Below are 144,179 nucleotides of genomic sequence, written 5' to 3' on the forward strand. Positions count from 1 at the left end.
TGGGGTTGCAGTTTATCGCCATGGGATTATGGGTTGCATATTGTAGGGGCAGCAGTCAATTATGGGGGAGAGGTAATGCCTCTGGTTATAATGTCCTCACTTGTGGCTTTGACAATCTTTTGTCCCACTTCCCCAAAAGTCCATGAGCCATGTTAGGTGGGTTTTAAGTCTACTTCATTAGGCACTTAAAAGCTTCTGGATCTGTGCTTTGTTAGGTGTTAAGTGTCCTCAGTGTCTGTCTCCTTCACTCTTTTACTGATTATCCAGTTCACCTAGAAACAGCACTCTTTCTCATCTGCCCACCTCCTCTGTGGTTTCAGCTGTGTTCAGGCTGAAGTGCTATAGGTGGTTATCTACTGAGGTCCCACTCTCATCAGAAAAAGAGAAGCAGATTACCCAACAGAGAGTGAAGTCAGCACAGTTTAAGTGGGATAAGCATTATTAATTTAGAATTTAATGGGTGTAGTCTCTCTTTTAGCTCAAGATAAGTGGGAACTTGATATTTTATAGCAATTTCATTGTCTGAATATGATTCTTACTTATTTCCCCATTCTAGATATGGGTTCCTCTCCACTGAGCAGATCTCTTAGTCAATCAAAATGCAGTTGGTAACCCACCATGGCTTTGTGCCACTAATTCACTTGTTTGAGCATCATGCCTGGTTGTTTGCTTCTGAAGGTTAGGCCCTGGGTTTCTTGGACAGATTTTGACCACTTTCCTCCTGGAGCTCATGCAGTGCCTTCTAGCACTAGACAAGTTAGCTGTCGGGCGTCTGGCTATCTTCTTGGTTCCAGTCATGTCTCTCCAAGTTTCTTGCTGACAACCTATGCTGCCTATATAGGGTCTTACCATTAATCTCAGGTGGGTAATCAGGTGCTTTCTTAAAAACCATTCTCTTTTTATTTCAGTGCATTTTTGTTCATTGTTATTTATTTATTTGAGAGTGACAAAAAGAGACAGTGAGACACACACACACACACACACACACACACACACACACACAGAGAGAGAGAGAGAGAGAGAGAGAGAGAGAGAGAGAGAGAGAGAGAGAGGGAGAGAGGGAGAGAGGCAGATAGAGTGAGAGAATGGTTTCACCAGGGATTCCAGCCACTGCGAAGGAACTCCAGACGCATGCACCCCCTTGTGCATCTGGCTAAAGTGGGTCCCGGAAACTGAGCCTGGAACCATGGTCCTTAGGCTTCACAGGCATGCACTTAACCGCTAAGTCATCTCTCTAGCCATAATCACGTGCTTTGAGAGAAGTATGTCTTTTTGTAGGGCTTTCTGATCAACAGCTTATTATGGGTGCTAACTGCATTCTCGTACTGGAAGTTACTGGTGAGAGCTAATTTTATTTTTCAAAAAAAAAAAGGCTGTATTATTAAATATCAAGTCACTATAAATAAGCTAATGTTATGTAATGATCATATCCAGACCTCAGTTTTGAGGCTTTCTTAGGTTCAAAGATATTAATCAAAATTTTCATTTGTATAGAACTATTTTGGTACATCCAGGAAAATAGACTTTTGTTCTAATTTCTTTCTATTTCTTATCTTATTTTTTTAAGTCTATTGAAGAACAATCCAAGATTAAATATTACACATTAAAAGTTATTGTTCTTGACATATATGTTTGCTTATGTAAGCCATTTACTTAATATCAGTACTGGTACCTTTGTCAAACTCCTAAAAGATTACAGAATACTCATTAAATTTTCTTCATACAAACAAAAGTAAATAAAAGCTTATTGGTTCACACATGTGTGTGTAATATGTGTGGTATGTGTATACATAACCTGTGCACATGTGTGGAGGGCAAAGGCAGATGCTGGGTATACTTCCTCCTATTTCTTCTCAGTGAGGCTCAGTAGTAGAATTCTTTATTCTCTACAACTCTTTTGCCTTATTTCCTTGGTGTAATATCGTTCACTGACCTTGGAGCTTGTGCTGTTTCTTGGTCAGATTACCTGACTAGTTTTCTGCAATAGTCTTCCCGTGTCTACTGCTTTAGCACTAGCTTTACAAGTATTATATGGTCATCCAGGATTTTATGCGGTTGCTCAGTAAATTCTAGAAAGTAGAACATTCTAAAATAGTCCAACTATTGATTTGTCATGGTTCAGAAGAATGGAATAAGTTCTTTGTACGAATAAGAATTCAATGGGATTATCCACGGGTACATACACTGGATAAATCAGATTCCACTGAATAATAATTTTACTTTCACAATCTCAATTTGAGTATAATATGTAAAATAACTTTCCCACAGTAATTAGCATTTTCTCAAAGTCATTTTGTTTCCAGTAAGTTGCCTATTAGAAGAGAGATGTTAGAATTCCAAACTCTCATATTTTTCTGGTAGTAATGTTCTGGGAAAGTGCTGATATTAAACAGGGCAACATAAAAGCCTAGTTTATACTTCATGCTCTACCTGGCTGGAGCTGCTTCTTTACTTTTTATCACTAGTTAATAACCATAATATTTTTTACATTTTTTTGTGTATATTTTCACTTATTTATTTGAGAGTGACAGTCAGAGAATGAGGCAGAGAGAGAGAGAGAGAATGGGCACGCCAGGGCCTCCAGCCGCTGCAAACGAACTCCACACACTTGCGCCTCCTTGTGCATCTGGCTAACGTGGGTCCGGGGAATCAAGCCTCGAACCGGGTTTCTTAGGTTTAGTAGGCAAGCGCTTAACTGCTAAGCCATCTCTCCAGCCCAATAACCATAATATTTTTTAAGTGAAAGAATCTTAATTTTTCTGTTGTTGTTGTTGTTTGGTTCATTTTTATTTTCATTATTTATTGAGAATGACAGAGAGAGAGAGAGAAAGCAGATAGAGAGACAGAGAGAGAATGGGCATGCCAGGGCTTCCAGCCACTGCAAACGAAATCCAGACGCATGCACCACGATGTGCATCTGGCTAACGTGGGTCCTGTAGAATCAAGCCGTAAACCGTAAATCAAACCGTAAAACTTCAAAGCATACTATTTATTAGTGATTATTATCATATAACCTAGATTTTTATCAAGAAAGTCCTATTTTTCTTAAATATTCTATCGTGTTTTATTTAATTATTTTTTTCATTTTGAGAATAGGGCCACATTTCAAGTGTTAAAAAATGGTCAATGCCATCTTCCATAGGTATTTATGTTCTTCCTGGTGGTTTCTTCTCAGTAGCAAAGAAGCTAACAATCTATGAGTTATTAGATTATATTACATTTTTATCTAACAATGTGGACACACTGGATTGTTTGTATGTTGATTAAAATAAATGTTTATTTCTTGCAAATCTATGCAAGTGCTTGTATTGGTTTTGTGGCCTCCAGTGGCTCATGTAATTGAGTACTTGGTTCCTAGCCGGTGGTGTTGTTTAGGAAGTTTCAGGAGCATGTAGGAGCTAAAGGCTGCTTGGAGAAGTTGGTCACTGAGATGGGGTCTGAAGGTTTTACAACCCAGCCAAGCTTCTTGTCCACTGTGCTTCCTGATTGCTAAAGCAATGTTATCAGCTTTCTAATCCTTCTGCTATCTTACATTCCTGACCATATGGTCTGTGACACTTCTTAAACTATCAGCCAGAAAAACCCTTCCTCCTAGTGAACACTTTCCTCCAACTAGATCTCAACACCTGAACATTTCTCAAAGTAACACCAGAACCAAATATTCAATGTATAAGCCTATGAAGGCATTTCATATTGAAAATATATTAAGTATTTAGTATATGCTAGAAGAACAAGTATCTTAAAGTAATCCAATTATTGGTATTTTATAGATCAGAGGAAAGATATTACCTCATTAGTATAAGGAAATTCAACGTAACAGTTATTTAAATGTAAATTTGATAGATCTCATTCTATGGGTGAAATTTAGGTTGCTTCTTATAAGGTATTCAGTTGCACCAATGAGAAGTAACTAACATAACTAGATAAATAAGAACAATCATGATTCCCTACATTACAGGACTTGCTATCTCACTAAGAAATATTTGAAAAGATACATACTTATTCGACTTGCAAAAATTAAGTACTAGTGACTGTTATTGATATTTACAATTAGAATACTTTTAAGGAAAGATAATTAATTTCTGGGCAAAATGAAGTATAATAGATGGTAGATGAATGTGGTTTTGTAAGATTTATGGAATTTACTATCTATGGAGAGTGAAAAATCATGAGTTATTAGAGAAAAATCTATAGCTGCCACTGGGCGCCAATAGATTCCTGTATATGGAACTTATACTGCTCCACACACTCGCCCAATTACTGCTCTGACCACCTCGCATTTAGCAAATCCTGGCAATAACAGGGAATCCCTGATTCTCTCAGGAGCAGGTAGCCCACCCCTTCCCATATCCACAGCACAGTTACGTGCAGATTGATCCCTGTGCGTGGAAGTTTAGACTGCTCTGTCCACTCGCTCATTATGCTCCTGACGCTGCGCATTCAGCGAGTCTGGTCCCACAGCAACTGCCAAGCAAACTCACACTGTGTCGCTCGCTTGTGCCAGTTAAGGTGCCATCCCCTACTTGTCGGCTCTGCTGGCCATCAACAATTGTCCTGTGGCAGGAGTGCACAAACTGCTTCCAGGTCCCAGTGTTCCCAGTCATTTTGGTCTGCTTCAGGGCTTGGCACCTCAGTGTCCCTCCTAGTTCAAATGCACACAGCCTTGGTGCATTAGCACTTGAGAATTCAGGCAAATTTGGAGCCCCTGCTAGGCAGTAGATAGGCAGCTTTGGCAAGTGAGAGCCAAAGCCCACGCTGCTTGTCAACTGCCCCAGGCTGCCTCAGATTCCCATTGCTCTGGAGCCCAGGCTGATCCACCCACGTACATGCCGATACACTGTCATGGGCAGACCACAGAGCAAAAGAAATAACATGAAAAATCAAATGCATGAAAATCCAGTTAGATCACCCAGTCCTACAATGAATATATCTAACCAAATTATAGAAGAGTCATTTGAAGCTAGGAGCAATGCAAACCTGCCAAGCCTGCTGGTAGAACTTGCCAGAAAGCAACAAAGGACTGACAATCTTATGCATGCTGCCATCACTAAACTAGAACTAATAGATAAGAAGTTGGAAGTAGTTGAAAGAGAGTTAAGAGTTTTAAGGGAGCGTGGGAAAAAAAAAGAAGACCTTAAAAATCAGCTGACCATGATAAACGAAGAAATGAAGAAATGCAAGGATGAATTCCAAGAATCATCAAGAAAAATCAGAAAATGATGTGAAACAGAAGCTTGACAGAAGGATGGAGACTATACATAGAAAAGTAGTAGAAAATGCAAACTTAATTGAAAAAGTCCAAAACTCTCTAGAAACTTTCAAGAATGGAGTCAGCCATGTGGGGGATAGAAACTCTGATCTGGAAGACAAGATGGAAGAGACAGTTCAAAATTTCAAAAATTTCAGTAAGTTCAAAAGTTCCTGTGAACAGAACATGAGGGAATTGTGGGATACACCTATACGTCCTAATATCAGAATCATTGGAATACCAGAAGGTGAAGAAATTCAGACCAACAGCATGGAGAACTTATTTAACAAAATAATTGAAGAACACTTCCCCATTCTCTTAAAAGAATGGCCCATCAAAATACATGAAGCCAACAGAACTCCAAACAGAGTTGACCAAAGGAGAAACTCTCCAAGACATATTGTCATTAAGAGTCTAAACATTAACACCAAGGACAAAATCCTAAAAGCAGCTAGGGAAAAACAGCACACCACTTTCAAAGGTAACCCCATCAGAATTACTTTAGACTTCTCAATGGAAACTCTGAAAGCTAGAAGGGCCTGGAATGAAACACTGAAACGTCTAAGAAAATATGATTTCCAACCCAAACGTTATAGTAACATTTTAACTGTGATTAAGTATAAAATAGTTAATTGCCCATTAATTATTTTGCTTCCCATTTTATAACCTAGCAGCCAAGGCCTCTTGTACAATGAAAGTTAACCCTATTTCCTTCATTTACAGAAGCAGCATATTAATACCTGACTGGAATGTTTCTCTAGAGGTTATTGAGCTTACTTTACATAAACCTATATATGCAGTATTTATTATTTGTCAGAATCCAGTCAAAACAGTCATGCCCCTGGAAATGAAAGATATTTTATCATACATTGTATTCATTTTCAAGACTCCTAGAAATGTTTAAAGAGAATTGTCTAGAATATGATTTTAGACTCCTCAAACAGAAAATCTGCATCATATCCTGGGCAAGTAGGTTTTGAAACTGAAACAAATCTGTTGGTCTTAATAAGAATGTTTGTTAAAGAATAGCAATAAAACACCATATGCTTTAGATGATCCTTTGGTGCAATAGGAATATTCCTGTGCATGTGTCATAAACTTAGCTGGAGTGTGATGTCCCAGTAGGCAGAGACCTGACAGTGAGAGTGAGAAAGAGTATGCAAGTGGATTAGCTCTCTATCAATACTACATTCACTACAACTATATAAAGATGAGACCATAGTGTGAATCACATATTGATTACAAGATTATGAGCCCCTTTACAGTTACTCAGCTGAGGCATGCCCCAAATGCTGATCTATTCTATTGAAATGCTGAGTAGCTCATGCATGCATAAATGTTTAAACTTGATAAATTTGTGATCTTTTTTTTCTGCAAAATGATCTCTGATCTTCATGAATCCTTTGACCCTCCATAAGACTGACAGCTGAGGTACCCAGGCTCATGTACTGAATAGTTAGTTACTGTGTTCTCAGGGCTTGCAAACTTAAAACAGTTATTGTTGGAGTACCCTGGCAATATCCTATAAGCTAATCTAACAAGCTACCTTTTATAATATACATTCATTTTATCTCTACAAAACCCTGGCTAGTATGGATTGTGTTACCAGGATGGTTCAAGAGAAAGAGAGTAAAAGGATTTTTTTGAGTGGATTTGATGTCATCTGGACCTAGCACTACTGAAGACTCTCCTGGTAGTAAGGAGAACACTGATAATACATGCTATGACCCCTTTATACAACCATTACAGATCATCATGGCACTATATTGAAACTGAGAGGGAACCCAGTTTCCTCCTGCATATTTCCCATAGCACTATAAAATGCTTTGTGACCTTCTGGAAGATAACACCTTGAATAAGCAAGGATCCTGCCAACTTTGAAAATAACCATCCAAGACGGCTTATACCTGTGTGATAGTGGCACACAGCTTATGTGGATCATTTTTTCTTGGATTGCATATGAGGCTCATTCAGTGGGAGATAACTCGTTCCTGGTACTTAGAAGAAGTCATAATATAGCGGGTATGAAACAAACAGACTCCAGAAATAGTCTCCTAGTACTTTTTGACATATGAAAAACCCACTCAGAAACCTATTATTCTAAACTTTAATTAAAGATGCTCTCACTTTTTGCTATAGATTCTAGTATTTTAAAGATGGAAGAGAATACTGTGAAGATTCAGTATTGTCAATATGAAAAACAACGTTAGCCAACCACCTATCATGAGATATGTCAACTTTAATTCATCTGCTGGGGCCCAGGACACATTGCAGAAGAAGCGGTATTGCTCACACTGCTAGCCTGACAGCCAGCTCCAAGGCAATGGTTATGGAAATGGTGGACCCAAAATTGCTACAAGGAAGAGGAGGCCAGGTCCAGTTGATGAACAACTTTCCTAAACCATGAATTTTAATTTTTTTCAATAAAATCACTTTTTGAAAGAGGGGAGAGAGAGAGAAAGAGAGGGGGTAATGTTGATGCTCTGGCCTCTTTGAACTCCAGATGCACATGCCTCTTTGTGTATCTGACTTTATGTTTGTTCTAGGTAATTCATCCCAGGCTGGTAGGCTTTCCAAGCAAGTACCTTTGACCACTAATCTATCTTGCAAGCCCCGAATTCTGATAAGTTTTAGTATTAATTTTTCTTCCAGCCTTCCAGAAAAGAGCCTGTGGCCTGCTACTATATTAACTGTATATTGAATAAAATGAAATAATCAGGTCTTCCACATAACTAGACATTGGCTCTAAATGGACAATGTTGCTAAGAGACTCCAAAAAACAATATGTCCCTCCAGTTCAAGGAGAGTTTATGGAGGTCAGGTGAACAGTGTAGTTTTAGGCAAAGTCTGGTTTGGTAGGGCCAGTGGATCTCCAAACTCATCCCATCATGAAGTTGTTTTCCCTGACCTAGAATGCACAATTAGGATAGATATATTTGGAAGCTGGCAGAATAGCCTCTTTAGCTCCTTGTAGACAGAGGGCTAATATGGTTGAAAGGCTAAGTGGAAGTCATTAGAGCTGAATCTATTACGGAAAACAGTAATCTGAAAACAATGTCACATCCCTGGGAGGAGAGATTACTGTTTCTTTTAAGACTGTGTCTCCTTTTAACTCTTCTTTCTGTTGAGTTCAGATGACAGATAGATCATGGGGAATGACAGTTAATCATTGGAAATGTAACCAATTAGTAACTCCAGTTGATGCTGTGGCAGAGGTAGTTTCTTTTCTTGAGACTAACACATCTCCTGGTACCGGGCACCATACCTGTCTATAAGGAACACTGGAAGCAACTTGCATTTAGGCAGGAAACCAGCAATACACCTTTACTATTATATAAACTTTCTATTCATGTGTCATAATTTCATTCACAAGGATCTTAATCACTGTCATTTCCATAGGACATTATATCGGTCCATCATAATAACATGATATTATGATCACATAATATGATATTATTCTTTCTCGGCTCACACAACATTGTTTCTGACCAAGGAACTCACTTCAAAACCTACATGATATGAGTATGGAACCCTGCTCAAAGAATTCACTGGTCTTACGATGTTCTGTGTTCTCCTACTGTCTTGAAGAAGCTGGCTTGATAGGAATGTGTACTGGTCTTTTTTCATTTTATTTTATGGATGGTGTGTGTGTGTGTGTGTGTGTGTGTGTGTGTGTGTGTGTGTGTTAGGTATGCACCCATACATTTATGTGTATGACTGCTGGCATGCATGGTTCAGTGGGTGTGTAAGACAAAATTTCTTTGTGTATTTTCTTTTGTGGACTAATCCTGAGCTCATGGAGAATTTTATTACCTCTGCTTCTCATTGCACAGTCACCATCAGTATCCTGGGTTTGCAGAAGAGACTGAAGGCTTCAAGATTTTTCTGTGGGTTGTTTCTGGGAATTGAGCTTGGGCACTCCATTTTGAATGGCATCCACTTGAGACTCTGAGCATCCTTCCCAGACCCTGCGTTTTGAAAGACACAGTTAAAGCGCTAACAAGGTGGCAATAGGCTGGAGGGCTGGGGAAAGGTTTCTTGAAAGGCTGTATATGGTCTGTATCAACATCTAACATATGGCACAGTTATTCCTATAGCCAGAATTCACAGGTCCAGGAATCAAAGGTGGAAATGGGATTGGTGTTAGTTACCATTACCCCAAATTATCAACGAGCTGCAATTTTCTCCTCCTTTTACTACAACCTCATGTTCTGCTCACCCAGAGGTCTTCGTTGCAGGGGAATTGGTGCTTCTTCCAAGATGGACGGATATCACTCAGGTGTGCTAGAACACAAGGATTCCATGGGCAACGTTTTGTTCCTGATTCCTCTAAGTCAATAATAGGCCCAGAAAGGAGTCACAGTGCTGTCTGGGGTGACTGAGTCATGTTATTGGCTGTGGCTCTTCATAGGAGGTTAAAGAACATGTCTTGGGTATGGAAGATCTTTTGAGATGCCTCCTGGTGATACCCTGCGCTGTGACCAAGGTCAATGGTAACTCAACCAACCATTGAAGGCAAGATGTTGAATGTCTCAGGCCCCTCAAGGTGGAGTTTTTGGTCTCCATTCCAGTTTAAGTACAAGACCTGCTGAGGCACTTGAAGAGGGTGGGAATAGGAAAATTGGGAATAGGAAGTAGCAAAAGGTAGTTATAACACTAGGTAAGACCACAAGACCAATTACAGAAACGAGGATTAAATTGTTCTGTCAGTCAAAGTTGGACAGAAACTTTCATAAAAATTGTAATAACAAACTTAATTGTCACCTTCATTTTTAGATATAATTCATATATATTTAGATGTATACATTAAGATGCTGCTTGACTTTTTTCCTGACTTTTCTTAATAATATATTTACTTAAATATAATATAATATAATATATTATAATATAATATAATATAATATAATATAATATAATATACATTATATATATTATAATATATAAAATATATAATATATATGTAATATATATAATATAATATATAATATATGAAAATAATATAAATACATAATATATATAACATATATATTATAATATTATAATATGATATTATATTATATATATAATATATAATATATTATGTAATATATTATATTATATATTATATTATATATTATATTACATAAAATATTGATTTAAATATTAATATATTGATAAAAATATTTAAATATTAATATTTAGTACATTGTTATTAAATCTATATTATCATATTTAAGGTATGGAATACTACTGACTAATCATTCCTCATTGACTTTGCTGTGCATTTATGGATATGAATAATGAGTTTCTTGTTGTACATGGGGTCATTTTATCACATTAGGCAGAATTATGTGCTTATTGTCTTCATGTTAGGGTCAAGAAAGCTTTACCCTAAATCCATGAGATGTTGCTGGTAAATCTCAGTACTAGAGATGAGCCACCTCAACAGTGAGCTCTTGTTACAGGAAGCACATGAGGCGCCTAAAACAATGCAGGTAATTGTCAAACATTGGTTACCCACCAGAGCAAAATGACAAGACCCTATTGTTGATGACAGTACAGGCTGTGGTCATAGGACAATGAGAAATTCAAGAGGAAATTAGATGTAAGCCATCTCCCTGGCATCTAACTTCCATAGTGTGGGAAAGTGCTATGAGAACTGCTGGGGATTGAAGTCATCTACACTGAACAAGCAGTGGATTCTTCAAGCTGAAAAACCCACTATCTAAGTAAGGTGTTTTCATGATTACAATAGTAGCACATTTGTTTTGGAATAATCAACTGCTATTTTATTTGATATGAGGCCTGCCTCAACAAGAAGGTATTTATACCTGGTAACTGAGTCAAAAGCCTAAAGTTTGTAACGTCATAGACAGCTGAGGGTAGCTTCTACTGTTCTTAGGCTAAGCCAAGACATTATACTCATCAAGAGCCGTGTAAATAGATAGATGTATGCTGTTTGATAAATATTGATCTCTTGGTTATTCAACCTTCTTTTGACCAATGGTAGCAAACACCAGGGAGACCCAAGACTCACCAAAATGACAAGAAAATGAGGAATACAGCTGTTCAACCCTGGAAGAGTCAGCTCTACCATACCTGCCAGGGCTCTGGGGCATTACAGAGGACATGCAATACTGAATGCTAGTGCTGTTCTCACATCTTGCCACACACACATACACACACACACACACACACACACACACACACACACACACACAGTAAGAGGCTGCTAAGAGTCCAACACCAAAGGAGTTTTCTATCACACCCACCAATGTACAGGGAATACTGAGAAAATAGGGATGGAAAAAATGTAGTAGCCACAGGGCGTATGGGTATACTCTGGGGTGCAGTACTCCACACATTTCCTAACTGGTACAGGTCTGATTACAGAGGGTTTTTTTTTGTGAATAATTTTATATATTTGAGGAGGGGCATGGGGGTATGCCCAGTTCTCCTGCCACAGTGAATGAACCCTGATGCATGGACTACTTTGTGCATCTGGCTTTACACGAGTAATAGGCAATTGAACCTAGATTTTGAAGCTTTACAAGCAAGTAGGTTTAACTACTGAGCCACCTCTCAGCTCTCACAGTAGTTATTAATTCTTCATAATACCAACACAGATCTGAGCCTATAAACATTTTGATATAGTAGACTGAGGAGGACAAAAAGAATGACACAATAAAATAAAGGAAAGACTTCCTTGAAAGAGGAGGGTAGTCAGGGGAGGAGGGTGGAGAGGAGACAAAGGACAGTAATGGGATAGGAGCCCAAACAAATTGCTCTATGTTTATATATTTAATTACAAAAATAATAAAGAAAGTGAAACTTTGATGCTAAAGTTTATTTTAAATGAATAAGCTTGACCACAACTTGGGGATATGTTTGTTTTTGTTACCTACATAAGAAAGACTCTCATCAAAGAATTTGCTAAATGTACTGAAGCCACTCTCTGACTGTCTCGGGTTAGTGCAGGGACCTACAGATGCCATGAGGGGAGCTTGTTTTTTACTATTAATAGATCTGTACCAAATGTCATAATAAAGAATGTGCTTTGTTCCACAAACAAATGAAAATGTCATAAGGAGATGTGGTTTGGTGTTAAGTTGACAAGAGTTAGGTTTGTGATAAATTCTATTGTCAGTTTGATCAAATTAGCAAAGAAGTAAGATTTATACAAATTCATGGCATTTTACTTTCAGAATATCTTAGTCTTTCATTAATTTTTTAGTATGTGTATGTATACTTGCTTCTATGTGTAAGTGTGGGTACGGTCACACCACAGTGTGTGTATGAGGAGGTCAGAGGACAACCTTCGGTGTTTACCTTCCTCTTCCCTTTTGTTGAAGGCAGGTTTTCTCATCATTCAATGCTATGTTTCCAGGATATCTGGCCTGTAAGCTTCCAAGGGACACTCCAGTCTCTGCTTCCTATCTCACCACAGGTGTACTGAGACTACAGGCACTGTGCTGTTGTTGTATGTTGATTCTGATGATCTGAACTCAGGTCCTCATGCTGGTGTGGCAAGTGCATTATCCACTGAGCCCACTCTGGAGGCCCAGTCTTCATTGTTTTTTTAAAAAGACATTGCATGTATAGATTCAACTGACAACCAGCCAGGCACGGTTGGCATATGCCTTTAATGTCAGCACTCGGGAGGCAGAGGTAGGAGGATTATGATGAGTTCAAGGCCAGCCTGAGACTACATAGTAAATTGCAGGTCGGTCTGGGCTATACTGAGACCCTACCTAGAAACCCCCCACCCCACCCGCAAATAACATCTTATGCTCTCTCACATAACATATGTAGAGACACGTGTACTCTAAACTCCATGAGGTCAAGAATACCATTTAATTTGTGTCTTTCACTTTAACCTAGTGCTATGACTTGTCAGGAAATGTGTTCAGAATATATTTACTGATTTAACTTCCAGGTAATAAATACATTCTGTACATGTAAATTCTTATTTATTTTTGTAAGATCACTACACCTTATTCAGGTTTTTCCAAACCTATGCTTCAAGTAACACATCCCCAGCAGTTTCCCCACACAACGTACATTGAGGCTATTATAATATCTCAAGCAATGAAAAGCCTAAAGGGTCACTTAGAAAATATTAACCTGATTGTTAGAAAATCCAAAGTAATACATTTCACTTTCCAGTTATTCAGTGATAAAAATATTGAAAACTTAAGTTCATAAAGTATTCAGATTTATTTAAATTTTAAAAATAATATTACTTCTAAACAGTGGAAAAATCATGCGCATATGCGCTACTATTAATGGTGAAGGAACCATACTGGTTAGACTATGAAAATTAAGTCAATAGCTTGAGTTGCAAACTTTTATCCCTTGCTCAAGTAGTTATCTTTTAGGTCATGTTTTGAATTATTTAATTAACTTTTAATGGTCAAAGTTGGTCACTAAAACAATTTTAATTCAAACTTTATAATGTAAATTTACTGCTGTGTGTGTTACAGCTGCAAATATTTCCTGAAGTATCCTCTGCTGAGAAGTTGTTTGGTTTTTTGTCTGTAGGAACAAGCCCATAATAATGTGAGTATTTAATAATAATTATATGTGACACTTAAAGAATCTACACACACTTCTCAATTTTATGTACACTGGAAATCTCACAGGACCATGCAGCGAAATAACAAACAGAACACCCTATGAAAGGATCCTGAAAATTAGCATTTGAGAAAATAAATCATTCTCAAACCAGTAGGTTAATAGCTACATGAGCAGTTAATATTTCATATAGCTACACAGCATGATTTTCACATTCTATGAAAAAATAGTACAGGCTGAATTTTGTTATCTGTCAATCAAAACACAAGAAAACATTCAATTCTTATAAGTAGAAGAAAGTCCATATGTTACTAAGGAGTTCGGAGAAATGAAACTAGTACCTGCTTATTCTCGGTTTCCTGGTCTGTCTTCATTTGCGCAACCGCCATCACATGCTGGCACCACTGTGAGCTCTGCTATATCTTCGTTGTCTTGACAAACCAAAACCTTCTGTAACTGTGCGGCAAAATTAAACATTTCCCTCCATAAGTTGTTTCAGCCAGGTATCTTGCGTGCAGCGACACTTTTAAGGACAGATTGGATAGTTAGTAGCTTGCATTTGGAATTTGAAAATTAAGTGTTTTGAAATAAGACAAAGTAGAAATATTTTTCCATGTCTGTGTGTGTTTGATTTTGTTTGTCGAGGCCATAAATTGATGTTGAGTGTGTTCCTTGCTCAATCTTTACTTTACTTACTGAGACAGTGTTTCTCATTTGTACCTAGAGTTTACCAGTTCAGCTAATCTAGCCAGGAAGCTCGTCCCAGGTATTCTCTGCCCCTACCTTCCTAGTACTGGGATTATAAGCAGGCTAGCATTCCATTACCATCCACTGATGTGGGTGCTGGAGATCTGAACTGCATTCCTCATACTTACGATGGTGCCTATCATAGCACTTGACTGACTGAGCCATTGCTCAAGACCTCAAATAAAAATTCTAATAAAATGGTTTTTATATTTACAGGCCACTGTAAAACTAATAAGGGCTGTTAAACTTGGAAATACTTCTTGTGTGTATTCGCATTTTTGGAGAAAAGTTTTCATGTAGCCCAGGCTGACTTTAAACTAATTGAATACTCTATCTCTACGTCACGAGTGCTGAGATTTACAGGCCTGGGCTATAATAACCACCTTTGAAGGTATTTGAAGGCTTGCTGAAAAGGCAAACATTTCCAAACTGCACTACACTCAACCACAACTTTTCAAGATGCCCATCATTCAGTTGTCATTATTATGATCATTAGCACATGTAATAGTTCTAGTAAATCTACTTTTGGGTTCAATTTTGTCTAAAGGAGATTACTGGGAAAATGTCAGAATCAGAATATTAAGAGGCACTTATAAAAGTGTTGCATAAAAACACAAAGTATCATCTGAGATATCAGAACCATCTATTTTGTCACTTCAGCTATAATACTATCTGTTGAGGGCTGTGGTCCTATGAAGTGGTTGCTGACAGCCTCTCCCACAATGCAGGTTAATTCAAAAGAGAAATCACTGGAGCACTGAGCAAGAAAAGAAGGAAATAATGCAGCTGAAAATTACTTGTTACCGTCTTTTAAATATTTTGTTATTATTTTTTAAAATTAATTAATTTATTTATTTGAGAGTGACAGACACAAAGAGAAAGAAAGATTGAGGGAGAGAGAAAATGGGCACGCCAGGGCTTCCAGCCTCTGCAAACGAACTCCAGACGCGTGCACCCCCTTGTGCATCTGGCTAACGTGGGACCTGGGGAACTGAGCCTCGAACCGGGGACCTTAGGCTTCACAGGCAAGCGCTTAACTGCTAAGCCATCTCGCCAGCCCTAGTTACAGTCTTTTAAATGACTATGACTTTACCATCACAGAAGGCTATTTTTCCTCTTTTACCACAGTGATAACAGTGGTAAAAACCACAAGCCTTCTTGTTACAGGCCACAATTCACTAAGTCCTGTGGGTGGACCTGGGAATTGTCTCAGACACAGGTTCAGGTAACACCGTCCTGAGATCCCTTCTGTGATACAGGAAGCCATTCTTGGACAGACTACTATCATTTTACACAGGAGGTTAATCTCCTGTCAGAAAAACAAAGTTTATTGCTGTAGTGGCCTTACTCATAGCATTTTTGACCCAGTTTTAGAGCTTAGTGTGTTATTTTATACAGTCATCCTGATAAGTATTCTTTAATTTGCTTGGCTTGGGTATTTTACTGGCACCTAATAATTTCCCATATCTAACTTTATCACCCCTTTAGAGAAGCACGATTGCATTTCGATTAGATTTGTTTAAAATGTTGAATCACAAATTACTTTCAAATAGAAAGAAGTGATCTATCATATTAGTTCCACACACTCAGACAATTTGATTCTTTTGACTTCATATACACACAAAACAAATTGGTCTAGTAAATTTGCATATAAAATAGCGCCAGTCCTTAAAGACTCTAATGTAGACAATTAATTTTGTGTTTTTATCTCCCAGAAACACTTGTTTCCTATGTAACAAAAGAACACCATTGTAATGTTTATATTTTGTCATTATGGAAGGAAGAAAAACATGCATTATACAAATAGTCCTCCCGTTCTGCTGTGCTATACAATAATGAACAGTCCTAAAACCAGTTAAAATCATTCCAAAAAATACGTGTTTGCATTCAATAATGTAAGGGACATAATGAAAAGATGTACTAATTCTGACTTTAACTCATTATTCAATCTGAGCAAAATATCTATGAGAAACACTTCAATCTTAGAAAGATGTGCTTATCTTAATGTAGGTTTGCACAAGCTTAACTTAAAAATCATGTAGACCATATACTCCTTATTGAAACAAATATTATGATTTACTGTTGAAGAGCCTAGGAAGTCATAAATTAAGAATAGGGCGTGAAAGATGGCTTAGCGGATATGCACTTGCCTGTGAAGCCTAAGGACCCTGGTTCAAGGTTTGACTCCCCAGGACCCATGTTAGCCAGATGCACAGGGGGGCGCACGCATTTGGAGTTCATTTGCAGTGGCTGGAGGCCCTGGCTCACCCATTCTCTCTCTCTCTCTTTCTATCTGCCTCTTTCTCTCTCTGTCTGTCCCTCCCAAATAAATTAAAAGTAAATGACAAAAAAATAAAGAATAATAATATAATACCTTTTTTTCCTTAAAATGTGGTCAAAATGCCTGAGTCATTAAGCAGAGGGTGTCACATCAATTCTTCATGTGCACAAATGACCCCACAACCTCAGGGTTGTTTCTCACAACTACAGTTGAATTTGGTGCTATTCACCTGGATTTGTGTTGTAGTCAGCTCCATGTTGCTGGGATGAGGAGGCAAATCAGGCCCAGTTCAGGGGAGGATATGATTTATTTCAAGCTTACTGATCCAGGTGGAAGTTCCGTCAGTGACCGAAGAAGGTGCTTCCTTCCATACATCCAAGCAGAGGGAAAATCAGCAGCAAGCAAAACACCAGCACCAGCACACACACCAAAACACAGCAAGCAGCAGGGCTCCATGCAGAGCTCAGACTGCTCTGTATACCTTTGGGATGGAAATCAGATCAAACCCAAACACACTTTAGGGCTAGACCCCAGCATCCCACCCCAGTGACATCTTCTCCACTTAGATGGCCAGAGGCCTAAGTTTAAGCTTTATATATAAAAAAAGAAAGAAAGAAAGAAAGAAAGAAAGAAAGAAAGAAAGAAAGAAAGAAAGAAAGAAAGAAAGAAAGAAAGAAAGAAAGAAAATCACCTAACTCTATGAGGGAACATACGTTCAAATTACAATATTGTGTGGTATACCTTCTGCTATGGTGTATGTTTTATTTTTGGCCATTGTTTAACTATGGTCAGTGTTGACAAGAGTTAGAAATTAATGCCTTTATAACACTGGTCATTTCCATCTAGAGTTCATAGTTTCTCCGCAAATCTTAGCTCAGAAGTGCTCCTAGTTGATAGCAATGAATACGTACTGTGTATTTATAGAAATCCAGTTAACATTTGTATAATATTAACAGGTATGAAAGGGAGCAGCAACAATGAACATGAATAAAGTGACTTAGTTTGGGTTGCTTGAGAAATTGCAATATCAGCAGTGACTATATTGAGCTCTGAGGGAGAGAGAAGAATTGTAGAGTTTAAAAAAATTTTGCGGAAGAGGGGGCGGAAAGAAATTCAGAGTCACATGTTGGGTCATGATTTGCAGAGACATTTAGCATACCAATAACTGGGGACTAACTCCACAATGCACGACCCATTTACATCAACGTGGAGGGTCTAATGGGAGGGGGTAGATCACAGATGAGCCTAAACAATGGTACCAAACTGCCTGTATTTGATGAAAAGAAAACTAATAAATCAAATAAAAAAAAATCTCTATAATAGGCAGTCAAATAAAAAAAAAAAAAGACAGAAATCTGCTGAAGGATTGGTGGGGGCACGTGGTGCATGAGTGCCAGAAGTCTGCTGTGGTTGTAGGACAGTGAGAGGGAGGAGCCTTAAGGTGACTGGTTTTCTGGGTTCTGCTCCACAATGACAAGTGTATTTCCATTGAGGCCATGAATGAGCAGGTCTCCTTTCCTGATTTCGACTCCATTTGGGAATGCTGAACAAAAATGAAGTCATGTTCCGGTAAAATATGTGAGGGGTCGGGATGTTCTTACATTTTGTATTGAGAATTTTAACACATAAACCTTCTGTAATTTGATCATAATGCCCTTTTATTACCTTCATTAGTGCCCCTCTTGTGCCCCACCCCCAGTGAACTCCTTTCCATGTGATCCCTCTTCTACTTAGATATCATTCTTTTTTTCCTCCTCCTCGATTATCTCTGTCGAAATGTTGATGGGCTCAATACTGTGCAGATATTATGGTGTTAGTTACTAAGTACCTTCACTACAAGGTTATAAATGCACCAGTCCCTTCATGTCCAGGGGAGAGTGTCCCATATTCTAGACATCAGTTATAGTTGCGCAGGAAACCTTAACTAGAACTTGCTGGTGCACTTCAAGATGCTTTAATAAAAATATACATGGGGGGTTGTAGAGATGGGTTAACAGTTAAGGTGCTTGCCTGCAAAGCCTAAGGACCCATGTTTAAATCTCCAGGTCCCACGAAAATCAGATCATGCATTCAAGGTCACACGTGTGCACAAGGGGGTGCAATTGTCTGCAGTTCTATTGCAGTGGCTGGAGGTCCTGGTGTGCCAAATATCTCTCCTAATTTCACTAATCTCTCTCTCTCACACTCTTTTTCTCTCATAATAGTGGTCAGTCTGTTTGACTTACCTCATAAAAAGAAAGTATACATGAAATACTCCCCTCGTATGTGTACATGTGGAGGTGCCTCTATATGCATTTATGTAGGATGGAGAAAGAATGTAAAATAAATAGAAATGTTTATCATACCTATAGGATGATATCTATTTCTATTGTGCAGTAAACATTATAGTAGTGACTGCCATAATACTTTATTATCTTTGGACATGAATATAATCTCTAAGTAATTCCAACAGATCTTATACATATTGCCCAGCAATAATATTTATGTTTTAAATATATAAATTATTACTTTTATAAAAAGATAAAGTTCAAGTGAATGTGTTGTCCATGATTCTTATTTGTAAAATATTTATCAAATAACCTGCATTGGTATGATGTCACTTTAGAATATGTAATATTTAATTAGATTATTTTGGAGATTCAAGAAATTTCTGAGATTTTCAGGCTGGCTTTGAACTTACAGCTATTCTTCTACCTCTGCCACTGATAGATTTAATATTGGGCACTCTCACACCTGTAAGTACCCTAATTTTTTTCAGAGGGGGGTTTCTAGGTAGGGTATTCCTCTAGCACAGACTGAACTGTAATTCACTCTGTAGCCTCATGGTGGCCTTGAAATCGCAGGGATTCTCCTATTTCGGCTCCCAAATGCTCGAATTAAAGGCATGTGATACCACACCCTGCTAAGAACCCTAGTCTTTTAGGAGGATTATCTGATCCTTGTACCTATTTTAAATAGATATAAATAGATATATATTTAAAAAAAATATATATATACATATATATATATGTATATATATATATATACATATATATATATATATATATACATATATACACACACACATATACATACATACATATATGATGGATTTCAAGAGGGAAATAGTTTGCTGTGCCCACAACAACACTAGGACCCAGATTTTTGGGAGGTCTGACCTTTGGGATCTATCCAGGAAAGGACAGTGTTTGGTAGATGAGAAAAGGAACATCCTTATAGGAAGAAGAAGGCAATAACACCATAACTCAATCTGATTTATCCTGCAGATCTTTTAGGTTACCCCCATATGGGAATCTAGCAGACTATCAGGCCCAAAAGGCAACTCTATTTGGGCTCAACTTATGTCTTATGGGAATACAGACATTCAAGAGACTTCTTCCCTTAGATTAACAAAAGACTCACCCCACAGGGTTAAAATTATGGAGGCACAATGGCCCATGGCCCTATTTGAGCTAGCAGATGAAAAAAGAAATCTTAAAAGAGACAAATGGAACACTTCAAAAGTACACAAAATCATCAACAACGGACAAGATGACCAGTCATTTGACACCTATGACCAATTTTGTCAAGGGTTTTCTGTCACTTGTCTTGCATGTACCCATCATACATGACCTTGCCAGTGTTGGATTGAGCACTTCTCTCAAGCACTTTTATTTTGATGCTGGTAACGGTCTTAGAAGTTTTCAGGTGCAATTCCAAATGCTGAGGATACAAAGAGAACACACACCACACCTAAACGTAATGGTTGACCACTGAGCCCATCTAACTTAACAGGAACTGTTTTACTATAGGCTCCTCTGGAGGAACTTGTTTTCTGTGGCTCAGCATCACACGCTATCAGCAGGAAGCACTAAGAGTGGTCACCTACTGAATTCCCTAACAACAGTTAGGGTGACTTCTTGAGAGAGAGAAGTGAAAGACTGTAGGAATTGGGAAGCTTTCTCTGCTAAGAATAGACAGGGAAGTGTTACCTTTAGGTAAATAGCCACTTTATTTTACTGGAGGGAACAATGATAGCAGAGAGGGCAGCTTATTTCTTAGTTCCTCGTGGGAGTGAATTCTCTGCACCCCATGCTCTTGTTGGTGGGCTTTCTGAGATATGCACACTTGAACATGCCCCCTGAACCGGTAAGAACCTTTGTCTTTGTTTAAGCTGGTAAACCCTAAGATGCCTGGGCCCTACATAATAAAACTCTTGCCCTCCATTGCTACTTCATCTTAACATACCGCTCTCTCCTCAGTCTTTAGCCACAGTGAGCTTTTAGTTACTTCATTGTGCCTTATACATTCATGAACATGGATATGTTCTTTCCTTCCTCCACATTAACTAACCAAATTTTGAGTGTCTGAATATGTGGTGAGGATGACCAGAATTTATTAAGCAAATTAAATTGGGTAATTACAAGATGTACTATATACTTGACATGCTGGGTAAGGAACTTAGGCCATTCATTCATAAAAATTGATTTGAGTAAACACCATAGAAAGAGGAGCATCATCATGCAAGCAGCTAAAGTTAATGATAAATTAACCAACCTGTCATCAGAGAGGCTGTCGAGGGCTTCAGTCCTGTGAAAAGCTCCCTTGTCTTGTCTCATGGTTCATGTTTTCAAAGTATTCTGCTGCTAACCCTCATCTTTCTGGAAATTCATAGTACCGTGCGAAAGATATAGGCAGGGATGCACACAGTGGGAGGGGTGGTGGAAATTTCACCTCGTGTCCTCAGATGCTCTCAGAATGTCCATGTCCCCGTGGGACATAAAGGCCTGCAGAGCAATGTTGTCTACAGAGATGGGAAATGGAGCCAGGGTGCATGGCTGTAATTGCACTGCTTAAAAGAAAGTACTGAAACAGGAAAAAAGATCACCAGGAATGTTTAAAGTTGGCTAGGTTTGGGGAAATGATGACACAGACATGAAATGCACAGCACACTAGCGCTGTGTAGTACTTAGCATACTGTACTTCCTCTCTTCAGAGCCGAGGCCCTCTGTTCTGACTGACCAGAACTCATCCTATCTCACATGCATTGTCCACAGGTATTCCACAGGAAAGAGAAGTCACATTCCAGCTCTTTGCAGACTATATATTTACATAACTTAATTTCTTCATTTTGTATAATTGTTTGTGTGTTTAGGGGTGTCTACATGCCAGACTGACGTCCTCAAGGTGTCTATGCTCCAACTTCTTTGAGACAAGCTGTTGCTAAAACAACCATAAGCTCTGAATTTTCCTGTCTCTACCTCCTATTATTGAATAAATGTTGGAGGTACAAATGTATCAGTCACTTTGCCTCCAACTTTTCATGGGTTGTTGAGAATTCAACCAAGGTCCATACGTTTGGCAAGCAAGCATTTTAACCCCTTAACAATCTGCCAAAGCTCTGTATTCTGTATTTGAAAACAGCTCCAAGTTTTATTAAAAATGTGGAGGGCTAGTTAGCTAGAAAGGCTATATGAGAGGAAAGAAATGGGGGTGGGGGTCTTAAGGGGATGGTATTGTATACATATAACTAAAAGAGCAATTAAAGGTGGTACAAAGGTTTAAGTGAGTTCAGGAGAAAAGAACTGAGTATAGAAAAGGTGGGGGAGGGCTAATCAGAACCTAAGAGGCTATGAGAAAATCATATGGATATCTGCTTCTTTGGACAATGGTGCACCCAAAAGTCATAGAATATTACTAGAAAAAATTCAGAGCCAGTGATGGCATACTTTTCAGTGAGTTTTTGGGCAGGAAAGACCCTGATGCTCCCAGAACATTATAGGCCATATGTGAGGATCTTGGTTTCCCATCAGAAATAGATGGTAAGACCCTAATCTTGAAGACTCCACTTCCTTGGGATGCATGGTCACCAAGAAATCTTGCAGGAGCTGAGATTAAATACTGTCCCCTTGTAGAAAAGCTGACAGAAATCTAGGAGAAATGTCTGTATACAGCTCCATGGGAGAGAGAGAAGTCACCAGTGAACAACAGTAGACTTTGCCAGCCTTAAGTATGGCCAGGCAGGCCAAATGAGAAAATAGGTGCAAGAGTGTCATGTCTGTTAGAAGGGAAACCAACTGGTCTCCAATTGCACTGCAGGTTTGCTTCATGGGAGGGAATGCATGCCTGATACTGAAAACCTGTGACAGGGAACGTCATGAGCCCTAGGCGTGTAATGTCTGCTGTTGTCTCGCTATATGTATATATCATGGTCATCAAACTACTCAGTAAATACTTCTATTACTATTCATACCCCTATACTTATGCTATTCCCAATTTGGTGATAGAAACTTCTCCTTTCACATGGCAATGGCCTCTGAGATGACTCAAAAATCTCCACAGTGTTGAGAACAATTGTCGGAGAAGTGCTCAGGACCTAATCATCTCAATTATAACTTCCAAGGCCCAGGGTCCATTGCAGAATTGGTGACAGGAAGAATGTGTGAGCCAATGGAAAGACACAGCTCCTTACAATGCAGTCTTCCAGACTCGAAGTGGCTTGGATATCCATGACTTCACAGTCCCTGGCATTACCTACACAAGACTAATATAATAGAAGGAGAACAAAATGACATCAAAATAAAAGAGGGACTGCTGGAGGGGTTAAGGATAGCATGGAGTGTGGAGTTGTGCAAGGGACTTGGAGCAGGGAATTAAAAAGGTTTATTATCTATAATTACTGAAGTTGACAATAGAAAATAAATTAGAGGCTGGAGAGATGGCTTAGCGGTTAAGCGCTTGCCTGTGAAGCCTAAGGACCCCAGTCGAGGCTCGGTTCCCCAGGTCCCACGTTAGCCAGATGCACAAGGTGGCGCATGCGTCTGGAGTTCGTTTGCAGAGGCTGGAAGCCCTGGCGCGCCCATTCTCTCTCTCTCCCTCTATCTGTCTTTCTCTCTGTGTCTGTCGCTCTCAAGTAAAATAAATAAAAAAAAATTTTTAAAAACAGAAAATAAATTAGGGGGCTAGAGAGATGGCTTTACAGGTAAGCACTTGCCTGTCAAGTCCAACGGGTGCAGATCAAGACTCCATTCCCCAGGATCCACCTAAGTCAGATGCACAAAGTGGCTCTTGCATCTGGAGTTCATTTGCCATGGCTGGGGGAGGCTCTGGTGTGCCCATTCTCTCTCTCATTGTCTTTCTGACTGTCCTTTTCAAAAAATATATATATAAATAAACAAAAATTATTGAAAAAGCAAAAAAAATTAAAAAATTAAGAAATTGCTATGCATTGTAGCACAGGCCATAGTCCCAACACTAGGAGAGCAGAGGTAGGAGGATCATCATGAGTTCAAGGCCACCCTGAGAGTACATAGTGATTTCCGTGTCTGTGTGGGCTAGAGCAAAACTGTACCTAAAGAAGAAAGAAGGAAAAGAAGGAAGGAAGGAAAGGAGAAAGGAAGGAAAGAACAAAGCAAGAACATAAACGTGATTTTTAAATACCACTTGGCCTTTTTATCTTTTATTTTCAAATTACAAATTGTTAATATTTATTGCACACAATTATGAATTCAAAATAGGGCTGCATAAATGGCTTAGATGTGACGTTGCTTGCCTATGAAGCCTATGAATGTATGTTTGAGTCTCCAAGTGGCAAGTAGCCAAATATGACGTGACCCAAGCTTGCAGTCACACACAAGGGGTGGGGGGATGTGTCCACAGTTCATTCACAGTGGCAGAAATTCCCTGGTGGAACCATTCTCTCTCTGCCTCTTTCTCTCTCTGTGTCTGTCAGGAATAAAATAAAGAGTTCAAAGTATCTTTATGGAACTGTATTAGACTCATTGTTGACTGTGACTTTAGTGACTAGAGTTATTATCATTATTATTATTATTATTATTATTACTATTACTATTATTATTAATATTATTATTGTTTACTTTTTCGCTGGCGTGTGCGAGTGTTTGTGTTTGTTAACACTCGTGCATGTATCAAGTGTTTAGCGGTAAAAGCACGTTCCCTAAAGTTGGTCCTCATCTTACACTTTGTTTGAGGCTGGGTTCCTTTGTTGCGCCCCTCTGCACACATTGTGAACTTTGAGGATTCCTCTGTCGGACTCATGCCTTGTCAGTGTAGGAGCAGTGCGGGAACTTACCCACTATTGAGCTGGCTTTTATGTACAGTGGTAGATATAAACACAGGTCCTCAGACTCCTGAGCCCTGTTTGGGGATTTTATTTTTGCTTTCATTTTGTAAAAGAAATTCCATCTAAGGATAAAAATTGTCTTAAAGCTGCTTAAGGGCAAATGTGAAGTCGGACTTTGTCATTATTTTATACTGTACATAATTCCTGTAGCCATGAGAGTTCACTTCCAGAGTTCACACCCTGGACATAACCCAAAATTTCAAGGTAATATGTGCAGATCTGGGACTTGAAATCAAAGGGAAGAGATTGGAGGCAGTAGGACGCAGAGCCTTGGAATTTGTTCCAAGAGTTGAACAACTAAACCTTGAAGTGTGGGTATATTTAGTTGGTGGTAGAACCTTTGGAATTTGGTGTAAGGCTCAAAGTCCTAGGACACAGCATTGTGTTCTAGGCTGTTTGTAGTTGTGCTGGATGTCATAGGGCTGGCAATGCCTTTGCTCTGGGATCATCTACATGGTCTACATGACAATCTTGTGAGACTTAAAGCTGCTGCTGCCATCCATGTAAGAACTGCCACTGAGACCCCACCCAGAGGAATGTCAATCAAGAGGGCCCCAGGTGTTCAGTCTCCTGTGCCTTCTGAGAAGGGCGTGTTTCCTTGGGGAGGCTTGGCACTGAGGAAATGGTTGTATAGTCTCCCTTTCTCCCTGTAACAAAGCATAATGAAAACAAGAAGGTGGTGTGGAACTGATAGACATAAGGACAACATACATGCCAAACCCGCATGCTCACACACACACAGCACATACATACATACCACAAACAGACACAGACACACACACACAAATGTACACACTGGGCACCTAGACACAAAGAACCCAAACATACACACCACATACATACACCCAAAAACACGTACACAGCATGTACACATGTACGTATAAACATGCACACACACACACTTCACAGACGCACAGACATGCTACACACACACGACACATATATGCATGTACATATGTATATATACATGTACATAAACTCACACCAGCAGATCAATGCTTTGGACTTTGCTGTGGGATACCAAGACAAATTATATGAACATTAAACCAAATATTGCTTTTAAATAATGAAAATCCTGAATGTCCAGCAGTTAATTTTTATTTAGTTGTTTATGTGTGTGTGTGTGTGTGTGTGTGTGTGTGTGTGAGAGAGAGAGAGAGAGAGAGAGAGAGAAGGAGAGACGAGAGATTGAGAGGAGTTCTGAAGCCACATGGATCTCTGGGAGTTTCTTATGGTTGTTCTGAAAACGGGAAGTGCATTTTTACTGTGAGGACACTTAAAAGGAAACACTCAAGGGATTGAGTTTTGTTTTTGAAGTTGGAATGTCTTCATTTTAAGGTTCAGCTGAAGACTAAACAGGGAGATGCTCTGTCTTTAATAACTGGTTAACTTTGAGCTAATTATTCTGAGGTGGAGCTTGAACATTTTCTGCTTTCTCTTTATTCTCTTCTTTTGATTTCTTTCTCCTTCTCCAAAGCCAAATTAATAAACAGCATAACAAAATCCAAAGTGGAATCAATAAAAGTAGTAGGAGCCAACTCCATCTTTTCCTTCGAACTAATTTTCTTGGAGGAGCTGGGCCACTGTCAACACTTCCTCCATCACCAGTTGTCAGGCAGTTTGGTGGGTTCCATCCTACATCACAATGGCAGTGATCTTTATTGTTGCAGACTCCTCTCCTATGGCAGGTTATAGAATTGCAATCTCGTTGCAAAGCTTTCACAGGAATACACTTCCTGCGAAAACACATTTTTTTCACACCACAGGCATTGCCATCTTCCACTTCACCAACATCAGGTGTTTTCAGACCCCAGTGGTAGTCAATACCCCAGCAAGTGATGCTATTGACTTCACGCATATGCACAGTGGTATGACCTTTCATATCGGGAATCTCAGTTACATTCTCACACTGAATTCGGCCACAAAGGACATGTGGGGGATGACATCTTAAGTAATTGCGAGCTGTCATACCACAGTTGCCAAAACGGTCACCTCGGAGGTTCACATTGTAGCAGCTCTTTTCTGCACTTCTGGATTGGTTGCCAAAAATTTGGTGACACTGTTCCTCACGATTATGACACTTCTTTTCATAGCAGTAGTTATTGTCCTTGCAAGGGCTTCCTCTCTGCATATACACATCATGAGGACATTCCTGGGAAGTTCCATTGCACCACTCAGGAAGATCACACTCATTTGCCACGTCTCTACACAGTGTGCCTGATGGCATGAAGCGGCAGTCTTTGCAACAACCCCCCACAGCACAATCAGAACCATTTTTTAGAGTACAATCTGCCGAGCAACAGGGATCTTTCATACAAGATTCCTTGGATCCACAGTCACATAGTTCTCCATCTTCAACCACACCATTCCCACAGACCTCATGTTTCTTGGTGATAGCTTTCATTGGTCTTGGAATATTGCGTATACAGGCACGTACCATAAAAGTGTTATATGCCTCACTATAACTACAGTTGCTCCAAACTCTGGTATTACTTATTACTTCATGCATGATACAGCGCCTATAGCCACATTCACATGTCTCGTTATCATGATACATACCCAAATTATGACCCAACTCATGTGCCACAATGTGTGCAAGAACGGGTAATTTCACAATTTCATAGGCATTTATTCCACAATTAAATTTGTTACCACATATTGTTTTCACAAATCCTAAACCCACAAGATTTCCATAGTTCCCTCTTAAAACAAATTGCATACTATCATGAGGCATGCGTTGAGCAATATTTGCCTTCCAAGCGCAAAACATGTTCATGACATCATTCATAATTCCCTTTGTATGAATTGGATTTCTTTCAGTCCATATCTCAAGACCACATATAAACACATCTGTTTCCATAGCCATATAAAATTCATTTATCATAACTAACATCAAAAGTACTTCTTCCCTAACTGCCGTGGCATTACGTTTTCGATGTACAAAGTGATTATTATCAACAACAAATCCAACTTCAACGATATGTTCATGCATCCACCAGCCCTGATAGCTACTTTGCATCAGTATAGTGTTGTCACTGTCTTGAAACTTCATTTGTCGCACTATTTCTTCTTCTGTTAGTCCACATCTCATGTGGGACTGCTGGGTGTCATTGCTGTCCAAGTTATAAATCAGATGTTCAAATGTGGAAGAAAGGTTCTTGGGCTTGATTTCATAACTGGTGTTATTTATCTGTATTGTTCCTTGAATGCCCCCCAGGCAGGTGCTGATAGCAACCATGGACTCTGGGTCCCCTTCCACATACCCATAGTAGTAGCAGTCCTTTGGGATGAAAGGCTGGTCTTCTTGAAGGGCACCCTGCTTAGTGTAGGTAAACACAGAAAAATGACTGGATACCAGCACCCGCTTGGCCTTCAGGTGGACAATGTGTCTCTGGCCCCCAAATCTCATACTATAGGACAACCAGGTTGGAGACCTTATGTCCCCACTAGTGCCAGACACCCTCAATGGTATCACCACTTCTGGATGTGTATGGGGCTGAGCATGCCCACTCAGGGTATATGCAGAAAGGGCGAGGCAAACCCCCAGCCATAGCTGCACCCTTGAAATTCTCACATGCAGCAGGGCCTTATCCACACAGACCATGTCCTGCAGAGTAAGCCAAAGAAAGGCAGGCATCCTTGATGCCTGTGTCTTCCCTCTGGCCTGGTAGCACGCAGCGCTGACACTCAGTGATCTGTCTTCTGGCTGATTCCATCCATCAGAGCAGCAGGACTGAAGAAATAGGAAAAACAGTACTGGTCACACAGGTATGGGCATTGCATGATCAGTTAAGGGTAACATAGTAAAAGCCATGTGGTGGCTTGTTTCTGGTGTCCCCATAAACTTAGGGGTTCTGGATGCAAGGTGCCACCGCCGATGGAAATTGGGAATCGAAGCCTCCTGGAGGCGGTGCTCTGTTGGGAGCAGGCTTAATGGTGTTATACCCAGTTTCCCCATGCTACTGTTTGGTGCACTCTCGTGCTGCTATCATTCACTTTATGTTGTCCAGGCATGATTTCCACCTTCTAATCATGCCAGCATTATCCCTGCCATCAGGGAAAACTATTTGAGCCAGTCAGCCAAAATATATGTCCTTTTTCCCAGAAGGTGCTCTGGGTTGGGCCATTTCTACCAGCAATGACAACTTAACTGCAACAGTAAAGAGGTACTGAGAGTGTGGTTGCTGCTAGACACCTGACTGTGTGGCTTTGGACCTTTGGAGCTGATTTTCAAGAGGCGTGTGGAAGGATTTGAAACCTTGGCCCAAGATGCCTCACAGTACTGCAAGTCGCAGCTTGATTAAGTGTTCTGGTCAGAGTTGAGAGACCTGAATGCAAAAAGTACTATGGATGGAGAGGCTTGGCTTATGAGCCCGAGAAAGCTTGTTTTGTACTGGGCTAGCAGTTTGTGTGAGAAGCGGGCTACTATACTCATGACCTGGAACGTTTGGCAGGGTTCCTTTTCTTAGACCTGTACTGTTGTATCCAGAGGATATAGACAAGGAGAAAAAACCAAACTCTTTGGATGATCTGCTGCCCATTCAGCTGCAACTGAGAGATTAAAACCTTAGAAACTAGGACAGTTGACCTGCACTGGTGCAACAGGAAGACTGTAGACTCTTTTAAAGGTGCCTGGGTCCTCAAGGAGTGTCCTGTTCTTCAAAGCCTGCTCTATTGCCCCCTGGGTTGACATATTGGCACCCTACCTGGTGATGTGGAGTATAAGAAGTGCAGGGAACAGAGGGTCATTGAGTTTTCAACAAGGTGCTGTGTTTTGGAAATGGCTATGGGTATGGGCAGTGTAAAGCAGGTTTGCTGGATGCCTGCATGGAGACCCCAGCGGGCAATGAAAATGAAAAATGTGTTGGAGGAGAGACCCTGTGGAGATGCCAGGACCAAATTATGGCTGCCAAGCAGAGCTGCTGAGCCTGGATGAAATTTTCCACGACTTTGAGTAGCCTAGGTGCATTGGCAGAATTGGAACTCTAGACACTTGTTGCTGGTTAGAATCATCACACTTGAGATTTGTCCCTGTCTAAAATTATTGGACATGATGCAGCAGAGATTGATGTTTGGCCTGATTATTTTTAATTTTGTATTGGCTGAATATTGCTTTGCTATTCCCAGTGCCATCTTTTGCAGTGTGAATGTTTATTCTGTGCCACTAAGCTTTTTTTCGGGGGGGGGTGGGAATTAGTATTCTGGCTCTCTTAAATGAATTGGATTATACAGATATTTGAATATCATTGGGATTGACAAAAACTATGGGTAGTTTTAAAGTTGGATGAATGCCTTGCATTGTACATTACGTATGGTTATCAGTTTATTGGGACCAGGGGCAGAATGGGGTGTCTTGATTCAGTTCGGCCCCATAAATTAAGGTGTTCTGGATGCTAGGTTTCCCAGCTGATGTCAAGTGGAAATGGAAGCCTCCTAGAGGTGGTGTATTGTTGCGGGCGGGCTTATGGGTATTATAGCCAGTTTCCCCATGTCAGCCTTTGTCACACTGTCCTGTTGAGAATGTCCATCTCATGTTGGTCAGGTGGGGCATGTCCACCCTCTGCTCATGCTGTCATTTTCCCTTCCATCATGGAGCTTCCTACTCGAGCCTGCCAGCCAAAATAAACCTTGATTTTTCACTCAAGCTGCTCTGAGTTGGGTGATTTTTACCAGCATTGTGAGCCTGAGTAAACAAGTCAGTAGTAGGTTTGAATTGATTAGCATTGTGTCTTGTACCTGATTCAACATGGTGCAATGGATTTCTTCTATAATCATGTACCACATGTTTGGAGCCTATGTACTTGGACCTGGGGAGGTCCCACTGTGTTTGGGCTCTGTGTGCCCAGGATCACAGAGTTGCATGTGTGTTAGGTGCCTGTGTACTCAGACCAGGTGTTTGGGGCCTGTGTGCTGAGGCAGGTGAAGGCCCTGTGGTGGGATGCGCTCCAGGGTAGGACAGGAGTTCTTAGGGCCTGTACACCCTGAAAGGGTGGGGCTCTAGTTTGCTTGTTGCCTGTGTGCACAGGGTGTGTGAGGTGCAGGCATGTTGGTTTTTATTTGTTGCCTTGCATGGCATCAATTAGGAAGTGTTGATTACAGACGTGTTTAGGACCCACTCACAGGAGGTTAAAACAACTTTTCAAGCTTGGAGACCTCACATAAGGCTGCAGCATTCAAACCACCAAGCTGGTGGCTGCAGCCCTAGGGCCCACATACTCTTGGACCTGTTTGTACGTGTCACTCCACAATTTGTGCATCTGTCTACAAAAAACCATTCTACTTCAAATCAGTTCATACACAAAACAAAACACTCAGTGAAAAGTCTGAAAGGGAAAATTCTTGCTTCTTACTTAATACAACCAGACTTTTACCTAGAGATGGGGACACCCTAACTCAATCACATATACACACACACAAACACACCAAACAACAGCAGTAACAACAACAACAACAGAGATATCCACCAAGATTGCCTACTTCCTCAGGAGTAGTTTCCAATAAAATCTCTGAGACAAGCCAGTAGTTCAAGTAATTACAGCTACTAGACCTTTGACAAAGGACCCAACAACATACCTGGAGAACAGACAGTATCTTCTACAAATGGTGCTGACAAATTGAACAACCACATGTAGACAAAGGAAACTAAAACCACTCCTCTCAGCATGCATAAAAATTAACTACAAACGGGTTAAAGGCCTCAATATATAACCTAACACTCTTATTTTCTTGTAATAAAAGTAGGGGGAACTCTTCATGACATTTGAGTGGGGAAATGTTCCTGAACAATAGTTCAGAAGCCAAGGAAGTTAAATAACCAACAAGTGGGATCTCACGAGGCTAAACAACTTTTGTACATATAAATGTACAATAAAAAAAACAATACATTGCACACCCATGGGAAAATTTTTGCCAACTATACTACTGACAGAGGCCTCGTATCTGGTATTGACAAAGAACTCAAAATCTAAACAGTAAAATTACAAAAAAAAAAAAAAAAGGACACAATACACTGAAGAAATGAGGCAGAGAACTGAATAGGGAGAATCCTTAGAGAAATAAAAATGGCTAAAACTCACCTAAGAAAATTTTCACCCTTAACCAACAAGGATATGCAAACTAAACCAACTATGAGATTCCACTTTACTTGAGAAAGGATAATAATCATTAAAATATCACCTGAAAGTAAATGTTGGCAAGGATCTGGGGAAAGAGGAATCCTCATTCATTGGTCATGTGAGTGCAAGCTTGTACATCCACTATGGAAACTAATATGAAGTCTCCTTAAAAGATGAAAATAGAGCTTCCAACTGACCCAACTTTTCCTATACTGAACATATAAACCGAAATCTCTCCTCTTTATTGCAGAGATATTTCCTCAACTAGGTTTATTCACAGTATCTACGAACTAGAATCCACTCAGATGCCTTTCAGTTGGTTTTTGGAAAATGTATCTGTGGTTCATTGACACAATGGGATTATCCTCAGCAGTAAGGTAAAATAATAGAGTGAAAATTGTAGGGAAATGGTCAGACTTGTAACAGATCATACTAAGTGAACTTGCACAAACACAGAAAGTCAAACACTGCATATTCTCCCTCATCTGGTGTTCCTTAACTGAAGCAGGAGTTGCAGGCATAACAGATAGGCAACTCGAGGATCAGATAATATGGATGGAAAGGTTTGAGGGGAAGGTGATAGGAGGATTAGGTAGATACACACAAAACTAAATACAAAGTGAAGTGGTAGCATAGCAATCTTATTCCTGGACATTTGAGGAAAAGTGATATCCCTTAGTAGGATTATAGGGGATCTGCTGGTAAGAAGGGTCTTGGAGAAGGTGGGATTAATCCAAACTCTAAAACGTTTGGCTCTATTTGTAATTCCCCTTACCAAAAGTTGATTAAGAAACACACTGAGTAGCCTGGTAGGGTCGCACACGCCTTTAATCCCAGCACTCGGGTGGCAGAGGTAGGAGGATCACTATGAGTTCGAGGCCACCCTGAGACTCCATAGTGATGTCCAGGTCAGCCTGGACTAGAGTGAGACCCTACCTTGAAAAACAAAAACAAACAAAAAAAATCAAAACAAACAAACAATAAAACACTGAGATGTTGATTGGAGAGACATATCAGGTCCCTAAAACAAGACAGGCTTCTGTGAAAGAAGTTGATTACCTGTCTGAGGTAAAAGGTAAGACTTCTCAGTGAAGCCACCACATGCTGTTGACCCAGAGCATTGAGAGATTTGGCTAGCATCTTGAAGAAAGCCAGTTCCCAGATATTTAACCACTCTCCCACAGGAAAGTGCTGCATGAGATGATGGGAGAAGATGTCCAAGCAGGTGCACAACTTGATGAAAGCAACCAGATAGACAAGATATACCCTGTACAATAGTGGCACCCAACCTGGATGGGAAACTGATGGCTCTCTTATGGGCTAACAGATTCACTCAGTGGAAAGGAATCCATAGCTGGAACCAAGTAAGAATCCTTTGGTAACCAAGAATATGGACACCAAAGAGAAACTCCCCATTATCTTTTGCTAAAAGAGTGGCTAGGCCCATAAAATCTCTCTGCATTTACAATGCCTGTTAACAAGGCCTATTCCCTTTAACATATGGAGATCTCACTCTCCATTGGAGTATCTGTTTTTCTTTTTTAGAAGGCAGAAAGAAACAAGGATCATACATGTCTATCAACAAGATAGGGAAAGACAGTTGGTTCCCTGACAGGAGATGAATCAACTCTTGCACATAAGGCAGGGCCCAAGTTAAACTATGGAGGAAATAGTGAAATGAGAAAGAGTGCTGCTTCCATTGGCAAGACTGAAGGCCTGAAGAAGGGTGATTGAGAGTAAAACTGAAAATATACAAGATGCATCGAAGTAGGAATCAAGAAGCTGCTGAGAGCCCAAAATTAAAGTAGACTTAAAGCACACCCACAATGGCTCAGTGAATTTTGCAGAAGAGACAGAAGAAACATAGCAAGGGCCTCAGGGTGGGAGGGAATATCTGGAGGCATCATATCTCCAGAGTTTGACTTCTGCTTTCACAACTCAAAGCCCCATGGAATACCAGCAATCCCACTGAGGAAGGCCCTCAGTGTATTGGTACAGTGGGTAGGGAAATGATTGTACCAACACATGATATGCCCGCCCAAATTTTACACTTAATATAAACAAACTATTCAGTAGAACAGTCTGATGGTGAGTTGAAATGAAAGTTCTTTGCCACAGTTAACAGTTTATGAACCTAGGTCAATGGACCACAGCTTCATCCTATTCTTCTTTAAATACATAAAGATTGGTGAACATTTCCTTAGCAGTGTAAACCAAAGTATCTTTAATGGGATACCTTGACAGAATAGACCTTTATAAACATCGATACATAATCAATAGTTCTTCCATTCCATTTCAAGCAATAATTTATTAAGCATTTTCTGAACTATGAAAACATGTAAAGAAGTGAAAATCAGCATGACTGAGAAGCTATTAGCTGGAAATGAAAATCCTAAAGTGACTCTAGTAATGAATAAGAAGTCACTAACCCTGTGCTCCTCTGTCTCATAGAGGACTCCCTCAACCATAACTCTCTTTTCATTGATTTCCCGGTTTTCAAGCCTGTAGTGTTACTGTCATCATTATCTCAAAGCTCTACATGCCATCATTTTAACCACAGCTGACGATCCTGCTCAACCCAGCCAAGATGAATAATCTGCCAGTGTTTGCCACTCAGCAGGCACACTGTCAGTGCTTCTGGGGAAGGAACTCCAAGTCTACTAAGAGGACCAAGGTCCCAAAATGAGGACCAGCTTCCACGATGCGCTCAGCAGACGAGAATTCCTGACATCCCAAATGGACCCTCCTTTGAGCAGTTCACCAATTTTAGTCATTTGCCTGTCGCTTTGCACATTGTTTTTAACTTTCTAACTTTCCCCTTATAATTCACCATGCACAAATCCTTCAGAAAATTGACAGCTACTTTCCAATTATCTTAAATTGAGTTATTTATCTATTAATTCATTTTTTTTGGGGGGGGGAGAGAGAGATTGGAAATGGGCACACCAGAATCTCCAGCTGTTACAACAGAACTCTAGATGCATGTGCCACCTTGTTCATCTGGATTTTGTGGGTCTTAGAACTTGAACCTCGGTTCTTTGGCTTTGCAAGAAAGCAACTTATCTGGAAAGTCATCTTTCCAGACCAATTTTTAAAAATATATTTTAAATGTTCTTTATTTCTTGAGATAAAGAGGCAGAAAGAAACAGAATGACTTTTTATTAGAAGTTGTTATTAGCATTACACTTTGTCCACAGTAATTCATGGTGAAAAACCACTGATATTATTTGATTTAATGCTTATATAATACAGGGTTAAATACTCTTTCATGTCTTTGTTTCACCATTTGTCATAGGTGCCAGGCTACTATTTCATGGTGAGCACTATCCTTAAATTTCATGTGAATGTGTCAGGAGAATTTGACATATTGGAAAAGTAGCTAAGTAAGCAAAGACAAGTAGTACCCAACACATGCAAAACCATCATATGAAAAGATTCAGTAAAAGAAATATCTGTGGACTATACTTTGAAGTTGTCATTTATATTCTGACATATTCATTCACTGTCTATAGCTACTTTGACATAGTTTTGACAATTATTATAGAGTGTGGATTTTTGTAGTGAATGGAAATAATTATTTTCTCCTGAGAAGTGAGGTTGAGAGTGTAATCCCATGAGTGTGTTAGAATTTCTTCCCAAGACTTCATTGTAAGTAGGTAATAGAGAAAAAAAGTTGGGAGAACAATGGAGCTATGCTGTCTTTGCACTTCACATACCTCTAGACACTGTTTCCAAGGCTGGCAACTACCAAGAAATGATAACGTTTTCATTCAGAAGGCCAGGCTGGCCTGTAAGGATACAGGGAACTACAGGGTATCTGTTGTTTCCTTTCAACTTTTCCCCTATGTGAGCTCAGCTTCAGCAAAGTTGTAAGTTGCTGCCTCAGAAGCCCTAGCCTCACTCATATCTGGAGTATGTTCCAACTATAAAGAAAAAGAAAATAATTTTATAAATGCTTTAGATCATAGAACCACGTAGAAAACAGTAAGTCATCAAGGGCATTGCCAGCTCTGGACTCTGAACTATTGGCAAAGATTATAGGATGTGTTTTTGAATGTTTGGCTTTTTAGAACTAAAGTCTTGATGACTTACCTTCAGATGAAGTGAAGCCCCTCATTTTTTCTAGTTCTGGTCTATTCCTGCTAGCTCTGTCACACTCAGCTCATGAGTAAAGCTTTTCATCTGAGGCCTCACACGACAAGGAGAACTTAACTACATTCCATTATTTGTCACGATTGACATCAGTTCTGGACTTCTGGTGCCTAGCAACAGGAGCCTTCAGTCTACAGATCCTGCAGATGGCTGAGCTTCCTCTACTTTGTCCCAGAGCATAGGACACATGTATTTTACTTGATCCTCAATGTGAGTCAGTCTCAATTCCTGCCCTTCATTAGTTCTGCTCCAGGAACTCCAGTACGAAAAAATCTTATTTGTTTCCTTCCATTCCATAAGTTCTTTACACACAGTTTACTGGTTCTAACCTCTGTAGTTGTGTTCACATTGGGAGCTTTTGCCATTGTGGTTCCTTCAAGTTGAGCCATATCATGTAACATGCAAATATCTTGACTCATAAAGTCATTCTACACTTTAACAGAAAACTGTATGTAAACCTGAGTCACATAGTCACTTTTATCCTTGTAAGGCAGGGCTATCGCAGATATTGCATAATTGCACCTGGGGGTTCTTTGTCAATTTCAAAGCACCATTATCAATATGAAAAGACAAAAATAATTCAGCAGATGAGCTATTACTAGCATAACATCTTGTAGATAAATTTCATTGATATTGAACAAAATGGTACTTCAAATGATGACAGTATGAGAATAGTGTCCTTTTCATGTTGGCTTGCATAAACTATTGAAACATAGCCAGTATCATGGTGTCCTCATGTCCATATTTATTGAAATTTTGTTAAAACAGATTACGTTCAGGAATGTCAACTTCTGCATGTTTTTGTATTGCACAATCAAAATATTTGGAGGGTGGCTTCATTGGAGTTGGGTCTCACTCTAGGCTAGGATTACCTGGAACTCATTTTGTAGTATAGGCTGGCTTTGAACTCATGGAGATCCTCCTGCCTCACCCCAGCCTCCAGAATGCTCTGATTAAAGGCATGTATCCCAAACCTAGGCAGCAGCATAATTTCGCATTTAAATTTTACTGTGTACAAGCACAACTACTTATATAATGCAATATAGATGTTAAGTCAAAAGCTATTATTTGTCAAAGTTGTATACTACAAGAGTTCATTCACTAAAAGTACATAAAAGAATCATCCATATATGTCAGCTGTGCCCCATAGTACACACAGAGATATTCAGTACAAATATTGGAAGATACTAGAGGAGAAATACTAATTTAATCATCAATATTGAGGTATTTTATTTACCCAGTTCAGTAATAATTTAAACATTCTGATAGTGAGTAAGTAAATAACACTATAAATATGAACAACATCCTAGAACAAGTTCACAAGGAGTTTCATAGAAACTTCAGTACAATCATGCAAGAGGGTGTCGTCAAGATATGGTAAAGGTAGAGGAGAGGGGACAGAAAAAATAAAGGGTGAGAACCCAATTAAATTGTTGAATGTTCATACATTAAAGGATACCATAAAAATTAAATAAGGGCTTCTGAAATGTTTCCCATGCAAACATGATGATAAATGATATAGAGAGATTGGAATGCCAATTGGCATTACTTGATCCTTAGATATTGTAAGCTGATGTATAAATTCATCATACTGTACCACAAAGGAATGCACAATCACCTGTCAAAAATGTTTTAACAGCCACTTGAATAAGAAATTTATTTGATTTCTAAAGTGATAGAAAACAATCCTGAAATTTGAATTGGATAAAATATCTTGTTAACTATATATCAGTCTGCTAATAAAATAAGAGTGAATATGTTTTTATATTACCATTATTGTTATGTATATTTACTTGTACATTAATATATTTGTACATATTTATGTTGTTATTTTATTTTGAAGGTGCAGTAATCATTCCATTTCTGGTATATATAGTATGCGTTGTGTGTGTGTGTGTGTGTGTGTGTGTGTGTGTGTGTGCGTGTGTGTGTGTATGTGTGTATGTTGTGTGTGTGCGTTTGTGTGTGTATGTGCGCATGTGGAATGTGTTACTTGCACATAGGGGACAGGTACACATGTTCATTGAGCATGCTTGTAGATTCTAAAGGAAGACATGAGCAATCTTGGAATTTCTGGCCTTCTGAGAACTGTGTCTCAGGCTTGTAAATCCATGTGTAACTTTTTACCTGGGTGATGGGGATTGAAATCAGTTCTTCATGCATAAGCAGCAAACTCTCTAACTCACTGAACCACCTCCGCAGCCCCTCTAGAATCATTCCAAAATTAAGATTTTATGCTGGCATGGAATATAGTAGGTTCAATTATGGTATCTCCAATATATATTTCTCATTGTGCTTTGATGTTATTCATTTCTCTCTCCAAATTTCCTCCTCTAATTAATGCACATTTATACAAATGTACAAATGCATATATATGTAGAAATACATATACATACATATATATATGTGCATATATATATATATGTATATACACACACACACACACATATATTTATATTTATGCATCCATCAGTATCACAAGTTTTACAGATCCATCTTTGCCAGTGGTAAATTTTGTCAGAGGATTAGTGTAACATTTTAACTGTGATTAAGTATAACATAGTTAATTCCCATTAATTAAATTGCTTCCTATTTTATACTCTAGTAACTAAGGCCTCTTGTACAATTATAGTTAACCTTACTAACCTTCATATACAGATGTAGCATATTAAAGCATGACTGGAATATTTTACTAGATGTTATTGAGTTTACTTTACATAAATTTATATGTGCAGTATTTATTATTTGTCAGATTCTTGTCAAAGCAGTCATGCCCCTAGAAATGAAAGAAATTTTATGGTTGGATATATTAATTTTCACTACTCATAGAAATGTTTAAAGATAATTTTCTATAATATGATTTTAGACTCCTCAAACAGAATATCTGCATCATATCTTCGGGAAGTAGGTTTTAAAACTGAAACAAATCTATTGGTCTTAATAAGAAAGTTGATTAAAGGGCTGGAGAGATGGCTTAGCGGTTAAACGCTTGCCTGTGAAGCCTAAGGACCCCAGTTCGAGGCTCGGTTCCCCAGGTCCCACGTTAGCCAGATGCACAAGGGGGCGCACGCGTCTGGAGTTCGCTTGCAGAGGCTGGAAGCCCTGGCGCGCCCATAGTCTCTCTCTCTCCCTCTATCTGTCCTACTCTCTGTGTCTGTCACTCTCAAATAAATAAATAAATAAATAATAAAACTAAAAAAAAAAAAGAAAGTTGGTTAAAGAAGAGCAATAATACACCATATTCTTTAGAGAATCCTTCCATCTGTCATTACGTAGAATGATTATATTATATAGTCATTCATGACAAAGGAAAAAAATGTAACAGAGATGGAGTATGCTTGTTTAGAAATAAGTCTTCACGACACACCATTCTTGTGTGTTTTCTTTTTGTTTTTGTTTCCTACTTTTAAGTTTACAAAGTGCTGTTTGACCCTGTCTTCATGTGGCCTTGGTCAACCACGTGGAGGGATTTGTCCATGCAGAGTGTGTGTGTGACATTTGCTTCATAGAGCTTGCTGGGCCACCTTTCTTCCTTGATGGTGTTATTTCCGGTCCTCAATTGTTGCTAAGGCAGGCCTTCATCAGTTGCACTGCTCCTATATGTTGCCCCCGACCATTTCTCTCCTCCTAGAAGCTTTTGTTTGTTTGGCAAAAGTCAGAGGCTGCCTCCAGGGATGTAGGGCGTCATTCTGAACCAGCTTCTGTGTTGGGCCTTTCTTTAGATTAGCAGGAACTCCCATGCACAGTGGCTCTGGCTCTCTTTGTTAACGTCTAAACTTTTCACCCAGCACGTGGTACTGTTAAGTGCTTGTGTGAGTCAAACCTTCATCTTTGGCCCCATGCATGGTGAGAATGGCAGTGCATCCATCTTAAATGTCAGCTTCCAGTTCATTGTGCACATTCAGCTACAGAGTTTTTATGTGATCTTCAGTTATTAAGCCACTGTAAATTTGAAAATACGAAACTCTTGAATATGGCAAGATAAAGGCATGAAGGGAAAATAATCTAAAAACACATTATCTTAAGAATCGCTAGAGGGCAAAACATTTTTTCAAAGGATCCTACCATGAATACTGCAAGCTAAGGGAAGAATGATGTGTGACATAAAACAACACTAATAGGGCAGAGAAGACCGGAGAGGACATTTACACGTGGGAGTATCTGACGAGGCTGACCAGGAAACTATGGCACTCCGCATGCCAAGCCTTTCCAACACAGTGGTGGGCACCTAACACTGAGACCACCTTATGTTTTTGAAAACAGTTTTTAGGCCGTAAAATGATTTGTCCACTACAAGACTGAATTTTGTCACAGAACAGCTTATACTTAGGGTGAGATGTGAATACTTGATAATTAATCAACATTGCAGCTTTGGTCACTGGAGTCATGACATTTTAGTTGAGAATTTCTATCTTGTGATTCTTTCTGCTTCTCATATGTATAAGGTTTGAAATAGGTAGAAACAGGCTTGGTTTGATTAAAGCATGAAGGCCATGTTTGATCTACACACATCTCACCAGCCCAGAATAATATTGACTCCGGTCAGTGTCCTGTCCTCACACTTAGAGGGTGAGCTCTCAGACCGCAGTTGAGATACCATCGTCCTCCTCTGTCCTTCCTCCGACATTGTTTTCCTGTGACGTATGGTAACTATGAAGAAAACTGTGAAAGGAAAACGTAGTCATCAGTCCCCAGCTTAGGTATCTTCATACAACTCAGGTAAGGTGGAAATGACAGAGCACAGAAACCTGTTTAATTCAAAATACTCTCACTTTTGGCTATAGATTATTTTATTTTAAATATGGCAGAGAATACTGTGAAGATTCAGGAATTATCAATATGAAAAGAAAAGTTAGCCATCCACCTATCATGAGATATGTCATCTTTACTTCATCTGCTGGGGCTCAGGTGACATTGCAAAGGAAACGTTATTGCTCATATTGCTAGTGTGACAACCAGCTCTAAGGAAATGGTTATGGACATTATGGACCCAGAATGGCTAGAAGAAAGAGGAAGCCAGGTCCAGTTGATGAATAACCTCCCAAAAAGCCTGAATTTTCTACATGTTTTTATAAAATCACCTTTTGGAGTAGGATAGAAAAAGAGACAGATGGGGGGACATGTATGTACTCTGGCCTCTTTGAACTCCACATGCACGTGCCTCTCTTTCCATCTGACTTTATGCTTGTTCTAGGTAATTGATCCCATGCTGGTTGGCTTTTCATCAAGTACCTTTAACCACTAATTCATCTTCCAAGTCCACAATGCTGATACGTTTTAGTACTAATTTTTCTTTCAGCCTTCCAGAAAACACCCTGTGGCCTGCTATTAGGGTAACTGTATATTGAATAAAAATGAAATAACCAGGTATTCCACATATTAGTAGACATTGGCTTTAAATGGATACTGATTCTAACAGACTCCACACAACAACATGGCCCTCCAGTTCAAGGAGAGTTTATGGAGGTCAGGTGAACAGTGTAGTTTTAGACAAAGTCTGGTTTGGTAGGACCAGTGGATCTCCAAAATCTTCCCATCATTAAGTTGTTTTCCTTGTCCTAGAATGCATAATTAGGATAGATGTATTTAGAAGCTGGCCGAATAGCCTCTTTGGCTCCTTGAAAAGTGAGGGCTAATATGGTTGAAAAGGCTAAGTGGAAGTCATTAGTGCTGAATCTATTATGGAAAACAGTGATCTGAAAACAATGACATATCCCTGCGAGGAGGAGAGATTACTGTACTTTTAAGACTGTATCACCATTTAACTCTTCTTTCTGGTGAGTTCAGATGACAGATAGATCAGGGGAATGACAGTTAATCATTGGGAATGTAACCAATTAGTAACTCCATTTGATGCTGTGGCAGATGTAGTTTCCTTCCTTGAGACTAACACATCTCCTGGTACCTGGCACCATACCTGTCTATAAGGATCACTGGAAGCAACTTGGCTTTAGATAAAAAGTGTTTGCATAGAAAAACATACTATTAGTAGAGCCTATAGATTACCCGCTGAGTAGGAGAAAAACTTTGCCCACTTTAACACTGACATATATATAATATCTGGAATCTACAAAGTACTCAAAAACCTAAATATAAAAAAAAAAAAATCACACAGTCAACTCCAAAAGTGTGTCAGAGAACTAAGTAGGAAGTTCTCAGAGGAAGAATTACAAATGGCTAACACACTTATGGAAATGTTTAACATCCTTAACTACTTGTGAAATGCAAATTTACACAACTATGAGATTCCACTTTAGCCCAGTTAGGATAGCAAACATTAACAAATCAATTGAAAAGAAATTTTGGTAAGGCTGTGGGGAAATAGGAACACTCATTTAGTGTTGGTGGGAATATAAGCTGTGACAACCACTGTGGAGATCCATTTGGAGACTCCTGAAAAGGATGAATGTAGCGTTACAGTAGTCCTTGTTATTGCCTTATTGGGCATTTTCCCTAAGAGCTCCGCAGCTCAGATCAGAAATATTTGCTCAACCATTTTTATACCTGCTCAATTCATAATTCCTCTAAACTGGAATCAATGGAGGTACCCGTCATTGGATGAATTTATAATGAATATGTGGTATGTCTACAGGTTGAAATTCTACTCAGCATTAAGAAAAACAAATGACACATTGAAATTTTTAGAAAAATGGTCAAACTTGGAGCAGATCATTTGAAGTGAACTCACACAATCACAGAAAGACAACCCTCGCATGATCTCACTCTTCTGCAGTCCTAACCTGGATCAGCCCAAGTTGCTGACATAACTGAATAGCATCTTGAGGCTTGGGCAATAGGGAGGGAAAGTGTTGGTGCATCAGAAGGGGGGGGCACAAAAGTGAACCCCAATTGAACAGGTACCCTAGAATCCTATATCCTGGAAGTCAGACTAAAAGGTGGACCACTCAAGAGGACCTGAGAGGGTGCACCTAAATCAAAGGGACCTGGAGAGAGTGGGATGAAACCTAACCTCAAATTTCTCCTGCTCTTCTTTCTTCTCTGATTTTTATTTATTTATTTTTTCCCCCTGTGCACTGGCCTGTAAATCCCTGTACCCATTTGCAGTCTACATTTACAATGAGCTGTTGATTAGTAAAACCTACTGAATCTCCCAAAACAAACATAACAGACTCCTGTCAGAGCACTTGATTACCCACCAGAGGTTAATGGTAGGGCCCTACAGCTGAAGACACCAAATGCTTTTGGCATGGACCATGAAGAAACCTGGTTGGAATCTAGAGGAGAGCCATTCCCCAGACATCCAGGCCTTCTAGTGCTTGAAGGCACTATCTGAGCTACCAGGGGAAAGTGTCCAACATCCGTTCAAGTTACTCAAAGTCTAAGCGACTCAGAAGCAAACAACTTTACGTGATGCTCATAGAAGTGCAATAGTGGCACACAGCCATGGTGGGTAACCAAGTGCTCTTGCATTGGCTATCAGATCTGCTCAGATGGAAAGGAAACAATATCTGGAACTGGGAAACAAGTCAGAATCATATCCAGGTAAGGATTCTGCTTTCCATTATCAAGCTCCCGCGAAACTTGGACTATAAGAATATCTAAACCCTTTAAGTTGTCTCTAAATTAATAATGGTTATTCCAATTAACTGGTGCTGACTTCACTCTCTGTTGCAGAATCTGCTTCTCTTTTTTCAGATGATACCTTGACTGAGGAGATAAAATATCCAGTGCACTCCATCCTCACTCCAGCTGAAATCACAGAGGAACTGGGTAAATGAGCAAGGGTGGTGATTTCTTATTTAATCTGATATCAGCACGAAGGTGATGGGGAAAGATACTGAGGGCACTCAATACCTACCATGCCAGAGATCCTGATGCTTCTATGTGTCCATCACTAAAGTAAACTTAAAATGCTCCCAGCATAGCTCAGGGAATTTTGTGGAAGAGTGGGCAGAAAGAATGTTAGAGCCACAAATTGGAGCCTTTTGCACATTCATTTCCTCTGCTCCTCCCCTACAATGCATGACCCATAATCCCCATAGGGTTGGTCTGCATCCCTAACAAGGAAGGCCTCTTCAGAAAAGGGGAAGGGAGGTGGGATAGGATGGTACCAACAGGTGATGTTTACATACAAAATATGTCCACATATAATATTTAAAAAAAAATTTCATATATAATTTATAGTATGGTCAAATGTGCGCAGTAAGGTTACTAAAGCTTCCAAAGAGATTTGAATATATTTGTAAGCACCAATTTTTCAAATCACAAATATTAAAAAGTGCTTTTGTGAAATACCAAGGGTACAAACAGGGATAACTACCACTTAGCTGTCAGGCCTGTAGATTTTCTCTAGCACTTCCAATATCCATCCATGAGATGCAGTTCTGCCTCTCTTACTTCATCTCCATCTTGTTCTTTGATTACTGCAAATTTCTAATCACCTGTCATCCATGACTTCAACATTTTTTAATCAAAATTCAGCAGAAAATATAAATAGGGTTCCATCTTATAGCCAAAGGAAAACCTTTCCCATCACCGTTATGCTGAATGCAAAATGCTGGCTTTAGTCTTTATGTTACTGTGTATGTGGACCCAAACTTGTTCCCCTAACCTCACTGTCATCCTCCAATATCTCCCATTTTGGGGGTAAAGCTACCTCTTCCAAAAGTGCTGCACTGCTTCCATCACCAGAGACATGGAAATAGGTGTTTTCCCTTGTAGATCTCTCTTGCACTGTGATCTTTTGGGGATCTTCCTGACTATCCAGCCTAAGGTAAAATCCCTCTCAGATATTCCCATTATCCCCTGTTACACTTCTCATTTTTGTTTTCCTACACTTTTCATTATTATGTCCTTTGAATATTTTTGGTGTATTAATTTTTTTCTCCCCCTCATTGTTTATTATTACTATTATTATTTTTATTCTCCTTTGGAAATAATTTTCGGTGCCAATACCATCCTTGTTTCTTTAGTGTTTAGTAATCCTCCTTGTATAGAATAAGTTTATTTAATTAAATCTTTGCCATGAAATATATGAGCCTCTTCTTCTTCATCCCTTTCTGTGAATACACTACATTTATGGAGGGTTCTAATTTTAACAATTTTTCTCCATTTTATTTGATGATTGTTCCTCCTTTTTTCAGATCTCTATGTCATGTCTATACTCAGGAAATGATCCTCCCCCCTTTTTCAAAACTTTCTACTTTCACTTCCTACGTTAACTTTTCTAGCCTCAGAATTCATAGTTAAGTTTCATGGTAGGCTAATTAATGGACTCTGAATAATGTTCATGTCAGGCCAAAGAGATGGCTCAGTGGTTAAAGGTGCTTTCTCTAAACACCTGTTGTACCAGGATTAATTCCCGAGTAGCACATAAAGCCATATTCAAAAAGTACTGCATGCATGTAGACTTTTCTTGCAAGAGAGCTTGCCATGTCCATATTCTTTATTTCTTTCTTTCTCTTTCTGATACAAATGATTAAATAAATGCCTAATTTTCAAATTATTTGAATATGTTCTTTACATGACAACAGGGAATTTGATGTTTCCATTATGGGTTAAAAATCTTGAAGCCAAAAGATTATGTGGGGTTATTCAAGAGGCCCAGTGAGGCAAGAGAATAAAAGACAAAAGAAAGAGCTGGAACAAGAAAGCAGACTGTAGTGAAACACTTCAAAGGTAGAGGAAAGGACCATCATTTGAACAGATAAATAGGTTTCCCTGAGATTTCCTGGAAGGAGCATAGATTTGCCAACAACTTGGTCTTAGCCCTGTAATACTCCTTTAGATTATTTACTTTCAGGTCCTTAAGACATTCAAGAAATTTGCTTTAGTTTAGACAAAGGAAAAACAAAAGACATTTTCAATGATATCAGGATACTAAGATCCTACCTCTTTTTAATGCATATTTTGAGTTCAGTCCTTACCCCTGACATGACCAAGAGACTGAGCAACTTCTTCACTCAGGTTCATAGAGCATCATCAAATGCACTATGACAATTAAAGTCTTAATTTATCTTCCCAAGCCTATTTGTTTCACCCATCTTAGTTTTTGACAAATCCATTCTTCCTGTTCCTCAAATCAAAATGAATCATTTCCATATAGAAGCCTCTATGTTGAAGTTTTCAGGAAATATTTAATCTTCTACCTTCAAAGTATGTGCAAGGATCACATATTTATCATGACTTCCGTTGCTCCAGTCATGATCTAGCTATCATCAGATCTTTCCTAGAGGATTTCAGTACCCTTGCAGCTATCTGAGAATTCTTCCAGCTTTGCCTCAATTCAAATCTTAACACGCAGAGAGAGAAATCCTTTCAACAGGCCACAAAGATCATGATGTGCCTCAACTTGAACTCCTGTTGTTTCTTATTTCTCTTCAACTAACAGGACGAGACTTAAAATTGGTAGCAAGATCCATCATGATCCACCCTGCTCACTTCCCTCACCACATGATAATGCTCCTTGTCCTGTGGCTGGGAAAAAATTCTTCCCATTTTACCTGAATGAGCACATGATCCATGTAGCATCCTCATTCTGCCTATTTTCTCATCTGCTTTATCTTCTCTCTTGCAGAGTTACTTGAAAAAGTGCCTCTTCCTTATCCCATTTGCTACTAAATTTCCGTTTATGCTATCATGTCCATGTCTGCAGCAATCTCAATTCTCCTTTTTCTACAATATTATAAGTATAAAACTGTTTCATAGTGTTATGAACTAGTTCATAGTATTATATGTATGAAACTATTAGTTTTTCATCTTTTTATTATTAATATTAGTAACAACATATTTCTGATAGATACATCATGTATTGGTACCTTGTTTTCCCTCATCACAGCACCCATTCAACTGAGGACCCTCCTCAGTGGGATTTCAGGTATTCCCCATGGGGTTGTCGTTTTTGCATTGTGGGAGCAACAGTCAGTTATTTTGGGGGGAAGGAATGCCTCTGAGATTTATGTCTCAACCTGTGACTCTTACAATCTTTCAATCAGCTCTTCTGCAAAAATCCCTGAGTCATGGTGGATGAGTTCTAAGTCTACTTCAGTACTCAGCTCTTAGGAGCCTCGGCATTTTTGCTTTGTTATGTGTTGAGTATCCTCTGGGTCTGTCTCTTATACCCTGGCGCTGATTATCAGGGACAGCCTGGAAGCAGCATTCCTGCTCATCTGCCTAATTCCTCTGAGGTTTCAGCTGTGGTTGGGCTGAAGTGCAAAGGGCAGTATATTCTTCAGAAAAAGAAGAACAGAGTCTCCAATAAAGAGAAAAGTCAGCAAAGTTTACATGGTATAAGCATTATTAATTTAGGGAGAATTTGATGTATGTAACCCCTTTTTTAGCAAAAACTACTGAGAGCTTGACATAGGAGAGCAAAATCTTTTTCTCTATAGGATTCTGATCTGGTTCCCAATTCCAGATATGGGTTCCTTTACACTGAGTGGGTCTCTTACCAAATCAAAAAGCTATTGGTTACCCACGGAGGCTGTGTGCTACTATTTCACTGGCATTTATATTGTGTCATGGTATTTGCTTCTGAGTATCTCAGACCAATGTAGGCCTTTTTCCTTCAGTAGATCATGTAGTGCTTTCCAGCTCTAGTCAGGCTAACTCTCTGAGGACTACCTTTTTTCTAGATTCTAGCCAGGTCTCTCCATGCTCTGTGTCTACAGCAAATGATGTCTCTGGCTATAGGTTCTTGCCTTTTTGCTTTAGCAGAGTAAGCAAGTGATTTGACAGAAAGCTATCTTGATTTGGGGACCTCGTAAGTCTGCCTGATCAGCAGCTCCATGTAGATAGCAACCAATTTCTGGTACTGGCAGTTATAGGCCAAAGACAATTATATTTAAATTTTAGGCTTCATCCCAGCCTCTCCTGGACCCTTTCATTCAGGTGATCTCCTCTTATTCCTTTTGAAAGTTATAGCTTTAAATCTATCTCTGAAGATAAAGCTTTCTTTACTACTAGTTAATTTTGGATTTAGTTTTGTGTTTGTTTATCCTTCCTCCCATTCTCTTCCCCGTAAACCAATCCATCCTATGGTCCGGACCTTGAGTTACCTATAAGGTATGTCAGAAACTTGAGCAGGCCCAGGTTGGGCTTGGCAGATAAGTGAAACCATGTGATATTTGCCTTTGTGTGAGTGTGTGAGTTTGCTGAATATGATCTGTCTCAAGTTTCTCCATTTTTCTAAAAAAAAGTATTGTATCATTTCTTTCTTAGTGCTGAGTATAATTCCATTGTGCAAATTTACCACAACTTCATTATCCATTCATGCTGTGATGGGCATCTGGGTTCATTCTATTTCTTAGCTATAATGAATGGAACAGCTACAAACATGGCTGAGTAAATATATCTGTACTGAGGCACACAGTACTTAGAACAAATGCCCAGTAAGGGAATAACTGGGTACATTGGTAGCTGTAAGTTCATCCTTTTGAGGAAATTCCATATTGATTTCCATAGTTTTTGTGTGCCACCAACAGTGGATGAGGTTTTCTCCTTCCCCACATTCTCACCAACATCTGTTGTTAGATTTTTTTTTTTTTTTACATGATTGTCACCTTACTGGAGTCAGGTGGAATGTCATGGTTGTTTTAATTTTCATATCTCTAATGGTTAGGGATGTTGAACTTTTTCATCAGTGTGTGTTAGCCATTTGTATTTCTTCATCGGAGATCTCCCTATTCAGTTCTCTGCAGCATTGCTGGGATGGGTTGTTTGATTTGTTGTTGTTGTTGTTGAGTTTTCTGAGTTCTTTGTAGATTATAGATATTATGCTTCTGTCAGTGGTATAGCTGGTGAAGATTTTCTTCCATTCAGTGGGTAATCTCCTGACTCTGCTTATGATGTGTTGTCTGCTCAAATGCTTTCTAGCTTCATGACATCCCATTGGTTGAGTGACTTTAATTTCCTGGGCTACTAGGGTTTTGTTCAGGAAGATTTTCCCCACTCTTATGCCATGGAGAGTACTTCCTATTTTTATTTCTTCCAGCAGGAGAATAATTTCAGGTCTTATATTGAGGTATTGAAGCAATTTGGACTTGACTTTTGTGTATGATGAGAGGAGTGGGTCTAGATAAAATAATTTTTCTATATTACTTGTCGTCTTTATTTTGTGGCTTTCACATGCATATGTATGTGTGTGTGTGTGTGTGTGTGTGTGTGTGTGCGCTCATGCACGTGTGTGGTTATGCATGTGTACTTACCCACATGGTTCCCTATATGATTGCTTGTGACTGGTTGTGTTTGCCTATGGTAGTGGAAATTACCAGAGTGGTACCACTCTTCTGTGCATGCTTATCTGTGGAGAAGTTTCTTAAAAATCCAGGTGTTGGCCATTTGTAACATGCTCCAATGGTCCTCAGGTTGCTGATCTCTTGTAGGTGTGAGGGTACAGATGCACTTGGCCATGCCCAACTATTACTTTGAAGCAGTCTCTCAGACCTCCTCAGGTTGTCAGGAATTGCTCTTAACCACGGAGCAATCTCTCCTGCCTGAGTATTTATCATATTAAAAAAAAGTATTTATTTATTTGGGGGAGAGGGAGGGAGAGAGTTTGTACATCCTTTTCGTCCACTGCAAATGAACCCCAGTGCTTCTGGCTTTGCCTGAGTACTGGGATCAAACTCAGGCCATCAGGCTTTTCAAACAAGTGCCTTTAACTACTGAGCCAGCTCTCCATCTCTTTTAAAAATATTTTTTAAATTGTATTTTCAGAGAGAGAGAGAATGGGCACAACAGGGCCTCCTACCTTTGCAAACAAACTCCAGATACTTGTGCTAATTTGTGCATCTGATTTTATAGGGGGACTGGGGAATCAAACCTAAGTCAGCAGGCTTTGCAAAGAAGTGTCTTTAAATGCTTAGCAACAATCCCAGTCCTTATTATCTTTAAATCATATTTTTGTATAGATATTACGAAGATTCCCTTGTGAATGGAGTTCTACTTTGAATAACTTAGGGATTTAATAGTCATAAACTACTTTTTGGTATAGATATTTTCCACATTCACTGGAGACTAGAATATGGACACTGAAATCCACACAATGAGTTAGAGACACCCAAAACAGTAGATAAAATTTAGAAAAAGAAACAAAATTCTAAATGAGTTCATATGTGTAATTTCAGGGTTTTTTGATATTTTCATTAGTTATTTCTATACTTAGTATGGAAACAAAACATATTGGTACCATCATTTCACTCATCCCTGACCATATTTTCTGAAGGGACTCTCCTCATTGGGGATGCAGTTTATCGCCGTGGGATTGTGGGTTGCATATTGTAGGGGCAGCAGTCAATTATGGGGGAGAGGTAATGCCTCTGGTTATAATGTCCTCACTTGTGGCTTTGACAATCTTTTGTCCCACTTCCCCAAAAGTCCATGAGCCATGTTAGGTGGGTTTTAAGTTTACTTCATTAGGCACTTAAAAGCTTCTGGATCTGTGCTTTGGTAGGTGTTGAGTGTCCTCAGTGTCTGTCTCCTTTACTCTTGTACTGATTATCAAGTTCACCTAGAAACAGCACCCTTTCTCATCTGCCCACCTCCTCTGTGGTTTCAGCTGTGTTCAGGCTGAAGTGCTATAGGTGGTTATCTACTGAGGTCCCACTCTCATCAGAAAAGGAGAAGCAGATTACCCAACAGAGAGTGAAGTCAGCACAGTTTAAGTGGGATAAGCATTATTAATTTAGAATTTAATGGGTGTAGTCTCTCTTTTAGCTCAAGATAAGTGGGAAATTGATATTTTATAGCAATTTCATTGTCTGAATATGATTCTTACTTATTTCCCCATTCTAGATATGGGTTCCTCTCCACTGAGCAGATCTCTTAGTCAATCAAAAAGCAGCTGGTAACCCACCATGGCTTTGCGCCACTAATTCACTTGTTTGAGCATCATGCCTGGTTTTTTGCTTCTGAAGGTTAGGCCCTGGGTTGCTTGGACAGATTTTGACCACTTTCCTCCTGGAGCTCATGTAGTGCCTTCTAGCACTAGACAAGTTAATTGTCGGGCGTCTGGCTGTCTTCTTGGTTCCAGTCATGTCTCTCCAAGTTTCTTGCTGACAGCCTATGCTGCCTATATAGGGTCTTACCATTAATCTCAGGTGGGTAATCAGATGCTTTCTTAAAAACCATTCTCTTTTTATTTCAGTGCATTTTTGTTCATTTTTATATATTTATTTGAGAGTGACATAAAAAGACAGTGAGACACACACACACACACACACACACAGAGAGAGAGAGAGAGAGAGAGAGAGAGAGGCAGATAGAGTGAGAGAATGGGTGCACCAGGGCTTCCAGCCATTGCAAAGGAACTCCAGACGCATGCACCCCCTTATGCATTTGGCCAAAGTGGGTCCTGGGAAATTGAGCCTGGATCCAGGGTCCTTAGTCTTCACAGGCACGCACTTAACCACTAAGTCATCTCTCCAGCCATAATCACGTTCTTTGAGAGAAGTATATCTTGACTGGGGGGCTTTTGTAGGTCTTTGTGATCAACAGCTTATTATGGGTGCTAACTGAATTCTCATACTGGAAGTTACAGGTGAGAGCTAATTTTATTTTTCAAAATAAAAAAGGCTGTATTATCAAATATCAAGTCACTATAAAAAAGCTAATGCTATAATGATCATATCCAGACCTCAGTTTTGAGACTCTCTAATGTTCAAAGATATTAATCAAAACTTGGAATTTGTATAGAACTATTATGGTACATCCAGGAAAATAGAATTTTGGTCTAATTTCTTCCTATTTCTTATGTTATTTTTTAAGTCTATAGAAGAACAATCCAAGATTAAATATTACACATTAAAAGTTATTGTTCTTGACATATACGTTTGCTTATGTAAGCCATTTACTTAATATGAGTACTGGTACCTTTGTCAAACTCCTAAAAGATTATAGAATATTCATTGAATTTTCTTCATAAAAAAATGTAAATAAAATCGTTTTGTTTAACACATGTGTGTGTAATATGTGTGGTATGTGTGTAGTGTGTATACATAACCTGTGCACATGTGTGGAGGGCAAAGGCGGATGCTGGGTATTCTTCCTTCTAATTCTTCTCAGTGAGGCTCAGTAATAGAATTCTTTATTCTTTATAACTCTTTTGCCTTATTTCCTTGATGTAGTATCTTTCACTGAACTTGGAGCTTGTGCTGTTTCTTGGTCAGATTACCTGACTAGTTTTCTGCAATAGTCTTCCCGTCTCTACTGCTTTAGCACTAGCTTTACAAGTATTATATGGTCATCCAGGATTTTATGTGGTTGCCCAGTAAATTCTAGAAAGTAGAACATTCTAAAATAGTCCAACTATTGATTTGTCATGGTTGAGAAGAATGACGTTACTTCTTTGTACAAAGGTAAATTCAATGGGATTATCCACGGGTACATACACTGGATAGGTCCCATTCCACTGAATAATAATTTTACTTTCACAATTCTCAATTTGAGTATAATATGTAAAATAACTTTCCCACAGTAATTAGCATTTTCTAAGTCATTTTGATTTCAGTAAGTTTCCTACTAGAAGAGACATGTTAGAATTCCAAACTCTCATATTTTTCTGGTAGTATTGTTCTGGGAAAGTGCTGATATTAAGCAGGGTAACATTAAAGCCTAGCTTATATTTCATGTTCTAGCTGGCTGTGGCTGCTTCTTTACTCTTTATCACTAATTAATAACCATAATATTTTTTGAGTGAAAGAAATGTTTTTGTTGTTGTTGTTGTTTGGTTCATTTTTATTTTTTATTATTTATTGAGAATGACAGAGAGAGAGAGAGATAGAGAGAGAGAAAGGCAGATAGAGAGACAAGAGAGAGAATGGGCACGCCAGAGCTTCCAGCCTCTGCAAACGAACTCCAGATGTGTGCGTCCCCTTGTGCTTCTGGCTAACATGGGTCCTGGAGAATTGAGCCTTGACCCGGGGTCCTTAGGCTTCATAGGCAAGCGCTTAACCACAAAGCCATCTCTCCAGCCCCTGTTGTTGTTGTTGTTTTTTGAGGTAGGGTTTCACTCTAGCTCAGGCTGACCTGGATATTTACTATGTAATCTCAGGGTGGCCTGAAACTCACAGCAGTCGTCCTACCTCTGCCTCCCGAGTGCTGGGATTAAAGGCATGCGTCACCACGCCCAGAAAGAGACAATTATTTTAGCAATATGACACATTGCCTAAAACTTCAAACATACTATTTATTAGTGATTATTATCATATAACTGACATTTTTATCAAGGAAGTCCTATTTTTCTTAAATATTGTATCGTGTTTTATTTAATGATTTTTTTTTTTTTTTCATTTTGGGAATAGGGCCACATTTCCAGTGTTAAAAAATGGTCAGCGCCATCTTCCATAGGTATTACTTGTCTTCCTGGCGGTCTTCTCAGTTGCAAAGAAGCTAAGAATCTATGAGTTATTAGATTATATTACATTTTTATCTAACAATGTGGACACACTGGATTGTTTGTATGTTGATTAAAATAAATGTTTATTTCTTGCAAATCTATGCAAGTGCTTGTATTGGTTTTGTGGCCTCCAGTGGCTCATGTAATTGAGTACTTGGTTCCTAGCCGGTGGTGTTGTTTAGGAAGTTTCGGGAGCATGTAGGAGCTAAAGGCTGCTTGGAGAAGTTGGTCACTGAGATGGGGTCTGAAGGTTTTACAACCCAGCCAAGCTTCTTGTCCACTCTGCTTCCTGATTGCTAAAGCAATGTGATCAGATTTCTAATCCTTCTGCTATCTTACATTCCTGATCATATGGACTGTGACACTTCTTAAACTATAAGCCAGAAAACCCTTCCTGCTAGTGAACACTTTCCTCCAACTAGATCTCAACATCTAAATATTTCTCAAAGTAAAACCAGAACCAAATATTCACTGTATAAGCCTATGAAGGCATTTCATATTGAAATTATATTAAGTATTTAGTATATGCTAGAAGAACAAGTATCCTAAAGTACTCCAATTATTGGTATTTTATAGATCAGAGGAAAGATATTACCTCATTAGTATAAGGAAATTCAACATAACAGTTATTTAAATGTAAATTTGATAGATCTCATTCTATGGGTGAAATTTATGTTGCTTCTTATAAGGTATTCAGTTTCACCAATGAGAAGTAACTAACATAACTAGATAAGTAAGAACAATCATGATTACCTACATTACAGGACTTGCTATCTCACTGAGAAATATTTGAATAGATACATACTTATTTGACTTGCAAAAATTAAGTACTAGTGACTCTTATTGATATTTAGAATTAGAATACTTTTAAGGAAAGATAATTAATTTCTGGGCCAAATGTAGTATAATAGATGGTAGATGAATGTGGTTTTGTAAGATTTATGGAATTTGCTATCTATGGAGAGTGAAAAATCATAAGTGATTAGAGAAAAATCTAAAATGATATGGAAACAACAGTGAATACAACATGTGCTGAGCCTAAGATGCAGCAGGTGAGTTCATTATCTTTTGATGTTTAAAAAAAAACTATTTTATTTATTCATTTAAAAACAGAGAGGGAATGGACATGCCAGGATATCTATCCTCTACAAAAAAATTCCAGATGCATGTGCCACTTTCTGCATCTGGGTTTTTGTAGATACTGGGGCATTGAACCTTGGTCATCAGGATTTGCATGCCCGTTATGTTATTATTTATGTTACTAACCATTGGACTATCTCTTCAGCCCCTCATTTCAACATTTTTATAGTCTTATGGAAAAGATAGACTCACTCACCCAATTTCCCAAGGAAAACAGGGTTGAAGTAATTTAAGTGACTTGCTTTAGGTTAGTAACCCAGTATTTTCTGGACTACAGTTTGGACTCGATTTAATAGTCCCTAAGTCCCAAATGATTGCATTTGCTTCTCTTTAAATGGTCGTTGTATATATTTTATCATTTAGGATCCCCTAAGTAGGGACGTCTCACCAAGAAGGTGACCCCTAGCTTCTCTGCAAATCCCAAGAAAAGAAAGGCAAGACGTTAAGGGTTCACTGGGTCTTTTAGGGGAAAGTAATCTCCAATAGATTGTCTGTGGGAGGGGGAAGGTAGGGGGGAAACAGGGAATTGTGCATCCCCTCGCAGCAGGAAGCACACCCCTCCCGCAAATAGCCACCGTGATGTCCAAAGCCACTGCCACTGTGTGCCAATCGATTCCTGTATATGGAACTTATACTGCTCCACACACTAGCCCAATTACTGCTCTGGCCACCTCACATTTAGCAAATCCTGGCAATAACAGGGAATCCCTGATTCTCTCAAGAGCAGGTAGCCCACCCCTTCCCATATCCGCAGCACAGCTACATGCAGATCAATCCCTGTGCATGGAAGTTTAGACTGGTCTGTCCACTGGCTCATTACTGCTCCTGCCACTGCACATTCAGAGTCCAGTCCCACAGCAACTGCCAAGCAAATTCACACTGTGTCTCTCGCTTGTGCCAGTTAAAGTGCCATCCCCTACCTGCTGGCCATCAACAATTGTCCTGTGGCGGGAGCGCACAGACTGCTTCCAGGTCCCAGTATTCCCAGTCAGTTTGGGCTGCTTCAGGGCTTGGTACCTCAGTATCCCTCCTAGCTCAAATGCACACAGCCTTGGTGCATTAGCACTTGAGAATTCAGGCAAATTGGGAGCCCCTGCTAGGCAGTAGATAGGCAGCTTTGGCAAATGAGAGCCAAAGCCCACGCTGCTTGTCAACTGCCCCAGGCTGCCTCAGATTCCCATTGCTCTGGAGCCCAGGCTGATCCACCCACCTACATGCTGATACACTGTCATGGGCAGACCACAGAGCAAAAGAAATAACATGTAAAATCAAATGCAAGAAAATCCAGTTAGATCACCCAGTCCTATAATAAATACATCTATCCAAAATATAGAAAAGTCATTAGGATCAGAACAACAAATTGAAGCTAGGAGAAACCTGCCCAACCTACTGGTAGAACTTGCAGGAAAGCAACAAAGGACTGACAATCTTATGCATGCTGCTATCACTAAACTAGAACTAATAGCTAAGAAGTTGGAAGGAGTTCAAAGAGAGTTAAGAATTTTAAGGGAGAGTGGGAAAAAAAAGAAGACCTTAAAAATCAGCTGGCCATGATAAATGGAGAAATAAAGAAATGTAAGGACGAATTCCAAGAATCATCAAGAAAAATAAGAAAATGAGGTGAAATGGGAGCTTGACAGAGGGATGGGAAACTATACATAGAAAAGTAGTAGAAAATGCAAACTCAATTGAAAAAGTTCAAAACTCTCTAGAAGCTTTCAAGAATAGAGTCAGCCACGTGGAGGATAGAAACTCTGATCTGAAAGAGAAGATGGAAGAGACAGTTCAAAAGTTCAAACATTTCAGTAAGTTCAAAGCTTCCTGTGAACAGAACATAAGGGAATTGTTGGATACACTTAAACTTCCTAATATCAGGATCATTGGAATACCAGAAGGAGAAGAAATTCAGACCAACGGCATGGAGTACTTATTTAACAAAATAATTGAAGAACACTTTCCCAGTCTCTTAAAAGAATGGCCCATCAAGATACAAGAAGCCAACAGAACTCCAAACAGACTGGACCAAAGGAGAAACTCTCCAAGACATATTGTCATTAAGACTCTAAACATTAACACCAAGGAGAAAAATCCTAAAAGCAGCTATGGTAAAACAGCACACCACTTTCAAAGGTAACCCCATCAGAGTTACTTCAGACTTCTCAATGGAAACCCTGAAAGCTAGAATGGCCAGGAATGAAACACTGAAACGTCTAAGAAAATATGGCCTTGCAACCAACCTACTTTACCCAGGAAATGTGTCCCTCATAATAGGAGCAGCGTCTGGCATCAACATCAGTGGCTCCAGCACTGGCAACAGATTCCCCAGTCGCAGCTGATCCAGCAATGGCAGCTTCAATGGCAGCAGCTTCAGGGTCAGCAGTGGTGGTTCCAGTAGCGCCTCTTCAGGGTCAGTAGCTGCGGATCCAGCAGTGCAGTATACAGCAGCAGCAGCAGCGGCAGCAGCAGTGGCAGATCAAGCAGCAGCAGCTTCAGCAGCAGCAGCTTCACTAGCAGCAGCTTCAGTAGCAGCAGGGGTGCATCCAGCAATGGTAGCTTTAATAGCAGTGGTGTCAGATCCAGCAGCAGCAGCTTCAGCAGCAACAGTAGCAGTTCCAGCAGTGGGGATGCCAATCTGCAGGGCCAAAGTTGCCAGGCTTTGTTTACCCCACAGGAAAAGCCAGTGCCCAGCTCCAGAAATCAGAACAGTGGCCCAACAGCAAGCCAGCAACTTGACTGAGACCAAAATCATCCAAAAAGGAAACTGGGATTGCCCCAGGGAAGGGTCTCACTTGGTCACAAGCTGACTTGGATCCCTCAACAGACCATAAATCTTAACCTCTTTGTTGATAGAGGATCTGGTTGTTATAATACCTACTCTTACATAAATACTCAGTGCTGTTTTTGAGTGAATGTGTACAGTGTTTAGTTAGTTAAATTTTAGAATCCACCTATATTTTATTCCACTCAGCCTACATGAATACTCCCATATCAAGCAAACTTACCCCTATGAACACTTCTGTAGATACTCTGAGAGTCTTAAGAACCACACCTAACACCTTAAGCTCCTACCCTGAAGACATATAACATCAGATCAATTGATACAGCTAAGAATAGCCAGCTAGCTAGAAAAATCCAAGCATTAACTTAACCCAAGATGCAAAAATATATACATTATAACATAAGAAACAGTAAAAATCAAGACAATATAAATTCACCTAAAATATTAATGCATCAGAAATGACCTCCAGTGAGAACGAGTTAAAGGAAATGCCTGATAAAGACTTCAAAAGTATGATTGTAAATATGTTCAAAGAAATCAAAGAACAAATAAAAGAAGTCAAAGAGGAAATCAAAGAGCAAATGAAAGGAATCAAAGAAGTTGCAGGACACCAATTTCATGAAATGAAGAAGGCAATACAAGACATAAATAAGGAAATAGAAATAATAAAGAAAAACCAGTCAGAATTACTAGCAATGAAGAAAACGGCTAATGAAATAAAAAACACTGTAGAAAATCTTACCAGTAGAGTGGATGAAGGAGAGGACAGAATATCTAAGCTAGAAGACCAAGTGGCAGAACTAATACAGTCCAACAAAGAGAAAGACAAAGTTATAGAAAAGTATGAGCAGGAATTTCAAGATATTTGGGACACTATGAAAAAATCAAATATAAGAATTCAGGGCATAGTAGAAGGAGAAGAAATCCACTCCAAAAACATAGTAGAAATTTTCAACAAAATCATAGAAGAAAACTTCCCTCAAATTGGGAAAGAGATGCCAACGCAGATACAGGAAGCCTTTAGAACACCAGCCAGACAAAACCTGGAAAGAACCTCTCCTTGCCATATAATAATCAAACTACAAAACACACAATCCAAAGAAAAAAAATACTGAAAGAAGTGTGAGAGAGATAAATAAAGTTACCTACAAAGTCAAGTTCATCAGGATTACAGCAGATTATTCAGCACAAACTTTAAAAGCCAGAAGGGCTTGCAGTGATGTATTCCAAGTTCTGAAAGATAACAACTCTCAACCAAGGTTACTTTATCCTTCAAAGCCATCCATTCAAAAAGACAGAGAAAGAAGGACATTCCATGACAAAAGCAGTTTAAAGGAGTATGTGAAGACAAAACCAGCTCTACAGAAAATACATGAAAGAATCTTCCATGCTGAAGAAAAGGAAAAGCACACATATAAGGAACCTAGAAAAAACAAGCAATACTCAAATACTAGTTAACACAAGAGAGCAAAGGAAGAACTGGAACCACACACACACACAAAAATGGCAAACATAAATACACACCTTTCAATAATTTCTCTTTATGTCAATGGCCTCAGTTCCCCAACCAAAAGACACAGGTTTTTAGACTTGGTTAAAAAGCAGGATCCTACAATTTGTTGTCTCCAAGAAACTCACCTTTCTACAAAGGATACATATTATCTTAGGGTGAAAGGTTGGAAAACAGTGTTTCAAGCAAATGGGCCTTTAAAACAAGCAGGGGTTGCTATCCTAATATCTGACAAGGTAGACTTCAGTCCAACATTAGTCAAGAAATTTAAGGAAGGTCACTTTATATTGATTAAGTGCACACTCCAACAGGAGGACATTACAATCCTAAACATATATGCACCTAACATAGGGGCCCCCAAATTCATCAAAAAACTATTAGAACTAAGGTCACAGATAACACCAAACACAGTGACTTTAGCACCCCGCTGTCATCAGTTGAAAGGTCATCCCAACAGAAAATAAACAGAGAGGCATCTGGAGTAAATGAGGTCATAGAAGGAATGGACCTAACAGATATATACAGGACATTTCATCCAAATTCTGCAGAATATACATTCTCAAATTTCTTTGTGTCCTTTTTTCTTACTGTTGTATAGATTTCCATTGCGTAGATATACAACATCTTTGTTATCCATTCTTCTAATGATGGACATCTGTGTTGATTCCAGCTTTTAGCCATTATGAATTGAGCCGCTACAAACATGGCTGAGAAAATCTCTCTGGCCTGAGGTTTGAAGGTTTTAGGGTAGATACCCAGTAAGGGTATAACTGGGTCTGTTGGTATTTCTATTGTCAGCTTTTTCAGGAGTCTCCATATTTCTTTCAAAAGTTGTTGTACCATCCTGCATTGCCACCAACAGTGAATGAGTGTCCCTGGTTCTCCACATCCTCGCCAGCATTTATTTTCATTTCATTTTTTTATGTTGGCTATCGACCAATATCTGTCCAAGCAACTCATTGTCTAACCTAATTAGCAACAAATAACCTGGGGTGATGCCCACACAAGTGCAATAGTGGCACACAGCCATGGTGAGGAACCAACTGCTCTTGATTTGGCTAACTGATCCCCTCAGTGGTACTAGACCCACAGCTGGAGCTTGGAAACAAGTCAGAACCATACCCAAACACAAGCCCACTCTCCAATATCAAGCTACCATCAATCATGGGGTACAAGAGGTTCTACACCTATCAAACTCTCTATCAAAAGAGTAAGTGTTATTTCAATTTTCTGGGTGCTAACTTACTCTCTGTTGGAGAATTTGCTTCTCTTTTTCAGATGGATGCAGATCCTAAGGAGAGAGCTGACCCAACATACCTCAAAAGGGGCCCAACTGAAACTAAGGACAATTGGCAAAACAAGCAAGGGTGATGTTTTCCTGTGAACTGGATACCAGCACAAAGGGGAAGGAGACCAACAGAGAGAAAAATCAACTCCTACCAAATCAGAGAGACAGAGCCTCACAGGCCCCCAACACATCAGCACTGAAGCAGACAGACCGAAAACGAACCCAACATGGCTCAGGGAAATCTGCAGAAGAGGGGGCGGAAAGAATGTCAGAGTCACATGTTGGGTTATGATTTGCAGAGACATTTATCATACCAATAACTGTGGGCTAACTCCACAGTGCACGACCCATTTTCATCAACAAGGAGGGTCCAATGGGAGAGGTAGATCATAGATGAGCCTAAACAATGGTACCAAACTGCCTGTATTTGCTAAAAAGAAAACTAATAAATTAATTTTTTTTAAAAAAGCATATACTCCACAAAGTATGAAAATCTGAAAGAAATGGATAATTTCCTTGGTTTATATGACCTACCTAAATGAAAGCAAGATGAGATTAATCACTTAAATAGATCTGTAACAAGCATGGAGATCTGAACAATTATCAATAATCTCCCAACTAAAAAATGCCCAGGCCCAGATGGATTCACTGCCACATTTTACCAGACCTTCAAGGAAGAGCTAACACCATTGCTTCTTAAGGTTTTCCAGGAAATAGAAAAAGAAGGATTTCTACCAAACTCCTATGAAGCATTCATCACCCTGACACCAAAACCAGGCAAAGTTAGAACAAAAAAAGAAAATTACAGACCAATCTCCCTCATGAACATAGATGCAAAAATTCTCAACAAAATATTGGCAAACAGAATACAAGAATATATCAGAAAGATCATTCACCCTGACCTAGTAGGCTTTATCCCAGAGATGCAGGGATGGTTCAATATACACAAATCTATAAATGTAATACATTATATAAATGGGTTGAAGGACAAAAATCACATGAACATCTCTTTAGATGCAGAGAAAGCATTCGACAATTCCAATAGCCCTTCATGACAAAAGTCCTACAGAGACTGGGAATAGAAGGAACATATCTCAATATAATATAAGCTATTTATGACAAGCCTACAGCCAACATATTACTAAATGGGAAAAACGGGAAGCTTTTCCACTAAAATCTGTAGCAAGACCAGGGTGTCAACTGTCCCAACTTTTATTTAATATAGTTCTGGAAGTTTTAGCCATAGCAATAAGGCAAGAGTCACACATAAAAAGGATACAAATTGGAAAGGAAGAGATCAAGTTATCATTATTTGCAGATGACATGAATCTATGCATAAAGGACCCTAAAGACTCCACTAGCAAACTCTTAAAGCTGATACAAACCTACAGCCATGTAGCAGGATACAAAATAAATACACAGAAATCAGTAGCCTTCCTATATGCTAACAACAAACACACAGAGGATGAAATCAGAGAATCACTCCCATTTGCAATTGCATCAAAGAAAAAAAAGTACCAAGGAAGTAAAGAATCTCTACAATGAGAACTTTAAAACTCTCAAGCAAGAAATTGCAGAAGACACTAGAAAGTGGAAAAACAACACTTGTTCGTGAATTGGAAGAATCAAGATTGTGAAAATGGCAATCTTACCAAAATCAATCTGCACATTTTATGCAATCCCTATCAAAATTCCAAAGACATTTTTCATGGAAATAAAAAAAAAAACAATCCAAAAATTCATTTGAATTCACAAAAACCCTCAAATATCTAAAATAATACTAAGCAACAAAAAATATGCTGGTGGTATCATCATACCTGATTTTAACCTATACTACTACAGAGCCATAGTAACAAAAACAGCATGGTACAGAATTATGTTGTTCTATTCACAATTCACTTAGCAAAAAAGGCACCATACTTGATTAATTAAATTAAAAAGGTAAAATGAAGTTTACATCAAGCAATAAGCCCATCTGAATAAAGCATCTAAGTATTTCTCTTCCATTCACTGCTCATTTAAATGTCCATAATTTGTTCTTCTCAGGATACACTTATACATCTGTAGAATCATTACTATAGCTGATCTAATTGCCTTTCTAATTAAGTAAACCAATAAACAAGACAAAAGATAAAGCTGAGGGGAAAGCTATGGAAGTCGCAGAAAATAGTGTAGAAAATAATTCTGTAGACTGAAGATTTTTGTCAAATGGTCAGTAAAAATCATTGCATGCCTTGTCTGTTATTTGTGGATTTAAATCATATAAATTTACATTTTTAGCTTTTTGGATGATCCTGCATTTAGTTTTTGATAGGTTTCACAATATTTCTTTCTTTCCTTCCTTCTTTTCTTTCCTTCCTTCCTTCCTTCCTTCCTTCCTTCCTTCCTTCCTTCCTTCCTTCCTTCCTTCCTCCCTCCCTCCCTCCCTTCTTCCCTTCTTCCTTTCTTTCTTTCTTTCTTTCTTTCTTTCTTTCTTTCTTTCTTTCTTTCTTTCTTTCTCTCTTTCTTTCTTTCCGTTTTTCGAGGTAGGGTTTCACTCCAGCCTAGGCTGACCTGGAATTCACTATGAAGTCTCAGGGTGGCTTTGAACTCTCAGTGATCCTCCTACCTCTGCCTCCCAAGTGCTGACATTAAAGGAGTGAACCACCACGCTTGGCCACAATATTTCAATTATCTTTTGAAATGTCACAGAAGCAAAGGTCTTAAAAATAACATTCTCACAGTATAATCCTGTATACCCAGGACTGATTTTCATACTTCAAAACTGAATTTGTTCAAAACATATTTCAACTAATGTGCAAATCCACATTTTACATATCACATGCTTCTTGGTTTAGAAATTTTCTTCATTTGAAAAAACTCATGAAAATACTGTGGGAATCATTACCATATATATATATATATATATATATATATATATATATATATATATATATATATGTCACTTTGAATAGTTTTTTAATGAAGTGATATTCACTTAAGAATTGTGAAGCATCTTCAGGTTATCGCGCTGGAAGATTTCCAAGCACTTATCCAATCATGAGATAATATTTTCTTATTTTTTAAAGCACTTCTGTATACCTGTATAAGTTGTACATAAATTATCAGCCCTTTGTCTTGATACTGGTCTGATTTATCTTTTTTTTTTTTTTTTTTGAGGAAGGGTCTTCTGTAGCCCAGATGAGTCAAATTCACTATATAGAGAAAAATGATCTTGAACCCTTCATTCTCCTGCCTCTACCTCCTGAATTATTGGGATTGAAGGCATATGCCACTGCATGTGGTTTTGAGTTTGAATTTTATTTTCACCTAGATAGTGAGTTTCTTGAAGGCCAGAAAGCAGACACTGTATCATATGTTTTTTACCCTTTTTCTCCAAGCACTACATCGCATAATCTATGCAGAACAGGTTGTCTAAATCTTATTTCTGTTCTTGATGCTGATAGACTCTTTTGAAAGACAGCATAGTTCTATCAGTATTCAGATCTCCTTCATGTTTCTGTTACTGTTAAAGTAAGATAGGTACTTTGAAATGTATAAAAAGTATACAGACAATGTATAATCTAAAGATTTTTTATATTCCCAAAGAATCATTTAGGCACCAGAAACATCTGGATCATCTAGTATTCATTTATTTTTCTGCATGAATTTAGTTAAAGATTCATAGCATGGGAGGTTTGAACTGAATTTACACTTCCCTGGCTTCCCACATCACCTGAGCACTGCAGAAAGTCAAATGCTCCTTTTCTGATAGTATTAAAATCCTCACGAAGGGAGCTTTTAGTGCTGAGATGAGAAGAGGAAGCGGAACAACTATAGTGTAGACATGGCTTCAAAGGAATGTGCCAACCTTGCAAGGTTAGAATCAATGCCAAAACACCCTTAACCGTTTACAGAGATAGAAATGAAAATCTATTCTTGAGAAAACTTCCCATTGAAGATGGGCAAGAAGTCTTTCTGCTTGACAGTTTCCACATGTAGAAATGAACTCCTCTTTTCTTTGCCTGCGTTTTTCATTATTTCAAGGAATGGCAGGAGCAAAAGAACAAAAACAAAACAAAATAGAACAAAAAATCAGTTAGCCAGAACATTATGAACTGGCCATACTGAAAGTTATCTCTGCAGAACTTGCTTCAGAGAATTCTGGTCCTTGAAGTTTACTATATTCATCAGCTAGAAACTAACATTCTTCCTGGCTTTTGCAAAATAAAAATCTGTGTCCATGCCTTCCAACTTATAACTGAACATAAAGATTGGATGAGAAGAAAAAATTTATTGTTGTGCATATTATCCCCCAAAGTTGAGAGTCCACTTAATGTAATTGTATCCCTCCATTGTATTGTCAAATGGGAACATGCTCAGTACAGTTCAACATGACAGTATAGTTCAAAGAAATAACCAAAGTAATGTCACTGAGACTATCTGTATAAAAGTTATCTTGCCTGACTTTTTATGCAACACTCATCTTTGAGTTTGCCTTCTGGTGTTATCTAACTTTCCAGACTGAATCCATTCAGAGGTTGCCCTTTCAGACACTCTAATTTTCCACCATTTAACCTTCAAAAATTGACAATTTTTTGCTTCCTTACAATTTTTGAACCCATCAGAAGCAGGAAACAAAATGCCATTTTCTTTCTCCAAATTATAAAAAAAAAAATCTGAAAAGGGAATGGAAAATGAATTGTTGAACTGTCAAGATCTTTCATGTTAAGATACTGGGTATTGAAGTCAAAACAGAGCACCAACTATAGGTCAACTTGCATTTGCATTCAGGCATTTCTCTGTAATAATAAAACACATTGGATTTCCTGCAGAAACTCAAATGCCTCTTATTTTAAATTCTTTTCAAACATATTGTTTATATTCAGCCATTGCTTAATGAATATTGACTTGCTGAAAACTGTAAGGGAATATAAGAATACCTAAGAGTTATGACTTTAAAATCATCAATTTTGACATTTGCTTGGGAATATTAAAAAAAGATTTGCATAAAATTCACCAATGCAAAAATATTGAGTTTAAGTTCATGGCCATGGACTCATTCTCAAATATAAGAATAAAGGAAGTATCTATATTTGGACACATGTAAGTTAGAGTATAGAAACATAAAAGATATTTGAAACTAGAACTGTCCTGGAGAATTATAGATATTTATCTACTCATTTTCCCACAAATGAGAAAAGTCTGTGTGTGCATGTGCTGTCTTAAAACAGGCCGCTAACTCTCTATACATATACTGTCCTAACACTGGGAACTTGGCTTAGGATTCAGTTCTTACCAGATCCCTTGATGTTTAGCTCAGCATAGGAAGCTCATTTAGTCAACAACTGAAAGTTACAAGTAACTACTTCCCTTTGTATTTGGCATAATTTTAAAAACACCTGTTTCTGGTTTAGTTTTGGTAGCAACTTGGCAATGTCAGAGTCATTATTGCTACCATTTTGGTTTTAATTTGACAGAGAAAGAGGGAGGGAGATAGAGAGAGGGTAAGAGAGAGAGAGAGTGAGAGAGAGACAGAGAGAGAGAGGGAGGGAGGGAGGGAGAGAATAGGTGCACCAGAGCCTCCAGCCACTACAAAGAAGTCCTGATGTGTGCTCGCCCTTGTGCATCTGGCTAACATGGATCCTGGGGAATTGAACCTGGGTCCTTTGGCTTTGCAGGCAAACACCTTGTTTGGTGATGTGTGTGTTTGTCTTGTCCTCATTTTTAAATATACAGGTCAAAATCATTCTTTTGAAAAATCTCCTTTAAAACGGGTTAAAAAGCACTGTTAAAGATTTCAAGAAAAAAAATTAAACAATAAAATGAGCTAGGCCTGTTATCCTAGCTACTTGCAAAGCTGAGACAGGGGGTTCCAATATGATAGCCTGACTCCACATTTTAAACCATGTGACTTAACTTGTTTGATAAAAATAAGTACATGCTTTTAATTTGAACTGTGCCTGATATTTCCCCTTTTATTTGGGCTTTAAACAAATAAGAGATTATTTATAAACACCTTTTGGCTTCTTTATTAATCCAAATAGTCCAACAGGTCTCTCCTAAAGATTTTGTTGCTATTTGATTTATTTCAAGTTTTTTTTTGTCTTTAAAAGTCAAATTTAACTAAAGCCAATGGTGAGCCGAACTTTTATGTAAATATAGCAATATTTTGTCACATGATCTCATAAATATAATTACTGAGTTTATGTTCTTGGTCAACTTCAACTTACATAGAGGATTATTAAATTTTCTCTGAGGTGGTGACTCATAATTTGCCAGGTATTTTGAAAGATTATAATGTCCTGTTACTTAAAAGGAGGAGGCAACTGTCCTGAGTTCTAGGCCAGCGTGCCTCAAAATAGAAACAAAAATGTGCCTTATTTACTCCTAATGAAAACATTTCCAAATGTGTTAGAGATATTGATAAAGACTATCCCCAAAATGGTTGTCAAGTATTGCCTTAAATTTATAGAAAGTGTATTTCATGGAGTTTATTAATAGGAACTATCTCAAATCAATGGGTTATATAAAATATAAATATATATACTGGAATTATAAAGCAAGTCTGATTATAAGATATTTTTTGGTGACCTAAATACTAAGGAAGGCTTTTTTCTCTACAAATTTCCCATAATAAGATGGTTAACCTCTTAAAGCCAGACTACTTGCTTCTTTGTCAATGGGTCAATAAGATTAATCAATTTGGTGTAGTTTTTCTTAATAGCCTTATAAGAAAGATGGTTAATTATGGGTTAAGATGAGATGATTAAAGGAACTGGGAAGGTGTTTTTCAATGTTAGACATAAACTGCTTATTAAAAATGCCTTTTGATTGGAACTTAGATCAGAATGTTAAAGTATATAAAGATGTGTGCATGTAGAGAGAATGTAAGAGATCTAAAAATGAAAAAAACAAATGTTGCCTAAATTAATTTCCTTTTAGAAGAAGCAGAAAGCTAATTTTCAGGCTAAACCTAAACACCATGTCTGAAGTCAAAGAATTTTCAACTGTTTACAGACATTCAAGGATGCTCTAAAAGTTTTATATAGGGACATAGACTTAATGTAAATTTAGCTTACCTTAGACACATGAGATATCCTATGCTAGGTGGGTCAAAAAGTCATAAGCACAGATGTAATTCAAATTTTTGAGGGGCCTACCCAAGTTAGATATAGACAAGACCCTATCATTTTATATATTACAAATGGATAAAATAAATTTCCTAGATTTAAAAGAGAAAAAACTTCAGAGTTAAACAAGGAATGTCAGGATGCTTAGCTCTTTGCTCTGTCCTTTTATTTTACTCTTGCTTACTGTTATATGTTATTTAAATTCATGGCAAGCTGGACTCTGTAAAAAGGGATGATGACCCTCTTTATCTCAGGTCCCATGCAAGCTTAAGCCATGTTACCTCTCCGACCCTGTCTAGATACAAAATGGCCAATTGTCTCTGATAAGGAAAAGGGAATGACAAATCACATATATCTTTGTTCCTCTTTATAGTTCCTCTCTTTTGAACACCTAAAGTCACCTTTGTTAGATGAAATTTCTCAGTAGACGAAGGTTAGATAGGTAAACTGAGTCAAGGTACTTGATCAAGTTACAAACTCCTTATATAAGGCAAACATCAGACTCACCTAAAATGTATATCAGGATATAAACAAATGATTAAAAGGGGGCATCAAGTGAATGGAGGCTTAATAGTTAAAGTGCTTATCTGGGAAGCCTAAGCACCTAGGTTTGATTCCCTAGCACCCCCATTCTTATTGCCAAACCTAAATCTGACTCAAAGCAGGTTCTCTGACATCCCTTCTCAAGACAGTCTTCTATATTCATCAGCTCACATGGGAGGACTGTCAGCAATTGTTGCAAACCCTCTTCACCACAGAGGAACATGAAAGAATCAGAAGGGAAGAATTTTGGGAGCTGATCGCCTCTCACAGAGAACCCTAATGTTATTGATGAGGTCTTCCCTTCCACATGATTGGACTAGGATCCCAACAGCGCTGAAGGTAGGGCATCCCTTAACCTCTTTTGCAGGACGCTGATGGGTGGTCTCCAAGCAGCCACTCGCTCAGCACCTAAAACTTTGTCTAAGGTGAATGAAGTGACCAAAGGGCCCATAGACTCCCCCACTGCTTTCCTAGAAAGGTTGCAGAAAGCACATAGGACATACCCTCCCTCACAGATCCAAAGGGCCCTGAGAATAGGCAATCTATTAACATTGCTTTTCTAACTCAGTCCCCACGAGATTTTAAACAAAAGGAGCTTCAGAATATAGAAGGCTTTGAGGGTAAACGTCTGTCAGAGTTAGTAGAAATTGCTCCCAGGGTATATAATAATTGAGACACTCTGGAAGATAGACAGGCTAAGGTAATATGGTGGCTACCTTCCAGAAGACACTAGACCCCCCATAAGATAGCCTTTATACTTATCTTAGTATGATTCCACCTGAAAGGCAAATATGTACAGTGCTGCCTTCCACAGACTCTGTCCAGACCTGACAGATGTGGTTTTGCCAGACCCTGACCTGATGATGTATTCTGATGGCAGCAGATTTGTCATGGAGGGAATCAGATATGCAGGGGTGGCTGTGGTGGCTTTGGAAAAAATCTCTGTGGGCTGAGGCCCTGCCTCGGTGTACATCAGCTCAGAAGGCTGAACTATAGCACTGACTACGACTCTGATACTGGGAAAAGACAAGACAGTGAATATCTACACAGGCAGCCGTTATGCCTTTGCCTCAACACATGTACTTGGGACCAACTATCGAGAAAGAGAGCTATTAAAAGCAGAAGGTAAAGACATCAAAAATAAACATGAAATTCTGGACTTACTGGCTTCCATTTGGGTAATTCATGGTGTAGGCCAAACTGTCAGAGCTAGCTGCAAGGAGTGCTGCCCCTTAACAGCCATCAGACTGTCTGGTCACCCTCCCAGCACCTAATCTTCCTGAGAGGCTGACATACACAGAACAGGAACTACAACTCACCTCTCATCCGATGAAGGAGCAGACCCCACAGGGATGGTATCAACCAGAGGATGGATGGCTGTGGCTGCCCCAACCCCTAACACAGAGACTGGCTAGACAGCTACATGAAGGAACACACTTATGCAACAACAAGGTAGCCAAACTAATGAGGAAAGAGTTTTTCTTGCCAGGCATGGGCTCAATCATCAATAATATCACCACCCAATGTCAGGACTGCCAACAGAAAAATGCCTCCTCTGTTAAGATGCTACCAATGGGATCAAGAAAAAGAGCCACAGAGTCAGGAAGATACTGGAAAGTTGATGTTACTGAGGTAAAGCCAGGCCAATATAGGTTTACGTATATATTTGTTTATGTTGATACTTTCTTGGAATGGGTAGAGGCATTTTCAGCTAAGTCTGAGTCAGCCCAGATGGTAACAAAGAAATTACTAAATGAAATAATTCCCTGATATGGGCTGCCCCTCACAATAGGATCAAGCAATTCTTTTGTCTTATTGCTTGAGTTAGGACTTCCAGTACTAGGTTGAAGAGCAGGGGTGAGATTGGATACCCTTGTCTTGTTCCTGATCTCAATGGGAATCCCTTTAGTCTCTCCCCATTAAGTATTATTTGGGCTTTAGGAGCTTTATATATAGTCTTTATTATGTTGAGATATAAACCATCCATGACTATTTTTTCCAATGTTTTGATCATGAAGTGATGTGGTTCATCAATTTTCTTAATTGTTTTCTTAGGTTCCAATTCATTAATCTCTGCTCTGATCTTAATTATTTCTTTCCATCTGGAGATTTTTTTGGATTGGATTCTTTTTCCAATGGCTTTAGGTGGATGTTTAGGTTATTGATATGGATCTCTCTGTCTTTGTTTTGAAGGCATTTAGTGTTATGAATTTTCCCCTAAGGACTGCCTTCATTGTGTCCCATAAATTTTGGTAGGATGTGTTCTCATTGACATTCATTTCTAGAAATTTTGCAAATTGATTTTTTGTTTTGTCCACTACTCAGTTATTGTTTAAATGTGTGTTGTTCGAATTCCAGGAGCTGATGGGATTCTTCTGTTTTGTCTTCCATTTTTGAGTTTCTATCCTCCACATGGCTCAATGTATTCTTGAGAGCTTCTATAGAGTTTTGGACTTGTTCAATTTGGTTTGTAGTTTCTACTGTCTTTTTATGTATACTTTCTATCCCTCTGTCAAGTTCCTTTTTCACATCATTTTCTGATTTTCTGAATGCTTCTTGGAATTCTTCCTTGTATTTATTTATATCTTCATTGAACTTAGCTAGTTGATTATTGAGTTCTTCTTTTTTCTTTTTCTTTTCTTTTCTTTTTTTTCTCTTCTTCAGATCATTTAACTGTCTTTGGAACTGTTTTTTTTTTTTTTTGTTTTTTTTTTTCTATTAGGTATAATCTAGTGAGGACAGCATTCATACAATTACTGGAACTTTGTTGATTTTCTTTTCTTCAAGTTCTGCTAATTGCTTGCCCAGGGTCACATAACTTGTATCTTCATTTTGGTATTCTGATCCTATTGTCTCTCTCCCTCTCTCTCTCTCTCTCTCTCTCTCTTTTTGGTTTGCTTGTTTTGGTTTTTCAAGGTAGGGTCTCACTCTGGTCCAGGTTGACCTATAATTAACTGTGTAGTCTCAGGGTTGTCCCAAACTCATAGCCATTCTCCTGCCTCTGCCTCCAGAATGCTGGAATTAAAGGTGTGCATGGCTGCTTGAGGGGACTGGGGCTCTGGTGAGCTAACTGAGAGTGTGGAAATCAGTAGAATCCTTACTTTGCTCCTCTGTGCCCTCCCTCTGGAGTTCTGCTAGGATCTGGAAACCCCTAAAAACAACCAAAGAACCCTAAAGATCTTGCCTTTATTTCCCAAGAGATGAGGCTTGGTTAGGCAGACACCATCTTGACCAGAAATCTGTATTTTATTCCTCTTTTTTTATACCTTTTATTGACAATCTTATTGATATAGACAACACACCATGTTCATAAAACCCCTCCTACCATTTTAACTTTTCCCCCTCCCAAATCCCCACTCCACTGAATCCCTTCTTATTTCCAACTGACTTCTATTCTATTTTGATGCCATTACTTTTCCATCCTATGTGCAGGTCTTGTGTAGGTAATATCAGCCACTGTGTGGTCATGAATACCATGGTCAGTTTGTGTCTGGAATACAGAATTACAAAGCAATCCCCCAATCCTGTGTTTCATATATTCTTTTTGCTGCCTCTTCTGCATTGGGCCCTGATCCTAGAAGGGTATGATAGAGATGTCTTAGTTGCGAACACACAACTCTCAATTCTTATCATCAGTTTGAGTCACCCCAGTGGTAACCATCATCTGAAAAAAGTAGCTTCTCTAAATAAAAGCGGAAGTATCATTAACATATGGGCAGAAATATAAGTATTTAGAGGGCAGTTTGGCATTTATTATTTTAGCCAGGCCACCAAGATAATCTAGTAGTGGGCCTTTCATCCCTGTGTAGGGAATAATGAGTTGGGTACATGTAAAGGCCATTCCCCTGGTCTCTCTTAGCTAAGTATGGAAGAGACCTGTGATACAGAAAAATATGTTGGCTCAGCAGAGGAATTGCTATAGTTATAAATTTATTACCAGGTATTTGTTATGTTTTATGTTTTCCTTTCATCATGATCCTTCACAGTATATTTAAACAATTAATTGCCACACTTTCTTGTCTTTTGAAACTTGGGAAGGGACTCTAACTAAATTGAAAGAGCTATGAATCCCTGGGAAATTAGAGGGAGAAGAGGATTTTGTTGTTCTTACTAATTGATTACATATTAATATTGCCTTCATTAAGTGCTCACAACTTAATGTGAACAACCAAATGTACTTAGAGAAACGTATTAAGCTGTTCTGGTCTTTTTCTGCATTGCACATGCAAAAGTTGAGGACAGAGAATATAAGTAAATGATCCTTGGGAACTTAGGTGGGAAAAGAATTGGTAAGGTTTTTATTCTGTTGTTTTGTGTTGGGTTTCCATAAAGGAATTTCACATATCCTACAGTCATTATGTCTGACCACCTGGCTTCCTCCTCTTTACATTCTTTGAAATAAACTTAGCTATGCTCCTGGTTCTTGAATATACACTGCACTGCTTTACCAAGTGCAGTGTAGACATCAATTTAATGCTTCTCCTGCCCTACTGTATTTCATGTATTCTTCACCTCTATTAGGTGGAAGTCATGATGGGTCTCTCTCAGATGGAGTAAATTAAAGCTGGCAGATTTAAGTGGCTTGCTTAAGGTCACTATGTCAGCAATAGACAGAACCAGTGTTACCACCTAAGCAGACTGGCTCTAGAGCATGTCTTTCTGACTGTCTTTCTGCCTACCTTAGTCATCTTTATAACCAATTCATTTCTACACATGGGTCTGCGTCTACTCTGTAGCTTCTGCTCTAGAGTTTTTCTATCTGCCTACACACAACTTTCTAATCAATTTATGTCTACACATGAGTCTTTCATCTATTCTTTGTCTAGCTAACATGGCATGAGAAGATTTGCTTTCTGTATTACATATTCTCAAAGGTTCACTAATTCTCTTTTTTGTTCAGTCACTACTTAAACATAAAAGTAAGATACTGTAAAGTTTCTGGAAATTCTCTTCACTAAGTTGTGCTCATGAGGTGGGAGGCTTACCATATAGAAAATAGAAAGTCAGACCTTTTATGATAGATACTTAAGTGTAAAAATAGCTCATTCTTTATGAGTCATTCTGTTTTCTAAGTACTGATGTCCAGCATGTCTGGGTTCAGGATGCAAGTGAGAGAGGGACAGAAGGGAAATGCTAACTTCTCCCTACTTCATTCACCAGTCAGTACCTTCCATTCCCATACAGCTACTGTGAAGGAGTGTCTTTGAAGGTACCTGTTGGGATATGGAAGGCAAATGCTCTGATTATATAGGGCCAGGGAATGCAAATGGAACTTTAACTATGCCTAACACATTTATGCTTAATTATTCCTGAGAAGCATTGTTCCCTTTCAGTACTGAATATGAAAAATGTTGTTCTTGATTTTATTTTTCTTGCTATCTAGTACAGAACATTCAGAACCATTTGGCAAGAACAATAACTAAGCACAGACAGCTACTTATATCACTTTCATTTTATTGTTAAAGCATAGAGAGAAACATCCCTCTAATATCTATATATTTTTCATAGCTGTGCATAATTATTATTTATAAGTTAAGAGTAGTTTCTAAGCACATACTGTGTTACATATATATTTATCAATGATAATTTATACAGTAATTCTTATGTATCCATTTTCCAACTCATGAGACTAAAGTTTGAAGTGAATTCTTCAGACTATCCACATATATAATCAAAGACTTTCAATTTAAATAAGATTGTATTTTGGTCCATCCAACAAACTTATGTGATGATTACTCTTGTTATTATTCCTCTTAGACTGAAATCCTAGGAGATATGAGGAATTTTTAAGGGTCCTCATAACATTGTAAAAGCTTCTCTGAGGTTTAATTTTTTTTTTTTCATAGTAAAATCTTACTTGGCAGTTTTGATTTAATTACCACTGTAGTGTGCAATGGAGTTTTCTGAAATTACATAGAGATGACATCATCAAGATAGTTAATAAATGTGTATATGTATAGTCTGGCACTTTAAAAATGTGCCAGTCTTAATTTTCAACAGGGTAAATATATACAGACACATTGCCCATATGCATGTGTTTTTGGAATTCTTCAATCACATTGTGAAGGGCTCCTGAGATGAACATATTTGGGGTACATTGCCTAAAAGGAATAAAATCCCAAATTCCATGACAAGTACACTCCATTTCTAGCACAAATTAACTTAATAATGCAGATATTGTATGATATCCATAGTAGGGTATGCATTTCCTATGTGATAGACTTTTGGAAAACCAGGTTCTTACAGTTTTAACAGAAATTTACTTTTCCTGAAGCCTTTATTCAGTGCTCAAATTATATCTACCTAAATTAACAAGGTCTTATTTTTATGAAGATTTACAGATTTGTGTTTTCAGTAGAAGATCTATTTAATAATAACACAAAAATCCACCTGGAATTGAATTCACTTTGCAGTATTTGATTTGGGGAAATTTTTACTGTGAAGCCAGTAATGTCTATACAAGATACCTTTCTTTAAGATCTCCTTTTTTAGTTTACATTTTCTGCACAAAGCAATTTCTATGAAAGCCAATATTATTGATATTTGCTACAGAGAAAGAACTGAAAATTTTTTGTAAGAAGTATTTGAAAGGTCTAGATGTAAGAATTATTGACTCATTTTAGGTGGCTTCTTGACTATGGATATTTGAAGACTACTGAGAAAATCAATCCAATAAGACATGTTTGTGTGATTTGGGAGAGGGAACATGTTACAAACTGATTTTGTTTTCTTCCCCACAGATGCTGGACCTTGATCTGAGTTTCTATGAACCACACAGTGTGCCTGTAGACATTTAGGCTTGACTGTCTCAAGAATCATGATGATAATCTTCCTCTCAATTTTAAATGTACATTTTACAGAAAAAAAAATAAATTACTAACAATAATTTAAAGAACTGATCATTGATGATATTTTGAAGAAACTATCTTGAACATCATTTTTTTTAACCCTCAACATTTTGTTTTAAAAATAAATGCTATGACAAAAATAAGCAAAAGATGATGATTTTCTTTTCAGTTCTTTAGATGAAATATCTGATAAGTGAAAGCCCTTCTAGCATCTTGGCTATTTCATTTATATCCAGTTCCAGGATTCCATGAATTATAATGAATGCTACACTTGAGTCAATCTTGCAACAATCCACATTGATCATTAAGATAGCTGAAAAGAGGAAATCTGCCACAGAGTAGATGATTTGAGAATAGTTAGCTTTAATTCTTTGAAGAGGAGTCATAGAGAAATATTCCTAACACAAGTATTGCTTTTCTGCTGAGTATATCTTAAAGGGTCATTATTATGTCCTATACTGCAGAGAATAGGGTCTTTCCAACGATATGGTCTCAGCATGCTGACACTACATTTAAGGTTTCTAATAGAATACCTCACTTTCCACCCTGTGGGTTAGTAACTGGACCCTGGTAAAATCACATGGGGACATGATCTGCAGGTGTTTGAACAGTGAGGAAAGAGAGAACTTCATTCCCCTGAGTGTGAATAAAATACCTCTGAGCATTGTGATTTTAAAAATTTTGCAGTGATTTTTCTCAATATCCTCACTCCACAACTGGTTTAAAGTAAGGACTAAACCTGCAAAGAGATTCACAACTAAAAGTCCCAAATATTTTAGGAGTTTTCATTTTTTTAATTGGCAACTTCCATGATTGTAAACAATATTCCATGGTAATTCCCTCCCTACCCCCAGTTTTCCCTTTGAAACTCCTCTCTCCAACATATCCTCTCCCCTTCTCAATCAGTCTCTCTTTTATTTTGGTGTCATAATATTTTCCTCCTGTTATGATGGTCTTCTGCAGGTAGTGTAAGGCACTGTCAGGTCATGGATATCCAGGCAATTTTGTGTCTGGAGGAGCACATTGTAAGGAGTCTTACCCTTCCTTTGGCCCTTACATTCTTTCTGCCCCCTCTTCCACAATGGTCTCTGAGCCTTAGAAAGTGCGATAGTGATATTTCAGTGATGAATACTCCTCTGTCACTTCTTCTCAGTGCCATAATGCCTTCTGAATCATTCTAAGGTCACTGCCATCTGAGAAAAGAAGGTTCTGTAACCAAAAGTGAGAGTAGCATTAATATATGGGTATGAACATTAAGAGAAGTGCTTACTGGGCAGTTTGGTGAGCATAGTATGTACATTTAGATAGACACCAGCAGAAGTTACACCCCTAGGGCTCATGACTACCCCTTCTGTAGGTGTTCAGTATCAGGGATGTATTCCCTCCCATGGAGCGGGCCTCCAGTCAAATTACAGGGCAGTTGATTTCCCCATAACAAACATGCCACTATTGCACCTGTTGGTTCATTTGGCCTAGCTGGCCAAATATAAGGCTTGCAGTGTCCACTGTTGAGTATCTTTACTGGTGATTTCTCTCGCTCTTTTATTGAGTTGCATGCAGTGTGGCTTTTTTCCAGCTTTCTGTCAGCTAGTCTACATGGAGGAGGTTTTCAACTCAGCTGCAGCAGGATTTCTCAGTGACCTTGCAGGCCAAGTATGTGAAGTCTTCAGCAATAGGGTCTTACCATCTATGCCTCATGGGAAATCAAGGGTTTCAACAATGGCCTGTGATGTTTCGGGGACATCAGGGACCTCCCTGGCAAATAACTCACTGGAAGCCATCCTTGGCACTGAAATTTTTCTAGTAACAATCTATGACTCCTGAGTGTTCCATTGTTCAAAAAAGTAGGTTTCCATATGATTTGTTCATATCCTTTTAGATTTTGATTAGGCTTCCCTCCACCTTTCCTTTACTCAGTCTCTTGCCCTGAATTCGCTTAGGCCTTTTTACCCCATTACTCTGTTCTTCTACATACATATATACAATACCATCCTATTAAATGCACCCTTTCTTTCTATTCCCTTTATGTGTCCTTTCTAGCTTACTGGCCTCTTCCACTAAGTTTTCTTCCTACTCACATTGAAGTCCAATCATTTGTAGTTAGGATCCACATATGGGAGAGAGTATGTGATGTTTGGTGTGGTGGTTTGAATAGATGGCCCCCAATATATTCAGTTCTTTATTGTTTGCAGTTTGCATCTGCTGGCTACCTGGATGGAGGCAATGTCACTGGGTGGATCTTAAGTTGTGGTGATGGGTTTCAGATTTCAATCTAAAGATATGAAAAGTGTGCCTAGCTGGAGTTCCTGAAGTGTGCTGTGTGGCTTTTTGGCTTGTGCCTCACTCTCTCTGCTTGGTCCTGTTGAAGGAAGGCCAGCTTCTTCTGCCATTATGGAACTTCCCCTGGATCTATAAGCTTCAATAAATATCCCTTCATCCATAACTGTGCCTCATCTGAAAGTCCATCTCAGCAAACCTGAATCAGTCTGCCTCATTTGGCTTTCTGGGACTGGGTTACCTCAATTAGTATTATCCTTTTCAGATCCATCCATTTTCTTGCAAATTTCATAACTTCATTTTTATTTACTGCTGTATAGAACTCCATTGTGTAAATGTGCCACATCTTCATTATTTACTTCAACAGCTCTGGATATCTAGGTTGGTTCCATTTCCTAGCACTTTCTAGCATTAGGAAAGCTCACATGGAGGAGAAATTCCTTCCTGTGGTTCCTTAGGATCCCTGATGGTGGCTTAAAAGACAGAATTAGTTAATTTGTAAAATTGTATTTTGTCCAGCACATTTTGGGGTATCTTCTCTTCTCTGAAACTCTGTGTCATAAATTCACTGAATTTTTGCAAGTTCTTTAAGACCACAAAGCTGGTAAAAAGAAGAGGTAGGGTTCCTTTTTTTCCACATCCCTGCCAACATTTATGATCATTTTGTTTTCATGATGCTGGCCAATCTGACAGGAGTGAGATGGAATCTCAATGTAGTTTTAATCTGCATTTCCCTGATGACTAGTGACACAGAACATTTTTTAGATGCTTATATACTATTCGTATTTCTTCCTTTCAGAACTCTCCATTTAGCTCCATAGCCCATTTTTTGATTGGCTTGTTTGATTCCGTATTATTTAACTTTTTGAGTTCTTTGTATATCCTAGATATTAATCCTCTATCAGATATATAGCTGGCAGAGATTTTTTCCCATTCTGTAGGTTGCCTCTTTGCTTTTTTCACTGTGTCCTTTGCAGCACAAAATCTTTGTAATTTCACGAAGTCCCAGTGATTAATCTGTGGTTTTATTGCCTGAGCAATTGGAGTTGTATTCAGAAAGTCTTTGCCAAGACCAATATGTTGAAGGGTCTCCCCTACTTTTTCCTGTAGCAGTTTCAGAGTTTCAGGTCTGATGTTAAGGTCTTTAATCCATTTGGACTTAATTCTTGTGCATGGCGAGAGAGAAGAATCTATTTTCATCCTACTGCAGATATATATCCAGTTTTCAAAACACCATTTGCTGAAGAGGCTGTCTCTTCTCCAATGAGTATTTTTGGCATTTTTATCGAATATCAGGTGGCTATAGCTACTTGGGCTTACACCTGGGTCCTCTATTCTGTTCCACTGATCTACATGTCTGTTTTTTGCCAGTACCATGCTGTTTTTGTTACTATGGCTCTCTAGTATAGTTTAAAACAGGTATGGTGATACCACCAGCCTCTTTTTTGTTGCTCAGTATTATTTTAGATATTCGAGGTTTTTTGTGATTCCAAATGAATTTTTGGATTGTTTTTTTCTATTTCCATGAAGAAAGCCTTTGGAATTTTGATAGGGATTGCATTAAATGTGTAGATTGCTTTAGGTAAGATTGCCATTTTCAAAATATTGATTCTTCCAATCCAGGAACAAGGGATGTTTCTCCACTTTCTAGTGTCTTCTGCAATTTCTCACATGAGTGTTTTAAAGTTCTCATGGTAGAGATTCTTTACTTCTTTGGTTAGGTTTATTCCAAGGTACTTTATTTATTTATTTTTTTTGATGCAATTGTGAATGGGAGTGATTCTCTGATTTCATCCTCTGTGTGTTGTTAGCATATATGAAGGCTATTGATTTCTGTGTATTTATTTTGTATCCTGCTACATTGCTGTAGGTTTTGATCAGCTCTAACAGCTTGCTAGTAGAGTCTCTAGGGTCCTTTATGTATAGAATCATGTCTGCAAATAATGATAACTTGATTTCTTCCTTTCCAATTTGTATCCGTTTTATGTGTGTCTCTTGCCTTATTGCTATGGCTAAGACTTCCAAAACTATATTAAATAAAAGTGGGGACAGTGGACACCCTTGACTTGTTCCTGATTTTAGTGGAAAAGCTTCCAGTTTTTCCCCATTTAGTAATATGTTGGCTGTAGGCTTGTCATAAATAGCCTTTATTATATTGCGATATGTTCCTTCTATTCCCAGTCTCTGTAGGACTTTTATCATGAAGGGATGTTGGATTTTGTCAAATGCTTTCTCTGCATCTAATGAGATGATCATGTGATTTTTGTCCTTCAACCCGTTTATGTAATGTATTACATTTATAGATTTGCGTATGTTGAACCATCCCTGCATCTCTGGGATAAAGCCTACTTGGTCAGGGTGAATGATCTTTTTGATATACTCTTGTATTCTGTTTGCCAATATTTTGTTGAGAATTTTTGCATCTATGTTCATGAGGGAGATTGGTCTGTAATTTTCTTTTTTTGTTCTATCTTTGCCTGGTTTTGGTATCAGGGTGATGCTGGCCTCATAGTAGGAGTTTGGTAGAATTCCTTCTTTAACACTTCTACACTGCTGGTGGGAATGCAATCTAGTTCAGCCATTGTGGAAAGCAGTGTGGAGGTTCCTCAAACAGCTAAAGATTGATCTACCATATGACCCAGCTATAGCACTCCTAGGCATATATCCAAAGGACTCATCTCATTTCCTTAGAAATACGTGCTCAACCATGTTTATTGCTGCTCAATTTATAATAGCTGGGAAATGGAACCAGCCTAGATGTCCCTCAACAGATGAGTGGATAATGAAGATGTGGCACATTTATACAATGGAGTTCTACTCAGCAGTAAAGAAAAATGAAGTTATGAAATTTGCAGAAAAATGGATGGACCTGGAAAGTATTATACTAAGTGAGGTAACCCAGGCCCAGAAAGCCAAGTGCCACATGTTCTCTCTCATATGTGGATCCTAGCTACAGATGATTGGGCTTCTGCGTGAGAATGAAAATACTTAATAGCAGAGGCCAGTAAGGTAAAAAGGAGACATAAAGGGTAGAAAAAGGAAGGGAAGAGGATACTTAATAGGTTGATATTGTATATATGTAATTACAATGATTGTAATGGGGAGGTAATATGATGGAGAATGGAATTTGAAATGGGAATGTGTGGGGGTGGGGAGGGAGGGAATTACCATGGGATATATGTTATAATCATGGAAAATGTTAATAAAAATTAAAAAAAAAAAGCAGAGGTAGAGTTTGGATCTCGGTTGATCTGACATCCAGGACCCAGTACAAGCCTACTGTTGACAGCATAGCAATAGTCTTCAATCATAAACTAAAAGCCATATGCAGAGACACTGCATAGGCAATGCCTGTGACTGAAAGAGTGCATCAGATTTGAGAGAGGAGTAGGCAGCTTTGCAAAATGAAATAGAGCTTTTGGATTCAATCTACAAGTCATAAGCTGAGTTGTGAGTTTCTGTTGGATTTTCTAAATGTTGCTTCACTGAGTCAAAGAGTCTGGTAAAAGTGACATGGCCAGTGTCTCCTACCCAGGCCACCACTCATTTTGATAAACAATTTTGCATAGCACTGGAAAGTGTAAAGTCTATCCTCCCTGTCTTAACCTGTCAATTAACATATATAATTATGTAGTATTAAATAAATACAATGAATTCCAAGAAAACGTTATGCCAATAAGTTCTTAAGACAAGTGTCACATCTTTTTTAACACAGCTCTAAAGACCTTGATGCCTTGTGCTTTATTGCAAATTCTGCTCGCATCCATTTCCTCTGAGTGGTTTGAATCACATTCCTGCTTTCAATTTTAGAATGTCTTTCTATTCAGAATTTCTGCTTTACATTTCCAGGTAATTTTATGTATTTATTTTGGTTGATATTTACTTTCTTGCCTTGGTAACACTTTATGCTAATTTCACCATTGCAATGGTCTTTATGCTGTTTCGTATCCTCCATCTTACTAACTTGATGGGGTCAATGTTTTTAAACTTTGTGATTTGTTTGTGACTTCAAATCTCATCCTGCTTCTCTCCTCATGTAAGGATTGTTTCTTGTGTGGTGAAAGTTTATTTTTTAGGGAAGGGATGATAATAGAGAAAATGGAGCAGTCAGTGTGCATTATGTATTGCAATTCAGACCAATGCAAATGAGTATCAGAATACAGTTCTACTGTTTTAGAATACAATATTCATATACAATGCCATAGAACATAGTCGCAAAGTAATTATTCACACATAAGTGTGTATTTGTTTTGCCAAGGATCTTTAGAGTTTTTTTTTTTTGTATTGTGGCAAATAATTTCTATACCTAAGAATCAGAGCCTATTAACTCCCAATTTACAGATGTAAAAATTGAGATGAAGGTGAGGTAGCTAGGAAGCAGTACAACCAGAAATTCCCATCTTGTGTGTGTGTGTGTGTGTGTGTGTGTGTGTGTGTGTGTGTGTGTACACCCACACACACATGGGGCAAGAGGGGAGGGTAAAGATGTGGGGAGAGGCACAAAACTGGACCCAAATGGCACTGGCACCACAAAATAATATATCCTAAAAGGCAGACTAAATAGTTGAACCTTCATCAAGTCCTTAGAACACCTGAATCACAGGGTCCTGCAGAGGGTATGATGAAGACTAACCTTAAGCTCCTGTTTCTCTCTCTCTCTCTTTCCTCTTTTTCTTTTATATACCTATCTTTTTCTACTTTCTTTTCCCTTGGTGCTGGCCTGTAACTCCCAGTACCAGCATGTGGTTAACATCCACAATGAGCTGTTGCTAAGAGAGATCTTCAAAGGTTTTCTAAAAGAAGACAGATTTCTGTCAGAGTACTTGATAACCTCCCAAAGGTTAATGGTAAGACCCCACTGCTGAAGACATCATATTCTCTTGGTATGGAACATGGAGTGACCTGGCTAGAATCTGGAAGAGTTAGCTCATCTAGTGCCAGAATGTGCTATATGAATGAGAGGGGGAAAGTGACCAACATCTGTCCAAGAAACTCATGGTCTAAGCTATTCAGTAGCAAACAACCTGACATGATGCTCACACAAGTGCAATAGTGGCACACAGCCATGGTGGGTAAACTGCTATTGATTTGGCTAATAGATCTGCTCAGTGGTTGGAACCTGCAGCTGGATCTGGGAAACAAGTCAGAACCAGATCCCAAAAAATCATCAGCTCTCCATTATCAAGCTCCCACCAAACGTGGGCTACAAGAGTACCTACACTTATTAAGTTCTCTCTAAAATAATAATGTTATCCTATTTATCTAGTGCTGACTTTACTCTCCATTGGAGAATTTGCTTCTCTTTTTCAAATGGGTGCAGAAACTCAGGAGAGAATCAGTACCTCACCAGGGCCCCAGCTGAAACCATAGAGGACTAGGGGAATTGAGCAAGTGTGCTGCTCTCTTTGTGAACCTGCTACCAGCACAAGGGTGAAGGAGATAGACACAGAAAACACTCAACCCCTGCCAAACCAAATATCTGGAGACATAGAGGCTCCCAAGATCTCATCACTCTTTCGAACTAAAGCAAACCCAACAGGGTTTGAAACAGGGGTTGAAAGATTGTTAGAGCCACAAGCTGGGACATTATACACAGAGACTTTGCCTCTTACCTGTAACTGATGACTAACCCCACAATGTAGGACTCACATTCCCCAATGAGGAGAGTCCCAACAAGTCCCTAATTAGCAGGGAGGACAGGAAGAAGGCTAACAATTGTACTAGCATGGCTGTATACACACTGCATACATAATTAATTAAAAAAAGAGAGATAAGGGCCAGGCATGGTGGTGCAAACCTTTAATTCCAGCACTTGGGAGGCTGAGGTAGGAGTGTGGCTGTGAGTTCAAGGCCACCCTGAGACTCCATAGTGAATTCCAGATCAACCTGCGCTAGAGCAAGACCCTAACTCAAGAAAAAAAAATAAATGACAGAAAAAAGAGGTATGGTTTGTAAAATCCATTGCCAAACTTTAATGAAAATATTCTTTAAAAGTCACATAATAAGATATCAGGAATTTCTAGTAACTAGTATAAGTTCACTTTTCTTCTACCTGAAAAGAATATGACAGTCTGCCATGGACAAATTTATGGATTTTCTTACATTGCTCATTGCCTTTGGATCATGGCTCCTTTCCTTATCTGTTCACCAAAATAGATGGGCTGAATCGAATGACATGTCTTCTCTAGTCTCGGCTCTCAGTTTTTTTAGAAATTCATTTATCTGATCCTAAGCCACGAAAGCATGAATGGCTTTCTTAAGCTGACTATAGAGATACCACCAGACCCAATTATACCCTTAATGGGCACCTACCCTAAAACCTTCAAACCATAGGCCAGAGAGATTTGCTCAACCATGTTTGTAGCAGCTCAATTTGTAATAGCTAAAAGCTGGAATCAAACCAGATGTCTGTCACTAGAAGAACGGAGAACTAAGATGTGGTATATATACACAATGGAATTCTATACAGCAGTAAGAAAAAATGACACAATGAAATTTGAGGAAAAATGGTGGAACCTGGAACAGACCATTCTCACTGAACTTACCCAATCACAGAAAAAAATAAATAAATAAAAGACAATAGGATGGGAGGGGAGGGAAAGGGAGGTTGTGGGAAGCACAAATCTAGACCCAAATGGCAATGGTACCATATAATTCTACATCCTAAAAGGCAGACCAAATGGCTGAATCTTCACCAGGCCCTTAGAGGGAACACCTGAGCCACAAGACACTGGAGAGGGTATGATGAAGACGGACTTCAATCTTTTAAAGTTTCTCTCCCTCCTCCACCCCCTTCTCTTTCTCTCACTCTTCTCTCTAACACTTATACTCCCACTACCAGCATGTGGCTATCATCCACAATGAGCTTTGGATCAGAGAGATCTTCAAGGTTTCCTAAAAGAAAGATAGATTTCTGTCAGAGTACTTATGACCCACCAAGGTTAGTGGTAAGTTCCTACTGCTGAAGACACCTTATGTTGTTGACATGTAAAATGGAATGGCATGGCTGGAAGCTGGAAGAGAGTCAGTCCCCAGATAGTCAGCACATCTAGTGCCAGGAGGTGCTACATGAGTGACTGGGGGAAAATGACCAATATCTGTCCAAGCAACTCATGGTCTAACCTACTTAACAACAAATAACCTGTGGTGATGCCCACACAAGTGCAATAGTGGCACACAGCCATGGTGGGAAACCAACTGCTTTCAATTTGGCTAACTGATCCCCTTAGTGGTAAGGGACCCATAGCTGAAGCTGGGAAACAACTCAGAAACATATCCAAACATTAGGCTACTCTCCAATATCAAGCTACCATCAATCATGGGATACAAGAGGGCCTACACCTATTAAATTCTCTATTAAAAAAAGTAAGGGGGGCTGGAGAGATGGCTTAGCAGTTAAGCGCTTGCCTGTGAAGCCTAAGGACCCTGGTTCGAGGCTCGGTTCCACAGTTCCCACGTTAGCCAGATGCACAAGGGGGCGCATGCAACTGGAGTTTGTTTGCAGAGGCTGTAAGCCCTGGCACGCCCATTCTCTCTCCCCCTCTATCTGTCTTTCTCTCTGTGTCTGTCGCTCTCAAATAAATAAATAAATTAAAAAAAAAGTAAGGGTTATTTCATTTATCTGTTGCTAACTTACTCTCAGTTGGAGAATCTACTTCTCTTTTTCAGATAGATGTAGATCCTAAGGAGAGAGCCAACCCATCATACCTCAGAAGGGCTCGGGCTGAAACTAAGAACAATTGGTGAAATGAGCAAGGGTACTGTTTTCTGGTGAACTGGGTACCAGCACAGGGTGAAAGAGATCAACACTGAGAAAAATAAACTCCTAAAAAAATCAGAGATCTAGAGACCCAGAGGCCCCCAAACACCTCATCATTTAGGTACACCCAAAATGAACCCAAAATGGCTCACGGAAATTTTGTGGAAAAGGGGATCGAAAGAATGTCAGAGCTACATGTTGGGCCATGATATGCAAAGACATTTATCCTACCCATTACTGTGGGCTAACTCCAGAATGCATGGCCCATATACCTCAACATGGAGGGGCCAAGTGGAGGGATTAGGTCATGGATGAGCCTAATAAGGGTACCAAACTGACTATATTTGCTGAGTACAAAACTAATTAATAAAGGAATTTTTTTAAAAAAGACTATCAGCCCATGTTGCAGTCCGGTTCGCATTGCTGGTAGAAATCACCTAACCAAGAGCAGCTTCTGGGAAAAAGAGTTTTATTTTGGCTTACAGGCTCAGGGGGAAGGTCCACGATGGCAGGGGAAAACGATGGCATGAGCAGAAGGTGGACATCACCCCCTGGCCAACATAAGGTGGACCACAGCAACAGGAGGGTGTGCCAAACACTGGCATGGGGAAATTGGCTATAAAGCCCATAAGCCCACCCCCAACAATACACTCTCTCCAGGAGGCATTAATTCCCAAATCTCCATCAGCTGTGGAGCTAGCATTCACAACACCTAAGTTTATGGGGGACACCTGAATCAAACCACCACAGCCCATAAATCTCATTTAGGACGTGGTGCATGCTATTGGCTTCAAGGACCATGAAATCTAACTGAAAGTGTGAGGACTTTAGACACAGCAAAACTAGAGAGCTAATTAGGTTCCACCACCAAGTAGCTAAAGGTTATAGATAAATATTTTCTTTGCAAATGTTCAGTTTCTTCATTTGTAAAGAATACTTACCATTCCAAGTATTGGGAACACTTAAGTGTTAGAACTCATGCATGCAGACACCCATTCATATAGGTTATCAATAATTTTAGCTGTAATTATCTCTTCAAAAAAATCCTACAAAAGAGGGTAATATTTACATATGCTCTATCCTGTGTGACATTTGTTTACCACAGCAATAAAATATTTAGCACTTTTTTCTAAACCATTAAAATAACCAGTACACAGAAAGTGACAATTAAATGGAGTGGTTCTGATTTCTGCTGACTAGAAGCCTCACAAGTTGGCAGTGTTAAAGAACTAGAATCCCAGAGCTGTTCCACAGGTATTCCCACCATGTTTCCACTCCTGAGATTCTTAATCCTAAGGGTATAAGGGAGTGGTAATGAGATATAATAGTTTGTTTAAAATAGTTTGAACAACATACTATAGACTGAGTGGCTTGGACAACAGGCATTTATTTTCCCATAGTTTTGGAAATTTGAGGTCACTATTAAGTTTTATGAGGGCCTCTTCCTGGCATGTAGACATATATTCTCCTTATATTCTCTATTCTTCTTGACCTTCTCTAGGGGGGGGTGTGTGTGTGTGTTTGTGTGTGACTTCCTTTCTCCCTCTCCCCCATCTTCTTCCCTTTTATTTCCTCTCCTTTCTCTTCCCTTTCTTATAAAGCTGATAATCCCATAATAAGCATTCTGTTTTTACAAGTTCATCACCTGAAACTTCCTCCCACGGGCCCTGTATCTTCATACTATCATATTGAATGTAAGGCTCTTTGCTCATCTGTTTGAAATAGTGTCTCACTATGTTGTCAAACTGTCCACAACCTGGTGATCCTCCTGCAGTAGCTTCCCTAGTGCAGTTTACTGGTGTGTGCTATTGTACCTGGCTTAAAGGTAAAACATTCACAAACACTATAATTTCATGAATTGTGAGTACATGACAAAACTCTGATACATTTCTAAGCAGTGAAATGCAATTAATAAATTTATTCTCTACAAAACAAGCTCTTCCAAATTCCTTCCTTTTGGCTTCAGTGTTCTCAAATCTGTGGCAGCAAGTAGTTTTCTCATATTGACATGCATTTTAATTGACATACCTGATCAATAAATCAAAGAATATAATTAAAATTCATTTTAATAGGTAAGATGTTTCAAAATGTACTGCCTTTGGTGCTGGAGGGAAATGTGATCCTAATTTCAGGTCTAGTTGAAAAATGATCATTGCACTAATTTAAGAGAGAAAGATGAAAACATTCCCAAGACATGCAATATGTTTTATTTCTTTCAGCATGACATCTAGGCAGTGCTTAACCAGATAACAATATTTTTCCAATAGCATGTATTGAATTTCCATAAAAGTCATAATATGTGTCTGTAAAGTTCAGAGTTCAAGTTTCCAGGTGTTGTGTTAGGACAGTCTTATCTTTCTAGACTGAAAATCAATCTGTGGATATCAGTGTACCCAATTTTCCTTGTGGAAGTAATAGAAAGTAACAATAGGGAGAAAGGATCAACATAGGGTTGGTAAGGACAATAGGACAGAAGTAAGAATAGCTGGGAGCCATAGCCAAGACACATAGTCATTAATTAGGAAACACATTTTTTTTTACATGAATGAATGGAGATAGGTTAAATAATGCAAAAATGACTGCACATAGGTGTTCAAGCACAGCAATGAAAGAAGTGTGCACTTGCAGAAAGAAGTAAAAGAGTTCAGGAGAAAGAACAGCATTTCCATGAGATATCTATACCTGATCAACAAATGCAATTAATACAATGTCATGTCAAGTAACTGCATGAAGAGCATTTTAGGTTTCTAGCTACACATGTAGGGAGAACACCAGCCCCTAATGACACTGCGTGTCAGATTCACATTCCTCTGTATTTCTTGGTGCAATTGGAGAAGACTTCATATAACTCTTACTCCAGAAAGAAGAGAATTTGGCCTATATGGAAAAATTTTTAGAAAACAAAAATTCTAGCAGTTCCCAAATCAGTAATAACTTTATTTGTTTAGCACTTAGAGGAGCATTCACGTTTTTTCATTTGGATATCCAGAACAGGGAAGCAGAGAACACACACCATGTATTTCTATTCCAAGAAATGCATTGGGAAGAGCCTTTCAAAAATGTGGCCAAGCACATGTTTGGATTACTGGTCACTTGGAAATTAAGATGGAGCTGAGCAGGAGGCTTCTTCTCTGTTGACTAACTGTCAGGGTGTTGAAAAGAGATACTTAGCCTGTTGGGGGAGAAGTCATCAATGGTCTTAAATAGTAGTAGACCCTACAAGTTTTACACATGGACAGCCAGATTAGATATACCAAGTGGTGCAAAGATAGCATATTTGTTATGGGGGAAAACACCTGCTGTCTATGGTTTGACTTGAGTCTGACTAAATGGAAGGGAATTTATGTCTGACACTGAAACCCTAATCAAAAGCTTATAGCTGGGGAGGTCCAGTCATAAGCCCTAGTGGTGAAACTACTACTGTCATTTGAACAAATGTATATATTATGTCCACCAAACTTTCCTCTAAATAATAATATTTATGCACATCGATTAATGCTGCTCTACTTTTTTTCCATGATATAGGAATGGAAAAAAGACTTCCTGAACAAAACTTCAGTAGCTCATGACCTTAAACAGTCACTTAACCAATGGGATCACATGAAGCTGAAGAGTTTCTTATAGACAAGCATATAATAAGCAAAACCAATAGATTACCCACAAAATGGGAGAAAATATTTGCAGGTTATCCAACTGATAGAGGCCTAATCTCTAGAATCTACAAAGAACTCATAAATCTAAACAGTAAGAAGTTAAACACCCTACTCACAAAATGGGGCAAAGAACTGAACAGGCAGTTCACAGAGGAAGAAACACAAATGGCAAACACACACTTAAGCAAATGTTCATCATCCCTAATCATCAGAGAAATGCAAATTAAAACAACTATGAGATTCCACCTTACCCCAATAAGTATAGCCAATATCAAAAAATCAAATGAAAATAAATGTTGGTGAGGATGTGAAGAAGTAGGAACACTCATCCACTCTTGGTGGGAATGTAGGATGGTACAACCACTTTGGAAAGCAATATGGAGACTCCTGAAAAAGCTGACTATAGAAATACCAACAGACCCAGTTATTCCCTTGCTGGGCACCTACCCTAAAACCTTCAAACCACAGGTCAGAGAGATTTGCTCAACCATGTTTGTAGTGGCACAATTCATAATAGCTAAGAGCTGGAATCAACCCAGATGTCCATCACTAGAAGAACAGATAACTAAGATGTGGTATATCTACACAGTGGAATTCTATACAGCAGTAAGAAAAAAAATGACACAAAGAAATTTGAGGAAAAATGGTTGAGCCTAGAACAGATCATTCTCAGTGAACTTACCCAAAAACAGAAAAAAAAAATAACCACATAGTCTCACTCATCTACAGCAACTAACCTTAATCTACCCAAGATACCTTAAATACCCAGCAAGCATCTCATGCTCTCACTTTTTTTGATTGAAAGCTTTCTTTTCAGATGGTTGTGACGAGTGGAAAATTTCAAAATGACAGTGGGGTGTTCATCACTAAGCAAGACATCTCTCTTATACCTTTCAAGGCTCATGGACCATGTGGAAGGCATAATGGAAGGAGTAGTGGAAAGAATGTAAGAGCCAAAAGAACAGAAAGTTTTGCTATACTGTCTTCCAGACACACAAAGTGTCCATGGTATGCATGAGTTCATATGCCCTGCATAATAGGAAGGAAAATGATGAGATGTCAAAATAGAAGAGACACTACTATCTAGAAAGGAGGAGGGATTCATGGAGAGGGTATTTGGTTGGTGGGAAAGGAAGGGTGGAGGGAGGGTATTATGAAAATAGTATTTTCTCTATGTGTATTGAGGTTGTCAATAAAAAGTTTTTAAAAATGTGGCCAAGATGTAGTTTCTGATTAAGGATCTTGTTGAGTCATTAGTGACACAGCATCGTTCTTTAAGTTCTTACTTATGCTAAATTATGTTATTTATAGGAAAATTCTGCTAAAATATGTTATTTTTCTAAACTGGCTCTCTCATACAATATAAAAACTCAACATTTTTCAGCTGTTGAAAAAAATCAAGATTGCTGGAAGCCACCTAAGACAGTTACTTATTAAGTCATTTCATTCTCAACCAGCTCATTCTCTTTATAAGAAGATTAAAATTGTTAAGTATAGTTGTGCTAATCTGGGACATATTTTCTGACCTTTTCATTGTGTCTTGGGTGAGACTAATTTCACTGCTTAATTAATGAAATTTGCAGTTAATGTTGAGACAAGATACTTTATTATTGATTGCACACTTTCACAATAAGATAATTATGTGTAAAAGTGAATGGTTAAGAGCATAACAGCATTTATATTTACCAAATTAATGAATAAATGAACTTCTGTCAGTCAGAAAGATCATTAAACTGTTCTTTCATAGTATGCTGTCATGAATTTGAGCAGTAAAAATGCGCTTAAATATAAATTGGGCATGAACAGTCTTAAAGAAGTGGCATTATTCTTTTAATAATGTAGGTTAAAATTATCGTTCTTATTTTCAAAAGTTAATATTAAGAACTTTATAGCCTAACAACACATCCTAAAATTATTACAATATTTTGTGGCCAAATAAAATAAGGTGTCTTAAGGCATTTTGAAAGCATAACACTCTTTAAGTAGGAGTTAAAGACAATAATGATAGGGTTAATGTTTTATTATTTTCAACTCTAGCCCTGCACATGTATTATTTGTTTGCTTACCTTGTAAAGTGGGCATTAATATCTATAATTTGTGGTCAAATGAACCCTGTTACTTGGAAGTGAGTAGACTATGCAAAATCTTGCTACATTCTCTTGTGAAACTAGGAAAAAAGACACAATCTTTTCATTTCATCTTTGGGTGTTCCATTTTTTTTTTTCATGTTACCTTCCAATCTATTTCACATGATTCATGCAGCACTTTTCTACCATCCATCCAAGCTGAGAATGTAGGTGACATTCAATTTAATAAGTTTGAGTTCCCTTTGTCTTCTCTGTACTAACAGAATACACAGTGTCCTTTAAGTAAGAAATTGCCCTTTGGACACATAGAGGCATAATGAAATTTAGAGCTCAGTACATTTTTCATGAATTTTAGTTATCATCTTCTGCAGCCATAAGTTGAGAGGGATGTAGTTTATTGTGAAAATTCAGGGCTGATTTCTGACAGCAAAGGAAAAAGGAAGCCCATGTAACACTCAGGTGTGTGGACCAGTAAGATAATCTGCAGGAATTTACACCCAAGGGCTTGCCATCTTTAACATCCCTGACTTTTGGAAGATTGCTTTAATAAAGAGCAATAGAAGAAACTTGAAGTTTGAGGATTTTAGGAATAGATTTGAGTGTCAGATCTGCCTTTCAATTTGCTGTGTGTAAATGTTTCAAAGCTCAAAATTTGGAGATATAATATGGAACCAATAATTATACAATAGTTTTCTCAGAAATTTAGACATAGGACATGTAATCTACTTGCCACTGTGTCTGGCTAGAGTATGCATCAACAAACAGGATCTATTTCTATTATCGTTTAAGAGATGTATGATATCTTTCAGGTTGTAGAATATTTAATTCTTTGGAGAACAGAGGGCACACTCATCAAAAGCCTAGATGTACTTATAGCCCTACTTATAAAACCCTCTTATGGAAGCATGTTTTCATTGCATGCATGCATTTGTAGTATATATGTTATGGGGTGTGTGTGTGTGTGTGTGTGTGTGTGTGTAGGCATACATACACAGATGTGCATGTGTGCAGATATGCATGACCCTTTGCATTTCCTAGCATTTCCAAACATCTGAAGTGAAATAGTTCTTTTAAATCCCAACTTTTTAAATATATTTTTATTTTTTTAATTTTTTATTTATTTATTTGAGAGCGACAGATACAGAGAGAAAGACAGATAGAGGGAGAGAGAGAGAATGGGCGTGCCAGGGCTTCCACCCTCTGCAAACGAACTCCAGACGCGTGTGCCCCCTTTTGCATCTGGCTAAGGTGGGACCTGGGGAACCGAGCCTTGAACTGGGATCCTTAGGCTTCACAGGCAAGCGCTTAACCGCTAAGCCATCTCTCCAGCCCTAAAATCCCAACTTTTAAGAATTACCTTTAAAGATAACACGGGGGCATACCACAGTATGATTAGCTATACAAGGCAGCATATGTAGGTTGGCAGAAGGTGTGCTCACAGGAGTTTGGGGATAGAGGGGTCAGTGTGGCAGGAGGGAGCTGAGAAAACTGGTGTGGACGAACTGGGCAAAGCTTTTGTCCCCTGCTCACAAGGCATAAAGGCTCATTTTAGTCCTATTGGAGAAAACAGATAAGAAACAGAGTAAGCCTATCACATTTGGCCCCAAATCCCTTTAATATCTGATAAGTATTTCCAATTATTTGAGGTTAAACTTAAAGCTACTGTCTTAGTTTCCCCTTTCCTAAACAAATCTGCTCTACTCCCTCTCACAGGCATCTCTTCTCCAAGTCTTACAGTAGGACAGCACTGGAATCTATTTTCAATCTATAATCTGGTAAAATCTTCACATCTAAGCTTCCTGTTAACTGCTGGTTAAGGCCACTAACTTTTCTCCTCCAGCAAATTGCCTAACACTTTTCAGCTCTATGACCCCTAGTCAGTAGGGAGAGGGAGGAGGTTCCAGCTCAGTTCTAGACTGATTTCACAATATCTTGCATCAGAAGCATGCAATCTTTTCAGAAATAGGGTCTCACCATCTAGTCCTGGTGGCAAATGAAGAGCCTTGGCAACAAATAGCCTGTATTGTTTTGGGAGCCTAAGGTGCCTCACTGGCCAATATCTTACTAAGAAGTACATCCAACCCTAGTCTGAAACTTTTCAACCTATGGCTTCCAGGTGGGAAATAAACCCTTTCCTGCCATAAGCTGCATCTGGTCAGGTGTTTGTCTTAGTAATAAAAAGGTAACTGCAATAGACACTGAACTCAGTTGATAGCCTTTCAAGTAAGTGCCTTTAACCACTGCACTATCTCCTCAGCCCCTGTAAATAGTTTGAAAACCTAATTTTTCCAAATACCCTATAGCATAGGAATGAATAGACTTATAAAATATTATTTTTAACTATCACTTCATATTCTACTTATTAAAAATACCTTATTCATTTGAGAGAGAGATAAACAGTCAGAGAAGAAGAGAGAAAATGGGCGTGCCAGAACTAGCCACTGAAACCAAGCTCTAGACACATGCACCACATTGTGCATCTGGGTTACATGTGTATTAGGGAATCAGGCATGGGTCCTTAGGCTTTGCAGGCAAATGCCTTAACCACTAAGTGATCTCTCCAGCCCTACAGTCCTACTTCTTATGGATTCATGCTGTCCACAAAATTAACTCATCTTCCATTAACAGTGGATATTATCCTTACACTTAAATCTTTGCCAACCTTTGGCATTTTCTTTGGATTTGATCAGTAACTTTACATCTGTATCTTAAGCCCTTCAACAAAGATTGTCTAATTGTCTTCAGCACTAGTTTATAATATTATTAGAAATTTTTGAAATGTTTATGTCCTCTCTTTACCTCCTATCAAATACTTGTCCATTACTTTTCATTTATTTTTTAAATGTAAAGATTTCCATGATAAGAACAAAGATACATGTGATTAAAGAAAGAAAATACTCTCAGCAAATTTGTTCTTCTCATTTGGGAATTAAAGGAAGATATAGAGAAATGTCTAAAGCATGTAAAAACTTTAAAGATTGAATATTTCTTGGAAAATATAGTAGTAAGTCAAAAATTATAAATGGAAATTATGGAAATCAATATGACCAACAAAAAGGATGTGTACACTATATAATGGTCACAGCTTCTGACTCTTCAAGGAACACTGAAAAACTGGGGTTCTGAGTAAATTTTTAGCATAAAAACTTTTCACTTTTGTTTTATTTTTATTTTTTGTTTTATTTTGTTTTATCTGTTTGTTTGTTCATGTCTTTTTTAGGGAGGGGCCATAGTTTCATTCTAGCCCATGCTGACCTGGAACTCACTCAGTAGTTCCAGGATGGCCTCAAACTCATAATCTCACAGTGATCCTCCTACATCACCCTCATGACTGCTGGGATTATAAGTATGTACCATCACTCCTGGCTATGAACAGCATTTTGAAAAGAATTCACACAGAGAAGAGAAGAGGTAGATATTGTGTTTGTCATTCTCTCACTCTTTCTCTCTATATATGTTTATGGTTCAAGGGAGGTAATGTAAAAGAATGTGAAACAAGTTTAAACATTTATTGGAAAATATCAAGGTTCCTTTCTCTAAAAATATTAAATAATTGGAAAATCATGAATATAAGTTGTTTCTAAAAAGTATATAAAGGATTATAGAAATTAGTCGAAGGATTCTGTAGCATATATTAGCTGTACTTAGTGTAAATGAAGGCAAAATCATAAGTAATATGAAGTACAGTTATCAAGTATTTTCAGAGAAATACCAATACACCTACACTGTACACCTATGTTTTAAAATTTCAATGTACTTACTCTAGGTTTATGATTACATAAAGTCTTCAGGGAGCTTTTGGTATTTTTAGAGTGAAGAAACCATTTGAAAATGCGAGTCTTTAAATTAAGGGAATTAAAATAGATGTACTTGAAGACAAATTCTAAGTACTAGAATTTGAAATAGGCACCTTTAACTACTGAGCCATCTTCCTAGCCCCCATTACGTGCTAGAATTCCATATCTTAAGAGAATATTTCAGTTTATAATTCAAATCATAGAACATATATTGGGTAACCAATATGTTGATGCAGTAGCCTGTGGTTGTAGTTTGTAATAGTTTTTTGTGTAATAATCTCAATTAATACACACACACACACACACACACACACACACATATGTACAGACAAATACTATGAAGGTAGAGTTTGGGCACTGAGAAATAACCATCAATTTAAAAAAGATGCAATCAAGTATAAAAGACACTGGTGGCTACAGTATATTATTTGTTTGTAACTCTACAAAAGGCATCTGGGTCAGCTCTTCTCTCTCTCTCTCTCTCTCTCTCTCTCTGTCTCTTTCTCTCCACTCTCTTTTTCTGCTCTCTCTTTCTCTCATGTTTTCTCCCCTCTCCCTTTTCTCATATCATCACCATAGCCAAGGTGATCCCCATGACCTATGCTTGCGTTTATGAACCATGAACTAAATAAAGTTATAAAGTTACCCATCTTATGGTATTTTAGCACTTTAATATTAAACTTACTGATGCAAGAGGAAAAGTGCTCAAGTCTGCTATGTACCATTAACATTGTGCTGCAAAGTACGGCTTCCCTACATATCTAAAGATTTGAAAATCCATCTTTTTGATAATGTTTCTGGACAAATGGTTCTAGTTTTTGTTGTTGTCGTTGTTATTTTTTCGAGGTAGGGTCTCACTCTGGCCCAGACTATTCTGGGATTCACTATGTAGTCTCAGGGTGGCCTCAAACTCATGGCAATCCACCTACCTCTGCCTCCCAAGTGCTGGGATTAAAGGTGTGCACCACCATACCTGGCATCTATATTTCAATTTTTTTTTGAAAGAAGTGATTTTTATTTTTTATTTATTTTTTATTAGTTTTCTATTCAGCAAATACAGGCAGTTTGGTACCATTATTAGGCTCATCCATGACCTACACCCTCCCCATTAGCCCCTCCTTATTGAGGTATATGGGTCATGCATTGATGAGGTAGCCCACAGTTATTGGTACGATAAATGTCTCTGCATATCCTGACATTCTTTCCGACCCCTCTTCTGCAAAATTTCCCTGAGCCCTATTGCGTTCATTTTTGGTCTGCTTCAGTGATGAGGTGTTGGGGGCCTCTGAGGCTCTGGATATCTGATTTGGTAGGAGTTGATTTTTCTCTGTGCTGGTCTCCTACCCCCTTGTGCTGGTATCCTGTTCATCAGGAAAATAGCACCCTTGCTTGTTTCACCAATTTTCCTTAGTTTTAGCCAGGGTCCTTTTTGGTATGATGGGGTGGCTCTCTTCTTAGGACCTGCATCTATCTGAAAAAGAGAAGCAGATTCTCCAATGGAGAGTAAGTTAGCTCCAGAAAAAATGAAATAACCCTTACTTTTTTTTTAATAGAGTGTTTAATACATGTAGTGTAAAACCCATGGAAAAATACCAGGAGCCCAAAACAGCCCCAGATGCAGACAGCCTTGTGACCCCCAGATGCAGACAGGCATGACCATAAACTCCGCCTAATGTACTATAGATAACCCTGTCAGGATGCTTCCGAGAAGAGAAAAAAAAAAAAAAAAAAAAAAAGAGGATCCCCACCGACTTCAAGTCTATTAATAAGTAACCAGTAACCAGTGCTGGGACTGAAATCAAGCTTCTGCTTCTGTAAACCTGCTTCTGCTCTCCCTAACTCTATAAAAAGAGACCCTTCCCCTTGCCCGGCGCGCTCAGCCTCTCGAAGGACTGGAGTGCCCGCAGGTGCCTGTGTAAACAATAAAGCTGCCTCTTGCCTTTGCATCCAGTGGCTCGGTCTTGGTTCTTGGGCGTGGGTCTCCCACCACGGAAGATTCCCCCTGCCCCGGGAATCTTACAGTAGGCCCTCTGGTCGCCCATGATTGATGGTAGATTGATATTGGAGAGAAGGCTTATGTTTGGATATGATTCTGGCTTGTTTCCCAGCTGCAGCTATGGGCCCTTACAACTGAGGGGATCAGTTAGCCAAATCAAGAGCAGTTGGTTCCCCACCATGGCTGTATAGCACTATTGCACTTGTGTGGGCATCACAACTGGTTATTTGTTGCTAAGTAGGTTAGACCATGAATTGCTTGGACAGATATTGGTCATTTCCCCCAGTCACCCATGTCACACCTTCTGGCACTAGATACGCTGACTATCTGGGGACTGACTCTCTACTGGCTTCCAGCCGTTCCATTTTACTTGTCAGCTGCATATGGTGTCTTCAGCAATAGGGTCTTACCACCAACCTTTGGTGGGTCATCAAGTACTCTGGCAGAAATCTGTCATTCTTTTAGGAAACCTTGTAAGTTTCTCTGATCAAAAGCTCATTATGGATGGTATCCCCATGCTGGTACTGGGAGTTACAGGTCAGTGCTCCCTAAGATAATGAGGAAAAATATAACTAATATACAAGAGTTAGAGAGGGGAGAGAGAGAGTGTGAGAGGGAGATGGAGTGAGGGAAAATGTAGAAGGTTTATGTTAGTTTTTAAAATAGAATATTTACTGCAACTTTGGCCTGGTTGATATTTTCTATTTGAAGCTAATTGGTAACATGGTGAGGTAAGTTCCAGACATGGGTCTGAGATGAAAATCTGAACTATCTGCTATTTCTCCTTCATGTAAGAAAAAAGAACACAGAAGAGCCAATAGAATTGAGCTGTACCACTGAAACATGAGGAGGGAGATCACAACTGATCCAATGTTCTAGAAATTTAAAGATGATAAGTCTTTGATGATTCACCTTTCAGAACATGATAAGAAAATTACTAGAATAGTAAGAGGTTGAGGTGAGAATAGAGAGAAGGAAATAATTTTAATGTTCATGTTTCTAGGTCATTTCTTAGAGATGTTAATTACCAGTGAAAGCAAAATGAAAGGGGAAGTAGGGCCTTAGAATGGTGCTTTAAGTTTTTAAAATTTAGGGGGCTCTTAGGTTACTATTATGAGGAAATAAAGGACAACGAACAAAATGAAGATATTTAAAAACCATATAGCATGGGTAAATGAGTAAGGCATTTCATTCATTGATAATGACTGTCACTCTGAGGCCTAAGCACTGTGGGCCAGGGAAACACATTACATGTGGGAGGAAAGATTTTGGGTGTTGTCCAAAAGATACTGAGACAGTTTTTTTCTGGCAAAAAGTGCAAGTTGTTATGACATAGGACCATTTTGCCTTGCTTTTCTGTTTTAGGCTCACAGGGCTCCCTGTTGTGCAGTGCTGAGCAGAGCAGGTCAGTGCTAATGGTGTGAACACAAATGGTCTAAAGCTTCTGTGCCACCGATCTGCACTTAACACTTCCTTTATCCTCTAGGCCCAATGGAACCCCACCTTTCCAATTTCACATTCATTTCTGGATCCTCTTTTAGTGCTCACTGCATGTCGCCTTGTTTGGCCTATGGGAAATGCTCCTGATAGGAGGTATGACACACATCATGAGTTTTGGCTTCAGGTCTATACTGCTGAGGAAGCTTGGGCGACAGCTCTTAGATCACAATGTGGAAAGCAACATTCACTTTTGAAAGAGTAAAAGTCTATTTTCCTGAATATATTTAATATACCCAAGTAGCAGGAAGGATATAGCTTTTCTTATTTGTTTAGTCCCCACCAGACATAACTCACTGTAGCATTTAGAAAATAAGAATGTTATAAAGTAGCTCATTCTTTTCAAAACAAATTTGATGAGATGTTTATGTGTGACCATGAGGTAAAAAACCATACAACTTAATGATTATGAAATAAAATGTTTCCTGAGGAGAACTTCTGGCCAAGATGGCGACTGCCTAGCTGCACTCCAGATACCAGGGAGAAAAAGGCAAGAAATTAAGGGCTAACAGGGTCTTTTTGCCAGGGGGAGGGCACAGAGTGGGGAAAAACAGGGAAGCACACATACCTGTGCCCTGCGCCCCACCCCAACCCGCGCTCCCCTGGCAAAGAAAGGCAAGAAATTAAGGGTTATCAGGGTCTTCTTGCCAGTGGCAGGGCACAGAGGTGAGAAAAACAGGAAAGCACGCATCCCGCCTAGAGTGGATAGTCTACCCCCACACATACAGCCACCGCGCCCCGCACCCCATGCCCTGTGCCCCACGCTGCCCTGCTGTGCACTGATTGCGCAACTGCCAGCCCATCGTGCCTGCCAGCCTGCTGTGCTGACGCACGGGGATCTCCGCCTTTGTGCTCTGATCCTGCGTGTTGGCCAGCCACATTGTGCTCGGTTCCTATGCCCTCAGGGGCCGCCTCTGTCTTAATTAAGCAGCTGCCAGACCCCCTGCTGCTGTGCTCTGATTGCTTGCCTGCCACCCAGCCTCTGCTGTGTCCGAATCCCATGCCTGCATCAGCTACCTCTGCACTACAAGTGAACGTGCAGCGGGCACAGTCCCATAGCAAGGGCCACACAAGTCCACACTGAGTCACTAGCGCCAGCTCAGGTGCCATCCCCTACCTGTCCATCGCTACCCATCCCCCACTCCCCTGAGGCAGGAGAGCTCAGACAGTTTGCAGGTCCCAGTATTCCCAGCCAGAGTTTGGGCAGCTTCAGGGCTTGCTGCCTCAGTCCACTTCCAAACTAGAAGGCAGGCAGCTTAGGTGCATTACTGGGAGAGAATTCAGGCAACTTTGGTGCCCCAATCAGGCTATAGATAGGCGGCTTTGGAAAGAGAGAGCAAAAACCCAGGCTACTTGTAACAGCCATAGGCTGCCTTGTATACTCATTAAGCTAGATCCCAGGCTGCTCCACCCACCTACCTGCCCATACACTGACATGGGTAGACCACAGCACAAAAGAAATAACATGAAAAATAAAATGCAAGAAAATCCAGACAGATCACCCAGTCCAACAAGGATTACATCTAACCAAAACATAGAAGAGTGTTTAGGATCAGAACATCAAGTGGAAGTTATGAACAATGCAATCCTGACCAACCTACTGCTAGAACTGGCAGGAAAGCTACAAAGGACAAATAATCGTGTGGATGCTACCATCACTAAGCTAGAGCAATATGATAAGACACTGAAAGGAATTCAAAGAGAGCTAAGAGAATTGAGGAAGAGTGAAAAAAAAGAGGACCTTAAAAATCACCTGGCCACACTAAATGAAAATATAAAGAAATGGAAGGATGACTTCCAAGAATCATCAAGAAAATCAGAAAATCAGGCGAACAGGGAGCTGGACAGAGCGAAGGAAGTGATACATAGGAAAGTAGTAGAAAATGCAAACTTAATTGAACAAGTCCAAAACTCGCTAGAGGCCCTCAAGAATAGAGTCAGCGAAGTGGAAGATAGAAACTCTGATCTGGAAGACAGGATGGAAAAACAGTTCAAGAGTCCAAAAATTTCAGTAAATTCAAAAGTTCCTGTGAACAGAACATGAGAGAATGGTGTGATACACTTAAACGTCCTAATAGCAGAATCATTGGAATACCAGAAGGAGAAGAATTTCAGACCAAAGGCATGGAAACGTATTTAACACAATAATTGAAGAAAACTTCCCCCGTCTCTTAAAAGAAAGACCAATCAAGATACAAGAAGCAAACAGAACTCTGAACAGACTAGACCCAAGGAGAAACTCATCAAGACATATTATCATTAAGACGTTAAACATTGACACTAAAGAGAAAATCCTAGAAGCAGTTACGGAAAAACAGCACATCACTTTCAAAGGAAACCCCATCAGATTTACTTCAGACTTCTCAATGGAAACCCTGAAATCTAGAAGGGCCTGGAATGAAACTCTCTAAACTCTAAGAAATTACAAACCTCTGGCCAATTTGATCAAGCAAAAAAGGAGAGACTCCAAATTAACAAAATTCAAAATGAAAAAGGAGAGATCACAACAGACATAAGTGAAATCGGCAGAATCATCAGGACTTATTTCAAAAACCTCTACTCCACAAAACTGGAAAATGTGGAGGAGATGGATAAATTCATGGATGCATATCATCTACCAACGCTAAACTCAGAGCAGATTAATCACCTCAATAAATCCATCACACTCACGGAGATTAAATAAATAATAAAAAACCTCCCAAATAAGAAAAGTCCAGGACCAGATGGATTCCCAGCCAAATTTTTCAAACCTTCGTGGAAGAACTCAAACCAATCTTTCTAAAACTATCCCACACCATTGAAGAACAGGAAAAGCTACCCAACTCTTCTATGAAGCTACTATCACCCTAATCCCAAAACCAGGTAGAGATGCCACAAGTAAAAAAAAACTACCGGCCTATTTCCCTAATGAACATAGATGCAAAGATCCTCAACAAAATACTCGCAAACCGAATCCAACAACACATCAAAAGCATTATCCACCTTGACCAAGTGGGATTTATCCCAGGAACACAAGGGTGGTTCAACATATGAAAATCTGTCAATGTAATTCACCACATAAACAAGCTTAAACATAAAAGCCACATGGTCATTTTGAAAGATTCAGAAAAGGCCTTTGACAAGATACAACATCACTTCATGATCAAAACATTTGAGAGAATCAGCATGGCCGGTCCACATCTTAACATAATAAAGGCAATATACAAAGCTCCAAAGGCCCAAATAATACTTAATGGAGAGAAACTGGAGGAATTCCCATTGAGATCAGGAACAAGACAGGGATGTCCTCTCTCACCTCTGCTTTTCAATATAGTTCTGGAAGTCCAAGCCCAAGCAATAAGACAGGAGAAGGAAATAAAAGGGATACAATTAGGAAAGGAAGAAGTTAAGTTAGCTCTATTCGCTGATGACATGATTGTATGTGTATGAGACCCGAGACACTTGATCCCAAAACTCCTGAAGGTTAGTAACTCCTATAGCAAAGTATCAGGATACAAAATCAATGCACAAAAATCAGTAGCATTTCTGTATGCAAATGACAAAGACACAGAAAAAGAAATAAAGGACGAGTCCCATTTTCAATACCAATAAAAAAAATAAAATAAAATACCTTGGAATAACGTTAACCAAGGAAGTAAAATATCTATACAACCAAAATATAAAAACTCTCAAAAAAGAAATTCAGGAGGGCTTGAGAACATGGAAAGACCTCCCATGTGCCTGGATAGGCAGAATTAACATTGTGAAGATGGCAATCCTACCAAACGCAATATATAGATTTAACGCCATTCCAATTAAAATCCCTACAGTGTTCTTCACAGAGATAGAAAAAATGATCTCAAATTTCATATGGAAAGGCAGAAGTCCTCGCATATCCAAACATATCCTACACAAAAGAAATACCTCTAGTGGCATCACCATACCTGATTTAAAGCTATACTACAAAGCCATACTAATAAAAACAGCATGGTACTAGCATAAAAACAGGAGTATAGACAAATGGAATAGAGTTGAGGACACGGATTTTGGGTTAAGCAACTATAACTACTTGATATTCAACAAAGGCCCAAAAAATATAGGCTGGAATAAAGATAGCATCTTCAACAAATTGTGCTGGACAAACTGGATAACCACATGCAGGAAACTAAAACTTCATCCACACATTTCACCATGCACTACACTCAAATCCAAATGGATCAAAGACCTCAACATAAGACCAGAAAGTCGAATACTACTAGAAGAAAATTTAGGAAGTACTTTCCATGATATAGGAATGGAAAAACACTTCCTGAACAAAACCCCAGTGGCTCAAGTTCTTAAACAGTCACTCAACCAATGGGATCAAATGAAACTGAAGAGTTTCTTTACAGCCAAGCATATGATAAGCAAAGCCAATAGAATACCCACAGAGTGGGAGAAAATATTTGCAGGTTATCCAACTGATAGAGGCCTTCTTTCTAGAATTTACAAAGAACTCAAAAGTCTAAACAATAAGCAGACAAATACCCCACTCACAAAATGGGGCACAGAGTTGAACAGGCAGTTCACAGAGGAAGAAATACAAATGGCAAACACACACTTAAGAAAATGTTCATCATCCCTAATCATCAGAATAATGCAAATTAAAACAACTATGAGATTCCACCTTACCCCAATAAGTATAGCCAACATGAAAAAGTCAAATGAAAATAAATGCTGGCGAGTATGTGGAGAAGCAGGGACACTCATTCACTGTTGGTGGGAATCCAGGATGGTACATCCACTCTGGAAAGCAATATGGAGACTCCTAAAAAAGCTGACTATGTAAATACCAACAGACCCAGCTATACCCTTACTGGGCATCTACCCTAAAACCTTCAAACCACAGGCCAGAGAGATTTGCTCAACCATGTTTGTAGCGGCTCAATTCGTAATAGCTAAAAGCTGGAATCAACCCAGATGTCCATCATTAGAAGAATGGATAACAAAGATGTCGTATATCTACACAATGGAATTCTATACAGCAGTAAGAAAAAACGACACAAAGAAATTTGAGGAAAAATGGTTGAACCTGGAATAGATCATTCTCAGTGAGCTTACCCAATCACAGAAAAAAAATAGACACATAGTCTCACTCATCTACAACACCTAACCTGAATCTACCCAAGATACATTACATACTCAGCAAGCAGCTCATGGACTAGACAATAGGATGGAAGGGAGGGCGGGGAGGGCATCGAAGGGTGGAAAACAGTAATCTGGACTCAAATGGCATTGTTACCGTAAAATTCTACTTCCTAAAAGTCAGAGCAAATGGCTGAACCTTCACTAGACCCTTACAGGAAACATCTGAAGCACAAGACACTGGAGAGGGTAGGATCAAGGCTAACCTAAATCTTCTACATCTTCCCTCCCTCCCTCTCCCCCTCTCCCCTCTATCTCTCTCCTCTCTAACTCTTGTATATTAGTTATGTTTTTCCTCAATTTCTTAGTGGATACTGACCTGTAACCCACACTTCCGGCTTGGGGCTACCATCCACTATGAGATTTTGATCAGAGAAACCTACAAGGTTTCCCAAAACAATGGCAGTCTTCTGTCAGAGTACTTTTTGACCCACCAAAGGCCAGTGGTAAGACCCTATTGCTGAAGACTCCATATGCAGCTGATACGTAAAATCAAACGGCATGGCTGGAAGCCAGGAGAGAGTCAATCCCCAGACAGTCAGCGTGTTTAGTGCTAGAAGGCGCTACATGAGCGACTGAGGGAAATGACCAATATCTGTCCAAGCAACTCATTGTCTAATCTAATTAGCAACAAATAACCTGACGTGATGCCCACACAAGTTCAATAGTGGCACACAGCCATGGTGAGGAACCAACTACTCTTTATTTGGCTGACTGATCCCCTCAGTGGTACTAGACCCATAGCTGGAGCTGGGAAACAAGTCAGAACCATACCCAAACACAAGCCCACTCTACAATATCAAGCTATTGTCAATCATGGGGTACAAGAGGGCCTAACCTATCAAACTGTCTATCAAAAAAGTAAGTGCTATCTCAATTTACCAGGTGCTAACTTACTCTCTGTTGGAGAATCTGCTTCTCTTTTTCAGATAGATGCAGATCCTAAGGAGAGAGCTGACCCAACATACCTCAAAAGGGGCCCAACTGAAACTAAGGACAATTGGTGAAACAAGCAAGGGTGATGTTTTCCTGTGAACCGGATACCAGCACAAAGGGGAAGGAGACCAACAGAGAGAAAAATCAACTCCTACCAAATCAGAGAGCCAGAGCCTCAGAGGCCCCCAACACCTCAGCACTGAAGCAGACCAAAAATGAACCCAACATGGCTCAGGGAAATTTTGCAGAAGAGTGGGCGGAAAGAATGTCAGAGTCACATGTTGGGTCATGATTTGCAGAGACATTCATCATACCAATAACTGGGGGCTAATTCCACAATGCACGACCCATTTACATCAACAAGGAGGGTCCAATGGGAGGGGGTATATCATAGATGAGCCTAAACAATGGTACCAAACTGCCTGTATTTGATGAAAAGAAAACTAATAAATCAAATTTAAAAAAAGAAAGAAATTAAAATAAAAAAGAAAAGAAAACTAATAAATCAAATTAAAAAATAAAGAAAGAAATTAAAATTTAAAAAAGAAAACTAATAAATCAAATTAAAAAAGACAATTTGAATATTATAGGCAGTAATAAACTGAAACCATAAAACTTCCAAAGAAGACTTGGTTATTCCAAAGTTCTTTTTGTATACTGTAAGGAAAGTGAAAGAGAAAAGCAAAGGAAAATACTGGACTTGATCTCAACAGAGAGACTATTTATTACAGAGAGGGGCTGCAGACTTACAGTGAGATGGAGGCTGAAGCACTGAGCCATGGTGGGGTTCAAGCTTTTCATGAGGATTCTATGAAAAACAGACTGGACTAGATGTAGGTCCAAGGGAAGTAGATAAGACACTGTTGTTATTTGTGTTCTTGCTCAGAATAAGCTTTGTCAGCAGAATTGTCTAAGGAGGACACCCCAGATGGGTTCTGTTCCTTTCAGGCCTTCTGAGTAAAGTACATCAATCAGGGGAGTTGTCAGACTTGTCTGGGACTGAATGTCTCTGATGTTTCTTCAAGGCCTTTTAATCTTGGGGTTAGTTATTAAATTTTTCGCTCCCTCTGGTTTTCAGAGAGTCATTTACCACTCAGATACCACAATCCAATTCTTCCTGTAAAAATTGACTTAATTTATTAAAGTTTTGAAACATAAAGCAAGTTAAAAATTTTCAAATATTACAAAAGGCAGAATTGGGTCAGAAAACACAGAAAAGCAAAGTAAAGATACTTGGTAAAAACTACTTTGTACTTATAACTTGTACTTGTAACTGGAATCACTCATGGATTCTGGACAATTATTTATGAATAGCTGCCCTGTGAGAGGCACAGTGACAGGAAACAGGAGGAAGATTGCCGGAAGAAGAACACTTTCTTCAATCACACTTTATAATCTAGTCTTCTGGGGTGAAGACAAATGGGGTAAATTGACTCAGATCTGGCTAATCTCTAAATAAAATTATAAAGAATGCTTTTTGGGAAATTATAATTCTGGTTTCTTTTGTTGTATTTAAGGTATCAATCTGCTTGTTCTCCATTTATTCTGCTGTTGTTATTTATGTATTTTCTGTTGAGGACTCAGCCCACACAATTTACATTGCTGTTTCCAGGTATATAATGTGTTGTCTTTATTGTTCCTCCTTTGAGATACATTCCTAATCTTTTATAAACATGGCAAAATTATGATGGTCCTAGTTATATTTTCTTTGTGTTTGTTTTGTGTGGGGTTATCTGCATCTTTATTTATTTTTTACCAAATAAGTAAAAAAACAGAGAAACAAAAAAAAACTTGCAAGTATTTTGTTTTGCCCTGTTTTCTCACCTCATGTTATTTTTTAGAATTACACTTACATGCATGACAGATTTAGTAATTAGCAGAATTCCCTAAGGCTCTGTTCATTTTTCCTCATATTATTTTCTACCTTCTGATTGGACAATTCTAATTAATTTATACTGCTCTCTTCTGTTATGCCCAATCTAATATTAGACTTACTGAGCATATGCATAATCTCTCTTTTACAGCCTTTGTCTGGTATGTCCAATGTCTTGTTGTGGACAGTTAGCCATATTCTGCTACTACATGAAATCTAGTATATTTAGTTTTATATTGTATGCTATGGATAAAACATATAGAAACTGTATTGTTATCTTTCTTTGAAAGGTTTATGATTCTTTTTTTCTAATAAAGTTAATTTTGTGCTAAAAAAAAAAAAGTTTCCTGATAAGGTAGCTAATTTTAATAGTATGTGATGATTTTCCTTCAGGAGAGAGGAGTCCTGCTTATATTTTCCACAAAACTTATCACTAGGGAGAAACAAACATGTGTCTATCCCTTCCAAATTGGGCTCAGACAACAGACAAAAACACAATTGCACCAAAACCAGTTTTGGTGAGCAAATTAGCTTGTTGGGGTTATTACACAGCAGGGTGAGGGGTTGCTTACAGGATCATGGGTGACTCAAAGGCGGCCACATCACCAGAAAGCCCTCCTTTGCATAGTTGTGGACTTATGGAAGATGCATCTCTGGAGTTCACTGCACAGCCCACAGGCACTTGTGAATGTCTAATACCTACAGTAATCTGAGCAATGAGGAATCATTGACCTGTTTCATACAGGAGATAACTGAGGTTAAGAAATCAAGATTAGATACTGGGCCTAAAAAGCATAGTCTTTTCTTGTCATGATGTCTGGTTCTACTAATGTTACTAATAATAGATCAAGGTGAGGTATAGCAAGATCCAAATAAAAGTCAGTCAACTGAATAGAAAACAGTTATGTCCCACAATAATGAAGCTAAAGACACAGGACAACACTTTGAGATTAATTCGAATGTTGCAAATAAAATTTATGTCTAAAAAATTCACCACTCAATTACAGGGCTATGTCTTTTTGAACATATAGAAGTTATTATAATGGAATCACCTTGATTCTATTATTTTGGACTTGTCTATAATTCACTCTGGAGGAGTCTTTTTCTTTTTGAGGCAAAATGTCACTGTAACCAAGGCTGACCTAAAACTCACTCTATTGTAGCTCAGGCTGGCCTCAAACTCTAGAAGATATTCCACCCTCCAAAGTGCAGGGATTAAAGTTATGAGCCCCCAGCACTCAGGAGGCAGAGGTAGGCAAGTCACCATGAGTTCAAGGCCACCCTGTGTCTACAGAGGGAATTTCAGGTCAGCCTGAGCTAGAGTGAAATCTTACCTTGAAAAACCAAAAAAAATAAAAATAAAAAATAAAAATTATGGGCCACCACACATAGCTTTGAAGACTCTACTCTAGCAAAACCTCTGTGTGTGTATCTTCTCTTACCACTCATTAATTAATCTCTCTCAAGCACAGACCACAGTACAGAGACTCCACAGCAAGGAAACAGCAGTACTGTCTTCCAAAGTCATGTTTAGTCAATCTCCAAATTCTTTTTCTCATTATCCTTGAATATCAATAACAAAGCCATTCTCGTGTTAAATATTTGTTTCCCAATGTCAATAAATTAAAGGAAATGAACTAGATTTGTCAATCAGGCCCCAAATGCTGTATGAAATACTTAGAGTTTACAGAAAGGGTTTCTCTGTGTCTGTCTGTTTCTTTCATTCTCTTTCTCTGCTTCTCTTTCTCCCTGCCCCCATCCTTGTGCTATTTACAAGACAGGATTTCATGAAACTCAGACAGGTCCTGAACTCTGGGCTCACATTCTGGGAAGAAAAGGAGATGAATTTTGGGTTGGATAATTCTTTGTGTGTGTTGAATACTCATAGCAAAGATAACTGACTTAAAAAGTTATTTTTGCAGTATCCATGGGTAATAGGACAAAGGCTGAATGAGCTCATGTCTGGTACCCATTTTCCATGGTAGAATCCCACGAAAGAGCTTGGCTGCAATTACAGACAGAACATACAGTGATTTTCTGGTGGAAAGTGAGTGGTAAGCAAGTTTCCAAGCTCTTAACTCTTATCTTTGTGCTCCAAACACAAGATAACCTGGTGCATTTTTGTTTGCAACATCAGACTGGCAGACCAACCTATTTATTTTATTCCCCCAAAAACAAAGGCTGATTTGTCTCTTTTATTATTCACTAGTGAAACCTCATTAGCTGACCCTGCCTGATGCAGAGAGCTGGTACATACTCAAAGACTAAATTTAACATTAGGCATGTGTGAATAAGCGTCACCAAAAGGGACTTACAACTTTACTGTCCTCATAGGATCACAGCTTCGAAAGCCATAAGTGAAATGATGGCTTTCCTTGAGAAAAGCTGGATCACACTCTAAGTGAAAATGATGAACAAAAGAGACACTAAAGAAGATTGATATTAGAAGTTGCAACTCAGCTTGCTAGAGTATTGTTCAGGCAGTTCACAGTATTTTCTATCTTGTTTAATACCGTCAGCAAGTCATTACTAAAGTCATGAGTTGGAGATACTGTGCTGTATTTATTTTGAAGAACATGAGCACTTCATAAAACAAAGTAGGTGTGTCACACCTAGAATTTCCTGACATCAATCTGGTGGATGTGCTGAAGGCAGTAGAGCAAGGAAAAACTCCATAGTCACAGTGTAAGGATTTCACTCAGGCTTAAACTTGTACTGCCATTTCCTTATCTATATGGCAAGAGGCATCTAATTGCTTAGAGTTTCGGTACCCTCTCCTGGAATATAGGATAATTCTCCCAGTTCTTTGGGAATTAAATGTAAGATCGATGACCTCTATATTTGGATACATGTATAAAATAATCATAATCGTATCACTTCTATCACGAGGATTCTGAACTATTATCTCATTTTGACAATATGATTCTTAGTCTCATGGAAATACTTTTCTCTTAAAAAGGTCAAGAAAAGGGCTGGAGAGATGGCTTAGCGGTTAAGCCCTTGCCTGTGAAGCCTAAGGACCCCGGTTCAAGGCTCGGTCCCCCAGGTCCCACGTTAGCCAGATGCACAAGGGGGCGCACGCGTCTGGAGTTCGTTTGCAGAGGCTGGAGGCCCTGGCGCGCCCATTCTCTCTCTCTCCTTCTATCTGTCTTTCTCTCTGTGTCTGTCACTCTCAAATAAATAAATAAAAAATTTAAAAAAAAAAAAGGTCAAGAAAAGACAAACACATGCACACACATACACACGCACACAGGCTCTACTGAATTGTAAACAATATGAACATAATTTTGGCATAAACTACTTGAGAAAGAATGCCATGTTGTGCCTAATGAGATTATGATTCAACCTTTTGGCTTGTGTTCTTCTTTTGGAAATTCACAGTAGAAAACTCAGTGCCAACAAGACCATGTCAAATGTAAATTGATGCTCAGATCCTGACACCTTAATAAGAATGTTTATGTATTGCTCATTGGGTCCTGTGCATTATCTTTATATATATATATATGGTACACTTATATTTAGCTACATAATGTGATTTTGTACTTTAATTTATTATAAATAAGAGATTTGAAAATATACTAAAGAAAGTAAGCACTTCAATTAGATTCTTTGTTATGGTTTGGATAAGTGTCCCCCCAAAGGCCCACTTGTTAAAGGCTTTCTCACCAGTTGTGGAGTTGTCTGAAATGTACAACCTGTCTAATTGGAAGAAGATAGGTCCTGGGTAGTGGTCCTACAGGGGATATGGGGTCCTGACTCCTTTTATCTACTTTATTTTCTTGGCTTCTTCACATGAAAAGATTTTTTTCCTCTATGTGCTGTAGTCATGACATACTTCATTTACGTAGGCTAAAGTAAAAGCACATACAAACCATAGACTGAAACTATTTTGTAAGCCAAAAGAAACTTTCTCTAGTTTATAGTTGATCATATAGGTATTTTGTGACAGTGATGGAAGCTGTCCCCAGCTTGCAACTCCATGGGGGATGGTCAAGTCACACTTCTGACAAAGATGAGATTAAGACAGGCTTGTCCTTTGCACTTTATTCTTTTTCTTTTTCTGTCCATTTGTGGGACTTTTTCAGTACTTCCTCACTCAGGGAAGGTTATGGAATACTTTTGCTGATTTGCTAATAGCATATAGAAATTAAAGTTAGAGATATAAAGCAATGATGAAGATGAACTATTCTGCTTAATTATGCCAGCATGAGCCATGAAAGATAACTGAGAGCTATTTTCCAAAATTCAGTTGTATTTTCAATCTTTGTCTTCTTGGGGCTATTTTCCTTCATAGAACTAAGGTGGCATGTCTGTTATTCTGAGACAATGCCTTTCACTGTCTACATTGCACTTCCTACTGCAAGATATCATTACCACTACAGGAAGGAATGAAAAAAAATCCCCTCACTGGAGGCAGATAATCTCTGTTTCAGGAGATAATTAACAGATCTCATGAGAATTTGTTTGTAAAATCAATTTATAATAATGGTGCTCTTCTCTGAAGATGCTTCATCATGTTTAATAAAGTGTAATTACCAAGCATGGGATGATGTATAGTCATTTAAAATACATCCCCTAAGAGGAAAAGAATAGGGACAGTTAATTAAAGCTAATGGCCCTTGATTTCCTGAGAAGATAGCCTTTCCCACCTGACAGAAAGCAGTTGTTAAAGAAGCCAGGAGATCTTGATAGGTGGTTTAACCATTTTGCACAGGCTAAGTGGCCCACAGGTTTTATCACTTAAAGTTGCTATCTAAATGAGAAGTACAGAGAGAGACTCTCATGTTCCATAGAGAAAACTGTCAGGCAGTTTAAGGGTCAAAATTGACAGTATAAAATTAAGAGGAAGAAATATGAATTCCACATCATATAACCCCTGTTAATATTCGTTTCCATGTAATTATGGAAACTCTCCTGAAGGTTGTACATATTGGCAAATATAGCAGATAATGAACTATTGATCTGAAGGAATGTCAGGAAATGCAAAATGTATCTAAATGGTCTACTTTCCCTAGGAAGGTACATTGATGTAGTGGAAGAAGGGGGAGGAAGCTATAGATCTACCCCCAAAACCTTCTGACCTGTACTGATAAAAAATAGCAAAATAATAACTGGATACATTCTATCTAAGCCAGGTTTGTAAGAAGCAATTCTGTAAAGACATACTTCCTTAGAACTTTTGAAACCTGAGGTAACATGATTGTATTCTACCTTGTGAACCAATTTGAGTTTTACCAGTGCTGCATGAACAATAAGCAGTTAAATAATTCACCTAAAAGAAGAGCCTGCATGGTGCTAAGTGGAGTACAGTTACCTTATCTTGCTCATAAAAAGCAAGAACACAGATAGTCTTTTCCAAGAAGTTGACTCTTACACTCATTTATGAAAGAAAAAGTGATTTGGGGCCAGGTCAAAGTGGGTGGGTATTTTTTCTTCTGATGAGAGGTAGATTTTGTTATGTAGCCATTTTCTCTGACACAGAATCTAGAGTGAAGATGGAGGCTCATAAGACTTAGAAAGCTAATAAAATTTATAAGGCTCAAACACCTCAGAAAGTTGTGATTCATAGGCCCATTCCTGTGGCTATGGAAGCAATGAACAGAAGCAGGTTGGTAGGGGGAAAGATGAGATTCTCTGATGGATCTGCCTACAAATTGGGCAGGGGATTGCAGGGATGCAGCTTTTGTGTCACCACTCCTGCTGGATTGGGCCTTTTGGTGATGCTGCCTCCTCTGAGTTACCCATGTTTCTGTGAGTGGCCCCTTACCTATGTGCCTGTGAATAACTCCAGTAGACTCATTGGTTTAACAAGCTAGATTTGGTGGAATCATTTTTTTTTTCTGTCTTTGTTCTGAAGTCACATAGCAGATTGCTTTTTTTTTTTTCCAATGCATCATCCATTCTTTTTATTTTAAATTACAAATTTTATTGAAAATAGTTTAAACATTTTTTTTCTAAAATAAATATTACTGATAAAAATTTTAAATACAAAGATCATTTGATTTCACTAATTTTTGTCAAGGTGGCACCTGTGTTTTGCTTGATGATTATTTCACTTAATGAGCAAATGCTCTACTGCCCCCTGGTGGTGGGTTATTCAAGACACAGAGAAAGTCTCATAGCTCAATCTTGCCCATAAGAAGGAAGGCAACTTCAATGAATCCCTTTAGTCCTTCTGACAGGAAGAGTCCGGTCACCTTTCCTTCTGTCCATTTCTCTTTGGGGAACAGGGTACCAACGGAAATTGAGCTCCGAGTTGAATCCACCATAGGTCATATCAGAGCCCGCCATATACTCAAAAGTGTCATCACTGATCACATCAATGATGGGACATACCACTGTATTCCTGTCATCCTTGATCCTGACTAAGAGAGGCTCCAGCCACCCTGCTGTGCACTCACAGTGAGCATCTAAGAAGGTGATCACTTGGCCTTTGGACACAGCACTCCTTTTAGTCTAGCTCTGATTAATCCAGAACGCTGTTCCATTTGAATGACATGAACTGGTACTTTGAGTTTCTTCACATAACATTCTGGAGGTCTTTTCAAGAAGTCTCTTTCACTGGCATCATCTACTAGAACAATTTCTTCTATCATGTGTCTTGGTGAACGATTAATGATGCTATGGACAGTTCGCAGAAGGGTGCTCCACGCCTCATTGTGGAAAACAATCACCACACTTGTAGGAAGATTATCTGGATGCTCCTTTGTTTTACACCTTTTTGGATGACTTTTGGTCTCAGTCAAGTTGCTGGGTGGGTCATTGGGCTGATGTTCTGATTTCTGGAGCTGGGCACTGACTTTTCCTGTGGGGCAAACTGAGCCTGGCAACTGTGGCCCTGCAGATCAGCACCCCTGCTGCTGGATCTGCCACTGCTGCCGCTGAAGCTGCTGCTACTGGATCCGCCACTGCTGGGGCCATTGTTGCTGGTGCCAGCATCGCTGATGTTGCTGCTGGACTCTGCTTCTGCTTGGATCCTGCTGTCGCTCAAGTTGGCTTGGCTGGGTCCCTGGACCGCTGCTCTGTTCGCTGGAGCTGGGCACAGGCTGTGGGGGAGGGAAGGGAGCCACAGCTGCTCAAGTTCTCTCGCTGTTCACGTGTTCTTGTACCTTGTGATCTGCTCCTCTGTTGCTCACTGCTGCTCTCCCTTCATGTTTCTCGCCCGCGTGCAGTGGCTGTGGCAGGTGCTCCTTGGGGCAGGCCCAGGGCGGTTGCAGCACAGTCCCGTGGGCTGCAGTGCGGGCGCTACTCTCCAGCCGCTGTCTGCCGCACTGCCTCCTCAGCCACTCGCATCATCCATTCTTACAATATGATGATGATTCCCCTTGTTCAGCCACAGTAAGGAGAAGAGCCCTGCAGTGAGATGACAAAGAGGACATCATTGTCTCCATAGCTTGGGTCTCATTTTACATGTTTGTCTACTTGAGAAATATCCATAATGTACCTATTAGGTGCCAGACATAGTGTCTCATATTGTAGAATTGAAAGATGAATTTCACATTGTTTAATTACTTGAGAGAAATAAACAAGCTAATTACATTCATACTAAAAAGCAATACAGGCTCCAACAAATGCATGTCCAACATGCTTGGGGAGAACAACACAGGAGAGTTCAAATCATCAAGAAAGCTTCCACCATGGGACTTCCAGGTAAGATGGCAGCATACAATCAATGCCAAACCAGCCTATGGAGAGATTTAAGCAAAACACCAGCAAAACACACTCTTATTTCAAAAAGTGAAGGGACACTGTGGAGAAGCCAGAGAGATCAAGATTCACCAGAAAGGAGGAAAACCACCAGAGTCCCACTGAGGTGCTTGTGGTTGGCCATCCACGCAATCTGCATACCTGCCTGGCACCACCTCACCAGGCATGTCAAACAGCAGTAGCAGAAGACACTAAACAAGGGGATTTTTCAACTTCATCAGACTTCTTACAAAATTAAGAAATTTGAAGGAAAGATGCTGAGATCTACTAAAGAGCTAGTGAAAGGGACCCAGGTGCAACTGCACAAGCAACTCCAGAAGTCGGAACTCTCCCAACCCCCACAATCAGAACATCGAGACTCTAGCATTCAGCCCCCAGTGGCAGCACAGCCAGCACAGCTGACCAGAGCTCCAGCTCCACAGCACAACACAGGCGGATCAAGGTGGGTACTCAGAATTGGTGAAATTAGAAGTTGCCCCAAAAGGTAATGAGACCAACAAACAAACAAACAAAACTAGGTACATAGGCCTGCATTGGAAGAGCTAATCTCCCTTCCCTTGTCAGGGCAAGTTATGGGTTATATATTCCTGGTTGGCTTTACAATTTTCAAGTAACCTGTATTTGGGGGTTGAATACTGTTGCTTTTGATGTTTTCATACTTACATGGCCTTTGTCTTTTTCTTCTGTCATTATTGGGGGCAGAGTCTGATCCAGATGCAGGTTGACCTGGAACACAATTCAGACCAGAAATCTCTACCCTCCCCCCCAGCTAAAAGATTAAGGTTGTGTAACAACACACACCCTTAGGGATTTGGCTTTATAAGACTATCTGTTTGTTTTAATCCCCACAATTGCATACTTTATGCTAGTTTTTTTGATTGTGTATGTTACTTGGTGGAAGTTTAGAATTTTCCAGTAAATTGTTCTGGCAAGTCCACTAGAATACGTGCTTAGCAAGTAAACTCAACACCTAGGATTACTTCTGTGGCTTGATTGGGGGACAAGAGCTAAACCTGGCACCTTGAACTCATATCCTGAGGGTATATAGAGGTGGATTGCCATGTCTGGGAACTACTGCAGATAAGTAGAAAACCCAAGCATCAAATCAATTCAGGATGAACAAGTCTCTACAACATTACACAAGAAACTCAAAGAATCATGAAAATACAGTCCCACCAAAACCAATAAATCCATCTAAAATGATCAACAATGAGACTGTTTCAGATGAAATGCCTGACAAAGATTTCAAGAAAATGATGGTATCTATGTTCAAAGAAATTAGAGAAGAAATGAAGGGAATCAAAGAAGAAAACAAAGGAGTTAAAGAAAAAAACAAACTTCTGGAAAAGAACATGGGAAACCAACTTAATAAAATAACGAGATCATTACAAGACATGAGCATGGAAATATAAATACTGAAGAAAAACCAAGCTGAAACTCTGGCTCTGAAGAATAGAGTCAATAAAATTAAAATAATAATAAAAACAAAAAACCTTTGTGGGAAGTCTCACCAGTCATATGGATGAAGGAGAAAACAGAATATCTAAACTAGAAGACCAGCTGGCAGATCTAATACAGTCCAAAAAAAGAAAGATAAACTAATAACAAGGTATGAATGGGAATTTCAAGATATCCAGAAAAGATCAAGCATAAGAATTCAGGAAATAATTGAAGGAGAAGAATTTCAATTCAAAGGTGTAGTTAGTGTTTTCAACAAAATCATAGAAGAAATTTTTCTTCAAATTGGTAAAGAAATGCCAATGCAGATACAAGAAGCTTTTAGATCAACAAACAGACAAAACCTGGAAAGAACCTCTCCTTGCCATGTTATAATTGAATTACTAAACACACAAACCAAAGGAAATATATTGAAAGCAGTTAGAGAGAAAAAGCAAATAATCTACAGAGGCAAATCCATCATAATAAGTGCAGGTTACTCAACACAAACTTTAAAAGCCAGAAGGGCTTTGAATAATGTAATCCAAGTTCTGAAAGATAGCAACTGTCAAGCAAGACTATCTATCCAAATTGATAGAAAAATAAGGACATTCCACAATAAAAACAGGCTAAAGGAAATTATGACAAATAAACCAGGTGTACAGACAATATTTGAAGGAATTCTTAATGCTGAAGACAAAGCAAAACACACAATGGAGAAAATAGGACAAAATAATCCACACTTAAATAACAGCTAAAACAAAAGAGTAAAGGGTAAACAGGAAACACTACAAAATAAGAATATTGGCAAGAATAAATGCATACCTTTCAATAATAACTCTTAATATCAATGGCCTCAATGCACCAACAAAAAGTCACGGGCTTGCAGACTAGATTAACAGATAGGGTCCTGCCATTTGTTGCCTCCAGGAAACTCATCTGCCAATAAAAGATAGACACTGTTTTGGGTGAAAGAATGGAAAACAGTATTTCAAGGAAATGGTCCTAGGAAACAAGCAGGGGTTCCTATTCTAATATCTGACAGGATTGATTTCAAACCAACATTAGTGCAGAAAAACAAAGAAGGACATTTTACACTGATTAAAGGAATGCTCCAACAGGAGGACATTACAATCCTAAACATGGGGGCTCCCAGTTTCATCAAACAAATACTATTAGAGTTAAGGTAACAGATAACATCAAACACAATTGTAGTGGGCAACTTCAATACCTCACTCTCATCAATTGACAAGTCATCCTGGCAAAACATAAACAGAGATATCTGAATTAAATGATATCATGGAACAAATGGACCTAACAAATATCTAAAGAACATCCCATCCAAATGCTGCAGAATATGCATTTTTCTCAGCAGCACATGGAACATCCTCTAAAATAGACCATATATTAAGACACAAAGCAAATCTCAACAAATACAGGAAAATTGAAATAATCCACTGTACTCTGCCTGATCACAATGGGATTAAACTGCAAATCAGCAAAAAGAAAACCTACAGAGCATACAGAAATTCATGGAGACTAAACAATTTGCTATTAAATGATCAATAGGTCATTGAACAAATCAGAAAGGAAATCCATACATTCATAGAATCAAATCATGATAATAATACAACAAACCAAAACTTTTGGGACAAAATGAAAGCAATCCTAAGAGGGGAATTTATAGCTTTTAATCACTATATTAAGAAATTAGAGAGTTCACAAATAAACAATTTAATGCTTCAACTTGAGGTCTTGGAAAAGGAAAAACAATGCAAACCAAAAGTCAGTAGAAGAGAAGAAATTATAATAATTAGGGCAGAAATTAATGAAGTACAAACCAAAAAAAAAAAAAAATCCAAAGACTTAATGAAACAAAGAGTTGGTTCTTTGAAAGGATAAATAAGACTGATAAATCCTTAGCAAATATGACCAAAGGAAAGAGAGAAGAGACAAAAATTAATAAGATGAGAGATGAAAAAGGTACCATTAACAACAGATAACAAAGAAATTCAGAAAATTATATGGGCATACTTTAAGAATATAGACGCCTCTAAGTTTGAAAATCTGAAAAGAAATGGATGATTTACTTGAATCTTATGAAATAGCAAAATAAAATCAAGATAAGATGAACCATTTAAATAGACCTATCACAAGTACAGAGATCCAAGCAGTTATAAAAAGTCTCCCAACTAAAAAATGTCCAGGCCCAGGTGGATTCACTTGTGAGTTTTATCAGACCTTCATGGAAGAACTAACACCACTTCTCAAACTTTTCAGTAAAATAGAAGAGGAATGAATTCTACCAAACTCCTTCTATGAAACCATCATAACCCTCATACCAAAATCAGACAAACACAGAACATAAAAAGAAAATCACAGACCAATCTCCCTCATGATCATCAGTGCAGAAGTTCTGAACAAAATATTGGCAAACAGAATACAAGAATATGCCAAAAAGATTACTCATTATGACCAAGTTGGCTTTATCCCAGGGATGCAGGGATGGTTCAACATATGCAAACCAATAATTGTAATACATAATATAAATGATCTGATGGACAAAAAAATCACATGATCATCTCAATAGATGCAGAAAAAGCATTTGACAAAATTAAAAATCCTTTCACATTAAAAGTTTTACAGACTTCCGGTTAAGATGGCGGCGTAGGTACCACGCCAAAGCAGCCTAGGGGGGAAAAAGACCAAAAAAACTCAGCAAAATACACACTTTTACTAAAAAGTGAGGTGTATAGGAAATTGAGGCGGCAGCGGAGAAGTAGAAGAGTTATAGAGCATCCAGAGCCTGCACAGGCGGAAAAGCGGCTCCGGCAGCTCGGCCAACGGCCGCAGCCGCGGCGCAGCAAAAAGCCGCCACACTCTCGGCTCGAGCCGCAGGAAAAGCCAGGTGCGGGATTTTCCCCTCACACCATGCTCTCCGCAACTCGGGAAACGTGAGGGGAGGTTGGCAGCGAGCAGTGGAGGAGAAGACCGCGAGGTAGAAGAACACGTGGAGCAGTGAGAGATCCAGAGCAGCTGCGGCTCCCTCCACTCCCCCAATGCCTGAACCCAGCTCCAGCGAACACAGCAGTAGCCCAGACCCGGCCACGCCAACTTGGGCTGACAGCGGGACCCAAGCAGGAGCAGAGTTCGGCAGCAACTTCAGCGGCTCCAGCACTGGTACCAGCGGCCCCAGCAGCAGCGGACCCAGGAGCGGCAGTGGCGGCAGATCCCGCAGCAGCAGCTTCAGTGGGAGCAGCGGCAGTGGACACGGCAGCGGCAGCTTCAGCAGCGATGGTGGCTCCGGTGGTGGCAGCTACGGCAGCAGCAGAGGCAGCAGCAGCGACTCGGTTTGCCCCATAGGAAAAGCAAGTGCCCAGCTCCAGAAATCAGAACAGCAGCCCGACGACCCAGGCAGCACTTGACTGAGACCAAAATCACCCAAGGTAACTGGGATTGCACCAGGGAAGGGTCTCACTTGGTCACAAGCTGACTTGGATCCCTCAACAGACCAGAAATCTAAACCTCTTTGTTGATAGAGGATCTGGTCATTATAATAACTACTCTTGCATACATACTCGGGGCTGTTTTTGATTGAATGTGTACAGTGTTTAGTTAAATTTTAGAATCTACCTGTATTTTATTCCACTCAGCCTGCTTGAATACTCCTAAAGCAGGGAAACTCAACCCCTAAGAACAACTTTGTAGATACTCTGAGAGTCTTAAGAGCCACACCTAATACCTTAAGGTCCTACCCTGAAAATATATTACATCAAATCAATTGATACAGCTAAGAATACACAGCTAGCTAGAAAATCCAAGCATTAACTTAATCCAAGATGCAAAAATATATACATTATAACACAAGAAACACTAAAAACCAAGACGATATAAATCCACCTAAAAGTATTAATGCATCAGAAATGTCCTCCAGAGAGAAAGAGTTAGAGGAAATGCCTGAGAAAGAGTTCAAAAGAATAATTATAAATATGTTCAAAGAGGTCAAAGAACACATGAAAACAATCAAAGAAGAAATCAAAGAGGAAATCAAAGAGGAAATCAAAGGAATCAAAGAAGAGGCAGGACACCAATTTAATGAAATAAAGAAGGCAGTACAAGACAAAAATAGGGAAATAGAAATAATAAAAAAAAAAAACAGTCAGAATTACTAGCAATGAAGAACACAGTTAATGAAATAAAAAACTCTGTAGAAAATCTCACCAGTAGGATGGATGAGGGAGAGGACAGAATATCTAAGCTAGAAGACCAGGTGGCAGACCTAATGCAGTCCAACAAAGAGAAAGACAAACTTATAGAAAAGTATGAGTGGGAATTTCAAGATATTCGGGACACTATGAAAAGATCCAATATAAGAATTCAGGGCATAGTAGAAGGAGAAGAACTCCACTCCAGAGGCATAGTAGGCATCTTCAACAAAATCATAGAGGAAAATTTCCCCCAAATTGGGAAAGAGGTGCCAATACAGATACAGGAAGCCATTAGAACCCCAGCCAGACAAAACCCAGAAAGAACCTCTCCTCGCCATATTATAATCAAACTTCCAAACACACAAACCAAAGAAAAAATATTGAAAGCAGTTAGAGAGAAAAATCAAGTTACCTACAAAAGCAAGCCCATCAGGATTACAGCAGATTATTCAACACAAACTTTTAAAGCCAGAAGGGCTTGGAATGATACATTCCAAGTTCTGAAAGATAACAACTGTCAACCAAGGTTACTTTATCCTGCAAAGTTATCCATTCAAATAGATGGAAAAATAAAGACATTCCATGACAAAAGCAGGTTAAAGGAGTATTTGAAGACAAAACCAGCTTTACAGAAAATACTTGATAGAATCCTCCATGCTGAACAAAAGGAAAAGCACATATATAAGGAACCTAGAAAAAACAAGCTATACTCAAATACCAGTTAACAGAAGAGAGCACAGGTAGAACCAGTAACACACACACACACACACACACAAAAATGGCAAACATAAATACACACCTTTCAATAATATCTCTTAATATCAACAGTCTTAATGCCCCAACGAAAAGACATAGATTTGCAGAATGGGTTAAAAAGAAGGATCCTACAATTTGTTGTCTCCAAGAAACTCACCTTTCTACAAAGGATAGACATTTTCTTAGGGTGAAAGGTTGGAAGACGGTGTTTCAAGCAAATGGGCCTAGAAAACAAGCAGGGGTTGCTATCCTAATATCAGACAGGGTAGACTTTAGTCCGACGTTAGTCAAGAAAGATAAGGAAGGTCACTTTATATTGATTAAGGGCACACTCCAAAAGGAGGACAGTACAATCCTAAACATATATGCACCTAACATGGGGGCTCCCAAATTCGTCAAACAAACACTATTAGAACTAAGGTCACAGATAACACCAAACACAGTGGTGGTGGGTGACTTTAACACCCCACTCTCATCAATTGACAGGTCATCCAGGGAAAGAATAAACAGAGAGGCATCTGGTCTAAATGAGGTCATAGAAGGAATGGACCTAACAGATATATACAGGACATTTCATCCAAATGCTGCAGAATATACATTCTTTTCAGCAGCACATGGAACGTTCTCTAAAATAGACCATACATTAGGACACAAAGCAAATCTTAACAAATTCAGGAAAATTGAAATAATTCCTTGCATTCTATCTGACCACAATGGAATTAAACTACAAATCAGTAGCAAGAAAGGCTATAGAACATACACAAAATCATGGAAACTAAACAATACACTACTAAATGATGAGTGGGTCAATGAAGAAATCAAAAAGGAAATCAAAAAATTTATAGAGTCAAATGATAATGAGAACACAACATACCAAAATCTCTCGGACACAATGAAGGCAGTTCTAAGAGGTAAATTTATAGCCTTAAGTGCCTATATTGAGAAATTAGAAAGGTCACAAGTAAACGACCTAATGCTTCACCTTAAAGCCTTGGAAAAAGAAGAACAAGGCAAACCAAAAATTAGTAGACGGGAAGAAATAATAAAGATTAGGGCAGAAATTAATGAGATAGAAACAAAAAGAACAATCCAAAGAATTAATGAAACAAAGAGTTGGTTCTTTGAAAGGATAAACAAGATTGATAAACCCTTAGCAAATCTGACCAAAAGAAAGAGAGAAGAGACACAAATTAATAAAATCAGAGATGAACAAGGTAACATCACAACAGATTCCAGAGAAATTCAAAAAATCATAGGGACATACTATAAAAGCATATACTCCAAAAAGTATGAAAATATGAAAGAAATGGATGATTTCCTCGATCTATATGACCTACCTAAATTAAATCAAAATGAGATTAATCACTTAAATAGACCTATAACAAACATGGACATCCGAACAGTTATCAATAATCTCCCAACTAAAAAAAGCCCAGGCCCGGATGGATTCACTGCTGAATTTTACCAGACTTTTAAGGAAGAGGTAACACCATTGCTTCTTAAGCTTTTCCAGGAAATAGAAAAAGAAGGAATTCTACCAAAGTCCTTCTATGAGGCCAGCATCACCCTGATACCAAAACCAGGCAAAGATAGAACAAAAAAAGAAAATTACAGACCAATCTCCCTCATGAACATAGATGCAAAAATTCTCAACAAAATATTGGCAAACAGAATACTAGAGTATATCAAAAAGACTATTCACCCTGACCAAGTAGGCTTTATCCCAGAGATGCAGGGATGGTTCAACATACGCAAATCTATAAATGTAATACATTACATAAACGGGTTGAAGGACAAAAATCACATGATCATCTCATTAGATGCAGAGAAAGCATTTGACAAAATCCAACATCCCTTCATGATAAAAGTCCTACAGAGAATGGGAATAGAAGGAACATATCTCAATATAATAAAGGCTATTTATGACAAGCCTACAGCCAACATATTACTAAATGGGGAAAAACTGGGAGCTTTTCCACTAAAATCAGGAACAAGACAAGGGTGTCCACTGTCCCCACTTCTATTTAATATAGTTTTGGAAGTCTTGGCCATAGCAATAAGACAAGAGACACACATAAAACGGATACAAATTGGAAAGGAAGAAATCAAGTTATCATTATTTGGAGATGACATGATTCTATACATAAAGGACCCTAAAGAGTCTACTAGCAAGCTGTTAGAGCTGATCAAAACCTACAGCAATGTAGCAGGATACAAAATAAATACACAGAAATCAGTAGCCTTCATATATGCTAACAACAAACACACAGAGGATGAAATCAGAGAATCAATCCCATTCACAATTGCATCAAAAAAAATAAAATACCTTGGAATAAACCTAACGAAGGAAGTAAAGAATCTATACAATGAGAACTTTAAAACACTCAAGCGAGAAATTGCAGAAGACACTAGAAAGTGGAGAAACATCCCTTGTTCCTGGATTGGAAGAATCAATATCGTGAAAATGGCAATCTTACCTAAAGCAATCTACACATTTAATGCAATCCCTATCAAAATTCCAAAGGCTGTCTTCATGGAAATAGAAAAAAAACAATCCAAAAATTCATTTGGAATCACAAAAAACCTCGAATATCTAAAATAATACTGAGCAACAAAAAAGAGGCTGGTGGTATCACCATACCTGATTTTACCCTATACTACAGAGCCATAGTGACAAAAACAGCATGGTACTGGCACAAAAACACTCATGTAGATCAGTGGAACAGAATAGAGGACCCAGATGTAAGCCCAAGTAGCTATAGCCACCTGATATTCGATAAAAATGCCAAAAATACTCATTGGAGAAGAGACAGCCTCTTCAGCAAATGGTGTTTTGAAAACTGGATAAATATCTGCAGAAGGATGAAAATAGATTCTTCTCTCTCACCATGCACAAGAATTAAGTCCAAATGGATTAAAGACCTTAACATCAGACTGGAAACTTTGAAACTGCTAGAGGAAAAAGTAGGGGAAACCCTTCAACATATTGGTCTTGGCAAAGACTTTCTGAATACAACCCCAATTGCTCAGGCAATAAAACCACAGATTAACCACTGGGACCTAATGAAATTACAAAGATTTTGCACCGCAAAGGACACAGTGAAAAAAGCAAAGAGGCAACCTACAGAATGGGAAAAAATCTTCGCCAGCTATATATCTGATAGAGGATTAATATCTAGGATATACAAAGAACTCAAAAAGTTAAATAATAAGGAATCAAAGAAGCCAATCAAAAAATGGGCTATGGAGCTAAATAGAGAGTTCTCATAGGAAGAAATACGAATGGCATATAAGCATCTAAAAAAATGTTCTACGTCACTAGTCATCAGGGAAATGCAGATTAAAACTACATTGAGATTCCATCTCACTCCTGTCAGATTGGCCACCATCATGAAAACAAAAGATCATAAATGTTGGCGGGGATGTGGAAAAAAAGGAACCCTTCTTCACTGCTGGTGGGAATGCAATCTGGTCCAGCCATTGTGGAAATCAGTGTGGAGGTTCCTAAAGCAGCTAGAGATTGATCTACCATATGACCCAGCTATAGCGCTGCTAGGCATATATCCAAAGGACTCATCTCATTTCCTTAGAAGTACATGCTCAACCATGTTTATTGCTGCTCAATTTATAATAGCTGGGAAATGGAACCAGCCTAGATGTCCCTCAACAGATGAGTGGATAATGAAGATGTGGTACATTTATACAATGGAGTTCTACTCAGCGGTAAAGAAAAATGAAGTTATGAAATTTGCAGAAAAATGGATGGACCTGGAAAGGATTATACTATGTGAGGTAACCCAGGCCCAGAAAGCCAAGCGCCACATGTTCTCTCTCATATGTGGATCCTAGCTACAGATGACTGGGCTTCTGCGTGAGAATGAAAATACTTAGTAGCAGAGGCCAGTAAGTTGAAAAGGAGACGTAAAGGGTGGAGAAAGGAAGGGAGGAGGCTACTTAATAAGTTGATATTGTATATATGTAATTACAATGATTGTAATGGGGAGGTAATATGATGGAGAATGGAATTTCATATGGGAAAGTGTGGGGGTGGGGAGGGAGGGAATTACCATGGGATATCTTTTATAATCATGGAAAATGTTAATAAAAATTAAAAAAAAATAAAAAATAAAAAAAAAGTTTTACAGAAACTGGGAATAGAATGAACATATATCAACATAATAACAGCTATTTATGACCAACCTAAAACCAACTTAATACTAAGCAGAGAAAAACTTGAAGCTTTTCTACTAAATTCAGGAACAGAACAAGGGTTTTCACTGTCCCCACTTTTATTTAATGTAGCACTGGAAGTCTTAGCTATAGCAATAAGGCTAGAGACACTCATAAAAGGGATACAAATTAGAAAGGAAGAGATCAAATTACCACTATTTGCAGATGATATGATTCTATACATAAAAGACCCTAAAAAATCTACCTTAGCATAAACCTAACCAAGGAAGAAAATGATCTTTACAATGAGAACTTCAAAACACTCAAGCAAGAAGTTGCAGAAGAAACAAGGAAATGGAAAGACATCCCATGTTCTTGGATTGGTAGAAGCAATATTGTGAAAATATCAACTTTACCAAATGGAATCTACATATTTAATTCAATCCCATTAAAACTCAAATGCCTTTTTTCACAGGAATAGAAAAATCAATCCTAAAATTCATTTGAAAGCACAAAAACCTCAAATTGCCAAATCAATTTTGAGCAACAAAAATAAAGCTGGTGGTATCACCATTCCCAACTTTAAGCTATATTACAAAGCCATAGTAACAAAAAGAGCATGATATTGGCACAAAGACAGACATGTAGATCAATGGAACAGAATAGATGACTGAGATGTTAACCCAGGCAGCAACTGCAATCTGTTTTTTTTTTTTTTTTTTTTTCCCACAAAAGAGCCAAAAGTACTCATTGGAGAAAAGGCAGCCTCTTCAACAAGTGGTGCTGGGAAAAGTTGATATCCATATGTGGAAAGATGAGAATAGATCCTTGTCTTTCTCCATGCAAAGCATCCAATCCAAGTGGATCAGGGACCTTAATATCAGACATGAAACTCTGAAATTGCTAGAGGAAAGGGTAGGGGAAGCCCTTCAACATATTGACATAAGTAATGACTTTCTGAATATAATCCCTGTTGCTCAGAAAATAAAACCACTAATCAACCACTGGGATCTCATGGAATTGCAAAGCTTTTGTATAGCAAAGGATACTGTAAATAGAACAAAGAGACAGCCTGCAGAATGGGAGAAAATCTTTGCCAGCTCCACATCTGACAGGATTAATATCAAAAATCAGAACAATAAGAAATCAAACAACCCAATTAAAAATGGGCTATGGAACTAAACAAAGAGTTCTCATTAGAAGAAATACAGATGGAATATAAACACCTAAGAAACTGTTCTACATTCTTAGCAATAAGGGAAATGCAAATTAAAACTACTTTGAGATTCCATTTCTCTCCTGTCAGAATGGCTACCATCAAGAAAACAAATGACAATAAATGTTGGTAGGATATAGTAAAGGGTAAACCTTCTACACTGCTGGTGGGAATGTAAGCTGGTACAGTCACTGTGGAAATCAGTATGGAAGTTCTTGAGAAAGCTTAAAATAGATTTACCATATGATCCAGCTATAGCAATCTTAGGGATATATCCTAATGACTCTTCTCACTACCTTAGAGATACTTGCACAACCATGTTTATTTCTGCTCTATTCACAATAGCTAGGAAATTAAACCATCCCAGATGCCCATCCACAAATGAATGGATAATAAGGATGTGCCACATTTATACAATGAAGTTCTATTCATCAGTAAAGAAAAATTAAATTATGAGATTCACAGGGAAATGGATGGATCTGGAAAGGAGTATAGTAAGGGAGGTAACCTAGGCCCAGAAAGCCAAAGGTCACATGTTTTCTTTCATATGTGGATCCTAGCTACAAATGTTTAGAATTGTGTGAGCTGGAACCAAAAATCAGTAGCAGAGACCCATAAGCTAGAAAAAGGCTATAAGAGAGGGAGAAGATGGAAGGACATTAGGAGATGGCATTGTATATATGTAAGTAGAAGAACAGATTACAGGTAGGGGAAAGGCCTAAGCTTGGCAAGGGGAAGAGATTGTATAAAAGAAGGGTGAGGAGGGTACGTCAATCAAAAGTCAAGATATTCTGAATAAGGCATATGAAAATCTACTTTCTTGAATAATGGCACATCTAGAACCCATAGATTGTTACTAGAAAATTTTCAGTGCCAGGGATGGGATACTAGTGAGTTCACTGTTGCCTCCAAAACATTTTAGGCTATTTCCAAGGCTCTTGGGTTCCTGTGAGAAAGAGGTGGTAAGACCCTATCACTGAAGACTTAACATGCCTGAGCAAGAAAGTCACTGAGAAATCAAGCTGGTGCTGAATAGAAAATTTTCTCCCTGTAACCCAGCCAACTGAAATCTGGAGAAAGCTGCATTGTATGCAGCCTTAAGAGACAGAAGTCATCAGCAGTGAAAATGTAGACACAGGAAGCCTCAAGTTTGGCCAGACAGCCAAATAACTGCATTAGTGCAGTAATGGCATTTCTGCTCTGGGGGAAACCAACTGGTCTCTAATTGGACTGAAGGCCCACTCTATGGAAGGGAATACATGCCTGGTACTGAAAACCTAATCAAAAACCTAAGGTAGGGGAGGTCATGAGCCTTTGGGGTATAAAGCCTGCTCTTGTTATAAAGCCTGCTCTTGTCTGGATAAATGCGTTACTCTCACCAAATTGACTTGAAAGCACCACACTTAATGTTTATATTCATATATTAATGCTACTCTCACTTCTCATTAGAGAAGCTTCTCTTTTCAGATGGTGACGACCACTGGGATAACCCAAAAGGCAACCTAGTACTGAGAAGAAGGGACAGAGGAGTGTTCAGCACAGAAACATCTCATACTCTCCACGGCTCAGGATCCATTGCAAAAGAAGTGGCAGAAAGAATGTAAGATGCAAAGAAAGGGTCCCACTCCTTACATACAACTGTCCAGACAGAAATTTGCCTCGTAATCCAAGACCTTACAGTACCTAGCAATACCCACACAAGACCCTCATGATAGGAGAAGAAGATGATGACGTCAAATTAAAAGAAAAGCTAACAGAGAGAGGCAGTAGATATGATGGAGAGCAGAGTTATGAAGAGGAAAGTAGAGGAGGGGAGGGAAATACCATGGTTTGTTGTCTGTAAGTATAGAAGTTGTTAATTAAAAAAGAAAAGAAAAGAAATCTTCCACCACATCTGTTGTTCTGTTAAGTCAGAATAGTGAGTTATGCCTCACCTATTCAGGTGGCAATATGGAGGCCTGATCTGCATAATTCAGTGGAGGCACTTGAAACACTGAGTCTGTGGCAGGAACTGCAAATGTATAAAGCCCGTGGGATGAGAATACACATAGTACTCCCTACCTGTGGGGGAACTTGTGTGCTAATCAAAGATTCATGCACTTTGTAAAGTTGTCCTTCAGGATTCACTGAAAGAGTTAAAATAGAAGATTATAATGGCCAGATATGTGCTTTAAATAATGTTTTGGCAGCTCCATAGAACATACAAGAGAGAAAAACAAGAACAGAACAGGAAGAAAGGAAGAAGTGCATGTTCCTTAAAGCAAAGCTGAACAAGAAAACAATGGAAGAAAGTCTCAAAAGCCTGAATAACAATCACCAATTGTTGTAGTTTGAAGAGATGGCCCCAACATACTCAGTGTTTTATTAGTTTGAAGTTTGCATCTGTGGCCATTTGGCTGGAGGCAGTGTCGTTGGGTGGATCTTTAGTTGTGGTGGTGAGTTTCAGCTTTCAATCTAAAGATATTCAATGTTTGCCTAGCTGGAGTTCCTGAAGTTCCTGTGCTGCGTAGTTTTTAGCTTTTATCTTTTTCTCTCTCTGCCTGGTCCTTTAAGAGGAATCCAGCTTCTTCTACCATTATGGAACTTCCCCTGGGTATATAGGCTTCAATAAATACCCTTCCTCCATAATTGTGCCTGGATGGGAAGTTCATCTCAGCAAACCTGAAGCTTTCTGCTTCACCAATGCTTCTTAAATGCACATGTCACAGACCAGTAGTGTATAATATCAATATTATTTCATTTCATTCTTACAACAACCCTATGAAATAGCCACGCAGACCCATTTCCAAGGTAAAGGACCTGGGGACTTAGAGAATTCAGAACCAGAGTCTGTGTATCAGATTTGAGCACTGAAGGAAATCCCAGGTCACTGGAGAGGGTCACCAAGGATAATTCTACCATTTGCTACAGAAAATGCATATGAAGACTGAGATTTTGGGGGAAAGAAAATGGGATGAGCTGCTTCAAAAGACACATAAACAAAAACCCCTAAAATATAAGAATCATAGGGATTTAAATAATCTTCTCAAACCCATAAAGACTCTATAGTTAGTAAAATACATGGATTTGATTATGTAATTTCAGAAATTCCAGGACTGGTTTTGCCCACCAGATAATGATAACATTCTATTGTACTCAGAATATTATTCTGACAAACATTATAGCATTATCAGAAAACTTCTTTGCCTTTACAAAGTAATGCTTAAAATGGATACTTAAAACATACTAATTGGCATGAATTAGTGCTTGTAATATTACATGAAAATGTACGTGGAAGGTGGGAACTTATTTCAAGACTTCAATAATAAATTTGCATACCTTTATGTTAAAATATGAGTCATAAGCTTTTGTTAATAGTCGTTTTGTTTTTTTTTAAATTTTATTTAAAATAAAATAGCTTATCTTTATTTCAAAGAAAGACCTTTTGAAAATTTAAAGAGAAAAGTTGAAAAGAAAGGAATGAAATGTTTAAGAGTTAATATTGTGAGTGTTTTTTTTTTTTTTTTTTTTTTTTTACCTTCCACCCCCCTCAAAGCCTCATTCTGCTAGGAAAGTATGTTATAACCCTAGAAGGTATTGTACTTGCCCAGTTTCCCTTAGTTGTAAGATGTTACTGTCATCTGACAGACATCATCCTGGAAGTGCTTTGTTGGGTTTGTAGTGTTAGATCCACCGGGGTATGGGGAAAGAAGGTCACCTGATAAAAAATAGACATGTGCTTCAGTAGACGGCCATGGTAGTATGGGGAAAAATGAAGTGGAGTAAGAAATATGAGAAACATTGTCTGTATTTTACATTTTATTTGGGGTGTTTGGGAAGTCCTCACCAACATGGTGACATGAGTGGGGACCTGACTAGAGAGGGTGTCTTTCAGGAGTCTGAAAGAATAGAGTTCAAGGCACCAGCTTTACTATACTCTTCACAGATGCAAATAGTTACTAGTGGTGAGTATATGAATTTTCATAAATTACATTTGATACTGTTCCTAGTAACATAATCATATACTAGTGCTGGCCCTGGGAACCACACATTTTCAAGAGCCTCTTCATCCTAAGTGGATGTTGCTGATGTAGAAAAGAAGAACAGGACACTAACATCCAAGGCAGCTGATAACATGTCAACTCACTGGTGAAGCAATATTTTATAAACTTCCCTTTTCCAGATTCCAATACTAAGAACACATGGTTGAAATGAATTTCAGGGATAGTTACCAGAATGATTCTTTTAATATTTCTCTAATCTTCTTTGATCTAGCCATTCTCATAAAATAGTAGTTTGTGTGAAGAATTTGTTTTGTCTGCAAGCCCCATCAATACTCCAGTCTTCACCCCCACCCCAAGTATGTCTGAGGTTACATACATATATGACCATGACCAGCCATTTTTGTGGGAGCTGGGAAATAAATATCGGGTAGTCTAGGAACATCTCTGGCCCTTGGTGCTTGTATAGAGCAAACACTCTTAACTGCTGAGCCATCTTCCCAGCCGTATCATTGGTCACATTTTATGTCTTGGGAAAACACAACTGGGCAATAAAATTGTTTATCTTGGATAGATTTCTGTGACTAATATTATCAAACTATTTATACCCTGTATTCATAAAGAATCAATAAGATGTGGGCAAATTTGCTCAGTACCCAGAACAGATTTTGTTAGTTCAGTGTCCATTGTTCTGGTTTCTTCTAAATGTCTTAAATCAATGTGATAGCAATTATTGAAATACCTATTCTCTAATTGCCTGGAAAGTTTGTCTTCAGCCTCATTCACATCTCAGTACCATTCCCCTGTCTCCCAAGGCAGAACTTTCTTTGAATGTTTATCTTCTTGTAAAACAAAACCATATTTTACCTTTTACCTCCTACTAGATGTTAAATCTTTCTAAGCTCTCTTTCTCCTTTGCAAAATTGGAAACTAGCTCTCACAGATTATATGAGGCCAGCATAGTTAATAAATGCAGGTAATTCATAAACAGAGGCAACATTTCTGTGAGCTCAGTGGTAATATAATTTCTAGTTTGGATTCACATATACACAGACATTTCAACATACTAATTACAAATATTTTATTAGTTAATAAGATTGATACATATCCAGTGATTCGCCCCTCTAAAGGCCAAGTGACAAAATAATTGTGATTCCAGAACAGTAGCAGAAAACGCCCCCATGTGTCCTTATTTCAGTGTGAGCATTTCATCTTAATAACTGGCTGTCTGCTATTCCTTGTGAACTTCTTGAATGTACTTAATTTCCTGCTTAGAGTACATTGAGTGTATGGGGATGAACAATTGAAGCTCAAAAATTTTTTGTAAAGAAATTATGCACATTATATAGGAGATAGTCACTCTAATTTAGGATGGAGCAGCATCCAAACTATGACGACTTGAATTGAGCAGCATTTAGATGGGACAGACCTGCATGCTATCATCCTTCATCATTACATGTACATATATTTCTCTAAACTCTGATTAGCAGCTGACAACACTCTCCCTAGAGTGTGATAAGACTAATACAATCATTCTCTGGCATTTGGAGGTTTAAGAGTATTTATTACAGTTATCATTTATGTAGTGTTCTCAACAATCCAGTGAATTTGACATAATTATAGTGAGTTTATATGTGAAGAAAAGCTACCTCATTAACTTGGATCCACTGAATGAGAAGAATCTTCTGCATCAAAATAAAAGGCATGACCTTGTTTAGTTTTGCTAAGTTTGGCTGCCTCACCTGCACCTCCCTTTCCTAATTAATGAAGGAAAAAGGCAGCATATATCATCACTCAATACCAGCATCACCACTACACATCCTCACCCCTGAACAATATCACCACTGCACACAATTATCACCACTATATACTACCAACAGCTATGTGTAGTACTGTGGGGTGTCAGAACCCTGCTTCCCACTGTAAGAGTTGTTATAGCCAGGTTAACCCCTTCTCAGTTTCTTGGAACAGGGTGGCCCAGGACCTGGTATCCATATATTTATTTCCTAGGACTTAATCTTGGGACCTAAATAAATGCAAATATTTTGGAATGATGACCAAATGCTAGGATTTGTTATGACTCTTGACTGTGACATCATTTGTATGACCTAACAAAAAATGGAGGCATATATATTGTAAAACTAAACTTAAAAGCTATAAATTGTTCTAACAACTTTAATAAGGCAGACACAATATTTCTATTTTCCCACTTTAAAAGTGTGCTTTCATATGATCCTTAGTATCCAGATTGAATTGAGAATTATTTGATCTCTTGGAAGTTGCATACTGGATCTTGGGCATAGTACTGTTTGGTGTTTTACCCCACTAAGATTATCTTTAACTGATTGTTGGCTTTGTCTTTGTCTATAAAGAGTTTGTACTTTCACAAATAGATGTCATGGCACCTATGGACCAAGCACCATTAAAATTCTCCAATAAAATGCTTAACCTTGCCCACCTTGCCCAGATCTATAAGCATGTGGTCCATTCTTCAGTGAGTAAGGCCTATGAAAGCCTGGAAGAGCTACGTAGGGGTTTTGAAACTACATTTGAAGGAATTTATGTGATTGTGTCTATCCAGAACATGATCTACATGGAAGGAAATGAGCAAGTTTCCTTTAAGTCCAATGACTCTTATTTCACAGGGAAGGTTACATATAGAAAAAGTCCAAAGCTCCTAATCTCAAAACCAGGCAGAGATGCCACAAGAAAAGAAAACTATCGGCCTATTTCCCTAATGAACATAGACGCAAAGATCCTCAACAAAATACTCGCAAACCGAATCCAACAACACATCAAAAGCATTATCCACCTTGACCAAGTGGGATTTATCCCAGGAACACAAGGGTGGTTCAACATAAGAAAATCTGTCAATGTAATACACCACATAAACGAGGTTAAAGATAAAAATCACATGATCATTTAGATACAGGCAGAAAAGACCTTTGACAAGATACAACATCACTTCATGATCAAAACATTGGAGATAATCAGCATGGCCGGTTCACATCTTACCATAATAAAGGCAATATACAAAGCTCCGAAGGCCCAAATAATACTTAATGGAGAGAGACTGGAGGAATTCCCATTGAGATCAGGAACAAGACAGGGATGTCCTCTCTCACCTCTGCTTTTCAATATAGTCCTGGAAGTCCTAGCCCAAGCAATAAAGCAGGAGAAGGAAATAAAAGGGATATAATTAGGAAAGGAAGAAGTTAAGTTAGTTGTATTCGCTGATGACATGATTGTATATGTAAAAGACCTGAGAGTCTCCATCCCAAAACTCCTGAAGGTGATTAACTCCTATAGCAAAGTAGCAGGATACAAAATCAACACACAAAAATCGGTAGCATTTCTATATGCAAATAACAAAGACACAGAAAAAGAAATAAAGGACATAGTCCCATTTTCAATAGCAACAAAAAAATGAAATACCTTAGAATAACATTAACCAAGGAAGTAAAAGATCTATACAACGAAAATGTAAAAACTCTCAAAAAAGAAATTGAGGAGGACTTAAAAAGATGGAAAGATCTCCCATGCTCCTGGATAGGCACAATTAACATTGTGAAGATGACAATCCTACCAAAGGCAATATATAGATTTAACGCAATTCCAATTAAAATCCCTACAATGTTCTTCACAGAGATAGAAAAAATGATCTCAAATTTCATATGGAAAGGCAGAAGACCTCACATATCCAAACATATCCTCAGCAAAAGAACTACCTCTGGTGGCATCACCATACCCAATATAAAGCTATATTACAAAGCCATAGTAATAAAAACAGGAGTATAGACCAATGGAATAGACTTGAGGACCTGGATTTTGGGCCAAGCAACTATAGCTACTTGATATTCGACAAAGGCCCAAACAATATATGCTGGACAAAAGATAGCATCTTCAACAAATGGTGCTGGACAAACTGGATAACCACATGCAGGAAACTAAAACTTGATCCACACATTTCACCATGCACAACACTCAAATCCAAATGGATCAAAGAACTCAACATAAGACCAGAAACACAAAAAGTACTGGAAGAAAATTTAGGAAGTACTTTCCATGATATAGAAATGGAAAAAGACTTCCTGAATAAAACCCCAGTGGCTCAGTTTCTTAAACAGTCACTCAACCATTGGGATCATATGAAGCTGAAGAGTTTCTTTACAGACAAGCATATAATAAGCAAAGCCAATAGAATACCCAGAGAATGGGAGAAAATATTTGCAGGTTATCCAAGTGGTAGAGGCCTTATCTCTAGAATTTACAAAGAACTCAAAAGTCTAAACAATAAGAAGACAAATACCCCACTCACAAAATGGGGCACAGAGTTAAACAGGCAATTCACAGAGGAAGAGATACAAATGGCAAACACACACCTAAGAAAATGTTCATCATCCCTAATCATCAGAGAAATGCAAATTAAAACAACTATGAGATTCCACCTTACTCCAATGAGGATAGCCAACATCAAAAAATCAAATGAAAATAAATGCTGGCAAGGATGTGTAGAAGAAGGGACACTCATTCACTGTTGATGGGAATGCAGGATGGTACAACCACTCTGGAAAGCAATATGGAGACTCCTGAAAAAGCTGACTATAGAAATATCAACAGACTCAATTATAACCTTACTGGGCATCTGACCTAAAACCTTCAAACCACAGGCCAGAGAGATTTGCTCAACCATGTTAGTAGCAGCTCAATTCATAATAGCTAAAAGCTGGAATCAAACAAGATGTCCATCATTAGAAGGATGGATAACAAAGATGTGGTATATATACACAATGGAATTCTATAAAGCAGTAAGAAAAAAAAGACACAAAGAAATTTGAGGAAAAATGGATGAACCTGGAACAGATCATTCTCAGTGAACTTACCCAATCACAGAAAAAAAATCGACACACAGTCTCACTCATCTACAGCACCTAAACTGAATTTACCCAAGATACCTTACATACCCAGCAAGCACCTCATTGACTAGACAATAGGATGGATGGGGAGGGCATCAAAGGGTGGAAAACAGTAATCTGGACCCTAACAGCAATGGTACCATAAAATTCTACTTCCTAAAAGACAGACTAAATGGTTGAACCTTCACTAGATCCTTACAGGAAACACCTGAACCATAAGACACTGCAGAGGGTAGGATCAATTTTAACCTAAATCTTCTACATCTTCCCTCCTTCCCTCTCCCCCTCTCCCCTCCCTCTCTTGCCTCTCTAACTCTTGTATATTAGTTATTTTTATCCTCAATTTCTAAGTGGGCACTGACCTGTAACCCCCACTTCCAGCGTTTGGGTATCATCCACAGTGTTTGTCTTCTTATTGTTTAGATTTTTGAGTTCTTTGTACATTCTAGAGATTAGGCCTTTTTCAGTTGGATAACCTGCAAATATTTTCTTGCATTCTGTGGGTAATCTTTAGGCTTTGTTTATTATATGCTTGTCTGTAAAGAAACTCTTCAGCTTCATATGATCCCATTGGTTGAGTGACTGTTTAAGAACTTGAGCCACTGGGGTTTTGTTCAGGAGGTCTTTTTTCCATTCCTATATCATGGAAAGTACTTCCTACATTTTCTACCAGTAGTATTCGAGATTCTGGTCTTATGTTGAGGTCTTTGATCCATTTGGATTTCAGTGTAGTGCATGGGGAAATGTTGAATCAAGTTTCAGCTTCCTGCATGTTGTTATCCAGTTTGTCCAGCACCATTTGTTGAAGATGCTATCTTTTGTCCAGCCTATATTATTCGGGCCTTTGTCGAATATCAAGTAGATATATTTGCTTGACCCAAAATCTGGGTCCTCAAATCTATTCCATTGGTCTATACTACTGTTTAATGCCAGTACCATGCTGTTTTTATTACTATGATTTTGTAGTGTAGCTGTAGACCAGGTATGTGGATGCCACCAGAGGTATTTCTTTTGCTGAGGATATGTTTGGATATGGGAGGCCTTCTGCTTTTCCATATGAAATGTGAGATCATTTCTTTCTATCTGTGAAGAACACTGTAGGGATTTTAATTGGAATTGCTTTAAATCTATATATTGTCTTTGGTAGGATTGTCATCTTCACAATGTTAATTCTGCCTATCCAGGAGCATGGGAGGTCTTTCCATCTTCTCAAGTCCTCCTCAATTTCTTTTTTGAGTGTTTTTATATTTACTTTGTATAGATCTTTAACTTCCTTGGTTAACGTTATTCCAAGGTATATTTTTTGTTGTTATTGTTGCTATTGAGAATGGGACTATGTCTCTTATTTTTTTTTCTGTCCCTTTGTCATTTGCATACAGAAATGCTACCATATTTTGTGCATTGATTTTGTATCCTGCTACTTTGCTATAGGAGTAAATCACCTTCAGGAAGTTTGGGATGGAGTATCTCGGGTCTCTTACATATATAATCATGTCATCAGTGAATAGAGCTAACTTAAATTATTCCTTTCCAAATCGTATCCCTTTTATTTCCTTCTCCTGTATTATTACTTGAGCTAGGACTTCCAGAACTATATTAAAAAGTACAGGTGAGAGAGGATATCCCTGTCTTGTTCCTGATCTTAATGGGAATTCCTCCAGTCTTTCTCCATTAAGTATTATTTGGGCCTTTGGAGCTTTGTATTTTGCCTTTATTATGTTAAGATGTGAACCGGCCATGCCGATTCTCTCCAATGTTTGATCATGAAGTGATGTTGTATCTTGTCAAAGGCCTTTTCTGCATCTATCGAAATGATCCTGTGGTTTTTATGTTTAAGCTTGTTTATGTGGTGTATTACATTGACAGATTTTCTTATGTTGAACCACCCTTGTGTTCCTGGGAAAAATCCCACTTGGTCAAGGTGGATAATGCTTTTGTTGTGTTGTTGGATTCGGTTTGCGAGTATTTTATTCAGGATCCTTGCATCTATGTATTAGGGAAATAGGCCAGTAGTTTTATTTTTTTGTGGAATCTCTGCATGGTTTCGGCTTTCACCTTTTAAAAATGATATTTCTTTCAAGTAAATGGAGATAAATGAAGTAGACTGATCAAAGTTTATTCTTAATATTCTTTTTATGTATGTGCTGCAAACTCTTTCTGTGTGAGCTCTTAAGGTCAGCTTTTTGTCATCTATATTTCATCATGTCTCTGGACTGAGAAATTTTTGTAATTGTTACTTTTAGTTACATTAAAAGAGGCTAGACAGAGAAATACAAGTCTATTACAATTTGGGAGGGAAACATTTAAAACTTTTTATTGTTTATTTATTTAAATTTTTTTTTTTAATTTTTATTTATTTGAGAGCGACAGACACAGAGAGAAAGACAGATAGAGGGAGCGAGAGAGAATGGGTGTGCCAGGGCTTCCAGCCTCTGCAAACGAACTCCAGACATGTGTGCCCCCTTGTGCATCTGGCTAACTTGGGACCTGGGAAACCGAGCCTCGAACCGGGGTCCTTAGGTTTCACAGGCAAGCGCTTAACCGCTAAGCCATCTCTCCAGCCCTATATTTTAAAAATTTTTATTAGCATTTTCCATGATTATAAAAAAAAACAACATGTCAATTCCCTCCTTCCCCCCACACTTACTCCTTTGAAATTCCATTCTCCATCATATTACCTCCCCATAACAATCATTGTACTTACATATATACAATATCAACCTACTATGTACCCTCCTCCCTTCCTTTCTCTTCCCTTTATGTCTCCTTTTTAACTTACTGGCCTTTGCTACTAAGTATTTTCATTCTCACGCTGAAGCCCAGTCATCTGTAGGTAGGAGCCACATATGAGGGAGAAGATGTGCCACTTGGCTTTCTGGGCCTGGGTTACCTCACTTAGTATAATCCTTTCCAGGTCCATCCATTTTTCTGAAAATGTCATAACTTCATTTTTCTGTACCACTGAGTAGAACTCCATTGTATAAATGAGCCACATCTTCATTATCCACTCATCAGTTGAGGGATATCTAGGCTGGTTCCATTTCCCAGCTATTATAAATTGAGCAGCAATAAACATGGTTGAGCACGTACTTCTAAGGGAATGAGATGATGCCTTCAGATATATGTCTAGGAGTGCTGTAGCTGGGTCATATGGTAGATCAATCTTTAGCTGTTATAAGAACTTCCACACTGATTTCCACGATGGCTGGACCAGCTTGCATTCCCACCAGCAGTGTAGAAGGGTTCCTCTTTTTCCACATCCCAGCCAACATTTATGATCGTTTATTTACATGATGGTGGTCAATATGACAGGAGTGAGATGGAATCTCAATTTAGTTTTAATGTGCATTTCCCTGATGACTAGTGATGTAGAACATTTTTTTAGGTGCTTATATGCCACTTGTATTTCTTCTTTTGAGAATGCTCTATTTAGCTCCATAGCCCATGTTTTGATTGGCTTGTTTGATTCCTCATTATTATTATTATTATTATTATTATTATTATTATTATTATTATTATATATTTTTCGTTTTTTGAGGTAAGGTTTCACTCTAGCCCAGGCTGACCTGGAATTCACTATGGAGTCTCAGGGTGGCCTTGAACTCACAGTGATCCTCCTACCTCTTCCTCCCAAGTGCTGGGATTAAAGGCGTGCACCACCACACCCGGCTGTTGATTCCTTATCATTTAACTTTTTGAGTTATTTGTATATCCTAGATATTAATCCTCTATCAGATATATAGTTGGCAAAGATTTTTTTCCATTCTGTAGGTTGCCTCTTTCCTTTTTTCACTGTGTCCTTTGAAGTGCAAAATCTTTGTAATTTCATGATGTGCCAGTGATTAATCTGTGGTTTTATTGCCTGAGCAATTGGGGTTGTATTCATAACATGTTTGCCAAGACCAATATGTTGAAGGGTTTCCCCTGCTTTTTCCTCTAGCAGTTTCAGAGTTTCAGGTCTGATGTTAAGGTCTTTAATCCATTTGGACTTAATTCTTGTGCATGGAGAGAGAAGAATCTATTTTTATCCTTCTGCAGATATATATCCAGTTTTCCCAACACCATTTGTTGAAGAGGCTGATATTTCTCCAATGAGTATTTTGGGCATTTTTATCGAATATCAGGTAGCTATAGGTACTTGGGCTTATATCTGGGTTCTTTATTCTGTTCCACTGATCTACATGTCTGTTTTTTGTGCCAGAACCACACTGTTTTTGCTACTATGGCTCTGCAGTATAGGTTAAAATCAGGTATGGTGACACCATCAGCCATATTTTTGTTACTCAGTATTATTTTAGATATTCGAGGGTTTTTGTGATTCCAAATGAATATTTAATTGTTTTTTTCTATTTCCATGAAGAATGTTTTGGAATTTTGATAGAGATTGCATTAAATGTGTAGATTGCTTTTAGTAATATTGCCATTTTCAAAGTATTGATTCTTCCAATCCAGGAACAGGGGATGTTTCTCCACATTCTAGTGTCTTCTGCAATTTCTCGCTTGAGAGTTTTAAAGTTCTCATTGTAGAGATTCTTTACTTCCTTGGTTAGGTTTATTCCAAGGTACTTTATTTATTTATTTATTTATTTATTTATTTATTTATTTATTTATTTTTGATTCAATTGTGAATGGGAGCGATTCTCTGATTTCAACTTCTGTGTGTTTGTTGTTAGCATATATGAAGGCTACTGATTTATGTGTATTTATTTTGTATCCTGCTACAAGACTGTAGGTTTTGATCAGCACTAACAGTTTGCTAGTAGAGTCTTTAGGGTCCTTTATGTATAGAATCATGTCATCTGCAAATAATGATAACTTGATCTCTTCCTTTCCAATTTGTATCCCTTTTATGTGTGTCTCTTGCCTTATTGCTATGGCTAAGACTATTGAATCTATATTAAATAAAAGTGGGGACAATGGACACCCTTGTCTTGTTCTTGATTATAGTGGAAAAGCTTCCAGTTTTTCCCTATTAGCAATATGTTGGCTGTAGGTTTGTCATAAATAGTCTTTATAATATTGAGGTATGTTCCTTCTATTCCCAGTCTCTGTAGGACTTTGATCATGAAGGGATGTTGGATTTTGTCAAATGCTATCTCTGCGTCTAATGAGATGATCATGACATTTTTGTCCTTCAACCCATTTATGTAATGTATTACATTTATAGATTTGCGTATGTTGAACCATCCCTGCATCTCTGGGATAAAGCCTACTTGGTCAGGGTGAATGATCTTTTTGATATACTCTTGCATTCTGTTTGCCAATATTTTGTTGAGAATTTTTGCATCTATGTTCATGAGGGAGATTGGTCTGTAATTTTCTTTTTTGTGCTAACTTTGCCTGGTTTTGGTATCAGGGTGATGTTGGCCTCATAGAAGGAGTTTGGTAGAATTCCTTCTTTTTCTATTTCCTGGAAAACATTAAGAAGCAATGGTGTTAGTTCTTCCTTAAAGGTCTGGTAAAATTCAGCAGTGAATCCATCTGGCCTTAGCTTTTCTTAGTTGGAAGATTATGGATAACTGCTCGGATCTCCATGTTTGTTATAGGTCTATTTCAGTTATTAATCTCATTTTGATCTAATGTAGTAAGGTCATATAAATCAAGGAAATCATCCATTTCTTTCAGAGTTTCATACTTTGTGGAGAATGTGCTTTTATAATATGTCCCTATGATTTTTTGAATTTCTCTGGAATCTGTTGTGATGTTACCTTTTTCATATCTGATTTTATTAATTTGTGTCTCTTCTCTCTTTCTTTAGGTCAGATTTGCTAAGGGTTTATCAATCTTGTTTATCCTTTCAAAGAACCAACTCTTTGTTTCATTAATTCTTTGGATTGTTCTTTTTGTTTCTATGTCATTAATTTCTGCCCTAATCTTTATTATTTCTTCCTGTCTACTGATTTTTGGTTTGCCTTGTTCTTCTTTTTCCAAAGCTTTAAGGTGAAGCATTAGGTTGTTTACTTGTGACCTTTCTAATTTCTTAATAGGCACTTAAGGCTATAAATTTACCTCTTAGAACTGCCTTCATTGTGTCCTAGAGATTTTGATATGTTTTGTTCTCATTATCATTTGACTCTATAAATTTTTTGATTTCCTTCTTGATGTCTTCATTGACCCATTCATCATTTAGTAGTGTATTGTTTAGTTTCCATGATTTTGTGTATGCTCTATATCCTTTCTTGCTACTGATTTGTAGTTTAAGTCCATTGTGGTCAGGTAGAATGCAAGGAATTATTTCAATTTTCCTGAATTTGTTAAGATTTGCTTTGTGTCCTAATACATGGTCTGCTTTAGAGAATGTTCCACATGCTGCTGAAAAGAATGGATATTCTGCAGCCTTTGCATGAAATGCCCTGTATATATCTGTTAGGTCCATTCCTTCTATGACCTCATTTAGTCCAGATTCCTCTCTGTTTATTTTTTCCCAGGATGACCTGTCCATTGTTGAGAGTGGGGTGTTAAAGTCACCCAATACCACTGTGTTTGGTATTATCTGTGACCTTAGTTCTAATAGTGTTTGTTTGATGAATTTGGGAGCCCCCATGTTAGGTGCATATATGTTTAGGATTGTAATGTCCTCCTGTTGGAGTGTGCCCTTAATAAATATAAAGTGACCTTCCTTATCTTTCTTAACTAACATTGGACTGTAGTCTACCTTGTCAGATATTAGGATCAGGATAGCAACCCTTGCATGTTTTCTAGATCCATTGGCTTAAAACACCGTCTTCCAACGTTTCACCCTAAGATAATGTCTATGCTTTGTAGAAAGGTGAGTTTCTTGGAGACAACAAATTATAGTATCCTGCTTTTTAACCCAGTCTGCAAACCCATGTCTTTTCATTGGGGTATTGAGGCAGTTGTTATTGAGAGATATTATTGAAAGGTTTGTATTTATGTTTGCGATTTTTGGTGTGTGTGGTTCCAGTTCTACCTGTGCTCTCCTGTGTTAACTAATATTTGAGTATTGCTTTTTGTTCTAGGTTCCTCGTATGTGTGCTTTTCCTTTTCTTCAGCATGGAGGATTCTATCAAGTGTTTTCTGTAAGAGCTGGTTTCGTCTTCAAATACTCCTTTAACCTGCTTTTTTCATGGAATGTCCTTATTTCTCCATCTATTTGAATGGATAACTTTGCAGGATAAAGTAAACTTGGTTGACAGTTGTTATCTTTCAGAACTTGGAATATATCACTCCAAGCCCTTCTGGCTTTAAAAAGATTCTGTTGAATAATCTGCTGTAATCCTGATGGGCTTGCTTTTGTAGGTAACTTGATTTTTCTCTCTAACTGCTTTCAATATTTTTTCTTTGGTGTGTGTGTTTGGAAGTTTGATTATTATATGGCGAGGAGAGGTTCTTTCTGGGTTTTGTTTGGCTGGGGTTCGAAAGGCTTCCTGTATCTGCATTGGCACCTCTTTCCCAGTTTGGGGGAATTTTTCTTCTATGATTTTGCTGAAGATGCCTACGATGCCTTCTTCTCCTTCTACTATGCCCTGAATTCTTATATTTGATCTTTTCATAGTGTCCTGGATATCTTGAAATTCCCACTCATACTTTTCTATAAATTTGTCTTTCTCTTTGGTGGACTGTATTAGATCTGCCACCTGGTCTTCTAGCTTAGATATTCTGTCCTCTCCTTCATCCATTCTACTGGTGAGGTTTTCTACTGAGTTTTTTTATTTCATTAACTGTGTTCTTCATTGCTAGTAATTCTGACTGGTTTTTCTTTATTATTTCTATTTCGTTATTTATGTCTTGTATTGCCTTCTTTATTTCATGAAATTGGTGTCCTGCAAGTTCTTTGATTCCTTTGATTTCCTCTTTGAGTTCCTCTTTGACTCCTTTGATTTGTTCTCTGACTTTTTTGAACATATTTACAATCATTCTTTTGAAATATTTCTCAGGCATTTCCTCTAACTCATTCTCAGTGGAGGTCATTTCTGATGCATTAACACTTTTAGGTGAATTTATATTGTCTTGCTTTTTAGTGTTTCTTGTGTTATAATGTATATATTTTTGCATCTTGGATTAAGTTAATTTTCTAGCTAGCTGTGTATTCTTAGCTATATCAATTGAATTGGTGTTATATATTTTCAGGGTAGGAGCTTAAGGTGTTAGGTGTGGCTCTTAAGACTCACAGAGTATCTACAAAGGTGCTCTTAGGGGTTGAGTTTCCTTTCGATGGGATTATTCAAGTAGGCTGAGTGGAATAAAATACAGGTAGATTCTAAAAGATAAATAAACACTGTACCCATTCAATCAAAAACAGCCCCATGTATGTATGCCAGAGTAGTTATTATAACAATCAGATCCTCTATCAACATAGAGGTTAAGATTTCTGGTTTGTTGAGGGATCCAAATGAGCTTGTGATCAATTGGGACCCTTCCCTGGTGCAATCTCAGTTACCTTGGATGATTTTGGTCTCAGTCAAGTTGCTGCCTGTGTCGTCAGGCTGCTGTTCTGTTTTCTGGAGCTGGGGACTGGCTTTTCCTGTGGGGCAAACCGAGCCTGGAAACTGTATCCCTGCAGATCATCACCCCCCATGCTGCTGGAACTGCTCCTGCTAACGCTACCTCTGCTGGGTCTGTCAGCAGCTGAAGCTGCTGCTGCTGCTGCTGCTGGGCCAACCACTGCTGCTGCCTGTGCTGCAGCTGCTGTTGTAGCTGCCACTTCTGGAGCCACTGCTGCTGCAGGGTCCACAGCCACTGCTGCCACTGAAGCTGCTGCTGCTGGATCTGCTTCTGCTGCCACTCCTGGGTCTGCTGCTGCTGGGTCTGCTGCGGTTGGGGCCTTTGTTACAGGTGCTGGAGCCACTGATGTTTCTACCGGTCTCTGCTCCTGCTTGGGTCCCGCTGTCAGCCCACGTTGGCGTGGCCAGTCCCGGGACGCTGCTCTGTTCGCTGGAGCTGGGCTCAGGTGGTGGGGGAGAGGAGGGAGCCGCCACTGCTCTGGTTCGCGCTGTTCCACGTGTTCTTCTACCTCGTGGTCTGCTCCTTTCTTGCTCACTGCTACTCTCCCTTCACGTTTCCTGAGTTGAGGAGAGCACCGGCGTGAGTGGAAGCTCCTGCACCTGGCTTTTCCTGTGGCTGGAACCAAGCCTGGCGGCTTTCTGGTGCGCCACCCGCCATGGTTGGTAGAGCTGCCGGAGCCACTTTTGCCGGCCTGTGTGTGCTCTGGATGCTCTGGATCTCTTCTAGTTCTCTGCTGCTGCTTCAATTTCTTATACACCTCACTTTTTAGTAAAAGTGTGTATTTTGCTGGGTTTTTTTGGTCTTTTTCTCCCCAGGCTGCTTTGGCACGGTACCTATGCCACCATCTTAACCAGAAGAAAAACTTTTTATTTTAATGCGAGAAAGTTTTAAAGGTTTCCCTCCCAATTGTAATAGACTATGAAAAGTAACAGAAAATGGGATGAGTTAGAAATACTTCTTCTTTTTTTTTGTAATGCAGAGGTATATCTGTGTTAGGAACAGAATTAAAAATATAATTATAGTAAATCAAATATTCTTGGAGAGATGTCGTAGCCATCAATGCGCTTGCCTGCAAAGCCTAAGGACCAATGTTCAACTCTCCAGGTCCCAACTAAGCCATACGTACAACTTGACACAAGCATGCAAGGTTGCACATGTACCTAATGGGGCACACACATCTAGAGTTTGATTACAGGGGCTGGAGGCCCTGGTGCACCAATTATATCTCTGTCTCTCCCTCTCTCTCTCTCTCTCTCTCTCTCTCTCTCTCTCACTCATGCTCTCTCACATTTATAAAAAAAAATGCCAATCTGTTGGGCTTGCCTCAAAAAAAATGGAAAAATGTTCTTGCATCAGTTTCATTTGGCGGGGGGGATATTCATTGCATATGGTACCAATTTTTGGTGTCAGTGTTTAGAGTCTTAATGATAATATGTCTTGGTGAGTTTCTCCTTTGGTCCAGTCAGTTTGGAGTTCTGGTGGCCTCTTGTA

The sequence above is a fragment of the Jaculus jaculus genome, chromosome 1 (assembly GCF_020740685.1).
Source record: "Jaculus jaculus isolate mJacJac1 chromosome 1, mJacJac1.mat.Y.cur, whole genome shotgun sequence".
NCBI lineage: Eukaryota > Metazoa > Chordata > Mammalia > Rodentia > Dipodidae > Jaculus > Jaculus jaculus.